Source organism: Panicum virgatum, chromosome 9N (genome assembly GCF_016808335.1).
Source record: "Panicum virgatum strain AP13 chromosome 9N, P.virgatum_v5, whole genome shotgun sequence".
In the NCBI taxonomy this organism is placed as follows: Eukaryota; Viridiplantae; Streptophyta; class Magnoliopsida; order Poales; family Poaceae; genus Panicum; species Panicum virgatum.
In genome coordinates this window covers 5623465-5764545 of record NC_053153.1, presented here as the reverse complement: position 1 = coordinate 5764545, position 141081 = coordinate 5623465, and the positions used below count along the sequence as shown (strand labels likewise).

General features: G+C 45.1%; 7 protein-coding genes, 4 long non-coding RNA genes and 1 other non-coding gene across 24 annotated transcripts; 8 read left to right on the top strand and 4 right to left on the bottom strand.

The window, feature by feature from the left end:
• Positions 1–21483: 21483 nt before the first annotated feature.
• On the bottom strand, positions 21484–23570 carry LOC120689910. Its single transcript, XR_005681500.1, has 2 exons — positions 23526–23570; positions 21484–23437 (listed from the first exon to the last, which is right to left on the bottom strand). It is a non-coding gene; the product is annotated as an uncharacterized LOC120689910 (long non-coding RNA).
• An 11272-nt stretch (positions 23571–34842) lies between these two features.
• LOC120689909 (nudix hydrolase 9-like) lies at positions 34843–48161 on the top strand. Of its 5 annotated transcripts, none has more exons than XR_005681499.1 (19): positions 35059–35281; positions 35373–35474; positions 35720–35794; positions 35877–35933; positions 36476–36564; positions 36694–36752; positions 37048–37196; positions 37777–37914; positions 38088–38246; positions 38331–38436; positions 38570–39220; positions 39464–39733; positions 43564–43646; positions 43809–43867; positions 46308–46456; positions 47036–47173; positions 47298–47456; positions 47542–47644; positions 47868–48161. XR_005681499.1 is itself a non-coding variant. In XM_039972358.1 (10 exons), exons 1-9 carry the CDS (start codon positions 34963–34965, stop codon positions 38424–38426), a joined length of 912 nt encoding a protein of 303 aa, XP_039828292.1. In that variant the 5' UTR covers positions 34843–34962; the 3' UTR covers positions 38427–38436; positions 38570–38857. The 5 variants fall into 5 exon arrangements, 2 of the variants coding, with proteins under 2 accessions (XP_039828292.1, XP_039828293.1); XR_005681497.1 differs by having other exon boundaries at positions 35355–35474; XR_005681498.1 differs by lacking the exons at positions 38570–39220; positions 43564–43646; positions 43809–43867; ... (3 more) ...; positions 47542–47644; positions 47868–48161 and having other exon boundaries at positions 35355–35474; positions 39464–39538; positions 39677–39733.
• LOC120689908 (nudix hydrolase 9-like) lies at positions 39057–48313 on the top strand. 3 transcript variants are annotated; one of them, XM_039972355.1, is made up of 10 exons: positions 39081–39220; positions 39464–39538; positions 39677–39733; positions 43564–43646; positions 43809–43867; positions 46308–46456; positions 47036–47173; positions 47298–47456; positions 47542–47644; positions 47868–48313. In XM_039972355.1, exons 1-9 carry the CDS (start codon positions 39137–39139, stop codon positions 47632–47634), a joined length of 897 nt encoding a protein of 298 aa, XP_039828289.1. In that variant the 5' UTR covers positions 39081–39136; the 3' UTR covers positions 47635–47644; positions 47868–48313. The 3 variants fall into 3 exon arrangements, with proteins under 3 accessions (XP_039828288.1, XP_039828289.1, XP_039828290.1); XM_039972356.1 differs by having other exon boundaries at positions 47871–48295; XM_039972354.1 differs by having other exon boundaries at positions 39057–39220; positions 39464–39733.
• TRNAR-UCG lies at positions 42558–42631 on the top strand. Its single transcript has one exon. It is a non-coding gene; the product is annotated as a tRNA-Arg (tRNA).
• Positions 48314–50386: 2073 nt separating the features above from the next.
• Positions 50387–59110, top strand: LOC120689907 (pre-rRNA-processing protein TSR1 homolog). Of its 3 annotated transcripts, XM_039972352.1 has the most exons (21): positions 50387–50719; positions 50795–50880; positions 51494–51571; positions 51687–51818; positions 52128–52178; positions 52274–52414; positions 52501–52623; positions 52731–52808; positions 52980–53069; positions 53165–53284; positions 53410–53493; positions 53747–53845; positions 53934–54122; positions 55841–55916; positions 57057–57160; positions 57274–57530; positions 57755–57841; positions 57943–58170; positions 58382–58460; positions 58535–58598; positions 58706–59110. In XM_039972352.1, exons 1-21 carry the CDS (start codon positions 50638–50640, stop codon positions 58813–58815), a joined length of 2358 nt encoding a protein of 785 aa, XP_039828286.1. In that variant the 5' UTR covers positions 50387–50637; the 3' UTR covers positions 58816–59110. The 3 variants fall into 3 exon arrangements, with proteins under 3 accessions (XP_039828286.1, XP_039828285.1, XP_039828287.1); XM_039972351.1 differs by having other exon boundaries at positions 58535–59110; XM_039972353.1 differs by having other exon boundaries at positions 50661–50719; positions 51494–51608; positions 58535–59110.
• Positions 59111–60643: 1533 nt separating this feature from the next.
• Positions 60644–69926, top strand: LOC120689906 (E3 UFM1-protein ligase 1 homolog). Its single transcript, XM_039972350.1, has 20 exons — positions 60644–61027; positions 61589–61900; positions 62215–62481; positions 62561–62608; positions 63069–63134; positions 63215–63318; positions 64061–64154; positions 64221–64277; positions 64399–64840; positions 64922–65076; positions 65346–65411; positions 65514–65582; positions 65711–65800; positions 65926–65991; positions 66901–66947; positions 67024–67087; positions 67748–67825; positions 67923–67985; positions 69021–69113; positions 69520–69926. Exons 1-20 carry the CDS (start codon positions 60854–60856, stop codon positions 69622–69624), a joined length of 2460 nt encoding a protein of 819 aa, XP_039828284.1. The 5' UTR covers positions 60644–60853; the 3' UTR covers positions 69625–69926.
• A 10212-nt stretch (positions 69927–80138) lies between these two features.
• On the top strand, positions 80139–83891 carry LOC120689900. Of its 2 annotated transcripts, XR_005681489.1 has the most exons (3): positions 80139–80549; positions 80652–82385; positions 83406–83891. XR_005681489.1 is itself a non-coding variant. In XM_039972347.1 (2 exons), the coding sequence occupies exons 1-2, from the start codon at positions 80304–80306 to the stop codon at positions 81333–81335; spliced, it is 930 nt and encodes a 309-aa protein (XP_039828281.1). In that variant the 5' UTR covers positions 80139–80303; the 3' UTR covers positions 81336–82477. The 2 variants fall into 2 exon arrangements, 1 of the variants encoding a protein (XP_039828281.1); XM_039972347.1 differs by lacking the exon at positions 83406–83891 and having other exon boundaries at positions 80652–82477.
• LOC120689903 lies at positions 81126–86012 on the bottom strand. 4 transcript variants are annotated; one of them, XR_005681491.1, is made up of 3 exons: positions 85393–86012; positions 81399–81859; positions 81126–81313 (listed from the first exon to the last, which is right to left on the bottom strand). It is a non-coding gene; the product is annotated as an uncharacterized LOC120689903 (long non-coding RNA). The 4 variants fall into 4 exon arrangements; XR_005681493.1 differs by having other exon boundaries at positions 81126–81641; positions 81721–81859; XR_005681492.1 differs by having other exon boundaries at positions 81126–81859; positions 85393–85627; positions 85752–86012.
• LOC120689904 lies at positions 83332–85383 on the bottom strand. The gene is made up of 2 exons (XR_005681494.1): positions 84484–85383; positions 83332–83553 (listed from the first exon to the last, which is right to left on the bottom strand). It is a non-coding gene; the product is annotated as an uncharacterized LOC120689904 (long non-coding RNA).
• A 4578-nt stretch (positions 86013–90590) lies between the features above and the next one.
• Positions 90591–92291, top strand: LOC120689901. The gene is made up of 2 exons (XM_039972348.1): positions 90591–90784; positions 91036–92291. Exon 2 carries the CDS (start codon positions 91089–91091, stop codon positions 92184–92186), a length of 1098 nt encoding a protein of 365 aa, XP_039828282.1. The 5' UTR covers positions 90591–90784; positions 91036–91088; the 3' UTR covers positions 92187–92291.
• A 3345-nt stretch (positions 92292–95636) lies between these two features.
• Positions 95637–97158, top strand: LOC120689905. The gene is made up of 2 exons (XR_005681495.1): positions 95637–96614; positions 96795–97158. It is a non-coding gene; the product is annotated as an uncharacterized LOC120689905 (long non-coding RNA).
• A 35145-nt stretch (positions 97159–132303) lies between these two features.
• Positions 132304–134016, bottom strand: LOC120689899. The gene has a single exon (XM_039972346.1). The coding sequence runs from the start codon at positions 133835–133837 to the stop codon at positions 132542–132544; it is 1296 nt and encodes a 431-aa protein (XP_039828280.1). The 5' UTR covers positions 133838–134016; the 3' UTR covers positions 132304–132541.
• Between the last annotated feature and the right edge of the window lie 7065 nt (positions 134017–141081).

The following is a 141081-nucleotide window of genomic DNA, read 5'->3' as shown; positions in this document are numbered from 1 at the left end:
CACCTCTGATTGGTCAACTAGTATGTGTAGTAGAAAGAATTTGAAAAACTTCATATTGTATTTCAAAATGATTTATAAAATTTACTCCAAGAACTCATGGTCATGGTCTGTATTGATTGATTGTTTCTGGCCATGATTTTTGGAGAATATGTGTACATATCCGAGACAAAGAGGGTCGACTTGGAAGTAGCTAATTCCGGTCTGTTTGGGCAACACAGCAGTGCTGCGCCTGGGGTGCAGCTGTGCTGCGCGTTGAATTTCCAACGAAATTCATCCCATGACCTCCTGAGTTGTGGGGCCTGTTTTCCTCTTCCTTTTCCTATCTAGCCCCGCGGACTCTCTCTCTCTTTCTCTCGCGATTCTCTCCTCGACGCCGTGCCGCTCGCCCCTTTCTTTTCTCGAGCGAGCGTGCTGCAGGCGCCGGTAGCCGCGCAGTGCTCTGCCCCCAGCAGTGTTGCGCCCCCTTGGCTGATCTCCTGCTTGATCACAGCCACGGGAAGAGCTCCTAGCCGAGCTCCCTCTCTCCTTCCCTCTCCATTCCACGTGGGCAGTCAAGGTGAAATCCTAAACCAGTTATTTCACTCGATCTATGCAATGTTGGCTGTTAGGTCATGGATTTCGGTTTCTAGATGATGCATGATACGTTTAGAAGTGATTTTGATCATTGAATCGAATCAATTTTGTATTCCATTGCTTGGATGAAAAAGGGGAGGACAGCAGCAATGCTGCTCATAATAAAACGGCAGTGTCGTTTTGTTGACGCTTCTTAAAAGGCCAATTTACGTACCGCAAGCGCACGAATCATGTAGCTTTTCCCTTAGAGTATTCCCCCAAGGTTTATCAATCCACAGAACAAGTGTATTACTATGCTTAACTAAGCACTAATGATGTTGGTATAAGATCTATATTGAGTGTTTGAGTGTGAGAGAACGTCGGCGGGTGACCCCTCAGGAACTCAGCACGCCTGTCGCGAGGCTGCGGCGGTGGAGGAGGCGGAGGCTGAGTGTGAGCCTGCTGAAGAGCCTGAACAGTGTTGTTCAGGGTGGCCATCATCTGCATCTGGAGCTGGAAGTACTGCTCCGGAGTCAAAGGCGGCGGCATCGGGATCCCGGTACCCTGGTTGTTCTGACCCTGCTGCTGGCCAGAACCGGAACCGGTGCTCCTGGTGTTCACCATCTGATTTGAACAAAAGATTTCACGAGTAAGGATATTGCAGGAATAAATTCAGATGGATATGATAACTTTTTGCGGAAAAAGACTCAGCCATGATAAAGTAGACAGGATAGAGTGGACTGTTTTACCCCCAACGATCTAACTCATTTTATTAATTAGTTAACTTTGATATGAGAGTAACTTTCTCTAAACAAATTTAAACTACTAAGCTATGCAATCAGTCAAAAATCCAAATCAAACATGTAGCATAATAACAAGCAGACAATTTTCACGACTTAGCCGAGTTTAGCAATAGACTCGACTAACACAACGCGTCGCAGAACGTGCTATCGTTTTATTATAAAAGGGTCACCTAGCTAATACTCATGGTGGTCAGATGATTGATTCAGGCCAAAATCTACGAAAACTATTCTTCAGAGAGAGAAATCAAGGCAAGAAGGGTAAAAGTCATAGAAGTCAAGGGGTATAATAGTAAAATAGTTTCAGCAGGCAGGGATTGGAGAGAAGAAGTCCTAAAACTCGACCAGTTCTATCTAGGCTTCGTCCTACAGTCGATACGGCTCTGATACCACTCTGTAACACCCGGTTTATAAAAGAACATAAACCGAGCAATCATATACGTGCCAGGATCAAGTCACACGTATATACAACAGAATGAATAGTATATCATAGCGCATATCACGTAAAAAGACATAATAAAGTGAATACGAATGTTATTTATTACAATAATGACAAAATGTCTGATACAGCGGAAGCGAAGTACAAAATACGAATAAAACTCTCCGAAGCTGAGCAGGGCGCCACAGGGACGTCGACTGGGAGACGAACACCTAGAAGTCCTCGTAGTCCTGGTAGCGCTGGACGAACTCCCTCGTGTCGGCAGGAACTGAGCAGCAGTAGCGTAGCCAAGAGGAAAAAGTAGAGAAGAGGCAAGGGTGAGTACACAACTTGTACTCAACAAGTATAACACAAACTATGAGGCTCTAAGGTTGGCTGACTGACTGCATTAGCTTTTAAGTCTTGGCAAAATTTTATTAGAACTATTTACTACAACTTGATGAATTACCATTAGCCTAGTTACATAGTAATTAATCAGAATTAGTTATGTAACTACTGAGAACCATACCGAAACCAAACCACTAAGGTAACCCCGAGAAGCACCTCCCTCGTCGGAAGGAGATAACTCCACTAATCAAAAGGAGGATCTGGGCCGCTCATAACCGTGAGCACAGCTAGTATACCAGTTTTACACTCTGCAGAGGTTGCACATCTTTACCCACAAGTCGTGAGCTACGCCAGTTGTTCATCACACTTCCTCAGGTGAGATGGCCAGCGACTCACTACGAGGCCTTTACAAAGAAACTCGTTGGTAGGGAGTAACCGCGAGGGTGGATCAGCGACTATGGAGCAGGTCTAGTGGGCGTCAAGACACGAAGCACAGACGAGGCCACTCAGCACGAGGGCCATAGAAGCTTACCGCCCCTGCCCCGCAGGTAAGTTACTCCAAACCAAAAAGATCTAATTATTACGCCAAGTCTATCCCATTCTAGCCTTGTGGTAGTGCTGTTGTCCCAGGTTGTCACTCTATGAACCGGTCCTTATGGAGAGTGGCCAACCAAGCACTAAGCACCGTGCTGGCCCCCTAAACCATGTTTCTACAAAACCATATTTTAACGAGATGTGAGCCACTCAAGCACGAAGCACAGAGGGCCACTCTCAGAATTAAGTTCAAGTAAACCATTAATCAAATTAATTAAAAATGACCAGATAGTGTTATAGCGCAGCAACCTAGCACAACTAACCAATATGCAACCCAAAGGTATATATAAAGGATATAAAGTGGCTAGGAATTCCTTATAGGCATACAGTATTAAAATGCAGTATGAAATTGTAATTAAAGGTGATAGGTTGTTCATGTTATACTTGCCTTCCTCGTACTGCTCCTGCTGCTGCTCAAGGTGCTCGGAAGACGGCTGATCCTGGTACTGGTACTGGGGCTCCTCAGATGGATCAACGTCTACTCACGAACACATGGCCAAAACAATGCACGATAAATAAGCATACAAGCAAATACTAACAAAAACTAAGAAACAGTACATCAATACATAAAAACAGCACACTAAACTAGTCTAAAACTATTCTACGCGTTACAACGATCGCGTGGATATAAAGAACGCTTAAAACGGAGTTAAAACGCATTTTCTAGGCTAAAAACAAGTTCTGGGGGCTTAATTGTAAGAAAAACTAAGTTCCAGGGGGTTTTCTGCAAAAACCGAGGGCTAAAACGTAATTAAACTAAAGCTTCAGGGTCTAACTCACAAAAGAACCAGGGCTGGACGGCGGGTTTAAATCTGGTAAAACTCAGGGGGCTACGCGTTAAAATCAGGACCTCTGCGTAATTATTTTTGAATAAGTTCGGACTGCGGGTTTATTTCAACAGAACCGGGGGTCTCTTTAGAAAAACTCCAGGCCGAACCGGTACGCGTGGTTTTCGGCCGCTGGATCGCGATCCGGTGGTCCAGATCCGTTCGGATCGGATTCTAATCGTGGGCGTTCAAGCGGGATCTGACGGCTCAGGATGTATTATGTTGACTTTGAAGAAATGCAGAGGAAAGAAGAGCCTAAGTTCACTGCTGCCATCAAGGCATGTGAAAATTTTGATCTCACTGATATCATGAGTTTCAGATATGATCGGAATCAGGAGATCCTAGCTCAGTTCCATGCTACATATTTTTGGAATAGAGAGACTGATGAGATACATTGGATGACTGATGGCAGACACTATCGCATCAGCTTTCTCACCTTTTGCCAAATCCTTGGTTTTGGAGAGAAAAATAGATCCTTCTCTAGGATTCATGAAGATGATCCATTCAAGGTCAGTGACATCAGGCACCGTTGGAGAGAGCCACACAAGGCTGATGGCAAGAGGAGTAGATTGAGGAGCTATTATTATGTCATGAACAATCTTCTGAGGAACACCATCGATCCCAAAGATGCATCAGCATCTGAGATAAATGGCTATGTGACAAATGTGCTTGCTCGCTTTCCAGATGGTGAGAGGTTCAATGTTGGGAGATTCATTTGGGTGCAGCTGGCTTATGCAATGGATGATGCTAGGAGGAGTTTGCCCTATGCTCCCTACCACATGTTCATGATTGAGCGGGTCTCTGGTTTTGTTTTTCCTAAGGACGGGTTTCACACCGTCTACAAGATTGAAAAGACACAGTCATATGCAACAACTAGAGAGGCAGTTGCAGGTTCTTCTAGAGGTCATGAGGACATACCTGAGAGATCTCACTCTAGGTCCCACTCTAGCACTAGTAGAAAGTTTGGGAAGATTAGCACATGGATGAATGCAATTTTTGCCACTTGCACATAAGCAGCCCAGACAGCTTATGATGACCGCTTGGAGCGCCGAGAGGAGCGCAATGCAGCTAGACAGAGTGCAGGGTTGGCACCTCTTCCACCTCCTCGCTCTCCTCCCAGGTTCGAGCTTCCCAGTTTGTCTGATCTTGAGCGGTCCAGCAGTGAGGAGGTGCAGGCACAGTCTGAGGGTTTGCAGTACAACTATGATAGTGATCCTAAGGTTCACCAGACACTCTTCCAGATGCGAGAGGCTCACAGGCGTTCTCAGGCAGCCACTTCACAGGGAGCTCCTTCATAGCCACCTCGCCGTTCCACTCGCTACACTTCACACACTCACCGTGGCGGTCGTGCTCATGTCGAGTCAGATGAGGAGAGGCAGGATGACATTGATTGGGACAACATCTAGGATTTCGACGACGAGTGACTTTTCTATTTTCTCTTCTCTTTTTGGTATTTGATGCCAAAGGGGGAGAAAATTAGAGGGGTCAACACTTTTTCGATGATGTTTTGCCTGCTGCAGTGGTGCTTCATGTTCAGATCTGATGAGAGTAGATGCTTAGGTTGTAAGTTTGAGAGTCGCTCAAAACTCTATTTTATGTAATAATGCTACCTATTTGACTCTATTTGTATCGGATATGAACATATATTTGTATTGTGTGATCTAGCTTGTCATATTTGTGTTAGAGATGCTTCTCTATATTTATAATCTGCTGTGTAAATTTGATGTTGATCTGACTGCAGGAGTGGGCACAGCAGTGCTGCACCTCGGCGCAGCAGTGCTGCTCCTCACTACAGCAGCCAGATTTTGTGTGCTTTAAACTGTCATATGCATCACGTCTTATACTTGTGACACAATTTGTTGCACCCCACAGCAGGCATGGATGTAGGGGGAGGCCCCCAAATCACATCTAAATTTGTGAAAGTTGGCTTCTCATGCCAAAGTTGGAATTCAAATCCAAATCACAAATTTAGGGGGAGGCTTCTACATCCATGACTCGAAAAATCTCAGTTATTTAATATCTTTTGTAAGCTCTAATTAGGTTGTCATCAATCACCAAAAAGGGGGAGATTGTAAGTGCAATCAAGCTCTATGTGGGTTTTAGCGTTGATGACCACCTAATTAGGGAACTAATGAGATTCTCCGAGATGACAAGCAGGGAAATTGAAAAGAGGATGATGTACAGGTTGGAGGATCCCCCAATTCGATGAGATGGCTATCTTGACTTATGGAGGCTTAATTTATTTATGTTTTGAATCTTGAGTTTAGGAAAAGCCGTACTATAAAGAGGGATCCAAGAACAACTGTCCAACTATTGAACCAGATGCTCAAATCTAGCTTATAACATCCTCATACCAAGCCAAAACAGCCACCAAAATTTCACATCCATATCTCTGTATTGACCGTGAGGAACGAGAGTACTCTATCCTGCTTGTGATGAGTGAATTGTCAACCGTGCGGTGTGATCGTGCGCTTGGTCTTTGGATTGCAGGTATACGGGCGTCGAGTGTCGACGGCGAGCTGCCGTGGAGGTGCTGTGGCCGATGGACCGTGCGGTGGACGGCGGTGAAGGGCAGCCGGGACCGGAGCTCGGACCGGGCGGTAGCTGTGGCGTCCACTCCTGGGTCGAGGGCGCAAGCGGCGATGGAAGGCGGGTTTCTTGGTTTGCGCCACAAAACCAAGGAGGCGGACGGCGGTTGAAGACGCCAAGTCGTGGAGGCACGGGCGTCGGTCTCGGGACTGACGGAGGCGACGGGCGTCGACGGCGTCTAGGGCCTCGCTGCGGGCGAGGAGGTGACGGGCATCGGGCGGCGTCTAGGGCCGTCAGAAGGCCGAGGCGGAAACGGCGTCTAGGGCCACGGCGTGGAGGCGGGAATCTTCCCGCGCATGAGGTTTTGGCAGTTTTCTCAAAACCGGCCACCTACCCGGGTTTCGCGGACCCTCCAAAACCGCGGACTGGATCTTCATCAAGACGGCGGCATCGTGGAGAAGACTTCATTCCGAAGAAAGAACCTCGACCGTCGGATGAGATCGTGTACAGGGGGTGCTGCAGGCCAACCGGTCTGACCAGACCCTGGCACCGGTCTGACCGGTCTAACCAACCGGTCTGATCGGTCCAGCGTACTGGTCTGACCGGTCCCGCGGGTATAAATACCCCTTCACTTGTGTTAGGTTAAGTGCAGCTTTTGTAATCTATTCGTGGATACCTCTGTTCTCCAGGCCGCCGCCCCTGCGTCTCCCTCCCTCCGTTCCTCTCTTTAGAGTAGGATTTGTCCATGGATTTGTGAGACTTTGTATTGGATGTGATTGCGAAAGGAGGCCCCATCCTCCTTGTGCCCTCTGGGCTTTTGAATCAATCCAATTCTGTCCCTCTTGTGCTTTTTGTGATGGATTTTTGTTTTGATTTTGATGCACTTGATTGCGACGTTTTGTAGAGCTCTTTGGAGTGATTCCCGTGCTTCTAGCTGTGTGCCAAATCTTCTGGAATCACGAGCTCATCAGAATTGAAGTTTTTGAGTATTTGAGAAAACCCCAATCCCTTTTGATCTCCCCCATAATTCTCAAGATTCGTTGATCTTTAGGCCGAGATCTTTTGGGCATATGTTCACGGGGTAGGGGCGAAGCAATCCCCCAAGTTTCATCGATTTCGATGGTCGTTTGGTCGAGATTCACCGTTTGAATCAAAGATTTTCGGGGTTTTCTGGGTGCCACCGGTCAGACCGGTAGGCAAGACCGGTCAGACCGGTCTGCTTAATTTTGAACAGCCGCGACCGGTCAGACCGGTCCAGTACACCGGTCAGATCGGTCCTGGCAGATCAGTTCTGCAGTTTCCCCGATTTGCTTCCGATTTGCTTTGTGTTTTCGCTCGTTTGTTCGAGATCTTTTGTGTTTGTTTAGATGTTCAATAGCTACTCCAAACCTTGGGTCAGAACGCTTGAGGGTTTGGGTGATTTTGGGACATAGGCCGACGATTCGAATTTCAAAGAAATTTTGATCGGCTCCCATTCACCCCCCCTCTGGTCGCCGGCTTCGGTCCCTCAATTGGTATCAAAGCTTGGTTGAGGTTTTCAGTACCTTAACCGGTTCGAAAACCACTCGGCGACCATGGCGAGTCTTGGTAAGATCCCGGTGTTTTCCGGCGAGGATTATGCCTACTAGAAGGTTCGCATGAGAGCCTTCCTGCAGAGCATGGGAGCCGATTCTGGGAGATTACCATGAACCAGTTTTACGAGGTGCTGGCTGTTCGGACCACGCCTCTTCAGGTGACCCAGCACGAGGCTAACGCCAAGGCTGTCAATGCCTTGTTCGCTGGCGTTTCTCGTGCGGAGTTCTCACGCGTCCAGGGTTTTCAGGAAGCCCACAAGATTTGGACGTGCCTTGAGAACTACCACGAGGGTACACCTCAGGTGAAGGCCAGACTGTTCGAGACTCACCGGCGTGAGTACGAGAACTTCACACAGGAGCCGGGTGAGAGCATTGACCTGATGTTCAGTCATTTTCAGTCGATTGTGGACAAGGTCAATGCGAACAGATCTGCTGGTGCCCTTGAGTACACAGAGCACGAGAAGGCTCTCAAGTTGCTCTACGCACTTGACCGCTCTGTGTGGGATCTTAAGGTGAACACGATCATTGAGTCTGCAGGCTATGAGACTCTGACCGTGAACGAGCTTTTCAGCAAGCTCAAGGCCACGGAGGTGGATAACCAGACACGAGTCAAGCTCAATGGTGTCCCTCCTTCCAAGAGCGTCGCTCTTGTGACTGGCCCAGGTGAATCGAGCTCTAACGCTAACTCTGCTCTTGGCTTTTCTCTTGCCTCTTTGCCTTCTGTTTCAGATGAGCAGCTAGAGACGCTGGGCGACGATGACTTGTGCCTTCTCATCAGCAAGTTCCAGTGCATCTACCACAACAGGTAGAGGAAGAAGAACCCCGGGTGCTACAACTGCGGCGATCTGAACCACTTCATCGCCGATTGCCCCAAGAAGTCCGGCGGTGGCCAGAACAACTCCTTCGACTACTACCGCCACCGCGACTGCGACGAGGGAGGCTCCAACAAGGAGCGTCGGCACCACAAGCACCGCAGTCGTGACCGGGGAGGACGCTTCGACAAGGAGTCGCTCAAGAAGCGCTTCCAGTACAAGGCCAAGAAGCGGGAGAAGGCCTTCCTGGCGCAGCTCAGCGACCTCGACAAGAGCTCCGACACCGACCGCTCTTCTTCACCGACCTCCGATGACGACGACAAGAAGAAGAAGAAGAAGAAGCGGGACAAGGAAGCCACCGGCTTCATCGGCCTTTGCTTGGCGGCCGGTCGGCGCAAGAGCTTCTGCACCATGGCGGGCGAAGCCGATGGTGCTCGTGCGTCTTCAGGTGGACATGCTACACCGACGCACTCCGGCTCTTCTCCTGGATCTGAGAGCGATTCAGAGGTAAACTCCACGATCGACCTGCTTGATACAGAGGTTAGGGAGTTGTACGCCGCTCTCGACAGCCAGAAGAGGCTGCTTAAGGAAGCAGCTAGAGAGCGTAGAAAGCTTAGGGCTGAGCTGGCTTGTGCTAGGGAGAAATCTAGTGAGGATGAGTGCGCTGGCTGCATATCTCACATGAATGATATTGTTGCTCTCCGTGCCAAGCATGATGAGAACGTCGCGAACTTAGATGTTGATAAGACTTCACTTTTTGACGTGTCTCACGAGCTAGCCAAGGCCAAGCATGAGTTTGAACTTGTCAAGGACGCTCCCATTGTTAGTGATGTGCTTGAATGCTATGAGTGTCCTATCTTCAAGTCTGATCTGGCTTCTTTGCAGTCCAATTTGCTACTGTTGTTTGTGAACTAGAGGAGCTTAGATCTAGGCCTGCTTTGCTTGGCGCTTGTAAGCTTTATCCCACACTTAGGTTCGAGCTAGATGTGAAGAACGCTTTGATCAAGTCTTTTGGAAAGACTAAGGTCGTAGAGTCTAGCCCACCTATTGACTGCTCTGTTTGCCCTGGCTTGATCTCTGATTTGGATAGCCTTGCGGTAGAGAAAGCCAACTTGGAGAATGAGAACACATACCTTAGGGCGATTCTGAGTTGGGTTTCTAGCAGTGAGCCGCAGTTGGGCATGATGATTAAGCAGTTCAAGCATGGTGATGGGTTTGGGGTCGGTTACACATACACGAAGTCAGACTTTGATAGGTTGTATGGTAAGATTGGCAAGGCTGCTGGAAACACTGCTAGCACGAGCACGCAGCCTTCGCTTGTTGACCCCGCGGATGGTGTGCTTAAAGAACCACCGAAAGCACCTCCGCAGAAGCAGGTTTGGGTACCAAAGCCCAATGAGCTGAGGAATCCCCTCGACACGCTCTCTGCTGCCACAGCCCAGGTTGCCCAGAAGAAGAGGGCTGCTCCTCCCCGTCCGCAGGCTAGGCCTCCACCTCCCAAGCGTGAGGTGAGGTACCACTGCGAGTTCTGTGACAGGAAAAGGTCACCTGGAGGAGTTTTGCTTCAGGAGGAAGCAGGCTGTGAGGAGAGAGCAGGAAAGACGGAACGCGGACATGTACTCTGCTCGGGTGCATGGTCCTTCTCGGCGTGGTGATAGGCGAGATGCTAAGGCGCGCCGTGTAGGTGGAGGTCAGGGAGACGATGGTGGTTACTGTGCTCCAGTGGGTGGTCGCTTTGCCGGCCGTGCTCCTGGTCGTTTTCAGTACGGCTATGGACCACGGGACCGAGGCTTTGGAGGAGGTTTTGAGGCTCCACGCTTTCCTCGCGGTGGTGATCGTCAGCCTCGCGGTAGACGGGACAGGGGATACGCTTTGTCTGACTTTGGTTACCCTTCTGTAGAGCAAATGGCTCGTCACTGGTTTGCTTCTCACTTTGCTAACCCCAGTGTCGAGACGTTTGTTCCCCCTATGTCTCGTTGGTGATGCAGGTTGGAGGCCTGGAGAACAAGTGCTCCATGGATCTTGGTCTTATGCAGTTTTGATCAAGACTTGATGGTTCTCCAAGGCTAATGGATAGCCCGTGGTGGTTTGTGTATCATATGTACATTTGAGTTTGCCCCTTGAATTCTTTGTACACTTTCTGCTTGTGACTTGTTGTAGATTCTTTATCTCATACTTGCTTTGCTTGCTAGGTTTGTACTTGTGCTTTGGTGGACTAGCCACTCTGTATGCTAGTTTTTGTGATTTTCATATTGTCATGATTCTTGCTAGCTCAGGGTGTGTGCTTTGTCCAGTTTCCTATGCTTGTGTAGATTTTGCTTCTTAGTTCTGGTTGCTAGCTCAAGTATCTCCTTCATATCGTCTAGCTACATTGGTTCTTGCTATTGAGTGCCTTTAGACTTTTCTAGGAATATCTTCTGTCTTGATATGTTCTAGAGTGTCTTTCGGTATACTTTTGCATGTAGCTTGACTAACACCTAACCATTTGCTTGAGTTTTGCTCTGGATCTTTGGTGTTTGCTATTTCCTTGTGTCCTAGCTTCTCTTGTGCTAGGTATCACTTGTTGAGGAGGAGCTTTACCTCAGGTGCCGATGATGATCCGGAGTTACTGCGCCGGCTGCAGGCTCCGGCCCCTTCTGCTTCGACTACCTCAGCTCAGGAGGACGATACAGTACCACTACTACCACTTCGATCGTTCACCTCTACAAGAACCTGTTCGAGCAGAAGGTGGACCCGCTGAGGACGCAGGGGAGGTGACCTCGAGCTTGCTATGCTCTAGGTCCAGCGGGATCTTCATCGAGATATGTGAGCGTTCGGCTTGTACGTTTTCCTCTTAGGATGGACTTGTGGTTTTCTGATTGATGCCTTTTCCATGGTACTCAGTTGGATCCATTTGGTCTAGTCCTGTGTGTCTTTGAGGCGTTGTATTTGCTGACTTTTCTTTGGTTAGCTTTGTAGATTTTATTTGCTTCTCTTGGTTTTCTAGGTTTGGTAGTTGCATTGTGCATATGCATTGTACATTTTGCATTTTGCATTGTCTCACTTGCACTAGCATTCTTGTATACATTGCTATGATCTTCTAGTGCTTGCTAGTGTGAGTTGATAAACTTGATCATGTATAGCTTGCTCCATTGTGTATATGACATCATCTGAGTTAAGATATTTTGATTTGAAAATCTGAAAACATGATCACCATGTCTTGGCTACTAGCATGTTAGGGCGTGTTGATGTGTTTTGCTATCTTACTCATGCTAGTGTGCCTTTTCATTCAGCAATTCATACTTGAAATGATCTAAATCTGATAAAATTGCTTAAACTATTCTTGAAATGGATTGAAAAGATTCAGGTGGGATTGTTTGTCGCACTGATCGAGCTTTCGGGACGGCTCACTTTGCACTTGTGAGAACTCGGGCAAGGCTGTGCATGACTAAAACGAGTGCTTTAAGCTTCTGATTGTCTTTTGGCATAGGCTTGGCCTCATTGCTAAGTGAAGCATGACAAGCTTTCAACCCCTGGCATTAAGAATTGCTTGATATAAAATTGATTGAAAATGAATGTTGGCAACTTATTTTGGCTGGTTTGGCTCACCTGTATGAGTTTGAGTAGCACTGCTTTCATTCCCTACTTGTTAGTGCTAGATCATGGGTGATGCTTTTATTTCTCCTAAACTAAACTTGCCTAGCTCTAGACTGATTTGATATACCCTGTTGAGCTAGATGCAGGTCTTGTTTATGGATGCACACGTGCTTGTGACTAGATGTCGCTCATATCTTTGTATCCCTGAATGCTTTCACTTACACCTCGTGCATTGCATTCATTGCATAGCATCTGTTCAGGGGGAGTCTCAGCTTCAGGGGGAGCTCTAGGTCTTTGTAGCCTTGATGTGTGCATGTGCCAACAAGGGGGAGAATTTTGAGAGAAGTGATCGAACAAGGGGGAGACTTGTTTGATTTTTGAAAGACTTGTTGTGCACAGGGCTTTGAGAGTGCATCATTTTGGGAGAGTTGCACATTTGAGAGGGAAAAACTTTGCTTGTGGAGTTTCTGCTTTTGTTTTGGCTCCTGGTTTTCCTCATTTTCCCTCTGCTTCTTGCATGACTGCGTCGAGCGTTACCTCTATCTTTGAGGAGTCATGTTGTGGCTTTTGATCGATTACGTCGAGCCTTTGCCCTTGTCTTAGGGGATCGATCTTTGCTTGAGTAAGTGACTGTTCTTGCCTTTCTGAGCTTTTCGTCACTTGCTTGAGTTCTTCTCTTTCGTGCTTCTTTGTTCTTCTTTGGTTTCACTTCTCTTGGTTCGTTTGTGGTGTGTTGACAATGCACTCATCAAGGGGGAGATTGAGGAACGAGAATACTCTATCCTGCTTGTGATGAGTGAATTGTCAACCATGCGGTGTGATCGTGCACTTGGTCATTGGATTGCAGGTACACGGGCGTCGAGTGTCGACGGGGAGCTGTCGTGGAGGTGCTGTGGCCGATGGACCGTGCGGTGGACGGCGGTGAAGGGCAGCCGGGACCGGAGCTCGGACCGGGCGGCAGCTGTGGCGTCCACTCCTGGATCGAGGGCGCAAGCGGCGACGGAAGGCGGGTTTCTTGGTTTGCGCCACAAAACCAAGGAGGCGGATGGCGGTTGAAGATGCCAAGTCGTGGAGGCACGGGCGTCGGTCTCGGGACTGACGGAGGTGACGGGCGTCGACGGCGTCTAGGGCCTCACTGCGGGCGAGGAGGTGACGGGCGTCGGGCAGGCGTCTAGGGCCGTCAGAAGGCCGAGGCGGGAACGGCGTCTAGGGCCACGGCGTGGAGGCGGGAATCTTCCCGCGCATGAGGTTTTTGCGGTTTTCTCAAAACCGGCCACCTACCCGGGTTTCGCGGACCCTCTAAAACCGCGGGCTGGATCTTCATCAAGACGGCGGCATCGTGGAGAAGACTTCGTTCCGAAGAAAGAACCTCGGTCGTCGGATGAGATCGTGTACAGGGGGTGCTGCAGGCCAACCGGTCTGACCGGACCCTGGCACCGGTCTGACCGGTCTAACCAACCGGTCTGACCGGTCCAGCGTACCGGTCTGACCGGTCCCGCGGGTATAAATACCCCTTCACTTGTGTTAGGTTAAGTGCGGCTTTTGTAATCTATTCGTGGATACCTCTGTTCTCCAGGCCGCCGCCCCTGCGTCTCCCTCCCTCCGTTCCTCTCTTTAGAGTAGGATTTGTCCATGGATTTGTGAGACTTTGTATTGGATGTGATTGGGAAAGGAGGCCCCATCCTCCTTGTGCCCTCTGGGCTTTTGAATCAATCCAATTATGTCCCTCTTGTGCTTTTGTGATGGATTTTTGTTTCGATTTTGATGCACTTGATTGCGACATTTCGTAGAGCTCTTTGGAGTGATTTCCGTGCTTCTAGCTGTGTGCCAAATCTTCTGGAATCACGAGCTCATCAGAATTGAAGTTTTTGAGTATTTGAGAAAACCCCAATCCCTTTTGATCTCCCCCATAATTCTCAAGATTCGTTGATCTTTAGGCCGAGATCTTTTGGGGATATGTTCACGGGGTAGGGGCGAAGCAATCCCCCAAGTTTCATCGATTTCCATGGTCGTTTGGTCGAGATTCACCGTTTGAATCAAAGATTTTCGGGGTTTTCTGGGTGCCACCGGTCAGACCGGTAGGCAAGACCGGTCAAACCGGTCTGCTTGATTTTGAATAGCCGCGACCGGTCAGACCTGTCCTGGCAGATCAGTTCTGCAGTTTCCCCTATTTGCTTTCGATTTGCTTTGTGTTTTCGCTCGTCCGTTCGAGACCTTTTGTGTTGGTTTAGCTGTTCAATAGCTACTCCAAACCTTGGGTCAGAACGCTTGAGGGTTTGGGTGATTTTGGGACATAGGCCGATGATTCGAATTTCAAAGAAATTTTGATCGGCTCCCATTCACCCCCCCTCTGGTCGCCGGCTTCGGTCCCTCAGACCGGCGCAGCAGTGCTGCACCTTAAGTGCAGCAGTGCTGCACTTATCTGACCGTTGGGCCTGAAGGGGTATTTATACCATCTCTTTCCTCTCCAACGGTACAGTCTTCTTCTCCAATAGTTCATTCGAAAGAAGACAGACCAAAGCTCAGCTCTCTCTCCTCCATTGCTCCCTCCTCAACTCTCAAGTGGATCTCCACATCCCACCACCAAATCTTGAGAGAAAAGGCAGTAAACTTCGATTGGAGAGCGGATCTACTGATTCCTCCACTCAAAAGAGCATTTGGTTCACGTTTGGCCGGCTTACTCTTGGAGCTTGCTCCTAGCCGGCTAGGCGTCGCCCTTGAGCTTGCCCCCGTGTGTGGCAGCCTTGGGAGGTCTGTAACCACCTCTTGCAGCAAGTAAAATCACCCCTCACTTCAAGAGTTCACTCTCTTAACTTGAGAACGAGGGTAAGGCCAACCTTTGTGGTGAGCCCAAGCCTTTTGTGGCTTCCTCAACAACGTGGACTTAGGCAAGCCTTGGTGGCTAGCTGAACCACGGGATAAATCGGTGTCTCGTGTGCTCCTTTACATTCTTGCAAAAGTTCATTTCTTGTTCTAGGGTTTGATTTCCATCTCTTGTCTCTTGCTGGTTAGTTGTTCTAGTTTCATATCTATGGTGCTAATCCCTGCAGGAGAAGTGGAAGCCATCCAGATCCACTTCTGTCCATATATTTCGAATTCTGTAATTTGCATTTTAACAGGCGCAGCAGTGCTGCTCTGAGATGCAGCAGTGCTGCTCTGTATTCTGATGAAATTTGGAGTTGAGTTTTTACAGGTCTATTCACCCCCCCCCCCCCAGACCTTCTACCTGTTCTAGTGATCCTACAGCTCATATATGTGGTATTTGTGGATCCTTACCAAGGCAATAGTAATGTTATGCCTTCTCTCCTCTCAGTGATATATATATATATATATATATATATATATATATATATATATATATATATATATATATATATATATATATATATATATATATATATATATATATATATATATATATATATATATATGGTATTTTTGGAACAGGGCAGCAATGTATTGCATTTACTTTCCTCACCTCTCCCTATAACTAAGGTTGATATATGGAGCTTATAGGTGGGAAAATAACTCATACATACTTACTATGCATATATTGTAAGGTCAAACAGTGGATCCTAGAGGAACTAGTCATACAATCAAGATGTGCATGTGCATGGGTATAGGTATAGGTAATGGAAAATGTATGTATGGTAGTGGCATGAATGGTGATAAAGGTATAGTGGAAATGGATGGATGAGGTGTATGAGGGTGAAAGACTAATTCTACTTTTGCTCCTTAGAACAATCTCTCTTTTGGAATTTGAAATATTTGAGAGAACTTGGGCTGTCTCTGTTTCTTTTCTTGTTCTTCTCTTTTTTTTAGAGAGTTTTGGACACTTGTCCCTTTTTATTTCTCTCTTCTCTATTCTTTTCTTTTTAAGGAGGTAGGCTCTACTCGCCCGTAGGACACTTGTCCATTTTTCATCTCCCTTTTCTCTCTTTTTTCTAACAGCCACAAGTCTCTTTCTATGATAATTTAATTGAAGAGATTATAACAACACTGGAGCTTTAATAGAATAGTGCTATTTTTGGCTAGGTGGATAAGTATAGGGAAATATTTTTGGTGTTTACTCCTAGAGTAGGAATAAAATATTTTTGGGTGGATATAGATAGAATAGAATAGAGTAAGAGTTTGCGTACTTCCAGGGTAGAAGTAGCATAATTTGTGAAGTGGCTAGAAAGGCTAGAAAGGTTTTGATGGAGTGGAGTGCACACATTCTTGAAAAAGTAATGACAAGTACCAAAGGGTCCACAAAGCTTGACAACACTCAATGCAAAGTAAGCAGTTTAATGTGTCTAACAGTTTTCCTATTCTAGATAGCATGTATATATGGCTGTGGTAGGAATTCAACACTCTGTCGTACAGGAACTCATCATGTATAATTTTAATTTTCAAAAATAAATCTCTAGAAATATAGTATCACTCAGGACAAGATAAATAGCAGCTCAAACTTTCTCATATCATATCCCTCAATTACCTAGACTTAGATCAAGTATATGCTACCCACAAGTTTCAGGTTCAGAGCAAATCTCAAATCTAAACAAGTATATCCAAAACTCGGGAGAATTTAAGCTAAAAAACTAGGTACTTAAAAGGAATTACGGCAGAGCAACTATTCATCATTTCCATGCATAAGAATAACTATCAAAGTTCTAATTATTCTAGAGCAAACTCTTGTACACTCTCTACTTAGTTATCTTCACACTTAAAAGAAAACATACTCTAATATTATATTAAAACTATACCCTTTTATTTTGTTTATATGGTTATGCATCTTTTTATGTCTTTTCAAAAGCAATTATAAAAGCTAAAAATAAATAAGATATAGTAAAGAATACTTATCTCGCGGTAACCAGGGGATGCTCTCCCCCAAGCTTGATTTTTGCATAATCTCGCACTGATGTGGAAGTGAGGTAGGCAGTAGTGATGGCGTCAACTTTCTTGATGGAGTATTGATGATGACAACTGTTGAAGCAGTGCTCTTATCAAGTGGTCATACGTCTTCATTCTGTCATGTCTTCCTTCTTAACCTTATAAATCCTATGAAACTCAAATAGACAACAAAACTTGTGGAATGGGTTAAGCATTAGCGGTTACCCACTTAAACCTCTGTTGCCCAGAGCTTCTAAATGGATCATATTTATTCTCTTTAAACAGAATCTCAATAGTAAATATTAAAGATTAAGCTTAGCAGAATTCTGAATTTTATATTTTTATATGCATGCATAAAAACTAACGGAAATGTAACTAGTTGAATGCAAAATTATTTTATGCCTCCATAGCAAAAATCCATGTAGGTTTTATGCCACATGGGGCTTAAAGTTTCTTAGTGAGATGTATCAAACAATATTTATTTTCTTTTCTACTGCAGTACTAATGTAGAAAAGTAAATATGCTAAGGAGAAAATGCAATGTGGAAGAATATGGATAACTACCAATGTTACCTCACAACGAGAGTTCGTCCTCTAAACAAGATGCAGTGGTTCACTGATTGAGTACTTTGGTTCACTCTTGTGGTGATGCCTTCATTAGTTGTGCTTATAATGGGTGTGCCACCTTCTTCCTTGCTCGAAACTAATCTTGATGCACTTCTTCATTACTCAGAACTTTACTTGTATAAATGTGGGGGTCATCTCCCCCAAGCTTTGCTTGAAGTGTGCTCTTAAAATGTTACTTTCATGAATGGAGCATGATGACACCATGTGATGAAGAGTAGATATCTTCCGATGATCTCTTCCTTCCTTGTATCTTTGGTTGTTCACAAGAGTCTTGTCTCAAATATTGTACTCCTTTTTCATTTATTAGATCTTCTGTTTCTCTCATTATTTCTTCTCCGAAAGAGGATGCTTATCCAAATATCAATTGGTGAGAGCTTATGGTCCGTTAAACAAGGCCTTTCCTTCTACTGATTTTTTACCTTTTCACCTTCGGATAGGGGTAAGGATAATTGAATGCTCTTCTTCCATCAACCTTCTTTGATCTTCATTTATTTGAGCTAGGGTCCATTGAAGATGTTGGCTTAAGTTCCTCCTTGATGTCTTTGTCATCTAGTAGGATGGTGAGAGAGTGACTGGTATCTCTCCCAGCCCGTTAAAAATGTAACTTTCTTGACTATTGATCGGTCCGGTTCTTTTTCTTGACAGTCGCGCATGGGTGGGCTAGCTCTTGCGGAGGTAGAGCGAAGCCAAGGTTGGCTATGGGGTAAATAAACCCTAGGAGGTCCCACCCCCCCCCCCCCCCCCCGCCAGCCCCAACTCATCATCGCCATATGAGTTCACTATATAGAAATCATTGCCCATGCGGTGATACGATCAATGGTTTGTAAATTTGAAACCATATTTTTGGTTGCGATGATCGTGTGCTCGGAGGCAATTTCACCATTTTTTCAAGCACCAGCCATCTCAACGAAAAGCATGATCTTTCGTGGATGGTATATATATTTATGTAGTTCATTTATTTACTGCAGCCACTATAGCTCATATTTATGTGTATCCAAATATATATAATGCCAGAGGAGAATAGTAGAATCGAGCTCGAGCCTGTATATAGAGTGGCACCTTGTTGCCAAGCTAGCTACGTCACATTCCCACACCAAGATATATAGGCAGCCAAATATATATAGTAGCGCCCACCACCGGGCAGTCATCGCCAACATCAACAATGGCCACCCGAAACAGCAGGGCCGCCGCCAGACTGCCGGCGGCTGCAGCACTGCTCCTTCTGCCGCCGCTTCTTATACTGGCGACGACCGTCTCGCTGGCCTCGGCGGCACGTCCTACACCTGCTAACCCCATCCCACAACCTGCCTCTCTAGCGCCGGCGGTGGCGACTGACGTCGAGCAGGGCGAGGTGGTGTCCGTGGCCGCCGGCATCGGCACGCAGCTAGTGACGAAGGCATCTCCTTCCGATGCGCCGCCAGGCATCGAGACAAGCGTCGTCGTCATCTTCCCGCCGCCAGGCCTGGCGTGATGTACTAATATATGCTCTCGATCGGAGCACCTCTGAGCTTCTGCTGCATATATGCATGAGGCGTGTTTCTCATGTCATGTTCCATGGCGATCGAGAGAGGCCTCAGCATGCATTTATGCATCAATGGTTTGTTAGTGCTTTTGCTTAGTGGTGATGAACTTGTAAGACTCTTTATGCATGTGTCATTTCTAGATCATGGCGACTAGCAATTTGAATACAAAGTGCCCACTGTGGTGTTTTAAATTTCTTCTTCTGAAATAATACAACTCGGCAAGCCGTTCTTTTGAAACACGCTTGCTGAGGAGATTTGTCAACATGAGAAACACGCTTGCTAGGAGATCTGTGCCAACACGCTTGATGAGGAGAGATTTATGTGCCAACACGCTTGCTGAGGAGATCCTCCTTTCGAATAGGGAAGAAGTAGAAGTAGACTCCATCGACATCGATCCAACATCGCTAAGCCTCGTCAAAAGTTGATGATGTTCGTGAATCGTGTTTTTATTTGCTTTTCACGAGTGGACGATGACGTGTCTTTGAAAAATCTCCCATTCCACTCCTTCTGAAACTCTTTAGGCAACAAGAAGGATCAATTACTGCACTGCCCTAATAGAAGTCATTAGCAAAGCGTTATTAACCACGAGGAGTGTGCACATTTTATTCAAAAAGAGGGGCCAGGAGCTTTGTCGCAAGTTTTATTAGACTAAGAGAATTACATCGACGACAATGTTGTGAGGTCTTTCCTATATTTTATTTTTTGACTGTACTTTCCTATTTTATTTTTGGCCCATGGCATGTTATACGGTAATGTTGGGACACATATGTCAGACGCGTGTCGCGCGGCTACTCGCGAGTGGGGAGGTGCCTCCGCCGACGCCATTTCGACTTATCCCCTCCCCACTCCTCTCGCATCGCTCGTCAACTCTTCCTCCCGCTCCACACTCCTCTCTCTTCTGCTCACGCGCCGCCACCACCCCTCCCTTGCTGTGCCATCTCGAGAGACAAGGCGAGCTGCTCCTCTCTCCCGCCTCCCTCCCGTTCTCTCTCCTCCTGCTCCCTTCCTCCCCTCCGTCCTTTGCCTCTACGGCCTCCAAGTACCCCATTGGGGACCTAGTTCCCGCTCTCCGTTGGAGACAAGAACAACAATGGCGGCTCCGACGAGGTAGATGGCGGATGGATGTGGATTGGGCCTGCTCCTCCTTGGATCTAGACTGAGGCCTCCTCCCCTCCTCCTCTGGATCCTCCTCCTCCTCCTCCCTTGGAATCTAAGGGAAGCGACGGTGTCTAGGGTTCTGGCGAGCTCTCGAGGGTCATATCTCGTTGTTGTTGGAATGGGTTGTTTTGAATGTTGCAATATATGATTTTTGGTTGTTGCTATGGTTCTTATTGGGTTGTTGCATCAGGCGTTTTTCCTGATGTTGCAGTAATAGTTCATGAGATGTTGTAGTAGTTGCAACATCATTTGTCATTGATTGTAGTTCATATTTATTTGTTTGTTGCATTAGATGTTCTATCAATGTTGCAAATAACTTTTTTTGGTGTTGCAGCATTATTTTGATGTTGCAGTGGATGTTTTCAATGTTGCAGTAGATTTTTTTATGTTGCAATTCATATTTTCCATTGTTTCTTAGATGTTTTTTCGATGTTGCAATAGTCTGGTTTTGTTGTTTTGCAGGGGGTGGGTTAATTGTGGGGGGTGAGCTGGTGGTGGGAGGAGGTGCTAGGGTCCCGCGAGGTTAGGGGCGGGGCAGATATTATTGGCTAATAGATGGTTGTCTAATTTTTAACTAGCTAACTTTTAGCTCAACCTAATAATTATTAGCCTGAGAATCCACCAAATATTTATTGGCTAATAGATGGTTGTCTAATTTTTAACTAGCTAATTTTTAGCTCAAGCTAATAATTAGTTTTAGCTGGTTCAAACCAGGGAGGATTTTGCGAATCCGTCACATCTTGCTAATTTAATGAGTGCATTGCTAATTTAACCGGGCAGGTGATTGCTGGGTAATGATTATTCTCCAAAAAGTTCAAGCTACCTTCCTTTCTTAGTTTTTGGGATAACAAAGAAAAGTTTTTATTGACACCCTAGACATTCTCCAAAGAGAAATTAGACCAAATCATTTCGTATAGACTTCTGAAAATTCAAGGAAACAAAGGTTCAACCCTTAACAATCACATATATCAAATTAAGAAAACATCCATTCAACACAGAAAAAATAGGTTAGCTTACGCAACCTATTTTTGGTCCGGTTCATTGGTTTTAAGCGTTTTATTTTCTATATATTTTCTTGTCGCTTATTAGTTGTTTTCCTATATATTTTCTTTTCTTCATCTTCCTGTTTTATTTTTCTAACATCAAGAGTCAATACAGGCTGTGGACTAGCCTCATGTGCCATCCAAACCCCCACCTAACCAAATTCCAGCTCATCAGCTTCGATTAAATTTGAAAAATGAAGGAACATATAAATGATTGCCAAACCAGGCTGGTGCATTAAAAGTCTTCCATATTTATTTTCTCTCCACAAGAGAAATCGATCTAGTCTCGGCTCAACTATATCTATAAATATGTTATTAGCCCAAACTTGTACCCACCACATTACACTCTCCTATACAAAAATACTGAAAAGGAGAAGAAAAAAAACCAAAGCCATGACTAGCAACAAGAACACTACCGCCGGCGGAGCGAGCATGGTGGTGGTATTGGTACTACTAGCGACGACGCTCCTGACAACAAGGGCGGATGCACGCCCTTATTTGGATGTGTTGTCTCCGTCGACATCACATGGTGTGGTTGGGAATTTGTTGCCGTACAAGATCATACCGCCCTCTGGACCCAGCGATGGGAGCTCCGATGATGAGCCGCCGCCGCCGCCTGCAGATGCTACAATCAACCATGGCAACCGAGTGTGATGAGTGATGTGAATGAGAATAGTTGGTCCTCTAGGGATGAATGCATCACAAGGACCATACCATGTAATGGCTTATGCAAGAAATTGAATAACAAGAGCACAAGGGCTTTATCGTTTTATTTGGGTTTTTGCATATGCATGTGTATCCGCGCTTTTATTTGTCAAACACAAGGCCAAGCACCTTTTATCTTATCTGAATCTTAATGTCATCTTTGTTCGTTTGAAATATTTTGAGGTGGCTTATGTGTTTTGTTTGAAAGATGTTGATGTAACGCTTCACCTCCCCATGACAACTCGTGCCTCCATCATAAATATTGCTCCTCTATTTGCCTTATTGGCGGCTCGAGGGTAGTCTATCTACCATCCCCTTGGCCGGTGGATCTGGTCTGCCCATGGTTGGATCTAGCCAGGAGCAGTCCAAAGGCGGTGGGGTGAAGATTTTATTAAAAAAAGAATAGGAGCGGCAATTAAAAAATATTCAATGCACAAAAAAATAATATGGAGGCACGCGACATATATCACAGAAAAGAATGACCACGCTAAGGAACTTTTTAGGTTCGCCTGCACCTGCATGGGGATCTTGTTTCGTTATGGTTTACCGCTTTGTGGAGTTGTGGGTTTTGTCATATGTTTGCTGGATGTGAAGGTTGGAATGAAGTTCCTTTTTCTAAAAAAGGAACTAGGAAGGGCAAGAAGAAAACGAGGATCGACAGGGACCAACGGTCTCCACATTAGTGGTGATATATAACTAGCTAATACTAGTTCATTATTAGTGATAAATATGCATCTATTGGCTAATACTAGCTAATATTGGCTAATCTTTAACTAGTTAACTTTTAGCTCAAGCTAATAATTAGTCTTAACCGGTTCAAAACATAATCTGAAAAGGATCGGAGCCTCCCGAGTGATGGCCTTCGTGGTGGTCATCAAGAAAGAGGCCAGGTAGGATTTTGCAAATCAGTCGGATCTTGCTAATTTAATGAGTACATTGATCAATTACTGTTTCTCACCGGGCAGCTGATTGTTTAGGCCCTGTTTGGTTCCAAATAAAGACTATCTCCAACGGACGCAAGGCAAACACGATAGGCAATTGCTGGTTTGGGTGATGTACAGTGAAAATGCACGTGACTCAAAATTACCCGTCTCCAACAGCGTATGCAGCTACAGACCCAAAACTCATCCATCCACCGGTCCCAATTTCTCTCTCCTCCTCATCCCTATCTCCGGCCTCCCCGCCGCCGCTTCCCCACCATGCCGCAGGCCCGTGCTCGGCCCCGGGCGCCGGCCGTAGCGTGGACCTACGCGTCGCCGAGCCAGAGCGCCGCTCGGAAGCGGAGCGCGCGAGCACCCGCGTCTTCTCCTCCCGCCGGGTCCTACGTCTCGGAGAGCCTGCCTCTGCTCGGCGCAGTGGCGGGCCCAGAATTTAGAAGGTGGGTATTCAAAATTTGAAGTAGTACTAATTTTTTTTAAAAACAGCTCAAACCACAAACTAGTAGTATATAATCGAGTAGCGATAACACAGATGATTAGACCTACAAATTACAAGCAATCGAGACTTTTTCAATGATTTCGTAAATTTCAATGACAATGTTCACAAAATCTGACCCAATTTTCACTAACCTTCAAGTTTAAGGGTTCGATTGCTGGCATTGCCTTGCTGCTTGCGCTGCTCAGTACTGGCGCAGTGGCGTGGTGCTGCTCCCTGGTTGCCGGCGAGTCGAGCGCCGCCGCGGAGCCCCTGCAGCCGCGTGCCTCCGCCGAGTCAAGCGAGAGCCGCCGTGCCGGCCCGCCGCCGTCGCCGTGTCGAGCGCCGCCACACCGGCCCGCCGTCGTCGCCCTGTCCTGTCGAGCGCAGCCGGAGCCTACCTAGCGCTAGGGTTCAGGGAGATTGAAGGGCGATTGGAGGGCAGGCTGGGGGATGGGGTGCAGGGCTGCGAGGGTGTGGGCCGCAGGTGCAGGAGGGGTGGGGGAACATGGGCCGCTTGTTGGGATGGGGTTTAGGAGGAACGTGGCCCATTTAGACTATTATGCTGTTTCTTTTTTGTTTTTCCTTCACATACATGATAAATACTACATACACAAAAATTTGTTGCAAAAAATAATGGGTATTCAACTGAATACCCTTAATACATGGTGGGCCCGCCCCTGGCTCGGCGACAACCATCGTCAAGAAGCTCCATGGCAGCTCGCCCCGTCGCCGATCTGATTGGGAGCCTGTCAGAAAGTCCCATGGCAACGGCTGCCATGTCTACCTGCGCCCACTGGCCCGCGCGGATCCGCCTCGCCGCGCCGGTGGTTCCCCGCCGCGGTCTCGCGTCGCCGCTCCGTGCTCGTCGTCGAGGTTCCGCCCCACCTCGTTGTCATGCGCTGCACGCTGCCCCTGCTCTGCGAGCAGCGCCCGCCTCTGCTTCGCGAGCCGCGCTCGCCCCTGCTCCGGCCCCGCCTCGCCTCGTACATGGTGCCGCGGTGGTTGCCATTGCCGCTGCGGGCCGCCCCACCTCCTACGGCCCCACCATGGCGTCGGCGCCAGGGATTTGAGTGGAGGAGAGAGAAGCCCCATATTTGCCTTCCCTCTCTCCTCATATGCATTTTGGGTTCTTGGAATGCCTGTGCTGTTGGAGGGTGATTTTAAGTCTGTCCATTACCCACTTTGGGTTTGGGTAGTGTGATAGGTATTCTGTTAGAAATAATCTAAGTCACTAACTTATAAGTCAAAAAATGAAAAAAGTGACTTATTTTGCTAAACAGTTCTAACTTATAAGTCACCCAACTTATAAGGCATAAGTTGGTACACCCCAACTTAAAACTTATAGGTCACCGTCTTTTCTTTTTTTTTATATGGGGACCACACCTTTTTCTAACTTATAAGTCATCTACAACCAAACAGCTCAACTTATAAGCTACTATTATTTTCAGTCACCTGACTTATAAGTTGGGTGACTTATGGGAACCAAACAGGACCTTAGTGCTGCTCGCTAGGTAACCTTTATCTCAGTTCACCTACCTTCCTTTGTTAGTTATTTTTTTAGATAATAAAAAAGTTTTGACATCAGACATTTAAAAAAAGAGAGAAAGTAGACCAAATCATTTTACGTATAGACGTCTGGAAAAAATCCAGTAAACAAAGGTTCAAACCATAACAACCAACCCATGTAGATAATGTAAAATACAAAAATCCATTAGCTTACGCAACCCATGAGGACTGTGCGCATGTTGCCAGGACTCCTCATTTGTTTTTGCCTTATGACTTGTTTTGGTATGATTCATTCGTTTAAGTGTTCTTTCGTCTGGCACCTCCGCCTGACGTGTTCCTTGTAGTTTAGTTCTTTTCCTATTTTATTTTTTTCATCTCCCGATTTTATTTTTATTTTTAGTTACTTTTATTTATGTATTTTTACTCTGCCCCAAATACATTGTACTTTTATTTATGTATTTTTACTCTGCCCCAAATACATTGATTTTAATATATATCTAAAAATATATGTATATACCAAGAACATATAAAATGCTAGCTATGTAATGGAGGGAGTGTTTTGTCGATAAATTTTACGTTGTCAAATTTATCAGTTTTTTTTAAAATGCGACCCAATAGTGACAATTGTAGCACAAAACTAAATACAATCAAACGTGTAGAAATATGATAAATTTAGTAAAAAATACAATCTATCAATAGATAAATAGCAAAAGTCTTATTTCAAGTGTTTGCTCATCATACACGGTCCATGCTGTGAGACATAGTCAGTCAAGATGGGATTTGCCCCTCTCTACAAGAGAGATATCTCTGGGCCCTCGAGTGATTCGGATCAGGAAATGCATTGCCATGCTGGGGTTAAGAGTTAACCAAGTATTCTAAATCATAGGATCGAGAAAGAGTGGTCGGCTTTAAACTAGACCAAATATCGTGAGGCAAAGGGAACAACATGTATATGATATTGTGACGGCTCGTCTGATATGATCTTTGTGTACATATAGGAGTTGACATGTCTTGGTAGAGGCCACTGTCTACTATTGGGCCGAGTAAGAGTACTCGGGCCATGTCTATTCGCATATGAGCACATAGGGTCACACAATTAAGGGAAAGAAGCCTGATAAGGATGAGATCCGAATTAGACTGGGCTTAGGTGCACTAATAGGTCTTTTCGGACCAAAAAGGGGCGTCTAAGGTGGGGCCCAAGGCAGCCCACCTAAGGGGCTATATAAACAGAGGAGGGGGCGCCTAACAACCCTAACAGTGTTGTGCTACAGTAGTCGCGGGTGAACAGTGCCGCCCCTCCTGTGCGCCAAGCCCGAGGTCGTCTTCGCGGATCTAGCAATCTGGATCGTGACGCTTCTTCTCGTACATGTGGATACCTTGGAGGTGCTGCATCTGTAGCATAAGGACGAGCTGCACGTGAGGAGATTCTCGCAACTGCACTGCTGGCTTCCATCTGTTCGACTACATCGATGCGCGACAGAAGTCCTGCATCTGCGCGTCTAGTGGTAATCCCGTGATTTATAACTGCAGTAATCCTGGTTTATGTGGTAGAAATTTTTGTTTTTGCTACCCCATATTCCTATAGCGGTATCAAGAGCCAGTGCTGTCTCGTTATAGATTCGGATATGTGCATATAGAGATATGCGTAGTTTCAGCTCGATCTATGACTTAGTTTCGTAAACTAGCTGTGAAGGTTGTGCAACGACATATTTCTACCGGTTGGTTTTCCGCCATCGGAGTTAAGTGATGCACATAAACCCGGTCGCTGCAGTTGGAGATCAATGTGATTGGTCGAATCGAAACTTAGGGCATAAGCCAGATGCATGAGATGCATAGGGCAGTAGATTGGATCTACTACGAATTCCGTTTTGTTGCAAAAGCGTGTTTTATAGTAAAATAGTCATAAATTTTGCATACGAACTCGGATTTAGGTGAATTTTATATCGATTTGTATCTACAAAAAAAGTTAGACTTGGTTCTAAATAGATTTGCTTTTTTCGCGAAATTTAGATTTACGAAATTTGGCCCAGAAGATAGAGTTTTCGGCGTTTTAAGTTCGGACATCGGAATCGCATAACTCTATTTTGCAGGTTTTGTGATCGGTATGGCCCCTATGTGTATGTGATGTATATGTGTAATTATTCTATGACCTGCGTGTCGTGATTATGACAATTCGGCTGGAGCCATATGAATTGTTGCATTTGATGTAATGGCCTGCGTGCCAACCTGTGATGATCCAAGTCTTGAATGTAATTTTATTTACTAGATATTAGGTATAATAGCAAATTCTAGTTCTTGGAGTTTTCATCACATGAAGGATGGTGCACATGTACATGGAGATGGAGATCAACATGGTGAACAAGTTACATGAAGATGGAAATCTACATGGCGAACAAGTTCTATGGAGATGGAGATCACCAGAAGAACAAGGGCCATACTGATTCACAATTATGTGCTTGTCGTTCTTGACGTTTTACTACTACATGCGTCATAGTAGAAGTAGAACGATCCCTCACAAATTTCGAGCTATCATGCCCTACCAACTAAACCTTGCACTGTCACATGTCTTGTAAGATTGGTGGTGGGTCTATAAAATTAGGGCGCCACTGGTTTTCCTTGACTAGACAGGCTGTATCGGATACATGCACGCATAAAGGGTTGGTTAGCTTGACTAGGTCATCTTAACGGTTAAGGACCTAGGGGCATAAAGGTTGGGAGCGAGACATGGAGATGTCACCCAACAACAAGAGTCATATGTGATATGATTAGCAAAGAGTTGATTACCGATCTATCTAGTCTTCTAGCGGTGATGCTAAAACTCACTAGTCGACTTGATAGTTGTGGGTCTTGAATTGCTAAAAATCAATCGAGGGATATTGATTCTAGTGGGAGTAAATTCTGTTAATTGCTTAATATCGTTTACTCCATCATGAATACATTTGTCTTAGTATTTTGCATTATTATTTTATTGTAGATCATGGTCCGCAATAACACCCAATCCTTTTCATTGCGTTCAGGTCCTTGAGAAGGACAAACTGAATGGGACTAACTATGCGGATTGGATCCGCAACCTGAGAATTGTTCTCAGGGCAGAGAAAAAGGAAGATGTTCTAGATACCCCATTACCAAAAGAGCCTGCTGATGATGTACCTGCTGAGGAAAAGACTGCTTACAGAAAGGTTTGTGACAATAACCTTGAAATAAGCTGCCTTATGCTCGTTTGCATGAAACCTGACATACAGATGCAATTCGAGACAAACCATGAGGCACACGATATGATCGTGGCGCTTCAGGACATGTTTCAAACTCAGGCCAGGACTAAAAGGTTCAATGTATCCAAGGCCTTTGTCGAGAGCAAACTGGCAGAAGGCGCTGCAGTGGGTCCGCATGTAATCAAGATGGTTGGTTACACACAGAGGTTGGAGAAGCTGGGCTTCCCACTTGGCCAAGAGTTGGCCACTGATTTCATTCTCGCATCTTTACCTCCAAGCTATGGGAACTTCATCTCGAACTACCATATGCATAGGGCTGAATAGGGCCTGACTGAACTGTGTGGCATGCTCAAGACAGCAGAGAGTGACATCAAGAAGAGCACAAGCAGCGGCCATGTGATGGCTGTCCAGAACAAGCCTGCTTTCAAGAAGAAAGGTTCTTCTTAGAAGAAGAAGGGCAAGACTAAGGTTGCGAACCCTAAGCCAAACCCTGCACCCAAGACTAAACCTGGACCAGCTGCAGACAAGGAGTGCTTTCATTGTCACCAGCCAGGACACTGGAAGAGGAACTGTAAGCTGTACCTAGCCACACAGAAGAATCGTTCTTCCACCTCGGGTATGCTTGTTGTTCATATTACAGAAATATTTCTCGCTGACTCTTATGTTAATTCTTGGGTATTTGATACCGGATCGGTTGCTCATATATGCAATTCGATGCAGGGAATGACAAAGAGTAGAAGCGTTGAAAGAGAAGAAGTTGACTTCTGCGTCGGCAATAATGCAAGAGTTGCTGCTGTGGCCGTCGGGACGATGCAACTTCACATACCATCAGGATTTGTCTTGGAGCTTAGTAATTGTTATTTTGTTCCTAGTTTGAGTCGAAACATTCTGTCTCCTTCATGTTTGATGAAGGGTTATTATTCTTTTGCGAGTGAAAACAATGGTTGTGCTATCTCTAAGAATAATATGTTTGTCGTTTTTGCGTCCATTGTGAATGGGCTATTTGTTTTAAATCTTAATGATTCACCTATCTGTAATATTAATGCTAAAAGGTCTCGGCTTGCTGATTTGAATCCTACCTACATGTGGCATTGTCGTCTCGGTCATATAAGCGAGAAACGCATGAAGAAGCTCCATTCGGATGGACTTCTAACTTCGTTTGATTTTGAGTCATACGAGACATGCGAAGCTTGTTTGCTAGGCAAGATGACCAAGACGCCATTTACAGGTTTTCCAGAGAGAGCATCAGACTTACTGGAACTCATACATACTGATGTATGTGGACCAATGAGCTCGATTGCTAGAGGTGGATTTCAATACTTCATAACTTTCACTGATGACTTGAGTATTTATGGCTATGTCTATTTGATGAAGCATAAGTCTGAAACTTTTAAAAAGTTCAAAGAATTTCAGAGTGAAGTTGAAAATCAGTGTGGCAAGAAAATTAAAGCTTTACGATCTGATTGTGGAGGCGAATATCTGAGCCACGAGTTTAGCAATCATCTAAAGAGTTGCGGAATTGTTCCACAACTTACACCGCCTGGAACACCTCAGAGAAACAGTGTGTCTGAGCGACGTAATCGAACTCTGTTGGACATGGTTCGATCAATGATGAGCCAGTCGGATCTACCCTTATCGTTTTGGGGTTACGCTCTAGAAACAGCGGCTTTCACACTGAACAGGGTGCTGTCAAAATCCGTAGACAAGACACCATATGAAATATGGACTGGTAAGTCTCCCATTTTGTCTTTTCTAAAAATTTGGGGTTGTGAAGCATTTGTCAAACGACTCCAGTCTGACAAGCTTGCACCCAAATCGGATAAGTGCATATTCGTGGGATACCCAAAGGAGACCTTAGGGTATTACTTCTACAATCGATCTGAGAACAAAGTGTTTGTCGTTCGGAACGGAGTTTTCCTAGAGAAAGAGTTTCTCAAAGGAGAGAAAAGTAGAAGAACGGTGCAACTCGAAGAAGTTTGAGATGAGCCAATAGGACAAGACTCTACAGGTGACGCTAATGTAGCTGAACAAGTTGAGATGCCTATGGAAACAGAAGCACCTCCGCAACCACGATGGTCAGCAAGGCTCCGTGCAGCACGGGAATTATTATTGTTAGACAATAACGAGCCTGCGACATATGCAGAGGCGATGGCAGACCCTGACTCCGAGAGATGGCAAGATGCCATGAAATCCGAAATAGAATCCATGAAGGAAAATCAAGTTTGGAACCTGATAGACCCGCCTGATGGTGTGGGAACCATAGACTGCAAATGGATCTATAAGAAGAAGAAAAATATGGATGGAAATATTCACATCTATAAAGCTCGACTTGTCGCAAAAGGTTTTCGACAAGTTCAAGGAGTTGACTACGACGATACTTTCTCGCCCGTAGCGATGCTTAAATCTGTTCGGATTATTTTAGCTATTGCTGCATATTTCGATTATGAAATATGGCAGATGGATGTCAAAACAGCTTTTCTCAATGGAAATCTGACCGAGGACGTGTATATGATGCAGCCTGAGGGTTTTGTCGATCCGACCAATGCTGGAAAGATATGCAAGCTTCAAAAATCCATTTATGGATTAAAGCAAGCATCTCGGAGTTGGAATATTCGTTTTGATGAAGTAGTCCAAGGGTTTGGCTTCATTAAAAACGAAGAAGAAGGTTGTGTTTACAAGAAGGAAAGTGGGAGCTCTGTTGCATTTCTAATCTTGTATGTATATGACATACTGCTGATTGGAAATAATATTCCTATGCTTGAGTCCGTAAAGATTTCACTGGAAAATAGTTTTTCGATGAAGGATTTAGGAGAAGCAGCATACATACTGGGCATCAAGATCTATAGAGATAAATCAAAGAGGCTTATAGGATTAAACCAAGATACTTATATTGACAAAGTGTTGAAACAGTTTAACATGGAAGATGCAAAGAAAGGGTTCTTGCCTATGTCGCATGGCATACATTTTAGCAAGACTCAGTGTCCTACGACGACTAATGAGCGAGAGCGCATGAGCAAAGTTCCATATTCCTCAGCAATTGGATCTATCATGTATGCAATGATAAGTACACGCCAGATGTTTCTTATGCTCTAAGTGTTACGAGCAGATATCAGTCTGATCCGGGTGAGAGTCACTGGACAGCTGTGAAGAACATTCTTAAGTACTTAAGAAGAACTAAGAATGTGTTTTTGGTCTATGGAGGTGAAGAAGAGCTTGTTGTAACGGGTTACACCGATGCTAGCTTCCAAACTGACAAAGATGATTCAAAGTCCCAATCAGGTTACGTGTTCACAATAAATGGTGGTGTTGTTAGCTGGAAGAGTTCCAAGCAGGAGACGGTGGCCGATTCTACGACAGAGGCCGAGGCCGAGTACATCGCAGCTTCGGAAGCTGCGAAGGAAGGTATTTGGATAAGAAAGTTCCTTATTGAGCTTGGTTTGTTCCCTAATGCCTCTAGCCCGCTGGATCTCTACTGTGACAACAGTGGAGCCATTGCGCAAGCCAAAGAGCCAAGGAATCACCAGAAGAGCAAACACGTTATGCGGCGATTTCATCTCATTCGAGAGTTCATCGATCGAGGTGAGATCAAGATATGCAAAATACACACGGACCTGAACATTTCAGATCCGTTGACAAAACCCCTTCCACAGCCCAAGCATGAGAGGCACACAAGAGCAATGGGTATTAGATACATTCTGAATTGACTCTAGTGCAAGTGGGAGACTGTTGGAAATATGCCCTAGAGGCAATCATATTTCTTTGTATTCATGGTTAATAAAGTGTACCTTGAATATTCATGAATGACAACTTGTATTGATTAATGCTTATGTGAAGTATTTGTGAAACTCTATACTTATATGAATATTCTAAAATGTTCCTAGCCGGAGTTCATGTGAGGACACACATGAATATTAGACTAGCACATGTATTAGTTGATTGACTACGTTTCACAAGTCATAGACATGGGGATGTCAAACTAATAATGTGGGCTCATGTGTGACATGAGACTGAACTGACCCAACACGAGATGATGACTTCTTATTACACAATATGTACGCTGTGTCCTAAGACCTTTGATCGTCGTATGTACTCAAGATGTGAACCGACTTACTTAGGAGCCATCAAACGCTGCACCGTAACAGAGTAGTCATAAAGGTGACTTTCGGGTCTGTCAATAAGCATGTTGTGAGACATAGTCGGTCAAGATTGGAGAAATGAACAGTGACACCCCTCCTGTGCGCCAAACCCGAAGTCATCTTCGCGGATCTAGCAATCCGGATCTCGACGCTTCTTCTCGTACGTGTGGATACCTTGGAGGTGCTGCATCTGTAGCACAAGGACGAGCCGCACGTGAGGAGATTCTCGCAACTGCACCGCCGGTTTCCATCTATTCGACTACATCGACACGCGACAGAAGTTCCGTATCCGCACATCTAGTGGTAATTCCGTGATTTATAACTGCAGTAATTCTGGTTTATCTGGTAAAATTTTTTGTTTTTATACCCCATATACCTACAGGATCTAGTTTCCCGGCCCCATGGCTAGATCTGGCCAGGAGCAGTCTATGGCGATGGGGCAAAGGCCAACTTGTGTACGTCTTCGTCGGGGAACGGACGTGCGCTCAGCAAGGATGGCATCTACCCTTTGGCGGCAAGCGACGGCCATGAAACGGCATTAGCTGTGGCTTTGGTACCATCGACAATGACAACTTAGCAAGGGCCACGATTTTGGCACTGGCGTCACGTTTGTTGGTGGCTACCGCGTGAGGCATCATGGTTGATGTCCTCTTGGCATGTGGTGTGTCACGTGGTTGTGGTGATGGATGGCACAAGGCGCATGGCTTGACCAGTGCGATCGGATCCAATGACATCGACACTCAAGGGCGTTGTTTCCTCTATTTGCGGGTGTCATTGTGCTACCTTTCCTCTCACTTTGCATTATTCTTTGGGTGAAAAATCCTATCCAGATTCCTTGTACCAGTGATGGTGGCACTTCCGGTGCTACATCATTCTCTCTTGAGGTGTCATTTTGAAGTTCGCGTTCACTCAATAGTACTTGGTCCCCTCTTCTCATTTTTGATGGGTTTGTACCTTTCTATGTTACAATGCACCACACAGGGGATCATTGAATTGCTTCGAAGAGTTTGCTATGGCGAATTCGAATCTGCTATGTTGTGGGGTCTGACATAGCTCGTCAATGATGACATCTGCCGCCTCTTCAACTACTTTTCCTTTTTAATTAACCATGCAAGTATAATGTTTTTCGATGTGAATTTTATAACTACACCAACTCTTTTCTGTCTTAAAATTCGAAGACAAATGGATTTTGCCACTTACCTTAAAAAGAGAGAAAGATGTTAAGCTGGCTTACGGCAAGTTCAGACAACCCAAGTAAGATCACGGTGCTGGGAGACCTCACAGTTTTTGGACTTTGGTTTGAGAATCCGATGCAAACTTAATTCAAGTAAAACCAATCAAAAGTAATACCATCCAACGACCGCATAGCGCAGTGGATTAGCGCCTGACTTGTTTCCTTTTTGTTTTTTATTTTGTCCTGTCATGTTTCTTTTTTGGTTCTCTTCTTCCCACTGGAATCGAACTTTGTCGTGTGGAATGCAGAATGTCCCAGGAGTTTGTACAAGATTTCTGTCCACCTCGTGCTATTTAATTTGACCCCGGCACACAATCACTGTGTTCGGCAGGCTGGAACTGGAGCTGGAATGGTGTGAGAGAAAAATACTGTTGGGCTGGCTGGAGCTGGAGCTTGTGGCTGAAGTAGTGTGAGAAGAAAATACTGTTGGACTGGAGCTTTGTGGTCATCGTTTCCTTTTTGTTTTTTATTTTGTCCTGTCATGTTTCTTTTTTGTTCTCTTCTTCCCACTGGAATCGAACTTTGTCGTGTGGAATGCAGAATATCCTAGGAGTTTGTACAAGATTTCTGTCCGCCTCGTGCTATTTAATTTGACCCTGTGGCACAGTTACTGTGTTCGGCAGGCTAGAGCTGCAGGCTGGAGCTGGAATGGTGTGAGAGAAAAATACTGTTGTGCTGGCTAGAGCTGGAGCTGGTGGCTGGAGTAGGGTGAGAGGAAAATACTGTTGGGCTGGAGCTGGAGTTGGCTGCCGAACGGAGCGAATAATCCTACTTGGGAGTACAAACAAAACTGGTGGCACCCACCCTATGACCCTAGATTGATTTTTCATCCTGTTGTTTCAATCCAAACATTTGCATATACCCACATGTCAACAGTTCAATACCTCACACACACATCTGCAAAAATCTTGTGCAAAACGTTCTTGTTTGAGCGCTCAGCTCACAGACAATCTCTAATTTACTGACATTCAGACAAGAAATGCGACACGACATAGGCCCTGTTTAGTTCCCACCCCGTAAACACAAAAAAGTGCAAAGGAATTTTGCTAATTTAAAGTTCTAAATAAAGTCTATTTACAAAACTTTTTGCATGGTTGGGCTGTAAATCGCGAGACGAATCTAATGAGCCTACTTAATCCATGATTTGCAACAGTGATGCTACAGTAACCATCTGCTAATTATTGATTAATCATGGATTAATTAGCATCATTAGATTCGCCTCGTGATTTACAACCCATCTGTGCAAAAAGTTTTACAAATAGACTTCATTTAGTACTTCAAATTATCTAGATTCCTTTGTAAAAAATTTTTGCGTTTACACCCATCGGATCTAAACAGGGCCATACAGTACTGAATTTATCAATGGAGTTTTTCTGACATGATACTGTACTGTACGTCGCCTGTGAGACCCAAACCTGGCGCCGCCCTCCGCTGTCGCGCACCGGCCAAGCCCGCGTTCCCCGCGCCTCCACCGTCTCCGTCGCCACGCCACCCGCACCGTATGGCTGCCCCGGCTCCCGCCTCCGCCGCAGATCCGGGCACGGCGTTCAAGATTCTCCTCTCCTGCCCCGACGGCCTCCCTCGCTCCCGGGTGCGTACCTGCCTGCCTTCCCACTTCCCTTTTCCTTCTCCTCGTCTTCCCTCCGGATTGCATGGTCCGTTTGGTTGCGTGGAATGGAACGGCGCCTGCCGCCGCCGGCCGTTTCCTCCATCGGTCGGACCACCGCACGGCGGCAAGACCAAATCCTCGAGTGTTTGGATGGGTGTGCTGCTGTTGCCATCAACTGCCCGTGACATTATTTCTTAGCTCGTTCAGGACTGTGAGTGCTAATACCTGCCTGCTGTCGTCATATTACTTCCTCTGACTGGAAACACTATAATGAAAATAGTCAGGGCCTGTTTGAATCCAAGCCTGGCTTGGGCAATGGGCACTCGTCCAGGCATGACAATCTAGCCCAGGGGTTGGAAGCCGACGACCTCTGCGAGAGCTACCTGACCAGGCACATTTGTCAGGTCTTGATACAAACAGGCCCTCATTATATTCTGAAGTATTTCTCATAATGAATCTTGTATGCTAAATGTTGTGTTATCAATCCTTATAAAATTCTATATTTGACAGTCAACGGTAAAAAAGAAAAACAAAAAAGTTAGACTTATGGCAAACCTAGATGGGCTTATTTGTGATTGGAGGATGTACCAAGAGTGTCTAGCTTTACAACAGAGTAACATTATGATTGAGCTCATTTTGTGAACTCAAGGTCTCGGTTAAGTTTGATCGGTCATTCGACAGGATTCCCCATCCTGATGCAGCCTTGGAGGAATCTATAAGTGAGGTAATGTTGTCGACCTATATCTTACACCTATCTGATGCAGGCATGCGCCATTTGCCATTCTTCATGTTTGTTGATCTTATAGATATGGAACAAAAGCCTTCAGCAGAGCCCATCTCTATACAACGGTACAAAGTTTCGGGTATGTATTTTTAGCTCTATCTTGGTATGATCCTTTTCTGCTCCATTGACACTTGAAGTCTTGAAGATGCTACCATTTACTGATAAACACGTCGCGTTAACTGAAAAAACTGAAAGCTTCTTGCATGTTACGTGGTTTCATGCATGCTCTACACAAAGGCGATTTATGCAGAAAACATATCTTCGCTCAGAATTTACACAACGTCCTAAATGCTCTCAAAGGCTTTGTTAGAAAATTGGATTCGCTATACATGTTTCTGAGTCCTAAGGGGTATTCCTAGTCAGTTACATGTATTATTTTTATCCAAATGCACTTGCATCCTCGCTTTTACCATCTGTAAGGAATTGCTAAGCAGTGTGAATATTAAGTAGTGATGTTGTATCCTGGCATGTGATAGTATTTCGTCTTCTTTTCCTTTATAGCTAAACATGTGTCATTGTAGAAGTTCATGTGTGCTTTATTTTGAAAGATCTCTCTTTACCTGCTTTACTGCGTTCATCAGGTCGTAGAATGCAAACACTGATAACAATCACAAATTTCAGTACGGAGGAAATGCCTTGCATTACAAAGATGGCTCAAATCATGATCGTGAGTACTGTGTCTCGCTTCATTTGGGTCTCACAGACTACAGGTTGGTTTGACCATTTGTGTTCATTTACAACAGATCTTCAAAGCAAAAATTTTGGCAGCCTATAACTTTCTTTGTGACATTTTGATCTAACGCCTTGAATTAACAACTGTTTCTACTTGCACGAAATAGGACATTTGTGGGAACAAATCTCAATCCATTGTGGGAGAATTTTTTGGTTCCATCTGAAGGTAATTTGTGCTCTTAAACTTAATTACAGTTGGTTGTGCGTATGAGGGCCTTTTTTGAATCACTTTAAACTCCTCTAGTTTCTTCCATTGCTTCAGCTTTCAGAAATTTAATTGCTTGACAAGTATATTAATGTCTCTCTGTTTCCTCCCATTTCCTAGTAAGTTTGCTCCGGGTGGGACTATTCATTAGATAGTTTGTCTTAGTATTTTGAGTGCCCAGACAACATGGTGTCAATATTTGTACAGATTTGTAAGAATGATCTGCCTTGACCAAAAACAATTCCTCTTTCAATAGATGATTCTTTACGTTGCCAACACATGTCAGATCCACTGGGCAATGGTGCTATAGTTGAAACATCTGACGAAAAGATTATTGTATTGCAAAGGAGTTACAATGTGGTGGACTTTCCAGGATACTATGTTTTCCCTGGAGGACACTCGGAGGTAAATCCTTTAAGATTGCTTGACAATATGAGTGCAGATTATGAAAGCAAAGATCTCTGTAGATATTTGATGTACAGCTGAGTTTTTTTTAGAACTAATTGACAAATGAAGTACTAGGTGTAATGTAGTTTCTCTTACGCTGCAAAATAAAGATGATAGCAACATTACTGCTGGCTGGAGTACTGCCTAGTGGTTTCTTCTGCCATTGAGCATGCTGCGTTTTTCTTTTTGAGGTAGCATGTTTACTTGAAGTGCCTTTTCAAGAAGGAAACTATATTTCATAATTATGGACTAAGAGAGATGTATATTGAAGTTTAACTGAAATTTATAAGACATCATTGCTCAGCCCTATGTATTGCTTAAAATTGTTCTCCGCTGTCAGTTAGCATGCTGACTATGATGCTACTTTTAGATGAGGAATCAAAATTAGAACTTGGAAACATGGCTTCTTTTTTGGAGGAAGTTGGAGCAGGGGAGAGTGCATGAGGGGGAAAATAGTTTTTAAGCCTGAAACAATCAGTTGAGTGTCAGATCTGTAAAATGCATGTCATATCATTGATCTTCATTTTGTTTGTGACAGCCACAAGAAATTGGAATCATGGGTCATCAAACTGATGAAGAAGACGTTTCTTGTCTCACTGAACGAGTTTCACAAGAAATGTTTGACGGAATCATCCGTGAAGTGGTTGAGGAAACTGGAGTTCCTGCTAGCTCCCTAGTAAGTAGAGGCCTAAAATGTATGTCATGTAGTGCAGTATAGTGGTTTGTTTATATGAGCAGGATCCAAAAGAAAGGATGTGTTTAGTTGTTTCTAATTGTCATCCAAGAAAGATTTGGTCACTTCATGACTTTCCTAGTTTGTTCATTAACTATCAATATTTCATTCTGCAGACAGATCCTGTCTTCATTGGAGTTTCTCGCCGAGAAGTTAATGTTAGGTCAACTGCATTCTTTTTCACAAAATGTAACATTGACTCCAGCGGCGTAAATGAGCTTTATTCTAGAGCTCAAGATGGCTATGAATCTACTAAACTGTATGCAGTATCTGTGGTGAGTTTTAACTGCTCTAGCAGCTCTCTGATCCTTAGCTTGCTTTTGGATACTTGTAATCAGTAAAGATGCTTTTGAATACAGGAAGAGCTACAAGGAATGAGGCAGCGAATGCCTGGTTGCCACAATGGTGGTATTGCTCTATATGAATCGATGAGGAGTGCTGCCAAAAAATTGTGAAGATGTCATTGTAAGTATAATTAAATGAACAGATTTTGTTCAGCTGTGCTTCTTAAATACTTTGCTTAGGTATAATAATTATATACAGCGTGGTTGTGTTGCAAAGCCGCCATTCATTTTCCGTTTATCCTTTTTTTTGGTAGAGATCAGCAGCCAAATGAAGAAATGCGCCCTGCTGGGTGGAGCCGTACTAGCTTTCCCCGTCTACTGAACATGTTCTCTTAGCTTTTCTCGGCTTGTTTCAGCTTATTTTCTTTCATACAATACTATGCCATCAGCCGAACAAAACTGGCGGCACCCGTGCTACTGCTAGGTTGATTTGTATCCTGCTGTATCAAATCTCCAAAATCTTGTATACAAAACCTTCTTATTTGAGCGCTAAGCTCACAGACAATTCGAAATTTTCTGACATTCATGCAAGAAATGCGACACATGTACTAGTACTTCGATTTTTTTAATAATATATTTTTAACGGAAATTTGTAAATGTGGCATTTGGCTTGCAAGAATTGCAAATATAGCACGCTGTCCGCAGCTCGAGAGTCGATAGAACCCTATCGGCGGCCCATTGGCCGACTGGGCCCGACCAGGCAAGAAAAGTCAGCCCATTGTACCTTGAGGGCCCATAGGACCCAAACCTTCCGCCGACCGCCGCTGTCGCGCACCGGCCAACCCCGTCTCCGGCGCCTCGCCACCCGCACCGGAGCCCGTATGGCGGCCCCCGCTTCCGCCGCAGATCCGGGCACGGCGTTCAAGCTCCTCGTCTCCTGCCCCACCGGCCTCCCTCGCTCCCGCGTGCGTATCCTCTCTGTCTCGCCCGGTCGCCCCCTTTCTTCTCTCTCCCTGCCGATTGCATGATCCGTTTGGTTCCATAGCGCGGCGCCTGCCGGCTGCCGGCAGGGCCGACTTTGGTTGGTCCCCTGGATCGTGCCTGGCCCGGATTTGCATTATCTGAACAATAGAATGATGAACCGAGCTACAAGTGTAGCTATCTCTATAGCCTCAACATTCTGATGGACCTCATGTTGTTAACTGAAGGTTTCAGTTAAGTTCCATCAGTCATTCGACAGGATACCCCACCCGGACGCAGCCTTGGAGGAATCTATAAATGAGGTTATGCTATCTATTTATCTACCTTTTTTTTCAATTGTACATCTATCTGATGTATGCATGCATCCAATTGTACATCTATCCGATGTATGCATGCATCCACGACAATTCTTCATATCTGTTGTTCCTGGCTTCCTGCAGATATGGAACCAAAGGCTTCAGCAGAACCCATCTCTATACAGTGGTACAAAGTTTCGGGTACGCATCCTTTTGCTGCTCCACTGATACCTGAAGATGCTGTCATTTATGCACATTGTATTGTATTAAACTAAAACAGAACTGAAAGTTTTTCCCATGTTAAGTGACTTGGTACATGCTCTGTATGAAGATGGTTTATACAAAAAAAAATGTCTTCATTTAGAATTTACACAGCCAGGAACCGACTCAATGCCACGTCTTTGTTAAAATGTAGGGGTTTGCTATGCATGCTTCCAAGTCCTAAGGGAAATTCCTAGCCAGTTCCACACATCATTTTTGTCACACTTTCATCTTCTGTTCTTCACTTTTATTAGCTGCATGGAATTGCCAAGCAATGAATGTTAAATAATCATGGCTTGTGTCCTAGATTGTGTTAGATTCCAAAAAATGACTCAAAAAATGGATGACAAAACAGAATTAAAGAATTCTTCTTCCTTTTTTTTGGTGTGTCTTCCATTTCCCGCTCAAGCAGCCTATCATCAGGGAGAGTCAATACAGGCTGTTTTCGTTGTGGCTCCATCGGTTATGTATACTATCTCGCTGGACTAGTCTCACTTGCCATCAATAGCCCACCTAACCAAATTCCAGCTCAACAGCACAAATTAAATTTGAAAAACGAAGGAAGACATAAATGAGTGCGAAACCATGGTGGCGCATTAAAAGTCTTCCATTTATTTTCTCTCTTAAAAGTCTTCCATTTATTTTCTCTCCACAAGAAAAATCTAGTCTCGGCTCAACTATATATACATGTTACCAGTCCAAACTTGTACCCACCGCAATACACTCTCCTAGACAAAAATACTGAAAAGGAGGAGAAGGGGAAAAAAGCCCAAAGCCATGACTAGCAACAAGAACACTGTCGCCGCCGCCAGGGCAACTGTGGCGGTGGTGTTGGTACTACTAGCGACGACGCTCCTGGCAACGGTGGGGGACGCACGCCCTTACTTGGATGTGCTGCCTCCACCAATGTCATATGGCGTGGTTGGGAATTTGTTGCCGCACAAGGCCATTCCGGTCTCTGGGCCCAGCGATTTCTGGGGCGGCGAACAACCACCGCCACCGTCTATGGAGGCCTCGACATCACATGGCATGATTGGGAATTTGTTGCCGCACAAGGCCATACCAGTCTCTAGGCCCAGCGATTTCTGGGGCGGCAAACAGCCACCGCCACCGCCTGTGGAGGCGAAAATCAACCATGGTAATTGAGTGCGAGTGGTGTGAATAAGAATAGTTTGTGATCATAATGCCATGTAATGACTTATGCAAGAACTTGAATAAGAAGAGCACATGGTCTTGATCATTTTTCCTTGGTTTTTTGCATATGCATGTGTATCCGCTTTATTTGTCAGAACACAAGGTCAAGCGCCTTTAATCTCATCTGTTTCTTAATGTCGTCCTTCGTTTGTTTGAAAGATATTGAGGTGGCTTATGTGTTTATTAGAAAGACGTCGAGGTAAAAACTAGAGCACACTGCCCGCGCATCGCCACCGTAGATCGTGCTCCTCTCTCTGTCTTCACTATTGTCTGGGTGCATTGCTAGATGATTTTGCAAGGGCGACGACAGAGCTCTCTCCCTGAGCCCAAGCACTCCTTCTCATCCCCTTCACTCCCGTGCCTACTCCTAGAGGTGACCTTGGCGAAGGCTGGGCGGCGCCAGCTCGAGGATCGGTTTTCCACCGTCCCCTTGGGTGGATCTAGTCTCCCTATGGCTGGATCTAGCCAAGAGCAATCTATGGTGGCGGGGTGAAGGTCGACTTTGGTCCATCTTGGTCAAGCGTCGGTCGTGCGCTGGGTCAGCATGGATGGCATCTTCCCTCTAGCAGCAAGCGGCGGCCACGCCATGGCCTTAGCTGTGCCTTTTGGTAGTATCCGAAACGACAACTTAGCAAGGGCCACGGTTTTGGCACTGGTGTCACGTTCTTGGTGGCATGCTCACGTGAGGCATCATGGTTGATATCCTCTTGGCATGTGGCGTGTTGACGCGCCAGCTGTTGATGGATGACCCAGGGCACAAGACTTGACCGGTTCAACCGGAGCCAATGACAGTGACATTCAAGGGTGTCGCCTCCCCTATTGCGGGTGTCATTGTGCTGCCTTTCCTCTATCTTTGCATGATTCTTCGGGTGAAAACCCTTTCCAGATTCCCTGTACCAGCGACGGTGGCGCTTCTGACGCTACATCCTTCTTCCTTGAGGCGTCGTTTCTGAGTTCGTGTTTACCTATTAGTACTTGGTCCTCTTGCTCATTTTCGATGAGGCTCTACCTTTCTGTGTTGCACTGCACCACACGGGGGATGATTGAATTGCTTGGAAGAGTTTGCTTTGGCGAAGCCAAATCTGCTATGTTGTGGGTTCCAACATAGCATGGCAAATGACATCTGCAGCCTCTTTGGGGTGGTGTTAGTTCTCGTGGCAAGGGTGTTTGTGACTTTTAAGGCTTAGGCTTTGGTCCATTTGAAGAAATCGTACCTGCTCGGTATTCTCGAGCTCAGCAACAATGACTTGTGGGGGGGACTGCAGCGTTTTGTGTTGGCTAATCGGTCATTTTGTTGATGTTAGGATCATTACTTGTTTTCCTTTAAGAACCATATGCAAGTGTAAGATTTTGGGGCCTGGCTTTCCTTATAAACTGGGTTAACTTTCTTCTCTCTTTATTGAAGGCAGAGCTCCTACCATTTATGCTAGATATTAAGATGGCTTATGGCAAAGATCAGACCACCAAAATAATCTCGTCGTTGGGAGACCTCACAGATTCCGGGCTTTGGTTTGCGAATGCGATGTGATATAATAGTCAAGTAACATCAACGAAACCTCAGACATCCAACGACCGCATAGCGCAGTGGATTAGCGCGTCTGACTTCGGATCAGAAGGTCGTGGGTTCGACTCCCACTGTGGTCGTCATTGGCTTTTTTTGTTTTCCTCCCACATTTTCTTTTCTTTCCCCCTCCACGTAGCCAAGGACGCCGTTGGGTGCCCCTGAGCTTGATTTCTCGACCTATAGCTAGCCAAGGGAAGTCAAGTCGTCGGCTGACAATCATCTTGCAAAGCTCTGCAATGCATGTCTGGACCAAATAGCTTTGAGTCCTGCACCTTTGCTGATGAGACCTCCTGGTTTGCCTTATCTATGCTGAATCCCTCCGGCCCACTCTTGTTCCATTTGATTTGCTCATGGCTCATGGCCCTTGGATTGGTGGAGGCCAGCAGCGGATATATAGTTGAAACAATTATAATTACATCAAGGAGGCATACAAAGAGAAAGTGATACGCATTGATTAACGCATATTGCCGAAGCAAAGATGACATTGCACCCATGCGACAGCTACACATTGCCGCACTGAGACCGCTACTAAGACGTGTTCAAGCACCTCCAGGAGTACAGCAAGGAGAGGTGGCCGTGGATCGCTGTCCACAGGTTCCTGTACAAGAAAATCAGGACCATCGTCGCCATGCTCTCCATCGTCTCGGCGTGTGCTCGCCGGACTCTTCAGTCTTCACGACCATCCTCTCTCTCTGTCTCTCGAGCACTCATGAACACGTATTGCCCTATGGGAAATTCCTAGTCAGTTCCACAGATCATTTTCGTCAAAATGCACTTTCATCTTCAGTTCTTCACTTTTATTAGCTGTATGGAACTGCCAAGCAATGAATGTTAAATAATCATGGCTTGTGTCCTAGATTGTGTTAGTATTTCCTTTTTTTCCTTTCATATCTAAGCATTTTTCATTATAGAAGTTAATGTATGCGTTATTTTGAAACAATCTCTCTATATCTGTTTTTCTGCATTCATCATGCACTAAAGTGCACACTTTGACCACAATCACAAATTTCAGGATGGAGGAAATGTCTTGCACTACAAAGATGGACCAAATCAGGAGTTACGTGTCTCGCTTCATTTGGGTCTCACAGACTATAGGTTGGTTTAACCATTTGTATTAACTCAAAACATGTTTATAAAGCAATATTCTGGCTGCCTATATTTCTAATACTTTTGTCTCTACTCTCTACCACTGTTACCTTCTTTGTGATTTCTCAGTGTAATGCCTCAATTTAACGACTGTCTACTTGCACAAAATAGGACATTTGTGGGAACAAATCTCAATCCATCGTGGGAGAAGTTTTTGGTCCCATCTGAAGGTAATTTGTAATCTTTAGTCACGGTTTTGTTGTGTGTAGCAGGGCCTTTTCAATAACTTTGGAGTCCTCTAGCTTCATGAATCATGGCCATTCTACCTAAGTGCCTGGTGCCATCTGTTTCTTCCATTGCTTCAAGTTTCAGAAATATAAATCCTTCACAACTATATTCTGTTAGAGTATAATAGTTAAGGGTATAAGTGTCATTGTACTAGTCTAGGGTCTGGGGTCTCCTCTTGTATATATAGCCCTTTGGGCATAACTCAATACACAGTTCACTCTCTCTTCCTCTCCTCAATCGTGACATGGTATCAGAGCTCTAGGTTGCCTGATCCGGCCGCCACCCTCGTCGTCGCCGCTGCGCTGCCCCTGGGAGCTTCGTCTTGCTCCTGGGGGCGGCATTCCTCAGCCCCAAATCCATTTTTTTTCTTACCCTACCCATTTTTTTCTTACCCTAGTCATGTCGCAGCATCAAGTTTCGCCGCCCCGTCGGTCCTGTGTCTTAGTAGCAGCAGCAGCAGCAAGATCTCCGCCGCCAGCAGCAGCAGCAGCAAGATCTCTGCCGCCGCCGTCCTCTCCGGTGCTCGTCACGGGTGGATCCACTCTTCCCGGCCACCAGTCGCGCGGCCGCGGGCCTCCGTCCGCGCGACCGTCCACCTGTCTTCGCCGCTCGTCGCGGCCCGTCCCTTCCGCCGTCTTCCGCCCGTGGGGGAGGACCAGCGCCCTTCATGGATTTGCCGGCCGCCGTTGAGGCCACCTCCCCGCGGATCTCCGCCGTCGCGGCCTCCCCGCGGGATCTCCACTGCCGCCGGGCCTCAATTCGTCATCCCCGGCCGCGGATCGAGGGGGCCGTCCTCATCTCCGCCGGTTGCAGAGCCGTTCGTCCGCGCGGCCGTCCGCTCGTTGCCGGCCGCCGTCGCAGCCACCTCCCTCGCTGCCGCCGTCTGCTCGGCCCTCCGTCCGTGCGAGCAGCGGCCGGCCGTCCGTCTGGCTGTCCGCCCGTTGCCGCCCCTCCTCCGGCCGTCTGTCAAATCAAGTCGCCCAGCACCTCTGCCCCTCCGTCCGCCTGTTGTGGACGTACTGCTGCTGCCCGCCTGGGTCTTCTTCCTAGCCTCCCGTTGGGGCCTCTGCAGTGCAGACAGGGGGTGCGGGTGCAGCTGTGCTGCTCTGGTCTGCTCTGCTCATATATGAACACCTCTGTTCTGCTACTGCCTGCTGCTGGTTGGTCTTGTTTCCTGCTGGTTGGGCTGCCTCTCGTGGCTTGCTGGTTCAATTGACATATACATCAGTCCTTTGCTGCTCCTAGTGCAAGGCTCCACTGTCTCCTTTTGCCTGTTGATTGCTGCTGCTTAAGTGCTTATAGTGTTGAGGCCAATTTCCTAAATTTCATTGCATCACTGTCAATCCATCCATCTTTTGCTTGTGCTTGCTGCTTGTTGCTGCCTATCCATAGTATATTGTCATATTTCCATTAGTTTCCATCCAAGAGTGCTGCTAGCATTGGTGTCATTTGCATCAACATTAATCCAAGTCCAATTGCTCACATTTAGTTCGTCAAAGCTGTGTGTGCCTACATCCTAGTTGCCAAATCAGTCACTTTCATTTTCTCTTCGGGTTTGCCATGATGTGTGGCTGCCCCATCAGTTGTTGATGCGACCTTTGCCCTCTTGGTCCCTTTCGGAGCCGTTTTGCTCCACATCATGATCAATGGCCGTCTATTCGTCGTCATCAACACATGTCCTCCTGCTTGCCGTCTTCAAGCAGTGATCTCTCATTCCTTCCTTTTGGCTGGTTTGACACATCTCTATGTTACTGTCGGGTTCAATTCTCCAAAGCAAGGCTCATGTTTGAGGAGTTGAAGTACTGGTTTGTGAAGACTTGAGGTATTTGCTGAAGTACGGTTGTGAAGGCGGTACCCTCTTGTGGAGGAGATTATCTACGTCGACAAGTTCAAGAGTTGCACACTTTGATGACATCTTTCATTTCGGACTTTGGATGTATCATTTTTCATGTTTATGTTTAGTCTAGTGCTTAGTATCAACTCTCCAAATGCAACGTCATTGCATTCACGTTGCATTTGAGAGGGGGTGTTAGAGTATAATAGTTAAGGGTATAAGTGTCATTGTACTAGTCTAGGGTTTGGGGTCTCCTCTTGTATATATAGCCCTTTGGGCATATCTCAATACACAGTTCACTCTCTCTTCCTCTCCTCAATCGTGACATATTCATGTCCCTCAGTTTAATCTTCCATTTCCCAGTAAATTTTCTCTGCCCAACACATAAAAGTTTACTAGGATGATGAACTTCTTGTCTGTGAGTGACCATTAGGTAGTTTGTCTTAGTACGCTGTACTCAGAGTCAGATAACATTGTGTCAATCTTGTCAATTGTAAGAATGATCGATCTTGACCAAAACAATACCTGTTTCAATCTGATGTGGTTAGATGATTCTGTACATTGCCAACACATGTCAAATCCACTGGGCAATGGTGCGATTGTTGAGACATCTGATGAGAAGATAATTGTATTGCAAAGAAGCTACAATGTGGGGGAGTTTCCAGGATACTATGTTTTTCCTGGAGGACATTCGGAGGTAAATTCTTTAAGATTGCTTGACAATATTGAGTGCAGTTGATGAAAGTGAAGACTTGTGCATGTATTTAAGCTTTTTATTTAAGAACTACTAGGCACAGTGTAGTTCCTCTTATGCTGTGAAATGAAGACAATGACAACACTACTGCTAAGCTGCAGTACTTGCTGATTTAGTGGTGGCTTCTGCCAATGACCATGCTGAATTTTATTTGTGATCAGGTAGCATGCTGAATTGAAGTTGCATTCAATGAGGAAGCTAAACCTCATAATTAGGTCTTAGAGAAATATATATTGAAACAATTATTGAAATATAACCAGAATTTATGGATCATGCATTACTCTGCCTTATCTATGACTTATTGTTTTCCTTTTTCTGGTAGTTAAGCATTATGGCTTTGAAGCAAATTATGGAGGGATCAAATCTAGAAAGTAGCTTCTGTTTTTGGAGAAAGTTAGGGGGTAGAGAGGGTGCACTAGGAAAATATATTTTGTTTTAAACCCGAAAGGATCAGTCGGATTGCTGGACCCGTAATAGATTGTACATGTGTCTTAATTTTTTAGTTTCATTTTTTTATACTAGCCACAAGAAATTGGAATCATGAGTCATCAAACTGATGAAGAAGACCTTGCTCGTCTCAACGATCGTGTTTCACAAGAAATGTTTGATGGAATTATCCGTGAAGTGGTTGAGGAAACTGGGGTTCCTGCTAGTTCCCTGGTAAGTAGAACAGAACCCAACAGAAAGAATGGATTTTAGTTTTTCTAATTGCCATACAAAAAAGATTTCTTCTCTTTAGGACTTCTCTTGGCGTTTTCTTTAACTATCAACATTTCATTTGCAGACGGATCCTGTCTTCATTGGAGTTTCTCGCCGTGAAATGAATGTTAGGCCAACTGCATTCTTTTTTACAAAATGTAACATTGATTCCATTGGTGTAAATGAGCTTTATTCTAGAGCTCAAGATGGCTATGAATCTACTAAACTATATGCAGTATCAGTGGTGAGTTTAGCTGCCATTGCAGCTCTCTGATCCTTAGCTTGCTTTTGGCAGCTTCTAATCACTGAAGTTGCTTTTTGAATTACAGGAAGAGCTACAAGGAATGGCCCAGCGAATGCCTGGCTGCCACAATGGTGGTTCTCTGTATGAATTGATGAGGAATGCTGTCAAAAGTTCATGAAGATGCCATTGTAAGTGTAATTAAAATATTGGATTTTATTCTGTGGTGTATCTTAAACAGGTTAATTTAGGAAACATACACAGCAATGCAAAGCTTCAAAATTTATGAAGCCTTGTCTTATTTCACACCTCATTTCCCCTTTATCCCTTATTGGCATGTTGCTTCCTGATGCTGAATTAAAGTTAAACTGTCTTTCCTTGTATGACTGAATAATTCTGATGGCATTGTCACAGCAGAGAATAGGTGGGTGGAAACACGACGCAGAACACTGGATGTTCAGATCCATCATATTACTGTTGTCTGCACTTTGCAGTAGATGTGCCATTTCCATATTTGTTGGGCTGACGAAGGTCTACATAGACCCTAGCAGAAGTCCCCAAAGAAATAAAAGCATTAAGGTTAAATTTTCTCGAAAGAGTGTAACAGAAGAAATTTCGCGATGCTGACTTACATGCAGAGACGACTCTATTAGACTGTAATGGTATATTTAATAAGAACAGAATGCACGGCCAACCTATGCCTCAGCCTGTCAGTGAGTTCTTCTGTTGGATCGTGGAACTTCAACAAAACCCGATCATATGCCCTCTTTTAGTGATGTATGTAGGAACAGAAGGTGAACTTATATTAGCTTTTTACTCTGAAAAATTAAGATCCTAAATAATATGCTTCATGTGCGAAAGAAGAGATACTTGTTACCTTGGTATGGATATACTTCATGCTACGGTACGGATTCTACAATGTGCATCTTGACTTGTTTTGCTCCCTTGAATTGTTACCTCGGCGATTTTAGAATGGGTTGTGGATTTTTCTTTGCCTAGCTGGTTGGATTCTTAAAAGGAAGATGGTAGCAACATTGACCAGAGCATCTGCCATCAGCACAAGGACAAACTCAACTTCTCAGTTAGAATACTTGAGAGCAAATCAGGGGAGTCAACGACGTGCAGAACCGGGCTTGGAAACAATAGTTCGTTTCACAATTTGGCCATCTGAAGAGAATATTGAGTGACATTGCTTACGGTTCAGAACACAGAATTGAGTTTTAGCAACGAGCCGAGTATATTATTATATATTTTATTATATTATTGAGCCACAAATTAGAAACAGCAGCTCTTAAATAGCCAAACCATTTTACCGATTCTTGTTAAAGTGATTCTTATTTCAACACTGAAACATTTCGAGAGAGAATTCGGATCTAAAATGTATATACACTGTTCGATGACTCGGCGAATGAGGACCTCGGCGAATGGTGGATTCAACCGTGTCGCCACGTCGACCAGGTGTCCGGGCCTTCTCGACTCCCTACTGAGTTCTACTCCCTCCGCCCCGTGGACTACGTTGTTTTTTGACTTCTGAGTATCGTCTTTGACCATTCGTTTTATTTGAATTATTTTAGCAAATCATAAAATAAATAAATTATTGTTAAAATATATCTGACGATAAATTAAATTATAAAAAAGAGATAACATTAACATAAATTTTTTGAATAAGACGAATAATCAAACATGATAGCACGAAGTTCAAAAACAATAAAAGTCAGTGGGACGGAGGGAGTAATTGCTTGGTCGGCATGGAAAGAGAGGAATTGCAAGGTATATTCAGAAATCCGAAGGCCGACGTCATCAGTGCAGTTTGAGGTGTAGGCGGCTATCAAGGAGGGAGAAGATCGAGGCAATGGCTGGTTTTAGCTCCACTCTCTGCGCTTCCTCAACTTTGGTCGCAAAATTTACATACAATGTAACAACCAGATGTGTATCCAGTACATAGGTTGTTCGGTTCAGTGTTGTGGGCTCCTCACCAGCGACAACGACCCTACTGTTTGTCTTTGAATTTTTATTCTCTTAATGAAAAACGGGTGAAGTTCTGCTCACGAAGAAAAAAATCTAGGACCCTATTCGTTTGAACTTATCAGCCATAGTGCAGTATTTTTCTCTAACAACAAATCAACATTAGGTGGCTTATCGGTAAAAAAACAACTAGCCGAACAACCGCTACTTCCTTTATCCCTTAAAAAGTGTCACTTACGCTTTCCAAGAAATAGATTTGACTAAACATATATTACTAAAATATATTAATATTTATAATACTCTCTTCATTCTAATTTATAAGTCACTTTGATTTTTTTTTATCCATTTCTTCTGGTTGTGTCTGAACCAATCTTATTTTGCTATATATAGACTTGGAGACGGGAGGAGAGGCTGGACGCCTGAAATTCTCTCTCTTTAGTATTAGGTAAAGATGTTTCTAGATACATAATAAAATGGATGAACCAAAAAAGTCAAAACGATTTATAATTTAGAACGGAGGGTGTACATAATTAGTATTATTGTAAAGATCTTTGAATCTAGTTTTTATCAAATTTATTTGGAGATAAAAATATTACACGTATTTTCTAAAAAATAGAGTTAAACTTGTAGCGTACGCATCAACGACGACAACACTCTTTAAGGGACAGTAGATTTTTACCACCGTTACATTTGTTCAATCCAGCGAAGATGCTCTGTATCATGGCCAGACTGTGTCATAGCAAGATTACCTCGCCACCAGCTGAAAAACACAAAGAAAGGTAAGAAGGAATTAGGATTAGGGAACAGGGATCATCCTGCATACCCGATTTTGGTGCATACCCGATTTTGGAACGTCGGATTGGGATCTGACGGCCGCAAGCACCTGTTTGCCCCGAAAAAGGAAAATTCCCGGGAAAAGAAGCACTAACAAAACCCCACCCCACCTCGCTCTCCCTTCCTCTCCCCCCCCCCCCCCCCCCGCCGCCTTTCCGCCGGCTGTCCACTCCAAGTTCTCCGACCAGCCCGTTCCTCTCATCCGCCGCCCATCGGAAGCAGGAAGTAGCCGTCCCCGATCGAGAATCGAGCGACAGGCGAAAGGTTCCTCGGACCACCGACCGGCCACCCTGCCGCCCACGAGCTCCACTAGCCTTCCAACGACCCGCGCAGCAGAGCAGCCGGACCTCCCGCCGCCGCCGCCGCCGCCGCCGCCGCCGCCGACATGGGCGGGGGCCGCGCGCAGGTGAACAAGGCCCATAAGAGCCGCTTCGCGTCCAGGGCCTCCCGCCACGCGCACAAGATCGGTGAGTATAGCTTCTCTCTCGTCCCCGTTTCCTCTCCACCTTCAGCCACTCATCACTGTTTGCATCTGCTTCCAGACAAGGTCAGGAGCGGCAAGTCAGAGACCAGCCACCGCGCCGCCGTCAAGGGCGCTCGCGCCGCGCGCATCCAGCAGAGCAAGGCGGTTAGTCCATGCAGCATCATGCACATATGTCCCCCCTTTTTTTTGAGTGCTGTAGTAGAGTTTAAATCTGTCAATCTCTGTAGCTTGCACGATTGTTTTTATCAGTTCATGTATGGTTATTTTGAGGTGTGCTGCAACAAGAACTGCATTCATATCGGTGCTGTTGCGTAAGATTGGTCTGTGCTTAGATTGCGCAGGATGTTTTTAGCTTGCTTTGAGCTCAGTTATTTGTTTATACGACATACCAGGTATCCAGGTGGATAGAATTTCTAACCTATGTAGCTTGTATATCTTGGGCTTACTGTCTTTTGCCTTCCTAGCCAGAACAAAGTGTCCTTTATTTCGAAGGAAGGATGATTGTAAATTTAGCTCAAGTTTTCAAGTTTGTGTTGTTTTTTCAGTAACTTAACTTACTAGTGTTAAAAGGGGGAGGCTCAGGTAACTTATTGTTTACAAGGTGTCTGTTAAAATGCCTTTCCAATCATGTGGCGGCCTTGTGGAAGCAGAAGTGTCCTCAAATAATACCTTTCCAATCATGTGGCATGCAACTTATATTGTGATTTCCTCATCCTTGTTTATAGTTTTAAACCTGCTGTGTGAACTGTACATGCAGATACGTGATAAGAAACGGGCTGCTTTGCTGAAAGAGAAACGTTCGTCAAATGGACCTTCAAGCGCACCACGTGTCATTGTTAGTGTTCTTAGCTTCTGCTCCTGGATCCTACCTGGTTACTCTTGTTCTTTGTTGCGGTCATACCGTAGCCCATAGGTATGTCCTTAAGTCGACTGGTAATTATTTATTGCAGGTTCTTGTTGGCCTTTCTTCATTAGCAAATGTCGGATCACTTGCCAAAGATCTTTTGGCATTTGCGGAAGGTGGTGATGGGAAACTGAAATCATCTACTGTTGCTTCTCCTACTTATAAACTTCGAACCACGGTAAGTTCAAAACCAATATTGTTCTGATTTTTTGAGTGCAAGCAATATTAGATCAAAATGAGGCTATTGTTGAGTTTTTTGGTATCATAATGCCTCATTGCATATGTATCCATCACTATTATTGTACCTTTTTCTGTACTTTAGAGCTGAGTTAGACATTGTGCTCTATATCTCTATATCACTTTTTAGTGATTTATTATTCACTTATTAACTATAATGTTTTGTTAAATTATTTGTTTCCAATTATTCAATCTAGATAGTCAGTTCCATGTATAGAATTTTCATTCCATATTCATGATATTTTTGAAGGTACTGCAAGCACCTTATGGTGATCTTACCACATGCATGGAACTGGCTAAGGTACACGTTTTGAACCAAACTCACTTTGTTATGGTTGCTCTGTTATAATTTCTTAGCTCTAACCTGGAGCCTGCAAATGTACCTGTCCTACATAGGTTGCTGATTTGTTAGCGTTCGTTCTACCAGCCAATTCATTCTACAGTAGTGATTCGAGCAGTCCAATTGACGATTTTGGATCTCAATGCCTGTCTGTATTTCGGGCCGTGGGCTTACCTAGTACAGCCGTTTTCATCCGTGTAAGTTCTTGTCATGAGCATTTCTTGTTAAAACATTGTTTTATGATTTCTGGTGATTTACCTGTTTAGTTCTTTAACATCATCAGGATCTTCCAGCGGATAATAAAAGTAGGCAGGAATTGAAGAAAGCAGCAACTTCTTTCCTTTCTGCAGAGCTGCCTGAAGACTGCAAGTTTTACTTAGCAGACACAAAGGATGATTTGCATAAGGTTAGTATTCTTTTTAACAATGAATATTAGACCAGCTCGTTACCTTCACGGTTGTTCTTTTGATTTTGAACTCTCTGTTTGGATTATGTATTCTTCAAATTGTCCAGTTCATGTGGCATTTCAAGGAGCAGCATCTTTCGTCACCACATTGGAGAAGCCAGAGACCTTATGTTATGTCTGAGCAGGTTTTGTTACTTGCTATGCTACACTATGTTGTTTTCCTAAAACAGTTGCTACTTTATATTGGCCAAATATGTATTATGTAATTTTGCCAAAAGAACTAAATTGTTTTTCCAGCGTTGAAAGCTATATACTATACTACTTTTATATGATAACGGGTGGTACTGCTGCTTCAGGTCTCCATAAATCCTGATGAAAATACGGGATTGTGCACATTGCTCGTGTCTGGATATCTGCGGGTCCACAATCTTTCAGTGAATCAGCTTGTATGTGATCTATGTTTATTTTTTAGCTTTTTGTTGAAAAATTATTTCTTAGATATTTTGTCATTTCCTTTTCTAATACCTTCTCCATTCAAAAGGTACACGTTTCAGGTGCTGGTGATTTTCAGTTGGGACAAATTGATGTCCTCAAGGATCCATGTCCTCTTAGTGAGCGGAAAAGCTCTGATGTAATGGAAACAGAAGATAATGGAATTCAGGTTTGTTGTATAGAGGACTTGAAAGCCTTTTGGAATTGAATAATGCTAATGTAATTATGCTAGGCACTTTTTATATGCTAAGGTCATATTTTAACACAGATTTTTAATCTCCCGGTTTGTTTCAGATCGTTAACACCTTTGTTCCAGATCCTTCAAGTCAGGAACCCTTACTTGTTGAAAATGTGCCAGATCCTCTTGCCGGGGAGCAGGTGAGTATTTTTCCAATCCTGCTCCATGAGTTGTAATTTTAACAAGCATTTGTTATGTGCTTTATTGGCTATATTCGCTGTACCATTATAAATAGAATCCACATAAATAGTTCTCTTATCTGTAGATTTTTATTAACTACATTGTTCTTTCTTCCATAGCATTTCACCTGTGATATGCATTCATATTTTCTGTTAGAACTTTTGTACTTAATCTTTTCAAAGTACTAGTTTAATAATATTTATATTTGATTAGACTTGGCCAACGGAAGAAGATATGGAGGAGGCTAACATAAACAACAAACAGAGAAAATTGGTAAAGAGGAAGCTTCCCCAAGGCACTTCGGAGTACCAGGTTTGCAATTCTATTGGAGTTTGAAGTACCTCCTCTTTAAATTGATTATATTATATTTACACAAATAATCATCAAATCCTATTGCCAGGCTGCTTGGATTGTTGATGACACAGATGATGAAGATAATGACTCTGATAATGACAACCAGGCTGGTTCTGGAATGGTCATTGATGAGCAAGGTCACTCAGACCAAGGAAGTGATGGTTCAGATATAGATGCTGTGTCTCACTTTACAGAGAAGTTCGATGGAGAAACTATTGGGGATTCTGAGATGGCAGTAAGTTTCCTTTGTCCTCGTTTGATGGGCTTTATGCATTCTAAAGCACTTGCTTGCAATATTGGAGTTCAGTGTTTCACTATCACTAGTAATCAGCTGTATGTTTTTTTGAACGAATAATCAGCTCTATGTTATGCTGTGTTTATGGGCCCACAGGACCCAAAAGAGGAACACAGTTTCTTGGTATTTGATAACAAAGCTGGAGAATCGTTTAAAGCATCGATTGTTCACCAAACCAGTCCATACCATTTGGGTGTAAGTTACACTACCACGATCATGAGAGGTAGCCTACTGCCTACCAATGAAGGGCAAGAAGGAATTAGAAGGGGAAACTCATTGTCCAATCCCAACTCCCAAGCACTGGCCATCTTCCCACTCTCCACTTTCCTCTTCCATCCAATGTTCTTGTTGCCCAGACATCAATCAGATTGGGAAAGCCCAGAGGTCAGCTTGACCTAGGGCCGCTTGGATTGAATTGAAATGCAATAGCTTGGTTCTTACAAAGGGGTGGCTGCTGGTTATATAGGCAGGGCCATTACCTACTCCCTAGCATATTCCTTGCATAAAGCAAGATGCTCTAATCTACTTGGTTACCAAGGCGCCTCATGATCAACTTGAGAGCCAAGGCATCCCTAATTGCAACAAAAGTAAAGTGCAGGAAAATAAGATACAAGTGCTAGCTTAACAACCATCAGTTCTGTTAGACCCCAAACACATATAGTAACAAGAAGACAGGTACTATTGCAGCGCTGGGCTCATGGATAACTAGTCGTGACATTTGATGAATTGGCTCAATGGTAGTGTGAGCCAGTTCATAGCCTTGGTCTTTTTGAACCATAAATACAGGAAGGGAGGCCCTCATTGTAAGATTTTATTTAAGAAAAAGAACCACTAAACAAGCAATTGTATACAGAAGAGGAAGGAGAAAACAACAAAAATAAAACTTTATAGCAACCAAGCAAGAGAAGGAGCTTAGCAAAAAGGCTTAGCAGGGAGAGGAAAACTGGGGTCTTTTGAGTCACTAAATCTATGAGCCTCAGCCTAGCTTCCTCGGAAGGTTCCATATTTGCCAGGCGCAAATGATGAAGAATTCCATGAAGAAGGGACTCGAAAAATGTTACTTGGCTTAACTATCATTTTTATAACCTTGGTTAAGATTGCAGGAGAGGAACAACACTCAGAGAATTTGTTGACTAAATGTTGTAGTCTCAACCATTTTGATGTTTGGCCAAAACTTGGCACCTTCGGTCCCTAGGTTTCTTGAATGCCTTGGGTTGTAAAATCGTACTATTGAAAAAGTTGTGTATGTGTGTGTATTTGTTTTTGGGGTGGGGGTGGGGGTGGGGGATTGCTAAATCGACCTTTCCTTGTCTTTTCAACTTGTTATCCTGTTGTTCCTTTTTTATCTATAGAGCATACACGACCTATTCTACATGCATCCTACTGATAGGAGTAGGATCACCTCACACTCCAGTTAGCTTCTGCATGCGTCCTATTCTCTAGCTGATCCTGGCGACTAGGCATTGGTTAGATTATGTGGCCAGCAGTAATCCGGCAACACCTACATGTACATGCACATTGTGATTAATCGATACCAACCATTCATACCAGCATTCCCTTCTTACACCATCCTCTTCTTTTTTGATGTAAGTGGTTACAAAGTTTATTTTGGGTGCATGGCAATATTAAACCATCTAAAAAAACGTATGCATTTGCAGGATGAAGAAAACTTGACTAAAGACCAAATAGAGGCAGAGATTAAGAAAATCAAAGAAGCTAATGCTGATGATGAAGGTATGGGTTTCTATTACCTTTAATGGGTTTTCTATAAACTTGTAATGTTAAATTGCCATTATTTGAGCATGATAAACAAAGGTGCCTAACAAGTCTCCTGTATTGGTGGTTGTATGTTTTCCAGCAAGTTATGACTGCCAATTTAGTATGGAACACATTTCCTTGTATGCATACTAAAAGGATAAGAAACATATAATCCTTCAACTTTGGCTGATGTGTCAACGGCCATGATTAGGGATTGCGATGGGCTCCTCCCCAGCTGTGAATTCAGCTATTTGGGCAGGGGCTTGCAATTCTATAATTTCAGGAACATTTTGGCAAAATAGTGCAACCCAGGGGCGGAGCTTCATTGTGGCCAACTTTGGGGGTGGCCACCCCTGGCCCAGTAAAGGCTCCATAGTTCTATAGAATTAAAGCCCACTCTGCAATATTTTGTAAACTTCTGCTCTTTGCTATGATCAAATTAGTTTTATTGGCCCCTGCTGCAATTTGGTCCAAGCTCCGCCACTAGCTCAATCTATCCCAGTTGGAAATATGGGGAGTTCCCAGCATTGATCCCCTTGCTGGACTTCTTTCATATTGAAAGTTTTGGCTGTACATCTCCAGATGGAAGATTTGAGTGAAAAGAAGAAAACAGAGCCACACAATCACCCTTAAGCATCAGAACTGAGCTTGTGTCCACCTTAAGCAACTTTATTTTCACAACTTCCGGAGCCAATGCCACCTTGCTCCTTTCCTCCCCGCACAACACTTCCTGTTGCTGCATAAAAGGTAGGAAACGATGTAACGTTGCGTTAGGGTCTGATAGAATTTTGTTAGCCTTTGTTTCCAGTTTTATAGTTGATTTTTGTAACTTCGTCTTAAGACAACCCTGAAAATCAGTCAGGAATATTAATGTATTGTTTAGGCCCGTGTGGTCTTCACATTTGCTATGCTGGGGTAGTTGTCCCAATGTAGGTGTTGGCTGAAAATGATATACATCCTTTTTCTTGAGCTTGAGCTAAGCAAAGATTCTTGTATGACTTGTCCAAGTCAATATCAGTTCTGAATGGACTCTTAGCTTCTGTAAATTTTATCATTTTTTACCATTTGGTAAGTGATTGACAAGAGATTACATGCATATCTCATATAATGTTGCAGAATTTCCTGATGAGGTGGAGACACCATTAGATGTCCCAGCAAAGAAACGGTTTGCCAAATACAGAGGACTAAAGTCATTTAGGACGTCATCCTGGGATCCTAAGGTATCTATCGTTTAACTATCACAAATTACTTTATTTTTCTTTAAAAGTCTCCATTTTGGTAGAGAACTTACTCATTTCATGTGATGGGTTTTATCTCATCCTGTTGGCTGTAGGAATCATTGCCATCTGACTATGCAAGAATATTTGCATTTGATAACTTTACACGAACTCAAAAGCATGTCCTTGCTAAAATGGCCGAGTTAGATGGAGGTGCGAAGGATTGTGCTCAAATGGGATCATATGTTAGGCTTTATGTGAAAAATGTTCCTACAGATATTGCTTCCAAACTTTGCCATCCATCAAGAAGAGTACCTGTGGTTGTTTCTGGTCTTTTTCAACACGAGTCAAAAATGTCAGTTCTTCACTTCAGGTACTCATCCTTACTAATCAATAAGTTGTATCTGCTCCAATTTCCTGGCCTTATTGCATATCTTGAATGGTGTTGTGTACTCGATTTTCATGTTAGAAAAGCCGATGATGTATCACCCTTTAATTTGTTTGCTTTTAGCTTGTTTCCTTTTCTGGTGAAAGTAATATTGCTGCAATATGCTTCTTGAGCTTAGCGGTCCCCTATCTTTTTTTCTCCTTTTGCAGCATAAAGAAACATGACTCATATGAAGCTCCTATCAAGTCAAAGGAGCCTTTGATTTTCAATGTTGGATTCCGGCAATTTACAGCAAGGTAATGGCAGTTTTAATATTATTAGGAGATATATATTTCTCTTTTCTTTTGTTTAACACTGCCCCTTGGAAGATATCTCACTGCTCTTTTGTATCTTATAGGCCATTGTTTTCATCCGACAACATCAACTGCAATAAACATAAAATGGAGAGATTTCTACACCATGGACGGTTTTCTGTTGCCTCTGTATATGCTCCAATTTCCTTTCCTCCACTTCCTCTAATAGTTTTAAAGAACAGAGATGGCGAGCAGCCTGCCATTGCTGCTATAGGTTCACTAAAAAGTGTGGATCCAGATCGGATCATTCTGAAGAAAATTGTTTTGACTGGGTAAGCTTGGGTGCATCCATCTTATGCAAATTCTGCGGTCTTTTATCTTTTGTTGGAGGGGTTTGGTTTTCTACCTGTACACAATCACTGCTATATTTTCAATTCATGTTCTGCTGAGTTTTCCAGTTTATGGACACAGGTTATTTCGCCTTTAAGGCTCTCATTTATATCTCAGCTAATATAGGGGCACATTTGGCATGTTATTATGCAGGTATCCACAGAGAGTCTCAAAACTGAAAGCAATCATGCGGTACATGTTCCACAATCCTGATGATGTAAAATGGTTCAAGGCAAGTATATATGTGCTGTTTTGCCATTGACATATCTATTCATTTTCAGTGCCAATAACAATGTTATTTTGCAGCCTGTTGAGTTGTGGACAAAACATGGACGTCGGGGCCGCATCAAGGAGACTGTCGGTACTCATGGTGTGTCGGTTGACCAATCAATCTTTTTTGACAGCTTAGATTCAGTTACTATTATTAGTATATCCCTATTTCTGTCCCTTTTGCTAACGTTTTCTTTCCCTGAGCAGGTGCCATGAAATGCATATTCAATAGTAGCATTCAGCAGCATGATACTGTGTGCATGAGCTTGTACAAACGTGCTTACCCTAAGTGGCCTGAACAGCTCTACCATGCATAAGATTTGCCTTGACGTTTACTTGTGTCTGTACCAGCAGGCAGCAGCAGGCTATCCAGACGAGTGTGAACTTGCCAACACGGGAATGTAACCTTCTTGGAGCTGGTGTGCCTGTGCAGCCCAACTATTTTTAGTGTTAGGAAATTGTTTTTGTATTGGTCTTGGCTAGAAAGCCGAATTTTGATAGTGTGAGTATAACCTCCGAATTATCATGTTTTGATTGTTCTGTGGAGTTCAACGATGACATTTTATACGTCTACTATGCAATAGTAAAATAGTTTAATTTTGGCCCTCGGAACTGTGATTCTCTTTTAGTTAATACTTCGTACTTGAAACGTTTGATGCTTCTTGTTATGAGGCAAATGCCAAAGGTAATCAAAGTCACTTGGATGTCCTGGTTTCAAAAAAATAAAGGTCACTTGATGTACTAGTCTGTTAACCTCCGAAAATGTGTCTAGATTATGACATTTCTCGGCTTGTAGGCCAAGCATTGCGCTGCTCAGATTTAATCCAGCCCCGGCAACATTAGCAGCATCAATACCAAAGCTCCTAATGCTAAAGCAAATTCTTTTGTATGAATTTCCTGGTTTGGTAAGTGGGGTTAGCAGTTCCTTTGCTTCATGTGCCTCAATAAAAGCTCGCTCGCCACCAGATATATCTAGTCGGGCACGAGGTGTATCAGCCACAGGTGCCTCCAGTTCTGCAGGAGCCCTTGGGTCTTTTTTCAGAACTTCCAACATCATGCCTCCAGTTCTGCTGTGGCCCTTGGGCCTTTTTTCAGAACTTCCAACATCATCTTGCTCGTTTCCTTTCCCATCACCATCTGGCTCCCTTTTAAAATGCTCATCAGCCAAGGTAAAGCAAAGTTCTTCGATCCCTTTTGCATTCTCATGAACCTCTTGCTTGCCCCCCAAAAGGCCATATTTGCGAGAGAAAATGGACTCTTAAGGACACATTTTTTGCCATCCTCTCAACAAGCACGAGCCATGTGCTTTTTACTTGGTGGCCTCAACTTTATAGAGAATGTAATGGTAGAACTTGATTTACTAGCCTTGCTTTGATAACATGAGATATCGCAGTAGCAAAAAAAAACAACAATATATGAGCAAACTAAATTGTATTTCCCGGTCTCTTGGAGGAACAAAACATTAGTACAGTAAGTAGTAACAGAAAAAAATATATGGCTGACAATTAAGCGTACCACTAAAATACCAACGTTGACTCACCAAACAAACATATAGGCTGACCGGCTAAGAGCCATTTCACAAGTTGTTTGATTATAACCTTCTGTACGGCCATGTTAGCCTAAACGCTAAACAGTCGGTCCACCCTCGTTTAACGAGTAGTCAGACTATACAGCTGATTAAATGAGCCGAGAAACGAATTAAACAGACTATATAGCTAACACGGTTAACTAGGGTTTGAACGTCGTGTCAGCGAACACGGTACGTAGGAAACCAACCCATCATTTACTCTGACTAGCATGTACTCCTTCCGTCCTTAAATAAGTGTCGTTGTTGGTGTGCGTGCCACAAGTTTAATTCGATTTGTACAAAATACGTGCAACATTTGTGTCGCCAAATAATTTTGTTAAAAAACTAGATTCAAATATCTTTCCAATGATACTAATTATGTATCATAACTATTAATGATTTTTAATATAAAATTGCCGGCAGTTGTGTCTCGGGAAGCGCAAGCGACACTTAGGGACGAGGGAGTATGATTTGGCGAGTTCAAACAAGAGAAAAGAAATTATTCAAAAAAAGAGAGAGAAAAGAATGCCTTCTCTGCAGTTGCAGTAGGGAGCTGCACCGGGCCCACTTGTCGGCCCTCCGCTGCAGCCCCAGTCCCCAGATCCCCTCCCGTCTCTACTCTTTCGCACGCCGCCGTCATCCGCAGGGGCCCACCTGCCAGTCACAACTTCTCCCCAGCCGTTCGATCTCGCCGTCGCCGAAGCCTCCGTGTCTCCGGTGAGGCTGCGCGCGGGGGGCATCACACCTTGCACTTGCCCGCGACGAGCGAGCGATAGAGGGGGGCGGAGATGGATGCAGAGCTCCTGGAGCTGCAGCGGCAGCTGGAGGCGGCGCAGAGCGCCAAGTCCAGCGTGCGCCTGTCGGAGCGCAACGTGGTGGAACTGGTGCAGAAGCTGCAGGAGCGCGGCATCATCGACTTCGACCTCCTCCACACCGTCTCCGGCAAGGAGTACATCACATCCGTACGCCCTCTCGCCCATTTGCCCCCCGCAACCCCACCCCCTCCCCCCACCCTACATCCGTATGAATAAACTGTTGGTGTCAACGACCTAATTACTGTGGATTGGACTAAATTTTCTTTACATATAGTTATCCTAGTAGTTTCTGAATTAACAACATTCAGGAAGGGGTTTTAGGATACCGTGGTTAATAACTCAAAAGCATACTGGGAGTGGGATGTCATTATTCATTTTGGAAGCAGGGAGTTCCATGAAACCGGTGAAACATGTTTTTGATTTTGAACTCGATTCTGCCTTAGTAATATCTTAGAGCAAACCTCTGGATGAGTTCTGCTATTTATAGTGAAGATTCGATCTTTCCATCATTTTTTCGCCATCCACATTAGAGATACATATACAGTTGCACATTTTTATGTCCTTTTCAGGTTAAGAGTTATTGTGTAATTTCATCTAGAATTCTTATGATATGGCATAGCTCTTTCATTGTTCAGTTCAGTTCTGAACACTTGCTTAGTTGAGAATTCATTGTTTTTAGCTGATCCATGGTCAACTATGGTGTGGCAGGACCATTTGAAGCATGAGATTAAGATGGAGATCGACAAGAGAGGCCGTGCATCTCTAGTTGACTTATCAGATACCCTGGGGGTGGACCTTTACCATGTGGAGAGGCAGTCACAGAAGGTTGTCTCGGATGATCCCACTCTAATGCTGATAAACGGCGAGATCATGTCACAGTCTTACTGGGACACCGTGACAGAAGAGATAAATGAGAAGCTGCAGGAGCGCAGCCAGATTGCCTTGGCAGAGATTGCTGCCCAGCTTCATATTGGATCAGAGCTTGTCATCAGTATCCTTGAGCCGCGGCTTGGAACTATTGTATGCTTCTCATGGCTTTTCTTGTAGTGGTAGTTCATTTGGCTTTGCTCTGTAGTTTGCATTCAGTAATCTTGCTGCAACCTGCCATTTAAAATTGTTTTAGGCAGTAGTGTATGTGTCTCGTCTCTTGGTATGTCCATTTCTTTATATCATGATCCATTGACATCTGTCTTCCCAAATCTGGTGATTAGGATCAGAATATAGTGTCCATATCTTCTAACTTTAAATCTCCATGTTGCAATACTTTAGTTCCATTTTTTTTACCCATTCACAAAACTTTTACATATCATTATTGATTATTGCCCTCCTTCCAGGTGAAAGGAAGGCTAGAAGGTGGACAGCTATACACTCCAGCATACGTCTCACGAATTACTGCTATGGTTCGTGGTGCTGCAAGGGGTATAACTGTGCCAACAAACTTGCCATCTGTTTGGAACTCTTTGCAACAACAGCTTCATGAGATGCATGGTGCTAGTGGAGTTTCTGTGGAAGGTTCATTCTTCCAATCCATTTTCAATGGTTTGCTAAAAGAAGGTGCTGTACTGGGATCAGTACGTGCAGGAGGACAGTGGACACCAGCTGTAAGATCTGTATTTGTTTAATTGATATTCTTAATTCTTGAACTGTGTTTAACATTCTCGTCTTTTTATTCTCTGTCAGGTTTTTGCCCATGCTCAAAAGGAGAGCGTCGATGCTTTTTTCTCACAGGTTTAGATATTTGTAACTTACTTTTTGTTCCAACATTTCAGCATATGTTAGAATCATTGTATTTTGGGCTAATGGCAAATCAGACTCCACAGAGCAAAATATGTATGGATCTAGACAAGAACTAAAATCTAGGCGTGTATGGTATTTTCATGCACGCGCACGCACACATGTCCACCTGCCCACACATTGGATCTTGCTAGTGCTATTCACATATTTGCATCTACTTCTACTGCCCTCATTCCAAATTGTAAGTCGTCCTGGATTTTAACTGTGTCTAGACATAATGTATATCTAGGCGCGTAGCAAAAGCTATATACCTAGAAAAATCCAGAACAACTTACAATTTGGAGCAGAGGGAGTAGTATTTAACACAATCACTGTTATTTGTATCTCATACTCTGTGTTGTTGTGATGCATTATTTCCTTTTGTATTGACTTGTTCATTTTTTTTTGTGTACAGAACTCTTACATTGGGTATGACATGCTTCAGAAACTTGCGATTCCTCAACCTAAACAGTTCTTGGAGGTACTTGAGGCTGCTAATATGAATTCCCTGTTCCAGCCATCTTTATTTTGTTAGAATGTTTATCTAATTATTTCCTATAGGCTCGATATCCAGATGGTATTGCATTGGATGCTGTTTTTGTCCATCCTTCTGTGGTTGATATGCTCGATACTGCTGTTGGTGATGCAATCGAGAACGGACACTGGTATTGTTAAATTTTATCTCATTGTGGTTTCCGCTGTTATTTGCTATGAGCTCCTAACTTGGCACATATTGACCCCCCCCCCCCTATATTTCTCTTTGATTCTCCCCCTATGCACATGGTGTTGAACTATTACAAACAGGTTATGATACAGCATCATAGTAGAGGTGCAAATGATGTAAACTGATCAAAGTAATACTTAGACCACCCCCTCTAGCCACTCCGACCCTAAAACCCAAGTGTTAGAGTGGGGGAGAGGGGGGAGGGGCTTTATCACTGGACCAACATTCCCCCTACGGCGAGCGAGCCGCGCCGCGCCTGTGGCTGCTGGTCGCTGGCTGCTGGTCTCAGCGAACCCTGCAGGGGAAATCGCGCAGCGGAAGAAATGCGTGGCCGGTGGGTTTCGAACCCGGGACCTGGCTCTGGTACCAACTTAGACCACCCCCTCTAGCCACTCCGACCCTAAAACCCAGGTGTTAGAGTGGGGGAGAGGGGGGGCTTTATCACTGGACCAATAGTAATAACAAGCTATGTAAACAGACTAAGCTAGTAACTTTGGTTTACACTGTTCAGTACTTAATAAAGTTATGCTCCCTGAAACAGCTGGGACTTAAAAGACAGTATCAACAATTTCGAGTACACCATTATCTCTTTTTCAGAATTTTCCTAATTGACTGTAGTTACTCCGTTTTTCTGCCATGACAACTACTTTTGTGGTGTCATAAGATATTCTTTCTTCTTTCAGGATTGATTCTCTTTCAGTTCTTCCATCATATATTAGTGGCCCTGATGCAACCAAAATTTTGTCTATCTGTCCATCTCTGCAGAAGGCTATCAAGGTGGGTGCCTTTAATTAGTTCATGTTTTACATTTTTCATGATGACCAACTCTTCTTTCTTTTGCAGTCTTCTAAAGCAGTGGTATTTGGAGAGTCATGTGTCTTCAGTAACATATTCATTAAGGTGAGTCCCTCAAAGCTTCATGACCTTGTGATAACCTTTCTTGCAATTTCTACTCTTTATATTTTATACCATTACAATTTCTGAATTAATTCAATGTCCCTTGTTTTGTGAACAATTTCAGGGTATTTTTGACCGACTTGAGAAAGATATGGACTCGTTTGGTATTAGACATAGTGTTGGTCAAGGAAGGCCTGTGAATGTGAATCTGGGTAGTGAGCACAAGACAGGTTCTGGTCAGTACTCAGACACAAGAGATCTCGGTGATAATGACACTAGCAGTACTGGAGTTTCATCAGACAGAGGGTCAAAGAAGAAAAGGGGGAAAGGGACAGGGTCTACCAAAGGTGGGTCACTTGAAAAGGATGATGACAATGAAGAAAGTGTTCCTGTTAAGGGAAAGAAATCTCATAGGAAAAACAAGGATGCTGGTGCATCAGGCGATGTAAAACATGGTGGTAAAAAAGCGTCAGAGAAAATGAAAGAGGAGAGCACAAACATCTTCCCTGATGAACTGATAGAGCAAAAGGTTTTGGCTGTGGCTCCAGAGTTAGAAGAGTTGGGAGGTCAGGAATTAGATCAATATTTAGACAACAGTTATTTTGAAGTGATTCTAAAAGTTTTCTAATTGTTTAAATGAATATTAGGCTCTGATGACTCAAATGCCCCCCTTAAATTGCTATCTTCTCATCTGAGGCCAATGCTTGTTGACTCATGGACAAAGAAACGGAACACTATGCTGTCTGGAAATGCTGAAAGGAGGCGTCGCTTGCTTGATAATCTGCAGAAGCAGATAGATGAGGTAACCAGCTTATCCCATTTATATGTTGGGTTTTTTTTTTTGGTATTCTCCCTACTTTTTAGTTTCCGGGGTGGCTGTGTTTGAATTGTTGGTCTATATATGTATTGTCTCATGGTTTTATGTCATTGCTGCTCTAGTCTGATTTCCAAATCGTTTTTCTGCATTTCTGCACCCTTTTGTGATGCCAAATCATGTGACCCTTTTGATGATATTGTCATATATTCTTTATCTGTTGTTTCTTGATGGAATTCTTTGTCTATTGCGATCAGGCTGTCCTGGATATGCAACTTTATGAGAAAGCTTTGGATGTATTTGAGGATGATCCTTCTACTTCTGTAAGCTGCCATAGGCATCATCCTCACAAGATTTCTTGCTTCTCAAATTAGTTATGAGCATTTATTTATGTTCCTTGTGATTATCTCTTTTTGTGGTTGCAGGGTATACTACACAAGCATCTGCTAAAAAGTATGGGCACTCCAATAGTTGACAAAGTTTTGATTACATTGGTAATCTTTATACCTTGCTCATGCACAGTTTATACTACTCTAGCTGTTTTACTATGGTTACAGTGGTTGTTAAGGTGTTCTATTGTTTGATGAGCTTGAGAAGAGTTATTTCTCTGAACTATCAATAGGATAAGGATAGCAAATTGAAGAATGGAATGGAGGTTGAGGATAGTGAAGAAGATCACGTCCAATTGAGCACTGCTGATCGAAGCTCTCTGGTATAACCTGTTTTTCACTCTGCCATGTATCATGTGATGGTTCCCTGCATCAATCCTGAATGAGAACTTCATTTGGTTTAACTTTATGGACTTACCCTCCATGTAAATGCAAAATAATTCTTCAGGCCAAGGATCTTCCTGGTGCATTGTCATCGAAGGCTCAAGCTTTAATCCAGGCACTGGAGGGAAAGGTATAGCTTTGAACATGATGTAAAATGTAGCATATTTATTAAGTCCTGAATTTTATATTTCTTTTACATCTGTAATGTTTACTGGAATTTTGGTGATGCGCTAGAAGTTATGTAGCACCTATAAAGTTGTGGTATCTGGTATGAATAGGATTTCACCAGTTAACGTGAAAAATATTCTTGAAGCAATGAATTTGTCTCTTCACAAGTTCTTCACTGATGATTCTGCATTATTAGGACGTTCTTCAGTAGTAGGAGACCAAAGAAGGTCATGGCCCTCCCTTAAGCTAAAATTTTCTTAAGAATAATACTAGCATTTAGGTTTTAACTTTTATATGCTAACTAGATGCTAAATTGGCCTTCTTGATTTGAAACACAATCATGTTTGTGCCAGTTCTCCTCCCATGAACTAATAGCTCCACCCCTGAATATGGTTCAGTGCCATACTGTCAAGATGCCATATTCTGATTTTTGTTGAATACACTAGCGAATCTGTTGTTGCTTACTTGCTTGTGTTGTGCCTATATCCTTAAACTATCCTGCCAAGATACCAGCTATTCTATTTTCTAATACCATTTAGAATGAATATGAAAACAGTATCCAGAAAACGGTATGCCTACAGACATACACAAAGATAAGTATTGAATTTGCTCTTAGTATATCTTGCAAGAAAAACTTGTCTAATTCAAAGCGTGGCTTTAGACAGTGGTTTAGATTTTATGAGAAGTTTAGCTTACCTAAACATTCATATGATTACTTCATCAGTTACACACATTTTCAAGCATGTGATTTTAGTTCTTATTTTCTAACAGTAATGACAAATTGCTGTCTCAATATATAATGAAGCTGCTTAACTTCCAATATGACCTGTAATTTTATTCCTTTCTAACCTTTATGAATAATATGTGGCAGAGATTTGATTCATTTGTGGATGCCTTAAGAGATATACTGGAGGAAAGGTAATGTGTAATGTTTGCAACGGTAACCTGCATTTTTCATAGTTATCAAAGTGCTTACTCATTTTGTTGGAAGCAGTGGGTTGACATTTAAGAAGCTTGATAAAAGATTAGAGAGGACAATGCTGCATTCCTATCGCAAGGTATGTTTTTCGCTTTCTGGACTGCACAACAGCGTTCAGAGAACTGGCTTGGACCAGTTGGTTCCCTGTAACCAATCCCTGAGCAGGTTTCCAAGTTTTAGCCAGATCATGCCCTTAACCACATCCATACTATTTGATCTGCCAATTCATTAGGTATGCATATGCCCCAAAATCAAATTATGAAAAGCTCAAATTGAAAATTTAGCAAACTCTGGGAAAGCTGGAACCTTTCTTGTAGGGTTTTCGAAACTGATGTACTGTAGTCCCCCCCCCCCCCAAAAAGTTCCCCTGTTTGTTTGAATTTTCTGTAGGCTTAATAATTATCTGCTAATATTTATGTATTAGTTATATGGTGGTATTAGCATCTCCATGACTCCATGAGCATATACTGCTTATGTATTTAGCTTGGAAATAGTGCAAGCACAAGTACCATAAGTCCATAACACAAAATTTCTGATCATATTACAAAGATTCTAGATTGATACGATGATGTTTAGAGTTTAAACTGCTGAGGTATTGCATGCAGAAAAAGACTATTCCAATGCAGTATAAGTATACAGTGTACTGAACAAAGAATATGGTATTTGCCTGGCATGTTAATTGCTTTTATGCCTAAAGATTCTATTGCTAATATTTGACACTTCAATATATGCAATGAAGGACTTGACAGCCCAAGTTTCATCTGAGAACGATCCTGTGTCCTTTCTTCCAAAAGTCGTTGCTTTACTGTTTCTGCAGGTTAGTTTGATTATATTTTCTCCCCTTTTTATTTCTCAAATCTTCATTCTATATTCTCATATTGATCTCATTTGCATCCTGTTTTAATATTTTGTAGGCATATAATAAGGCTCTTCAGGCACCAGGAAGGGCTGTCGGTGCTGTTATCACACTGCTGAAGGTAATTACAAGTACTCTCACTTCCATTTCTTGTTAGACATTCTTCTGTAGTTCTGGCAGAACATCATCTTATGTAGCAATAGTAATTAAAGATGGAAGATTGATGATCTATTTGCTTGACACATTGAGCTGCATATTTGTCATTTGACTTCCAAAAGAATTTTGTCCCACATCTCATAATGATAAACTTATTTCTTAATTTTTTGTTTCCCCTTGGAAAAGGAACTTGTACAATGTGTTGTGTGTTACGTACTCATCTTAGCTTTGTTTATTCATCAACAAAAAAGGAAAAAAAATCCCGCTTTGAAATTGGCTAGCCAGCTATCGGTCACTTCCTTGCTGCCTATAGCTGTTTAGGCCCTTTTCTGGGTAGTCGTCGTTTATTTTTCTTTCATAATGTGTGGCGCTAAGAGTCAATTGGGGTTCTTCGGGGGAGCAGGCTCTGCCACTCCTCCATTGTTCTTTTTCTATGTTAATGAAATGACACGCAACTCTCCTGTGTCGTTTGAGAAAAAGAACATTGATCACTTCCTTTCTTTGCTTGAGTGCACAGAGAGGAAGAGTTGCTTCTCACAGTAGAAAGGGCATACTTTCATAAGACTGCATGTTTTTCTTTGCAGTGTGTTGTACTTGGGGTTCTTCCCTTTTTTTCTTCTTAATATAATGAAGCACTGTTCTCCTGCGTTTTCGGAAAAAAAAAGAAGAAGAGGATTTAATACTAGGGCTCATTGAACATGCATTACCTCTCTGTTTGCTAGAAACTGCCTGTTTTTTTTTTAAAAAATATTCTAGCATATCTTATCAATTATATTTTTAAAGTTCAGAAATAATCTCCATGTGCATACAAATCCATTGAACTAGGTTGGAGAATCCCCCCTTCCCAGTTCATTTTTGCCGTGATTAGTTGGCTAAGCTTTTTTTAATAGAAATCTGGATGTTTGAACTTATGTGATCCTGTATTTCTCATACTCAGATTAATTTTTTATGAAAGAAAAATATCTGTGTGTGATTGTACCACTCTTCGCCATTTTTGCAGGATAAGCTGCCACCTTCAACCTACAAGGTATTGGCTGATTATCACAGCACTACAGTGAAAGTTCTAGCCCTACAAGCTGCTGCTACTGACGATGTAAGTCCACTTACACAACTGCAAATTATATTCTCATGCTTTTGCATTGGAAGAAAAATATTGATAGTTTTTGCAATAGGTATTTGATGCTGGCTTGAAACTTGTAGCACATAATGCTGAAACTTCATAGATCCCTAGATCTAATCTGTTTGAAGAGCCATGCTTTAGCTGGTACTATTCATTGGCTTATATTCTGCAATTATGAGCCCACAGCGCGTAAGCATTGCGCATACAAAAGCGCATCCTCTAGCAATCTAGCACAACCATCTATTTTCACTGACTGAAAACGGTTTGTGATCTTGCACATTTATTCATATGCATGAGCATGATGTCTGAACAATTTACCAATCTTCTAGGACGGGAACTAAGCTAAACCATGAACTTGTACTGTGTCTGTGCCCTGTAGGAAGAAGATTGCACATCAGACCGAATGCGAGAAAGGAAGGAAGATCTTGAAGAACGGCTGATGCCAGAACTGAAATCCCTGGTCCTCGGCACAAAGAAAGAGTGATCAGCAACATCCTGTGCATACCGGGCCATTTCGGCGTACATACACAGCAACCCTAAGCTTAAAATCTTATTTTCCCTCGTTTTTTCATGCTCGGCTCTTGCAATTTGCACCGTTTCAAAGCAAAAGATGGCAGGAGACAGGTTTACTGATTGTATAAGAATCCTACTAGTTTATAGTGTCGTTCACATTCCTGCACTCCAGGGTTTCTAGTGACAACAGAATTGTCCTAACGGTGTAACGTAGAACAGTGGATGTTGATACCAAATTTAGTCGGCATATGAGATCATTAATTTCGCACTCGAGTTCAGATGCTTTGGAGACCATTCGAGATAGGGACCATATCGGCCTTTCGAGAGCGGAAAGGCCCCTATCGGCGTTCCAGCAGCAGCAGACGGGTGGTCCTGATAGGCCTATAGGCCTTGCGACAGCCGACAGGGGCCTATAGGCCATCCACTGGCCGATAGGCCGCTTATGAACAAACTTTGCTGCACCGAAGCCGAATTGCAAAACAAATCGCTCGCATTCACATCACATTGGTGTCACCTTGCCACAAAAAGGGGGTGCAAACAACGCATGCATGATTTGTTTTGAACTTTAACAACCGATTGCTGCTGGTAAATGATACTTGAGTTTCATGAAGCATGAATAATTAGCACAATAAAAACACATACTAATTGCATAGGATTTTGTTTTGATGCACATAACCATAAAAAAACTTCCCAAGGCCGTTCAAATGCTAAAAATCTGTGCTGTGAATGAAATAGGGGCAAGTGTTAAGAGTGTCAACTTTGAGAGAAACTTGCTATTATAGGAGTTAGAGTTTAAAGAATGGGTTTCGTTAGAGCATCTCCAACAATTCTCTATTGGAAGTTTTGGCCGTTTTGGCTCCGTGACTCTCCAACTCAGCATGCCATGGTGGATCGGCCAGGGGAAAAGACCTCTCTGCCCTCTCTGTATTTCCCCTGTTTTCCCGTCGCTGCCCGACCCTCGCTTCTCATCCCGCGTCGCGCGTCCCCCATCCCCGCCGCGACGGGGGAAACTCGCACAAGCGACGCGGCGACGGAGGTCTGCTCGCGTCGAGGGACCGGCGTCCGCCGAGCCCACCACCTCCCCGCCTCCAGTCACCTCCGCGCCCTCCCGTCCGTTCCCTGCGCCCCCTCCTCTGCCCTCGTTCTCGCGACTCCACTCGGCGGCGGCGCACGGCGAAGCAGCCAGGGGACGGGTGGCCGGAAGCCGACCCCGATCTACACCTCCACAACCCCGACGCAAGGCAGGTTCGTGGCGCACTTCCCCCACCCCCGCGGCCTCACTGGCCCCCGTATTTTGCTTCCTTTGCCGAGCTAGGGTTAGGGTTGACGTTGATTTTTACTGCAATCTTGGCTTGTCGTCTGAAAAAGCTTGTGTGCTGATGTAGGCAGGTGATGTAGTGGTGCTCGATCCTGATCTGTGACCATGGAACCTGGCGGCATCCCCCCTTGGTGAGTCTCTCTAATTCCACGGGCAGTACATATGACTGGGCTGGGTATATGGGAACATTGGCTAACGATGCACTGTTTTTATGTCTACATTCATGCTAGGATCGAACCTTGCAATGCATTTAGGCTAGTTCTTAAGGTTGCTAAGTACAATGTGGTTTATCATGATGAGGTTGTTGAAATGTGTGACCAAGAACACGAGTTGTGGCTGGATAGGAGTGTTGGGTACAGTCTAGCTCAGTTTCATGAGGATATGGCTACAAAGATTATTTGGGGACCTAGCCAAACATTGTCAATTTGGGTTTTGGACAGTGATACTGTTGGCTCTACATGGAAAATTAGAAGGGATGGACACTGGAGCAAATGATAGAGCAGAAATGGAAGGAAAGGATGACATACATTGTTGTTGAGGTTACTACAAAGGATGGTTATGAGACAAATGACAGTGGCATTCCTCCTAGGTCTGGTGTGACTAATGTTGATGCTTCATACAAGGTTTTTAAAGCGGTAAGGCGAGGCGAGGCGATGGGGAACCGCTCAGTCACCTAGGCGACGCCTAGGCGGGCTAAGGCGAGCCTTAGCAAGGCGATGGGAAACCGCCTTGTAGCCTAGGCAACGCCTTAAAAACCCTGGCTTCATATGTTGGAGCTAATTCAGAAGGCATTGCTGATACTTGTACCTCTCCAGCACAGGATGGCGATGAGGCAGTTCCAGTAGACTGGGCTACACTGACTATCTTACAAGATGAAGCTCAGGATGGTGAGGCAAATGCAATAGCTGATGAGGATGTTGTTTATGAGGCAATGGGGTTCCAAGCAGCTCATGACAGGGCTGAGGAAGCTGATACAGAGGAAATTCCCATACCTGCCATCTCTAGAGAACTTGAAAGGGAGATGGAAGATGCTGCAATTCCTGTTGATGACACAGCGCCTTCTGAGCCTATGGCTGAATGGGATTTGGATTGTCCTGATATGTCGGTTGGCACACACTATCCATGTATGGATGACTTTAGGTTGGCACTTAGGCAGCATGCCATTAAGAAAGATTTTGAGCTTGGGAGTTGGGACTAAGAAGTCTGACGCAAAGAGGTTCACTGGATATTGCACGGCAGCTGGCTGTCCTTAGGTTATTAGACCTAAGACTCAACGCGATAAGAGTGTCAAGGTATATTTTTGAACTAATTGTTTTGATTTGTAGCATTGCATTTTTGTTCATGCTTTATAGAGAGCTTTTTCTTGAGTTGGTTTCTAACACAAAATGTTTTGTTATGCAGATTCAGATCAACAGTGATGACCACAAGTGTCTGATAAACTATTTGGTAAGTGGTCTGATTCTTATGATTGGTTGTACAGATTCAAAGCTGAGGTAGAGTTGAGGTCATCTGGCAGTGTTGTAGAGATAGACACAGTCACAGTTGATGGGAAGGTACATTTCACTAGATTTTTTTGTGCCTTCAAGGCTTGCATAGATGGATTCTTATATGGTTGCAGGCCTTACATTAGTATAGATTCCACACATTAGTATAGATTCCACGCATTTAAATGGAGAGTGGAATGGACAAATGCCTGCAGCTTTAGCATTAGATGGGCACAATTGGATGTTTCCACTAGCATTTGGTCTCTTTGACACTGAAACCAAAGAAAATTGGACATGGTTCATGGAACAGCTAGGTAAAGCAATAGGGCCCCTACCTAGGCTGGCTGTTTGCACTGATGCATGCAAGGGGCTTGAAGTTGCAGTGAAACATGTGTTTCCATGGGCAGAGCAGAGAGAGTGCTTCAGACATCTGATGGAGAACATGAAGAAGTACTACACTGGAGAGGTTTATGCAAAAAATATGTGGCCTGCAGCAAGAGCCTACTCTCCACATAGGTACAAGTACTTTTTTGACAAGGTTGCGCAACAAGCCCAGGAGTAACTAAGTGGCTAGATGACCATCACAGTTTGTTGTGGGCAAGAAGTAAATTCAGCGCAGACATATATTAACAACAACCTAGCTGAGAGTTGGAATGCTTGGGTGAAGGAATTGAAGGCCCTGCCTCCTCACATCTTGGTCGATGCAATAAGGGAGAAGTTAGTGGTACTGTTTGCCAAGAGGAGGATCTCAAGCTGCTTATGATGGAATAGTAGCAAATATTACAGATAGAAGTCAGTGGCCTAAAGTGGATAAGGGATTTCATTTGCATGAGTCAATTGGGAAAAAGAGAGGACCAGGCAGGCAAGTGAAAAACAGGAAAAAACCAGCGGCTGAGAGAAGTGGGAAGGCAACCAGACAATCCATATGTAAAGGATGTGGTGAAACTGGGCACAGGCAATGTGGCCAGCCGGGGCTACCTCGGCGTCCCGGCGCTCCCTCCTCCCTACGCCGCCCCCTCCCCCTCCCGATGGCGCTCCCCTCCTCCCGGGCCGATGGCGTTGCCTCCGCCTGACGCCGCCCCTCCTCCTGATGGCGCTCCCTCCTCCCAGCTCATGGTCCGTTCCGGACAACGTTCCTCCTGTTGCTGATCCGGGTACTGGCGCCGCCCACCGCCCGCTGCTGGCTAGCCCCTGCGTGTTCCCACATTCATGGAGACGATCTCCCGTTCCCAATGCCGCTCAATCCTCCCATCGCCATTCCGCGAGTCCGATCTGCCCTCCCGTCTCCGGCGATCCTCCTCCGGCCTGCCTTCCTATCAGGTGATTCCCCCACCGGCTCAAGGTCCCCTTCAATTTCCTCATGTTTTGTTGTTCCTACGATTAATTTTGTGCTGCCCATTGAACACCATGGTCGCCGCTGCGGAGGTCTTGTAGTTGGACAGGAATGCCTTTTAGAATTTTCTCATGTTAGTTTAGTGTTATGTCAGTCTCGGTTTCGTGAGATTGTAGAGAAGATTTAGCTCAACACAATATTTAAGTTACATAAACCATTGATAAAATTAGATTTGTACCATTAAAAGATCCAAAAGTTAGATATATACCATTGGACCCACATGTCATTGACTCATGTGAACCCCACCTGTCAGTGAGATAATGATGGTATATATCTAACGTTGTGATCTTTTAATGGTACAGATCCAAATTTCCCTAAACCATTTGAACTTGTGCTAAACATGGGAAATGGATCTACTTGCTTTTTTTTCAAGAAATGTGTAAATTTACATGGAAATACAGGATGAAAAATTCTCCTCTGCTTTATTCTTCATTTAGGCCCTGAGTCCTGACCATGTAACCCTACAGAGGTTTCGTGTTGGTTGTGTTCATGAAACAGGGACTAATAATAATAAATGTAAAAGCAAAATATAGATGGAGAAACTTCGATTCCAGTCAGATATTCTTGACTATTAATCTGCAAGCATGTGCTGATACTTGAGCCTGGGAAAAGGTTCAATTGCATGGTTATTTGTGTTATCTTAAAGAGCTTGTAGACTGCCAAATTATAGGCTATATGTTTTCAACTTGTATGTGCATAGTTCTGAATTAGAAGTGCTAATTAGAATAATACGCCGACGGAGGCTGACACCAGCCTGATTTTGATGTGCATTCGTATGTCTAACACACTTTTTTCATTCCAGTAGTCATTATATGCATTTCAGATTTATGTAATGAATCATTTCAGATTTATGTAATGAATCCAACTCAACATTTCATTCCTTCAAGCGATAAGTTACTCTTAAGAATTTAGGTGACTGCTTAGGCATTCACTCACTACCGTATTACCCCTCCATGATTATTAAAGCCATGGTTACGCATTGAAATGTGCTCATGGTTTATGCTGTCAGTCTTTGAATGCAACAAAAATGCTATTTACTGACTCTCACAAAAATCAACGTATGCAAATTGCAAAGTACCCATTTTTTATTACCACAACTAAGATGAATTGGCTCTTGCAAAATCATTGTATTCACTTTTGTTACTACAATGTCGGTGGACCAGTTTTTACAAAATAGTTGGGTTTTCTGTTCACAAACATAAGTTTTCTGCCCACATCTTTTTTTTATTCACAGACTACCATTGTTGGCCGTTGGTACCACCATTGCATAATGTATCATGTGAATTTTTTGGTGTTTATGATTGGGTCGAGTATTATTTACCACCTGAATTAAAGAATGCTTTTTAGTAGTTGCAACTTCACCATTAATACTCTTAAAGGAATTCTGGTCGAAGTAACTATCTTTGTATTTTCAGTCTTAGCATTATTGAACTCTATTGAACCGGCATGCGGATGCGGGGAATTAGGCAACGGTGACGGCATGGAGCTGGCAGTTGTGGGGGGTCCAACGGCAACGGCATCGAGCAAGCTGCTATGAGGTTTCTGGAGGTGAACAATGAGTTTCACATCACCGGATCGGCAAGTGCAGCTGCGTACAGTGGTGGAATTCCAGGTATAATACAGACAAATCCCATCCAGTTGTAGATCTTAGTCGATCTGATTGAGCCTAATGACTTCATGTGTACATCCAAAATTTGTAGAGACTGGACTAGCCAACCAAATATTTGGTACTAGGCCAAATCTTGGATCATTTAATTGCCTAATGCCTTATATATGAGATCATATGTTCGGATCAATATACTTTGCTAATCTAACTCAAGAGAGGAAATAATGGTTCATTGTACTATATTTTGTCTGATAAATATGTCTTGTTCCATCTATATGCTTGTGATACAAGCCCTATGCCTTTGATTGATTTCTGTGTAAACAATGATATTTGGTGTTCAATGTTCTGCCAGGTGACGAAAGGAATAATAATTAAAATCTGGGCACACACAGTTTGCACTATCAAACTCTGCAGCTAATGGAGGCATTACCAATTCATCAGGTCAAGGGAGATAACTGTTATTGTATTTGGGCATTAGTGGATTAGCCAGTATCTCATTCCCATCTTTCTCATGAAACAATTGCTAGTTCCTGTAACCGTGCAGTCTCACACTCAGTATTTTGAGGTACGATGCATCTCAGTCAGTTTAGCAATATGAGCCATGTTTGGTCCACCAGTGTGTGGTAGTCCAGAGATGCAATGCGTACACATTTAGTTCTAGAAAATTCAACATTGCCTGGATTTGTTTGCTTTCAAAGGTTGCAAGTTGCAACATAATAAATGGAGAATTTTCATCCAAGTCAAACTTGAATTGCTCTTTGTAAGTTGTAAATTCTTCAAGAAATACTTATATATTTTACTTGTTAATATTACTACGTGTGATGCTGCAGATACCAGAGGGAGGAGGTGAAGATACAGGAGTGGGTGAGTTGCCAGAAATCTAAATGACTAAGTTTGAAGCTGGCTGCGCAGTGCAGTGTGATTGTTGATGAGTTTATTGGTGCACGGAGATCATCTGATACAATCATCATAGGTGAGGCATCGAGCAGGTGCATTGGAGCAAATTAGGATGATTGATATGATTCTCAACATGTCAGTGCATTCGGATGTGCGGATAGTGTATCCAGAAGTCTCTTAATGACTGCCTTCTTTGCAATGAAAATTCTGGAATACTGTGATGGTGAAGGCCATGGCTGCCTAAAGACTAATATAAATCTGGTTAGCACAGTATACTATTTTCTTAAACTACATCCCATTTCTGCAATACCCCAATTTTCTTGTTAAAATATTATAGTTATGCTTTCTTGCAGGCACGATCAGCTGTGATGAGGGATGAGATGTTGCATTACCGACGAGCTTCTCTAGTTTAGTATTGAAGGGTTCCCCTTCCATTTAAATATTTATCTGAAGTATAGTGTGTGCTAGCTAGATCAGTGTCCCCGTGCCTCCTTTCATTGTCCATATATACATGTTACCCTGTTACACAAATTAACTTGGTGAACAAATATGCTGCTAGTAAAGTCAGTCTGTTGTATTTGATGGTGTTCTTCTGCCTATCCGTGACACATTCTCTCGCAAATTCTTTTGCCAATGCATTTTTCGAATACAATGTTCGGAGATGGAGACAGGCAGAGGTAGTGTTTCCAAAATTTAGCGATCATTTTCCTCCAGCGATTAGGATTTATTTAGGAAGGATGCTTGGCGGAGACAGGAACGATGCTTGCCGGAGACGTGCGTGCGTGCGACTGACTACTGAGAGAAAAAAAACAAGCATTGCTTGCTCGGTCCACGTACACGTCGGTCAAGAAACAAAAAAACCAGACTGACTACTGAGAGAAAAAAAACAAGCATTGCCTGCTCGGTCCACGTACACGTTGGTCAAGAAACAAAAAAACCAGACGCGCTCGCTTCTGTGCGTGCGGGTGAGCCGCGTCGGAACGGCTCGCGCTCGAAGAAAAACCGCTAGCGGGCTGCGCCAGGGGGGCGCTCGAGTGCGCGCCGCCGGTTGGCTCGGGTATGGAATATTATTCCCTACCCAGGGTAGGGATTAGCCCTGTCACACACACACACACACACACACACATATATATATATATATATATATATATATATATATATATATATATATATCTTAAACATCTATAGTTAAATATGAAAATGGACCCAATGCCAGACCAAGACCCCAATATGTAAACCAAACTGCTGCAAACAGCAGCCCAGTAGTTCCTAGAAAAATGTGGTGTTTGCAAAGAATAACACATACCTGTATGTGATCCAAAGCACCAGAAAGTTCCTGTGGCATGGAATTCAGCTCATGCTTTTAGTCAACAGTAGCTGAATCGCGTTTCCTTAAATCACGTTCAAGCAAAGTTCTCTGGCTTTGCAATTTCTTAATTTCTTTGTGGGCCTCTGCTTTCTCACTCTGGTAAAAGAACATGTATCAACTATACGTCAGAAACAGCTGGCTTTTAAGTGGCAATAAAATTTATATAATAACAGTGGCATGTTGCCTGTTGGTAACCTGAAGTTTTGTTTTCTCCTGAATGAAATTCTTAAGTTTGTTCTCGGTCTCTCTTAACTTTGTTTTAGTTCTATCAAGTTCCTTTTGGATAGATTCCTTTTCTTTCATCAAAGAAGATGATGACAAGATTGATACTTAGGACCTCTAAGAGAATGCCATCCTTCTCCAGTTCATGTTGAAGACTACAGTCCTGAGTATAAGTAAAATATTTTAGTGCACTGGTAATGAAGTTATATATCAGGTGATAGAAACTAAGAATTAAATCACTGGAAAGAACTTAGCCAGTGACGAACATCTATGGCCTTCTCACAGCTTTCCAGATTGGCCTTCAGCTTATAAATCTCATTTTGTTGATCTTGGGACTGTTCCTCCAATAGTTTCTGCGCTCAAATCAGAGTAACATTGGAAAAAAAAACAAACTGCTTAGAACTTAAGCGCTTTAGGGGGAAAAATTTAAATACCTTCTCCAATTCAAGTTTGCAAACTTTGTCCATCAAACAGGTTGACAGTTTCTCATAGTCCCTGATCACAGAACCGGACCATGCACTATCTTCACGAGCAGACCTGGCACTCTCCAGTTGGATTCCGAGGAATTTTGATATATTGATTTTCTCAAACTCATCAGAAGTACATAGAACTGTGGTAGCAGGTAGCTTGTTTATTTTTAGTTCAGATCCTTCCTTTTTTTATTTCCCTTTTCTGAACTACAGTTTCTGTGGTTTGCATCTCTTTTAGCGCAGCAGCTCGAAGCCCCATGTTTTGGTTTTTAGATCAACATGCAAATTTTCATTATTAATGGATCTGAACTTGGTTAGTCTTGCCTGTTTGCCAACATAGGAGTGTTGGAGCCTACTTGGGACTTCTCGAGCTAAATAATATTTGGGCTTGAAATTGATCTCTTGTACATGCATGTAACTATCCTAATATACGTTTATTTTTTTTTCTTTTCTTTTCTAGCAGGGATCTACATTTGCATTTGCAAGCAAATAATGGGTCAGTTTGTTTTTCACCTAATTTACCTGTGTATGACTTTCAGTAGCTCTTGCTCTTTTAGCAGCAGGCCTCAATGGTTTTTTGAAGGAGGACCTCACTCCGCAACGAGTTGAGTTTCTGAGAAGAGGGGAAACACCCCGTGTGACAAACACCTAATATTTTGAGCTATGTTCAGTGGCAAACTTTTGTATTTTGGCAGCCGGTGAAGGAGCTCTTCACCTGTCAGAACTTAAAGAAATGACCACCGTGTTATACAATTTATTTTGTATTAAGTCTTGTTAGAGCAACTCCTCTATGGAAGATAGTCGATGCCATCGAGTGTGGAACGAAGGTCTCATCACATTCAAAAAATCATTTTGGGGTAAAAATACACATGTTTAAATTAAAATTATTAGGGCATCATCATTTGTTCCCGTTGCAACGCACGGGCATTTACCTAGTTGAAATCAAATAAAAACAAATTGAATATACAATGTATGGTCAAACAATGGAACAATAATATACATGATGCTAATAATAAAGGAATAATATTGCTTGTTATAAAATAAAAATGTACGGAAAAAGGTAACACTCCGGATCTAAACCCAGGCCATCAGGCAACAAGCTCGCGCCTTGACCACCTGAACCGCTTTGAAGTCATTGGGTATTCCTCGGGACAATTTTACTTGTATGGAACACGCCCAGATCTATAAGGATGCAAAAAAGAAAATTTAGTGCTGGGGGTGGGGTTCGAACATTAGGTCAATGGTGGGCGCGCCCCAACCAGCTGACCTGCGACATAAAGATTGTAAATTGCAGCTCGGCGTCATCATCTACGGCGCCGAGCTTAGCGCCAAGGTCTTGTCCACGTCAGTGTCACCACCACCTCGGACACCTCGCCTTGGCGCCATGACCTATGGCGCCGAGACATATTAGCTCGGCGCCACAAGTCATGGCGCCGAGAAAATGGTCCAAAGATGGATTTTTAACGTCTAAGGGTCTGTATGTGAAATTTTAACAGGAAAAGGGCACATACCACGCCCGACGTAAGGGTCTGTACAGTACGTGTGCAGACTTTGCATGGTCCTGTAGCACCTAGGGCTGCTAGCACCCAACAACGCATCTATCGGAACGGCGTTCCACGATGTTCCCGTTCCCAGGCCAACTGAGTTGGCCAGCAGCACGCACATATAGTTTTGTGGGCTAGCACTCACTCAAGCCCACCAAATAAACATTCACAAAAAAAAGCCCACCAAATAAACAAAATAGCCCTAACGACGTGAGTTCCATTCCGTCCCCTTCCCTCTCGTCTCGGGCTCCGCCGCCTCCGATTCGCGTCAATCTCCTCGCATCGCAGCCGCCGCCGCCGCTCTCCCATTCTCTGCTAGGCTCTCGGTGGTCCTTATCCCTTCACAGATGGCGCAGCCCAGCGGGGCAGGCGGAGGCGGGGGAGGCCAGCGCGGCCGAAGCCGGGGCAGCGTAGGCCAGCGCGGCGGAGGCCGGGGTCCGCCCAGCGGAGGAGGCCTGCCCAGCGCCGGAGGAGGCCTGCCCAGCGCCGGAGGAGGCCTTCCGAGCGCCGGAGGTGGCCTTCCGAGCGGAGGAGGCCTGCCCGGCGGCGGCGGCGGCGGCGGTGGCGGTGGCGGCGGAGGTGCCGTCCTTCCGGTGAGATCCTATCTCATTCATCATATTGCTCCATTTTCCAATCCTGGATTCAGTGATGAACTACATTCCCACATCTACCCTAATCCTCTGTCTTTGTTTCAGCTTCGTGTTAAGAAAATGTTCTTTGATAAAGAGGTATCGGACATCAGGCAGTTGATGGTGAGCTATGTGTTGCAGACGCCTCCACCTGTTCGTTTGGTAAGTGTGTCAGGGGATGCTAGAGCTTATCCCAAGCGGTCTCCTCGTGCAAGGTGGACTACGGATTGTTTGGTGAAATGGTTCTGCGAGTTGCATCTTTTAGGATATTGCCTAGATGGTGGTTTCAATAGAGACTGTTTTGGAATTGATTACATGGGCAACCTCAAAGGCATGCATGTACTGCTACAATTGGTCAAACCGATCGGTGCTACTGTGAATGAGGTTACAAGAAATATGTCAGTGGTGGCGGCCATCATCAAGGATGGCATACATTCATCGCTTCAGCTACCAGAAGATTTGGCCCTCCTTTTAGATACTCTGAGGCAGTATAACATTGGAGACTCTTTGCTCGTGCAAACCCACTTCTGTCATGAAGAGGAAGATAACAAAGCGGCCTTGTTTGATCGGATGCATAAGCGTCTCAAGGTTATCGAGAAGACAGATGCAGCAAAATATACAAGGATTATGCAAGCTATACAACCTCCCGGTGCAAGTCTTTGGTTGGCAAGTGCAATGGACAACACCCATCCATTGTTGTGTTCTCCGGTACGCTCCATGGAACCGCCCTGCAACCATCAACATGGTTAACGTGGTACAGGCGTTCCTGACAACAAGAGTTCAATATGCTGATAACATAGATGATTTCTTCACCTGCCGGCGAAATGGCCAAGCTCATTTGGAGGCGGACTACTCTGTGGATACCATAGGACACATCGAAGCTGCAATATTTGGGGCAGCAGCTGGGCTCAAGGAATGGCACCATTTGCAACACAGTGCAGCTGTAGCAAGAGCAGCAGCTCGGCCTGTAACAGCAGCAGTTCAGCCTGTACTGCCACTTGCTGCTCGATTTCTGAATCCAATGCCACCAGCAATAGCTTTGGTGATTGCAGACACCTTACATCAATTTCTTCTGTTAAGGGTTCCATTGTCTCCCAGTGAAGCAAAAGCAGGAGCAGTAGCAGCGGCTGAGTACCTTGTTAGGCAGCCCAACATAAGACAAAGGATCGCACAGGCTGGGTTGATCCAAAATGCATTAGCAAGAGCGACAACAGCAGCCCAAGCTGTTCCTGTGGGTGGAGTCGCTCAAGCTAACATTCCACTACAGATGTTCGCTGCGGACAACGACATTGAACACATTTATCATGTTGTTGCGCCGAAACTCATGGTACAGTTTCAGATGGCAATGTTTAGAGAACACGAGCCCTTCCGCCTAGGCAAGGACACCAGAATCTATCGCTTAGATTGATAAAAGGAGGCCCATCAAGACACCGAAGACTGGTGATGAAAGGAGATGAACCTGTTGATGATGTTAAAGTGGCATTTTTTGGTTGATTGCATGTTGCTATTTGTGAGTGTTGCTTGGATGTGAGACATTGGTTCAGCAACATAATGAGAAAGATTTGATAGTGTTCTCCTCATAATGCGGGATCCAACTGTTTCCTGTTTCAGGCACTATTTTTTTTTGTGTTCCTTTCTGTGATCAATTGGTGGAGTATTATGCAATGCCTTGCTGATCTGTTCTTTCAGGATGGTTGTTGGTCAGATGCTTTATTCCTCCAGCGAGAAAGTTGATGATTGCTGTTTTTAGATCCCTGCCCCTCGGAGCTTCAGTTTGATTGCTGTAGACAGCAAGAGAAGGTAGGTTGGGGAGAACAAGTAGAGCAATACCAGTTTGTTTCTTTACATTCTTAGACAGGGCTGCAAAGGATTAATATTAACTTCAATCTCTACACCACCTCCTTCTTGAACAATCAACTAGCTATTGGGGAGGAGTTATTTTGAGATACTCCAGAACCCAGATCATGCACCCTCCAGTCTTCATTTGGAGCCACTTGGGCTTCTAAGGGAAGAGGGGGAGATGAGGGTAGTGAGTCTGTAGCGGGAGGAGAGGGATGCAGAGAGTTACTCGGGGCACTAGGGCCAAAGGACCACTGAATAGGATTAGTTGCCGCCTTTTGTTGGGAGTAGGGTTTATCAGGCTTTAGAATCCATTTGTAATGAAGACTATCATTTTAGCAAAAAAGCGAGCCTTATGGCCATAATTAAAGCAAAATAAGCATTGAAGTTGCCCACAGCAGTCTCTGACAAGGTGGCTAGGAGTTAGGCATTTGTGAAACTATGACTCAGAGATGAAACATTTTTTGACCTGAGCCTAGACATTGAACAGAATAGTTCAATTGCCGTCTAAAGAGCTTCAGCTCAACAGAGCTTTGAGTGCTGAGGATAAAGCATGTGGTTGTGCTTTGTTTTGCAGCAGCGCCCCCCACCCCCCCCCCCCCCACCACGCACACCCACCCACCCACCCTAATGTACTGCAAATCACCCAGTACCTCATGTAGAACTTCTGGGCAATTGACTTGGTTGTCCCTTGGCCTCTTGTCTGTTATCACTGTGATATTTACATTTAGAGTTGCTATATCACCTTTTTAATTTCATGTAATTGTGTGATAAAAACTTGTCTTTACTTCAGTCTATTGGAAGCTCAGACAAGAATGAAGGTAAAGAAACCACCAAACATTACTCCCTTTTCGCCGTGGTAGTTCATGTTGGAAGTGGACCAAATCATGGCCACTATATCAGCTTGGTTAAGAGCCACACTCATTGGTTATTCTTTGATGATGAGAATGTTGAGATGACTGACAAAAATCTATGGTACAGGCATTCTTTGGCTCACCGCAAGAGTTCATTGTCAACACTGATAATGGCTACATCCTCTTGTATGCTGAAAAAAAAGTTAATGTGCTGATGATACCATGTGATTAGTTATATACTCCTACTTTTGCTTTCCTTCGAACACTTCCTTCGCCTGATGATATAGAATATGCAGTGAGAAGTTAAAACTGGAATAAGCTTCAGATGTTATGGTGCAATCAAGGCTTGGTAATAATAAAACAAGTTTCCTGACGGGGCCCCTTTCAAAAAAGTTTCCTGAAGGGACTATAGGAAGGTGCAGAGGCCCGCTAGTTTGTACTTTCTATTTCTTTTATTATTTGGTTCTATATATGCATACGGTTTGTATCAAATTTTCCAGAATAATTGATTGTTAAAAACCTCTGTCGTCATATGTAAAGAGAATATTATATCGGAAGCCTTTTGGCTTCAGGTAACAATTTTATTTCCAAGAAGATAAAAAGCTTCTACCAATCCTCGTGGGATCCTCAACCCTTTCCATTTGTTGTAAAAAAAAACTTTTTCATGTAGATGATGTTTGTAAAATCTTGTACAGTACAGCTTACAGATTACTTTAATTGTGATTACTAGAAAACCTGGGGCGCGGTGTTGCCGCGCCAGGTTGGGTTACGCACTGAATAACTTGTCAATGTATGTATATATTATTTGTATGATTGGAAATACTAATTATTCATCAAATTTAAGAGTTGTTGTGGACTATAGGCCCCATTCTCGTACAAGTTGTAATAATGCATGGTATATATTTTGGACTCTCCGTTGTTGTAATGCTACTATTTAAATAGGATATTATTTTTTATATGAAAATGGAAAGACAGACAGCTAAATAGACAACTTCTCGATCCCATAGGCAAGTACTGGCTATCTGACTGTTTAATACTTTACATGCAATCCATGATCAATTATGAATACCATTTCTATATACCATTGTGTTGCTATATTGTTTTCTTATTTGGAGACTATCATTTACATGCAATCTATTGGTAACGTAATGTCTATATGAATATGTAAGAAAGAAGGATAGTTTAAGTAGGATAGCCAAGCTCACCACGGAATATAAAAGATTAAGGCTGTAGTTTGGGCATCAAACTACACATTAGCTAAAGAAGCTTGAGATCTGTAGGTGCTTCTGAAGTGGTAAAGAAGACCATGGTACACATCAATCTGATTGTTGTGGGGATTTTGACAGCAATTGAATAAATATGCATTAATAATGATCCCTAAACATTGAGCTCTCTACCTGCAGCTTTGAAAGCTTGAGCTAGGCAAAAAGGGAAAGCTGAATATAAGTTCAGTAATCACAGAAATCTATTAATCTTAACAACACTACCTTGGTATTTCTAAGAATTAATTGAAATCATAGAACCAATGAAGTTAGGCAATCAACCATTCCTGAAATATTCAGGAAACAATATTGATCCACTTAATGTCTTAAAGTTCAGACTATCAGTAAAGTGGTATTATATTGCTATGATAACTCATGCCCTATAATGGTGAGGAACTAATGTGGTATATTAGATTTCGTAGCTAGAAGAACATGACTAAGAGAAGCGTTTTCATGTAACATGAGACTGCTGTAAAATAAATCCATATAGCAATGGACCAAAGAAAAAAAAAGGAAATCAAATTACCTGGCAGGGCTAGCCATCTCTAGCCAGCATCAGAGGGCTTGAAATAGTGTGGCTGGAATTACCTAGTAAGTGTTTTGCAGTTGCCCTAAACTCATCGACTTATGTCAATCTCTCTACCAAACTTTGAACTTAATAAATATGCATAGCACGGGTGGGGCAGGGGTTCGGGGGTTGTCTTGGCCTGCTGTGAGAAGATCATTCTATCTCTCAAACAATGCCGTGGGGGCGGTCTCACCCCCCGCAGGTAGTTTTTTATAAATATGCATAGCACAATTGTAAAGATGTGTAAGCAAAATTGAAAAGGGATAAAAGAAAACAATGTATACCTTTATGCCCATTTGATCGAACAAAATGAGGGCCTCATCCATGGGAGGTCGATGGCGCCAGCAATAGTGAGCAGGAAGGAGCAGGAGGGGGGCACGGAAGCTGCAGATACTCCAGACCCCTGTAGATGCTGCCGAGCTGCTGTCCAGCACCTCGCCGTCCTCCTCCAACCTTGAGTCCCAGACCAACAGCGACGATTGAGACCATGAATATCATCGCAAATCGAGGAGCAATGAACTGAGATGGACACAAACAAGAGAAACAAAACAAAATCAAATCCAGAATCGCCATGCTGAGCAGAGCAGGGCGCATGGCAGCAGGTGCGGTGCCGTGACGGGAGTCGTCAGAGAGGGAGGCCAACGTCGAGGCCGCGACGCCGTGAGCACTGCTCCTCCGAGCCGCCCGCACGCACGGAGCTCGGAGCGCCCGGATCCGGCTGCCGCCGCCAACATTGGAGGTCGCGGGAGGAGGGGGGACGAGGGGGCAGAGGGCCGGCCACCGCAGATCCGCCATGCCCTGTGCGGATCCGGCCACCTCCGTTCTCGTCCTCCTCGGTGGCCTAGCTTGGGGCGGCACGGCGGCACGGGCAGCGCTGCGTGACCTGCGGCTCGCGCCGGGGAGGGGGGGGTACCCTGCACGGGATCATAGCCGTCGGCCGGATCCGCGGTGGCCGGTGCGAGGCACGGCGGCACTGCTGCTCGAGCAGGAGGATGGAGGCGGTGCCTGGAGCTCGCGAGCCCGCTGGCTGCCATGGCCGTTCGATGGCCCGATCCAACGGCCGTTGCTTTTCCGGGCGATGTGGCACGCTGTGCTTCCAGAGAATGGCCCAGGGCGGGACGTGGTTTCGTGTTTTAGAGATTGTGTACCGCTCCTTTGGCACGAAAAATATTTCACCCGTTTGGAGCTGGATCTGAGATTACCTCAAAAACACATACTCCCTGTAACACCCCGGTGTTAATTTTGACGCTAACATTGCGCTTAATCACTAATCGAGGCTAATCATCGTCATTAGCGTTAATCGAGTTCGCGCGGTAAATGTCGATTTAGCCGGGTTCGATCGTGTTTTTGTCTCTAATCCGATCTTCAAATCAACTTCCGCCCAAAACAAAAGTTGTAGATCTTCTTTTCCTCTACAACTTTTGTTTTGATTTTGTGCTTGTTAAGAAAGTTCAAATTTTACTATGCAACTTGGCCTCCAAAATTTTTATTTAAATACTAGATTTCAAATTTTGATTTAAAAATATTTTTGCAAGATTTTATGACTTTTGAATCGAGGCACAAAATTCAAGGAAGTTTCAAAAATAGTCTCTTTGTTTTTTTTTCTACGACCAAATTATAAAAGCTTTTCTAGTGATTCTTGTTGCATTGTGTTCTTGGTGATTTTATCTATCTCCAGTAAAAATTTGGTGAATTTTTGAGCTCCGAAACATCTCCGTTTTGAATTTCAAACTTGTCTCCTTTCTTTTCTTCGCCCGGGCCCACTCGTCAGTCTCTCTCTCTGTTTTTGCCTCGCCGCGCACCGCACGCGTCGCCCGTCGCCGGCGTCCATCCTCGTGCCACGCGCCGTCAATCCTCGCATGCCGTGCCGCCCCTACACTCCTCCCCTCGTCCTCTCCTTATCCGCGCACGGCCGACCCCTTCTTCCCCTCCCCAAACCGTAGCTCTGCTCCTCATGGCCGCCGCCCCCGAAGCTCTGTCGCCGCCGCGACTCGCCGCCTCGGCGAGCCCCTCGCCGATTACTCGCGAGGGCAGCTTCCCCAACCTCTGCTCGCTCGATTTCGCCCCCAACCCGACCTCCTCCCTCACCGCCTCGGCCCGCCGCCGCTCGTCGCCGTTGCGCCGCCGCCTCGCCGCCGCCCCTCGCCTGCATCACCGCCGGTGAGGCTCGCCGCCACCACCTCCATCCCGTGCGCGCCTCCCCTAGCCGCTCCGGTCCCACCTCCGCCGTGCCGCCTTGTGCCGCGCCGCCGCCGCTGTCGCCGCGTGCGACGTGCGCGCGCGCGTGACGCGCCACGCGCGACGTGGCCGCGTCCACGCCGCGCCGCGCTCGCCGTGGGCGCGCTCATGCCCGGGTCAAGGCCACTCGGCTGCCTTGACTTGGCCCGGGGGAGCCGCTGACCCGTGGGGCCCTCCTGTCAGCGCCTGGGCTGGCCCTGCGGGGTGCATCTAGCAGTTTCTAGAGTATTTCTTTGTGCAGCAATCTTGAAAATTTTGTAGAAATTCGCAGGAAAATCCTAAAAATGCAAAGTAAATTTTGTTAGGTTTCTAAAATCAAGATCTTCAGTAGAAAAATATTTGTGCTGGTGAAATGTCACTTTTGCCCTTGCTAAATATTAGGGTTGTGTTTAAACTAGTTTAATTAATCCAGGTTGTTCCGTTGCTCTAAAAATTATGAAATTTATCCAGTAATTTACTTTTTGTATGTGTAGTCCACTGGAAAATTGTTAGGTGTATAGCCCTTGTGCACGTTTGTGGAGCTGTTATTGCTTGTTTTCCTTTTCTAGGGCTAAAAGAAATGCTTTTCTTTATCTGCAAGTGTTAGTAATTTATTTACGCACCTCGTATCAGCAGCTTTTCTTGTTATCAAAGTTTAGCTAATAGATCTCTGTGGCGTGTTAAGTTTTGATCTTTAATTAGTTCCTAGCTTCATTTTATTTCCTTTATCCTTTTGGTAATTGATTAATTCCATGCATGTGTACCTTAACAACATAAACTCCGGTTTTAATCCTTGCTGCTCTAAGCAAAATTAGTAGTTGTTTTTGGAAGGAAACACTTCAGGCTAATTTGTGTTGATCTTTTCATCGCATCGTAAGTGCTCATGCATTGCACTGTGTTCTAATTGTTGCATGGCATATTTTTATTCGTGTAGACGCCACGAACGAAGTTGTCCACGAGCTAGTTGCTGAGCCGGTCCAGGAGCCACGAGCAGAAGAGCCGCAGAAGGACGCCGTTGAGCCCGCTCCATAAGGCCTCGCTAACCCCGCTGACCTGCAAGGCAAGCCCCGGAGCATAACCCCTAATTTGAGTATTCAATGTTTATTTAATTATTTGTGCATTTACGTTTTTAGGAGTTGTATGGAACCCTAGTATGCATGTTTCTCCCTAGGTACCTATGAGTCTATACTAGTATACATATGTCGTTAGTATTGCCATGCTTAACTAGGATCCGGTAGAAGTCGAGTGATTGCTGTCACTCGTGAGCTATAGGTTTTTGTTACTTATGGAAAAGTGGTTTGAGAATGAATCTGTGAGGAAAGAAAAATGGAGACCGGGCGGAGAGGAATTGGATTATGGATATGGAATGTTTGGAAAGTGGACCTCCGCCTGTGTCGATTGAGGACCGTACCGTTGTTGGCAGTGCTGACCGAGTTTGAACAGTACTAACCACATGCCTGGAAGTAGGAGGTAGTCGAAACTGGTAAGCTAATTACCTAATTTGCAACGATACTTTGAATCGCGACCTGCTACTCTGGGAGTGGGATGATGGCGGGTGTTGGAGTGTATGTTGCCTCCGGGTTCTCTGGGAGTTCGCTGTGAGGGGCCCTTCACCCGGGTTTTGGCAGGCGTGATTCAGACGTCGGGGTAATGATGGGAACAGTTGACGCGTGTGACCCGGCGTGGTTTGCATGTGTCGTGTGAGTTAGGTCCACCTTGCAAGGTTAAATCGGATCGATTCGCCGTCTCTCTCGGTTAAGAGAACCTTGGTCACTTTGTCACATCGTAGTAAAGGTTTGAGATAAGTATGGAAAGGTGAACATATAAGATGTCTGTGGTTTTTCTGAAAAGATAATGTGATCAACCATGTGTGCTCTAGATGTTCAGGCAAATCTAGTTAGTACTTGATAAACTTAAATTGAGCTAAAATATTGAAAGTAAGGATCCAGTATTAGTAGCCTTTCAGCAAAACAAACTCCAGAGCCAAAAAGCTTTGCATGTCTAGATAGTGGGCTAAGTATACCCGTGTCGGGTAAGTCTTGCTGAGTATTAGTATACTCAGGGTTTGTTGTCACCCTGTTTTCAGGTAACAGCTGCTGGCTGGAGCTAACCAGGATTCACATCGGTGGGCTCGATGTGACGTCCTCACGTCATCGTAGCAATCGTTGTTTTTCTAAACTAAACTTCTATTTAATTTCCGCTGTATTTTGAACTCTGATATTTTACGTAAACTTGTTTGTAAAGCTCTGCTTTGTAAATTAACTTTGAGAAATTTTGTCTGCTTGTAATCATCTGTGCTTGTCTTCGTGCGAGACTTCCAGTGTTTTTCGATCCTTAAACTGGCAGACGTCCGGATTACACCGTTTTAAGTGCACAGTAACTTGATTAATCATTAAGATGATAGTTAGCGCACTTAAGCCGATTTAATTTGGGCGGTCCTGTCACACTCCCTCTATAAAAAAATGCAATTATATGATCTGTGTTGGTCAAATTAGTTTAAGAGAATAGTATTAGTGTTTGTCTTTAAATAAGTTAATTATAAATATATATATTGAATCTAATGGTATTTGTATAAATAATGTTAGTATTTTCCTATACAACTTGGGTCAAAGTTTATATATAGAATTTGCGAACAGATCATAGATGAGCTCGTTGTGTTACTTGTGGTGGAATCTACCCATCAGGGATTAAGTTCTCGACTTTGCACTGGTACTCGTATTTTCATAGATTTATTCCACGTTATGTTTTAAGTAGTAAGCGACGTTCTTGTGTGCACGTTGGATGTCCACATTGTACGTGTAATAATCTTAAAAAAAAGACAAGAATTGCATTTTTTTTTGTTGGTGGTGGTGGTGCGTGGGTGGGTGAGGTGGGGGTGGGGAGGGAGGAGTAATTGGTTTGGAGTTTGAATCCGTTATTTTCCTCGTTACCGACAAACATATTTCGGCGTAACGGAGGGCGCCTAAACGGACTTCTTCCATATTACTCCCTCCTTCCCCATTTATAAGGCATGGTGGAACATGACACGGTCTTCTAAACAACACTTTGACCATTTATTTATCATATATTATATCACTTTTGATTATAAACTTATAATTATTGTAAACTATATTTGATTATGAATCCAATCATATGAAATTTGCATTATAAAAATAAAAATTTAATAGTCAAATTATTGGTCAAAGATGAGAAGGTTTGAATCTTGATATACGTGTATGCCTTATAAACGGGGAAGGAGGGAGTATACCCCTGGCCTGATCGAACCAGTTTGGTCAAGGCCGAGTTCCGGCACGACCCACCGGTCACCTCAAATTTCCTAGGGTTTCCTTCCTCCCTTTATACCATCCATTCGCCTTCCCCTGAAAAAAAAAAGAAATCCCTTCGCCTCCTTCCCCTCCGCCTCGGCCACAGCCTCGACCTCGCCGCCGCCGCCGCCGCACCATCTTCGACTTTGTATAGGTGCGTTCCTGCGATTCCCTCTTCTCCTCTGTCGCCCTCGATTAAGATTTGGATACTCTGATTTGTCGAGTTGATGAGTTGCAGTAGGACGGACGATTGGGCCTGATTGATTTATATTTGTCAATCGGATTCGAATCGCTGTTGCCCTCGATTAAGATTTGGATACTTCGATTTGCCGGGTTGAGTTGCAGTAGGACGATTGGGCCTGATTGAAATTTGACAATCGATTCTTGTTCGAATTCGAATCGCAGGAACCAGATCTATCTATACGAGTAATAATCCAGGAAAGGGAAAAGGAACGAGGATGGCAGAGCAGTATACGCCGCACCTTTACCTTTTGTTCGATGACTGGCACTCTGGATTCTCCATCCGCAAGGTGAGCTTGTCGCGCAGATCAGGCAAACAGCCCTTATCGTCTGCCTCAGGCAAAGAAGGCGTTGTGCCCGTGCCTGAAGTTTTCATGCACATCCGGGCGCCGCGTGGGTTTCCCGACTTGTTCACGTCAGCCTTTGGCACTAAGATCATGGCGATGCATACCAAAATGGCTGATGATACAGCGGGCATCCCAATGATCGACGTCCAGGAACAGACCATAACCTTTGGACCTCAGCCCTGCACCTATCATTGTTTTCCAATCTGCTTCCCCATCGGTGCCAATAGGCTATTCGTTCTGGATACGGGCACATTTGATCGCTACCTCTGGACGCCGGAACATAGTGAAGAACCATGGGGGTCGCAGGCCCTCCCTCCTCCGCCATTCAACACGGCCAATGTCTCCTCCTATGGCGTGCTACCTGATGGATGCATCCTCGTCAGTACTACTAAGAGCTTTGGTGGCGCACGCACCTTCATCTTCGTCACCACCAAGGAGGAGCATGTGTGGAAACCATGCTGTAATTGGGTGTTGCCCTTCACTGGCCGTGGACACTATGTCCTCTCCCTGGGCGGTTTTGTCGGTCTCTCCAAAGATGGGTACCTCTACTGCAGCACCATGGCTGCCACCACCACCGGCACTTCCCCTGATGTCAAGCGCACCAAGGAGAAGGTGTACACTGAGAGGCAGCATGTAAGTGCCACCCTTGTGCACATGGGCCAGGGGAAATTCGGCCTTGTGGAGTGTGTATCTATTGATAACAGAATTACTGGTCAGGACCTCAGGGAGTCATGTGCTGAGTTCAATGAGCCGCTGGGGGATGATGTGGATGATATGTCAGATTTTGTGGGAGGTGGGCCCCAAGGCGGCCGCTGTATGTATCATCTTAGGACCTTCAACCTCAGTTATGACCCGAAAGGAGACTGTTTGAAGCTTAAAAGCTGCAAGGGTCAGAGTTGTTGGTACAGCCTGCCTCATGAAGCAAGAATCGGTTCCGTCTGTATGGATCCAGTGGCATTTTGGCTGTGAAATGCTAGAGTCATGAGAAGAGTTCTTATGTTTTCATTCAGGTGTGACTTCTGCTTCTATGTCTTAGTGGATTGACTACCAAATCAAATTTGATGGATCACTGAACATAATTACTAAAAAAAAGAAATCGGATACTGAAAAAACATAATTACACAGACAAGCTGCTGTATATATGATTTGAATCACTGAGTTGAAATACTAAACAAAAGGTGCTATTAAAAGAAAGGAATAACACTAACTAATCAATCTTATCATTCGAGTTACTCAACCAAGAAAAATAGAAAGACTACTAAATATGCTATACCAATAGTTGGAGAAAAATAGACTACTGAACTCCAGAATTGTATGCATAGGGGTTGCTGAATTAATAAGGACTACTAAAAGCATAGGTATAGTCAATTACAAAAAGGATAAGATGAAGTAGTGAAATTGCTATAAGGAATTACTGACAAAAGAAGATAAATTACTGAATTAGATAACTGGGAAGGAGATTACTGAAGTAAAAATGTAATTGTTGGGCAGATTATGGCCGACCTGATAAAAAATTAAAGGAGATAATAAAATACTGAAGCACTGCAGGTATCCAATTACTGAAACAGTAATGGTTCAGTAATTACTGAACACTACTATGTGATTTACTTAACTAACTGAAAATACTATGGTTGCTGGGCAAGAATAAAAAGTAGCACAGTTTCTAAAAAAATCATGGAAATGAAAGCTACTGAAACTATGTATGCGGATGAGTGCAACTGTCTTTGTGGCTGTGTACAAAATGAAATTTACTACTGAAACTTGTTAGTAATCAAAGTAGCACAGTTTCTATCAGCTGGACTATGGAATGTTTAGCTTTGGATTACTAGATAATGGAAAATATGGAGATTAGAGTTACTAAATTACTGAAAGGCGGATCGTTGAATGCTTAGAGGGAATGCTACTAAATTAAAGTTACTGAAAGTAAAACTACTAAAGCAAAGGAGATTAGGAGAATTATCGGACCATCGATTACTAAGGTTACTAACGCAAAATAATATTGAAGGGTGCTGTGTTTGCAGAAATTGACAGCAATTGGCATCCTCACTACCATCAAGAGAAACAAAAGAGAATTAAAGGCTGCAAGGTGCACAACAGTGAATCTCATCTTTTTTTTTCGGTGGGAATAAATGAAATTACTGAACCATCATTTACTAAGGTTACTAAAAAATACTAAAGAAAAATAAAATACTGATGAATATAAAATATCTCTAAAAATGACTGAAAAAAGAGCTACCAAAAAATTACTGAAAAAAGAGCTACCGAAAAAACAGAGATAGATGAGGAAAAAGGGAAATATTGAAGAAAAAGTGAGCTACCAAAGAAATAAATTACTGAATAAAAGGAAAAAATACTGACAAGCTCATCTATCTGAATTAGTTCCCATCGATTGTTGCTGTAAAAAATCAACTAGGAACCTATAGGCTCATCTTCTATGTGATGCTGAACATAGCGCAGGTAGCATGCTAGTAAAAAACAAGCTAATGCTGGAGGGACAACAAATTGTTCTACTGAACTAACAAAAAAAAGGCATGGTGCTAATCAACTAACAAGTTACTGAAGCCAAAATGCCTATCTGCTGGACTATGTCCTCAAGGAAAATGCGTCAGATCACCAGAGATTTTAAATTTGTGTCACTCTAGCTACAACTGGATGAACTACCCAGAACAAAACATCCAATCAAATCTGAACATCCATGAACGTCAAATTGATGACGGGATTTTGAGGATGCGAAGAGGCAACAAGCTTGTGATGCTCACCGGAGAGCCACGCGTAGGCTCGGGGGAGCCTCCCATCCATCGCAGCCTGCAACGGACTAAAGCCGCGCCCGAACCGCTGCTGCCGTCGCTCGAGAATGCCGCATCCCGCCTCGAAGAATGCGTTATCCCGCTGATTCCGCTGCTTGGTGCTGCCACGCACCGCTTGCCGCCTGGAAATAGCAGCCGCCGAAGCCGCGACGCAGTTCACGAACGTGGTGCGGGGGGAGGTTGGGAGAGGAGGAGAACCAGCGGCTGCCAACGGCTCGCGGCCAACGAACTGCAGCACCACCGCCGCAACCCCCGGAATCGCAGCACCACCGCCGCCGCCAACCGCTCGCTCGAGAAAGGGAAAGGAAATGGCAACAGGCTGTCGGGCTTCGGGTGTGCGTTGGGCCTGCGGGTGGGTTAACGGATCGAGCGTGGGCGTGGGTGCGGGGGCGGGTGGGTAGTTAGCTGGTTGGGTCCGAGCTGGCTGGTTGGACTGGTTTGGGTGCTAGGGTGTAGATTAGCGTGTGTGTCTATATATATATATACACACACTACTACTACTATAGTGCTATAGTGCTGCACTTCCCTGGCCAACATAAAAGTGGACTCCCTAGAGGATGGATGGATAATAAAGGGATAAGTCTATTTTACAACCTCGAACTAGTCAAGAAATCCGTTTTTCAACCTCCAACTACGAAACCGGGTAACATAGGCCCTCGAACTGGCAAAACCGTCCGAATCACCCCCTCGATCACTGTAGCAAGCTTGTTTTGAGGGCGGTTTTGCTACAGTAACATTTCCGAATTTCTGGAATTTCACACCTCTCAATTAAATAATAAAGAAAGCATAGTTAATATTGTCTAAAAATCATGATATTTTTTGGGAGGTAGATAAAAAGACAAGGAATTTATTTTGGCTAGATGTGCTACATTAAACATAATGGAATTTGAATTATAAAATTTTAAAAATAGGTAGAATTCAAAATTCCTTGAATTTTTAGGTCAGCTAAACCTATGATAAAAATGAAATAAAAATATGATAATTCATAATTTTTTATTTAGTTTAATAAGGTATTTTTATTGGCCCAAGTTTTTATGAAAGTTTTTGAATTCCTTCGCAATGCTCAAATTTGATTCCTCAAATTTTAATTTATAAATATTCTATAGAACTTGGGCCAATAAAAAGTACCTAACTAAACTAAATAAAAAATTATGAATTATCATATTTTTAATGCATTTTTATCATAGGTTTAGCTGACCTAAAAATTCAAGGAATTTTGAATTCTACCTATTTTTAAAATTTTATAATTCAAATTTCTTTATGTCTATTGTAGAACATCTAGCCAAAATAGATTCCTTGTATTTTTATCTACCTCCCAAAAAAATATCATGATTTTTAGACAATATTAACTATGCTTTCTTTATTATTTAATTGAGAGGTGTGAAATTCCAGAAATTCGAAAATGTTACTGTAGCAAAACTGCCCTCAAAACAGCTTGCTACAGTGATTGAGGGGTGATTCGGACGGCTTTGCCAGTTCGAGGGCCTATGTTACCCGGTTTCGTAGTTGGAGGTTGAAAAACGGACTTCTTGACTAGTTCGAGGTTGTAAAATAGACTTATCCCCTAAGTCCCGGTAGGCATCGATCACCTTATGAATCAATCTAGACAAACAGCGACCTTATATACAAGGTGTCGTGTCCGGCAGAGTAGGGAAGGGTGGGCCTCCTGGGCCGTCGGGCGAAGGGGAGCGGGCGTCCGATGGATTTTATTCCATCGGACGTCCGAGCGCCAGCACAACCCATATCTCTTCGGACACCCTTGCGTTGCATGTACTGTTCAGTGAGCCGCTCCATTAGCTTGGAGAGGAGTGAGCTCAACACCCCGGGGGCAGCGCTCACCACCATGCCCGCCATCTCAACAATGGTGTGAAATCACACAATCGACATATTCAGATCTTATCTTAAGGTGAGAACTTTAATCACGACGCGGCGGCAAGAAGTAAGGCCAGCAGGTAGCCATGAAGGTGGGGAATTTCTTGAGAGCTATTCCCGTGTTGGCTTTACATTATACTATTATTATTATTTTATTATAGTTGGGGTAATTTCTGGAGCTCTTCCTGGACCCTTCTTAAGTTGATTTTGTTATCTGTACTAGTACTTTTTTTTAAAGAAAATACCTTTTACTCTGTACATTCTAGTCATTTGCTTACATAATTGCAATTTAGAGCAACTCCAACAGTTGCCAATAATTTACTCCCAATATCTATGAGTTTAGCAACTCCCAAACCAGTATTGGATAGGAAAAAAAACACCAATCTCCAACAGTTCCAATACATGACTTCCAATAACCAAATTTGGGCCCACTTGGAACAATTAGTTGGCCCGATAGTTGATGGGGGAGTACCGATCCTTGTTCTGCGCGCCGCCGGGTCCTCTCCTCCGCACACGTTCCTCTCGCGCGGTCATCTCCTCTCGCGCGACGAAGCTGTCCAGGCCGCCAGCCCCGCGCGGTCCTCTTCTCGCGCGGTCATCTCCTCGCGCTGCCACACATCGCCGGCCCCTCGTGCTGCAGACGCCGCTGGACCAAGGGGGTTCGTCTACGTCGTCCAGGCCGCTACACATCGCCGGCCACTCGCGCGGCGCATCCCAGGTTTGGTCTTCACGGTACATCAGCAAGTCTAGGGCAAATTGATTTCACTCGTAATGGGCAAAAGGCCAGATGATGTCTAGGTTTTTTTTGTATGTGATGAACATTGGCAGCGACCCGATTTTGATGTATGAGGTTCAATTTTTTTTTTGTTTGATCAGCTGCTCACTGTTTGATTCGTAGGTGTCAAGACGTCATGAGTTTTCGCAAAACTTTTTTCCAAAGACAATTAGATGATGATTCTTCGTCAGATGATGATGATTATGTCATGATGTCCTCTGCTCTTCTCATGAACCCGTTCTCAAATGTTGAACGAAAGCAGGGTGGTTCTGTCCCTGGACACGCTGGTATTTATCGAGATAGAGAAAGCGGCCATAACAGGATGTTTCAAGACTATTTGGCGGACAATCCAACGTATGGTCCACAAATATTCCGTCGAAGGTTAGTGTCAATAAATAGTATTTGTCAATTAAATAGTATGAGTATACCAAAAAGATTGAATGAATATATATCAAAGAAAAAAAAGAGCTGATATGCTCAACTGATATACTGAGCAGCGAGGATAGGCAGCAGTCACGGTGCTAAACTAGTTCGATCTCTTGCTAAACGACGTCCTGAAACAAATCACAGAACTAGTTCGATCTCTTGCAACCACCGCACGGGTACTACTACTACCCTTATGCTGAAAAAAATAAGCTGATATCCTCCAAAGATCGTGTATGGCCTGACGAAACTGATAGGTACTACGTACTACCCTTGATAGTGTGTGGTCAGGCACCCAAAGATCGATCGTGTATGGCCTGACGAAACCCATCCGGCGGCGGCCTGGACGAAACCCACACGGCGGCCAGATCGATCGTGTCTGCTGCCCAGATCGCTCGTGTGTATGGCCTGGACGAAACCCACCCGGCGGCCAAATACCGATCAAGAACCCTAAACCCTAGCGCAAACTTGACAGAGAGAAGTTTCAATTCACGGCGAGATGCAGGACCGGCGACAAGGGGAAGGAGAAGATCGATGGTTTCATACCTGAATTGAAGGTGCTCGCGGTAGGGTTCCTCGACGGCGACACGCACGGACCGGCGGGTGAAACTTCACCGTCGCGCGCGTAGCTGCCCCGTCGCGCGCGAAGCTGGTTTGGCGCGGGATAGGAGCGCGACGGGAGTGCGGGAATATACGCGCGACGGGGGGAAGTTTTCCAAGTGGCCAAAGTTTGGAAGTATTTGATACTGTTGGAGCAGTGTTTTTCATCTTTTTCCCAAAAAACTAGGATTGTGAGGTCATATAGGATACTGTTGGAGTTGCTAACCAAAAATAATATAGAAAATCAGGGGCATGGTTAATCTGCAGTTGACTCCATTCAGCGCCTGATGAAGGGAAGATATAATATTCAGATTTTATTTTGTTTCAATGGGGAACCTTAATTGTGTTACCAATCATACCCCTTTCAAAAGACCGTACGAATCAAAGTCCCAGCTAATTAATTAAAGTTTTTTATAAAGTTTCTCAGTAGGGATGCCTCACCCCTCCTGTTTTTTGCCTAAAAAATAATTAAACATTTGCTTAATTATTTTTCACCTGGGCCAAGCCCATCCAAAGTCATAGGAGCGAGCATTTTAGGTAGCCCTACTCATAAGGTTATGGCGAAGAAATCAGCATGTACTGTGGCATTATTGATAGTTCTTTCATTTGATCAGAGCAAAAACAAATACATCCTCTCTAAAGTATTGAGGCAATGTACTTGACGAAAACAGAACAGTTGATGAGTTGGAGGTACTCATTATAGTTTTTCAGTCAACTGCATTCTTGTATTAAATGAAAGTAAAAAAAATGGCTGCCAAAATTTAGATCATGGTTTTTGGGTAGCACTGTTGCGAACAGATCATATGCAGGACAAATTAATTATTTTGAAATGATGAGTACGATATTTTATTAAAAGAGCGATATTATAGCCCTTTTTTTGCGATAAGCTATATTATAGCCCTTATGCCTATTTGTTACGCCACATTGGCTGAACCAATAGGGGTGAGTGAAGGCATGAACAGGACATCCAAAGTAGAAGATCAAATCTTGCAAAAATATACTATGCGTGCACAACTTGGTGAAAATGTAGGAAATCCAAGTCAACTGTAAGGAACAAAGCAAACATGACCATGGATAAAAAATCAAAGAAGAGACGAAGATTGGAACAAATAAAGACAGCTCAAATGTACCATTAATTCATCATGGTCCCTTGTACTAGTAATCCAAGTTCAACAAACTCGTTAGAGTTTGCATAAATCAGCATGGACTGACTTTTTGGGTGCCTGCTGATGGCTTCTCTGCATGCGGACTCTACTTTTAGTCTTCTTGGCTGCCTGTGAACGCATTTGGCTCGTATCGACAAGATCTTTTCAAGGCTAGCAAGGTTCTCAATGCCACCAACTGGACTATCCTCTTGCAGTTGCATTGTACTTTCTTCATGACCATCAAGATCTATCCTCAGTATCTGTAGCCGTGGCATCGCGGATGGCTCAAAAGTCAGGAACGATAGCTCACAAGAGACATTGAAAATGAAATGCTTCAGGCTAGGGAATGTGTTTGGGTGGATAATGATGTTTTTCTCTGGGATTGTTATAGCACCTAAGTCGAGGTAGATGAGGCAGGGCAACTGTGCAAGAACCTGGATGCCATCACTCCTTAGCTCCTGGACTAGTAGTCCTTCCAAATAGGCCAACCTGTGAGCATGCACAATACAATTTGGGACCTTGGGTATATGTCTGCCCAAACGAAGCCTCTGCAGATGCTGTGGACGTCTGATGAAATTACTCCAGAAATGTGTTGACGGGGGGGCTGTCATCAGACTGAAGCTTATCAAAATACAGAAGACAGAGGTTGCTGTTCCCAAGCTTGTCAAGAGAGGCAGCCAGGACTGTGTCAGGGTTGTCTTCTAAGTCACCTGGCCCAGAGTAATAAATCATAATAAGCTCCCTAAGACTGGTCAACTCACCTAGTGCGGATAAGACTAGGCCTGATGCGAAAATTGATCAGTGTGCGTAGGTTGCACAGCTTGCTAAGCCCATTTATCCGCACTACATCTCCAAATTGACTTGGAAGAATGAGATGCCTTAAAGATGACAAAGAAGTAAAATCTGAGAATTGGTCCCAGGGACACAATATTGTGGATTCAATATCTAGAGTCGTCAAATGTTTCAGTTTCCCAAACTTCTTTGGCAGCACCAAACGAAAGTAACTGACTTTCAGATACCTCAGAAGAAAAAGGTGATTTATAGCAGTTAAATCAAGGCACATGTATTCTGGCCTCACATATGAGCCCGGCCCGTCCATGTCCAATACTCTCAAGAGCTCAAACTTCGAAAGCAGAGGCATACAGTCAGCTGCAGAAAAGAACTTACATGACCGAACTTGTGATTGGGTCACCCTCTCGATTACCAGGGCAATGTCTCTGTTATGGAACTGATGGCTGATCCGACGAACCTGCAGTGCTCCAATCATGGCGAAGTTCCTATCAATTATAGTCATGAAGTTTTCCTTTTTGCACTTCGATATAATAAGATCAAGCATTAGGTCATGAACTTGACATCCCTGCACCTCACCATGAGCATTGAAGAATGGTTTGATCATACTTCTGTTAATGAGTTCATTGAAACAATTCTCAGCAGCTTCCTCCAGATCTAGACCATGCCTTTCCCTAACAAATCCTTCAGCTATCCATTTCCTTACCAAATCGAACTTGCCAATTGCATGATCTTCAGGATACACACCAAGATATAGCAAGCATGTCTTGAGCTCATGGGACAGGTCATTGTAGCTAAGACTTAGTACATGGCTCATCCATTCCATTGTAGGATTTGTGTCCAGCCCAGAACCCATTGAATTACGTATCTTCTCCCATGTCTCGACATGCATGCTTTGGTTAGCCAAAAGGCTTGCAATGCTAGTAATTGCCAACGGTACACCTTTACATTTCCTTAACATGTCATTTGAAATCTTTCTAAGTTGCTCGGGACAACCATCCTGTGTGCCAAATAACCTTTTGAAAAACAGTGTACTTGAGTGAAGCTCATTGAGGAGTTGCATCTGGAATACATGGCCTTGACTTGGATAGCAACAAGCTATAGCAACATCTTGAATGCGTGTGGTAGTTATCACTCTACTGCCATTATTATTCTCCACAAAAGCACACTCAATAGTGTGCCAATCTCGGGTGCTCCATAAGTCATCAATTATGATAAGGTACCTGCAATAAGTAATTTCTAAGTCAAAGTCTCTGTTCCTGAGCGGCGCTTCCACATGATACATGCAAAGTGATAAAGTTTCAAATACAATGACAATAGGTCAAAGAAAATATGAGTAGCATGCCACGACTTAGGTCTCGTGCAAAGAAGCAGAGGAATAAACATTTGTTCCGTGACGTTTTGACTTTTGATTACGGTTCATGCTTAGTTCCAGGTAATGGGTAACCTCAAAGTAACCTATTACATCTTTAGTGCATAGTAAAATTTATTTGAAAACTAAAACTCATCCTAATTTTTGAAAGTGCAAAATATACCGCTACTACTACGGAGTATAGACACCAATTAATATTTTTTTCATCTTTAGTACAACATTGTTAAATAAAAACTCTATATACAACATTAAGCTTTTTGAAGGTATATACAACATTAAGCTTGAGGGGGAACCTATCTAAGAAAAAAAAGTCTCACGAAAACAAGAAAAAAATCCATAAATAGGATAAATTAAAATAAGATCTATATTGAAATAAGAACTCATCAAATTTTAATTTTGTGATGTCATATATTATATGACCTTTTGCTGGTAACAAATCATGCTTGAAAATTTTTAATCAAAACGAAATGCTCAACGTACAAGATAAGGTAAACATATTGCTATTAGACAATAACCTGTAGATATTTGAGAACAACGACTAGAAATGGACAATTAGAAATTTTGACTAATAAATACATTATCTTAAATCTTAGGTAAACATATACCTCTTATTTGTGAGTTGTGCTCTAAGGATCTCGACAAGATTTTGGACATCGTCTTCCATTTCTTTGGTGCCACCATATCCAACTCTGGAGAGTATGTCCTTCATAATCTTTGGCATATGAAGCATCCCCTCATAAGAGGTGACTCAAATGTGATACAAATATCAGTCCCAGGAGGCTGATATACATTTATTACATTAGATGGTACATCACCGTACAATCCTCCGAGGAGGTGGACACTCGAGACAGACAATAACAAGAAGTAAAAGGGCTACGGTGATACACCAAAGCACGACCCACATGGGATCCAGCTCAGGCTCATAGTATCACGCCAGCGAAAGCATCCTGAACAGGGCCAATGCCACAGGCAGAGTTGGGTGCGGACGCAACCTCTACTCAACGTCTTCAACCACGAAGTCCGGATCTTCCTCTGAAGCAACAACATATATCGGGGTGAGTACAAACGTACTCAGCAAGTCCAACCGCACCCACGGAGGGGGGGTATAAACAGAGTATATGCACAGGATTAACCAAGGATAAGGCTATCGGTTAATTTGCGATAAAGCTGATTTTTATGCACGGGTTTATTTGAAAGAATATAATTTTCAAAGCAATTATCTTGACACGTAGGGTTGATCCACACAGGATCCAAGTTTTAAATTGCTACCAGACTTCTCATCCGCCGTAGCACACGGCACAGCTGCCGGACTCTTTACCAAAACAACACAAGCCATCCCAACCATTCCCAGAAGAAACACTAGTTATGTGACCAAACCGTAACCCGCTCAATACCGTGAGCACGACTATTTGAATAGTTTTTAACTCTACAAAGGTGTACATTTTACTCACAAGCGGGGTACCACAGCACGATCACCTTAGTGTCGGTGCAGATCCCATAGAAGCCAATACCCACCTTAGCTAGACCTGAGTAGCCAACACGAGATCCACCAAGGGGTCGTTGACCTACCAACGAGGCCCAACCGGGGTATAATTCACAAAGATCTTATCCCGTCTCCTTGATCACCCGCTGCTCACCAGCTCTCCTACGAACAGATTAACTAGTGGGATTTATGCTAAGCCGTTGCCACACACAACGGTCGAGTGGTTGTACGATAAGTTGGGTTAGGTAAGATGACACATCAACTCGGTCCTTATTTGTGACAAGATGGATATCTCCTAACCTTGCGCAACCACACAGGTACGAGCACATCTTCTGGCAATTCACACAGAAATGTCATCCATCTCATCGAGACACGTCTTTCATTTATTTTCAACAAATCCACCTTTTTTTTCTTCCCACACACTCACACATTTTCTTTTATAAATAATCACATTTGATGTGTAGTGGAACGAATATAAGGCCCTGAGCAATTCTAGCAGTAATTAACATCCACACAGAACGAATCATATGTAGACATTAATCTAGGTGGTCAAGGATTGGTTATAACAAATCAAGGGGTGGCTATCCAACCATGTTTTAGCAGTAGAAGCATATGCAGTTTTATAAAACAGGCCAGTAGGTTGTGTTTATAAAATTGGGACAAAATATGCATCGAAGGATGAGATTGAACTTGCTGTTCGCAAATCCTTCCGAGAAGTCCTGATTGTGGTACTGTCCTTCGGGTTTGGGGTCGTAGTACTGGTCCTCAGACTCTTGCTCATGGTACTGCTCATCGACGGGTTCTCCCTCGTTCACACTATGATCTACGGCGCACACAAACAAACACACAATAAAGAAAAAAAATAAAGATTTTATCGTTGAGCTCGAATCGGAAGAAATTAAGATATGGAGATAGGAGTAATATTTTTGAGTGCTTCTCTAATGGCATGGCCGAAATTATATTAGAAATGGCGTGGTAAAGTTTCGGGGCAAACGGGGAATTTTTGGCGCATGAAATGATAGGCCGAAGAGGGGTTTAGGGGCTAAATGGAGATCCGGGGGCCTATTTGTAATCATTTCTGGGGTTGAAGGGTCTTGAATATAATTTTGGAAAATGTTTGGGCTACTCTGAAAAGGGGTATGGGTCTAGTTGAAATTATGTTAATATAATGGAGGGGCTTATTCATTAAAAGGAATAAGAGAGGGGCTTGTTGGAAATACTTTTAGAAGAGGGAAGGACTTAGTTGCAATTTCTAGGAATATCTGGGCTAAACTGGAAAGGGAAGGGGCTTATTTATAAATGTTTTTGTGTAGTGGAAGGGTTTATTTTCAAAAAAAAGATGAACATGAGGGGCTTTCTTGGAAAAGGTTAGAGAGGAGGGGGGTTCTTTAAGGAAAACAGGGAAGAGCAGGGGGTTTTAGGCAAAATTGCCTTCTTTTTGCTCCCTCCCGTGACCAAAATAGGGGAGGGGGAGGGGGACGCTGATTCCGGCGGTCCAGGAGGGCGGGGGCGGCCAGGAGGGAGGGGAAAAGGGAGAGCGAGTCGATTCCCCCCACTCACCACGTGCTGAGGCGGCGTGAGGAGGCGGGGCCACGAGGGCCGGCGGCGGGCAGAGGCGCCCCTGGCGGCGGCACAGTGAGGCCGGGGAGGGGGCGTGCGGTGGCGAGGGTGGTGGCGGCGGCCGAGAGATGCACGGAGGCCCTATTTATAGGCCGGGAGAGGTGGTGGAGAGGGCGGGGCAGGTGGCCGGCTGGTGAGCTCCGAGGACGGCCATTAATGGCGTCGGGGCCGGCGGTGGCGGCGGTGGCGCTAGTGTGACGCTGGGCGGTGGCGTGTAGCATGGCGAGGTGACGGGCGGCGCAGAGGGCAGGTGCAAGTGGGGGTCAGTGGGGTGGCCGAGGGGCCGGGCGGCTCGGCGTGCCGAGCTCGGCGTGGAGCGGCCGGCCGCGGCGTGCGCGAGGAACTAGGTGGCCAAGGGGGTACGGCGGTGCAAGCGAGACGGGATGGGGCGGCCGCAAGTGGAGGTGGCCGGTGGGGGCGGGGCATCGCAAGTGGGAGGTAGGGGGCCGGCGTCGAGCTCTGCTCGGCGACGAGCAAAGAGCCCGACGTGCAGCGCGTGGTGAAGGAAGGGAGAGAGAAGGAGAAGGAAAAATAAAAGAAAAAGAGAAAAGGAGAAAAAGGAAAAAGGGAAAAAGAAAAGGGGAAAAAGAGAGAGGGAAAAAAGGAGGGGGCACATCGGCGGAACTCGCGGCGACGTTCGCGAGCGCGTGCTGCGGCGTTCGGCTGGTCGGCGACTGCACAGGGAACGAGAGAAAAGAAACAGAGAGACGGGACGGTAACTGGTACTAATGTCGGGATGGCAGGATTCGCGGCGGCGACCGCAGGGTTGGTCGAGCATGCGGCATGGCATGCAGGTCGAGGAAAAGAAGGAGAAAGGATGGCGATTAATTTTGGGTGTCGGACGGCAAAACACCGGGAAGTATTTTCGGGGAATTAGGAGCTCGGACGGAAAAAGATTTTGAAATGACTTGAGCTCAACGACGAAAAAGATTTTGAAAATGATTTTTGGCGAGTGATTTGTTTCGGTAATTTTTTGGGATGTTACAGTTCGGTAACGTAGCTCGCTTTTTTAGCGCAAAGTCATAGCCGTGACCATTTTTCATGGGCCGGGCAGCCTAGTAGATGCCTAGCAGGATGGCGAAGATGCCGGACATGCTTCGGACGCAAAAAAAAAAACAGCCATTGAAAGGGCTCGCCTTTGGCCCCAGCCCGAATGATGCGTAGAAATAGGCCGTTCAGTACCGTAGCTTGCTTTTTTAGTGCAAAGTCATAGTCGTGACCGTTTGTTTCAGGGGCTGGGTGGCCTCGTAGATGCTTAGCGGGATGGCGAAGATGCCGGATGTGCTTTAGATGCAAAAAAAATGGCCATTGAAAGGGCTGGCCCTAGGCCCCAGCCCGAAGGATGCGCAGAAATAGGCCGTTCAGTACCGTAGCTCGCTTTTTTAGTGCAAAGTCGTAGCCGTGACTGTTTTTTTCGTGGGCTAGGCAGCCTCCTAGATGCCTAGCGGGATGGCGAAGATGTCGGACATGCTTCAGACACAAAAAAAAGACCATTGAAAGGGCTTGCCCTGGGCCCCAGCCTGAAGGATGCGCAGAAATAGGCTGTTCGGTACCGTAGCTCGTTTTTTTAGTGCAAAGTCATAGTCGTGACCATTTTTTTCATGGGCCGAGGGGACTTGTAGATGCCTAGTGGGAGGGCGAAGATGCCGGACGTGCTTTGGATGCAAAAAAACATCCATTGAAAGGGCTCACCCAGGCCCCAGCCCGAAGGATGTGCGGAAATAGGCCGTTCGGTACCGTAGCTCGCTTTTTTAGTGCAAAGTCATAGTCGTGACCATTTTTTTGGGTGGGCAGCCTCGTAGATGCCTAGCGGGATGGCAAAGATGCCGGACATGCTTCGAACGCAAAAAAAAAACGGCCATTAAAAGGGCTCACCCTAGGCCCCAACCCGAAGGATGCGCAGAAATGGGCTATTCGGTACCGTAACTCATTTTTTTGTGCAAAGTCATAGCCGTGACCATTTTTTCAGGGGCCAAGCAGCCTCGTAGATGCCTAGCGGGATGGCGAAGATGCCGGATGTGCTTCGGGAGCAAAAAAAAAGGCTATTGAAGGGCTCGCCCTGGGCCCCAGCCCGGAGGTTGCGCAGAAATAGGTCGTTCAGTACCGTAGCTCGCTTTTTTAGTGCAAAGTCATAGTTGTGGTCGTTTTTATCGTGGGTCGGGCAGCCTCGTAGATGCCTAGCGGGATGGCGAAGATGCTAGATGTGCTTCAGACGCAAAAAATGGCCATTGAAAGGGCTCGCCCTGGGCCCTAGCCCGAAGGTTGCGCAGAAATAGACCGTTCGGTACTGTAGCTCGCTTTTTTTAGTGCAAAGTCATAGCTGTGGCCATTTTTATCGTGGGTCGGGCAGCCTCATAGATGCCTAGCGGGATGGCGAAGATGTCGGACATGCTTCGGACGCAAAAAAAAAAAACAGCCATTGAAAGTGCTCCCCTGGGCCCCAGCCCGAATGATGCGTAGAAATGGGTCGTTTGGTACCGTAGCTTGTTTTTTAGTGCAAAGTCATAGCCGTGACCGTTTGTTTCATGGGCCGGGTGGCCTCGTAGATGCCTAGCGGGATGTCAAAGATGTCGGATGTGCTTTGGATGCAAAAAAATGGCCATTGAAAGGGCTCGCCCTGGGCCCCAGCCCGAAGGATGCGCAAAAATAGGCCGTTCGGTACCGTAGCTCGCTTTTTTAGTGCAAAGTCATAGCCGTGACCATTTTTTTTCATAGGCCAGGCAGCCTCGTAGATGCCTAGCGGGATGGCGAAGATACCGGACGTGCTTCAGACCCAAAAACAGCCATTGAAAGGGCTTGCCCTGTGCCCCATCCTAAAGGATGCGCAGAAATAGGACATTCGGTACCGTAGCTCGCTTTTTTAGTGCAAAGTCATAGCTGTGACTATTTTTTCTTGGGCCGAGGGGCCTTGTAGATGTCTAGTAGGATGGCAAAGATGCCGAACATGCTTTGGACGGAAAAAAAAACGGCCATTGAAAGGGCTCGGCCTGGGCCCCAGCCCGAAGGATGCGTAGAAATAGGCAGTTCGATACCGTAGCTCGCTTTTTTAGTGCAAAGTCATAGCCATGACCATTTTTTTCATAGGCCGGGTGGCCTTGTAGATGCCTAGGGGGATGGCGAAGATGACGGATGTGCTTTGGACGCAAAAAACGACCATTGAAAAGGCTCACCCTGGGCCCCAGCCCAAAGGATGCGTAGAAATAGGCCATTCGGTACCGTAGCTCGCTTTTTTTAGTGCAAAGTCATAGTCGTGACCATTTTTTTCATGGGCCAGGTGGCCTCGTAGATGCCTAGCAGGATGGCGAAGATGCCGAATGTGCTTCGGACACACAAAAAACAGCCAGTGAATGGGCTCGCCCTGGGCCCCAACCCGAAGGATGCAAAGAAATAGGCCGTTCGGTACCATAGCTCGCTTTTATAGTGCAAAGTCATAGCCGTGACCATTTTTTCATGGGCTGGGTGGCCTCATAGATGCCTAGTAGGATGGCAAAGATGTCGGACGTGCTTTGGACTCAAAAAAACAGCCATTGAAAGGGCTCACCCTGGCCCCAGCCCTAAGGATGCGCAGAAATAGGCCGTTCGGTACCGTAGCTCGCTTTTTTAGTGCAAAGTCATAGTCGTGACCGTTTTTTCGTGGGTCGGGCAGCCTCGTAGATGCCTAGCGGGTGTCGGACGGCAAAACGCCGGGAAGTATTTTCGGGGAATTAGGAGCTCGGACGGAAAAAGATTTTGAAATGACTTGAGCTCAACGACGAAAAAGATTTTGAAAATGATTTTTGGCGAGTGATTTGTTTCGGTAATTTTTTGGGATGTTACAGTTCGGTACCGTAGCTCACTTTTTTAGCGCAAAGTCATAGCCGTGACCATTTTTTCATGGGCCGGGCAGCCTAGTAGATGCCTAGCAGGATGGCGAAGATGCCGGACATGCTTGGGACGCAAAAAAAAAACAGCCATTGAAAGGGCTCGCCTTTGGCCCCAGCCTGAATGATGCGTAGAAATAGGCCGTTCCGTACCGTAGCTTGCTTTTTTAGTGCAAAGTCATAGTCGTGACCGTTTGTTTCAGGGGCCGGGCGGCCTCGTAGATGCTTAGCGGGATGGCGAAGATGCCGGATGTGCTTTGGATGCAAAAAAAATAGCCATTGAAAGGGCTGGCCCTAGGCCCCAGCCCGAAGGATGCGCAGAAATAGGCCGTTCGGTACCGTAGCTCGCTTTTTTAGTGCAAAGTCATAGTCGTGACCGTTTTTTCATGGGTCGGGCAGCCTCGTAGATGCCTAGCAGGATGGTGAAGATGCCGGATGTGCTTCAGACGCAAAAAAAAAACAGACATTGAAAGGGCTCGCCCTAGGCCCCAGCCCGAAGGATGCGCAGAAATAGGCCGTTCGGTACCGTAGCTCGCTTTTTTGGTGCAAAGTCATAGCCGTGACCATTTTTTTCATGGATCATGTGGCCTCGTAGATGCCTAGCGGGATGGTGAAGATGCCGGACGTGCTTTGGATGCAAAAAAACAGCTAGTGAATGGGCTCGCCCTGGGCCCCAACTCGAAGGATGCAAAGAAATAGACCGTTCGGTACCATAGCTCGCTTTTTTAGTGCAAAGTCATAGTCGTGACCGTTTTTTTATGGGCCGGGCAGCCTCGTAGATGGCTATCGGGATGGTAAAGATGCCAGATGTGCTTCGAACACAAAAAAACAGCCATTGAAAGGGCTCGCCCTGGCCCCAGCCCGAAGGATGCGCAGAAATAGGCCGTTCGGTACCGTAGCTCGCTTTTTTAGTGCAAAGTCATAGCCGTGACTATTTTTTTCGTGGGTCAGGTGGCCTCGTAGATGCCTATCAGGATGGTGAAGATGCTGGATGTGCTTCGGACGCAAAAAAAAATGGCCGTTGAAAGGGCTCGCCCTGGGGCCCGAAGGATGCGCAGAAATAGGTCGTTCGGTACCGTAGCTCGCTTTTTTATTGCAAAGTCATAGCCGTGATAGTTTTTTTCGTGGGCCGAGCAGCCTCGTAGATGCCTAGCGGGATGGAGAAGATGCCGAACATGCTTCGGACACAAAAAAAATGGCCATTAAAAGGGCTCACCCTAGGCCCCAGCCCGAAGGATGCGCAGAAATAGGCCATTCGGTACCGTAACTCGTTTTTTTAGTGCAAAGTCATATCCGTGACAATTTTTTCATGAGCCAGGTGGCTTTGTAGATGCCTAGCGGGATGGCGAAGATGCTAGACGTGCTTCGGACGCAAAGAAATGGCCATTGAAAGGGCTCGCCCAGGGCCCCAGCCCGAAGGATGCGCAGAAATAGGCCGTTCGGTACCGTAGCTCGCTTGTTTAGTGCAAAGTCATAGCCGTGACCTTTTTTCGTGTGCCGGGCAGCCTTGTAGATGCCTAGTGGGATGACGAAGATGCGAACATGCTTCAGACCCAAAAAAACAGCCATCGAAAGGGCTCGCCCTGGGCCCCAGCCCGAATGATGCGTAGAAATAGGTCGTTCGGTACCGTAGCTTGATTTTTTAGTGCAAAGTCATAGCCGTGACCATTTTTTACATGGGCCGGGTGGCCTTGTAGATGCCTAGAGGGATGGCAAAGATGCCGGACGTGCTTCGAACGCAAAAAAATAGCCATTGAAAGGGCTCGCCCTGGGCCCCAGCCCGAAGGATGCGCAGAAATAGGCCGATCGGTACCTTAGCTCGCTTGTTTAGTGCAAAGTCATAGCCGTGACCATTTTTTTTCTTAGGCTGGGTGGCCTCGTAGATGCCTAGCGGGATAGCGAAGATGCCGAATATGCTTCGGACACAAAAAACGACCATTGGAAGGGCTCGCCCTGAGCCCCAGCCCGAAGGATACACAGAAATAGGCCGTTCGGTACCGTAGCTCGCTTTTTTAGTGTAAAGTCATAGCCGTGACTGTTTTTTTCATGGGCCGGGTGGCCTTGTAGATACCTAGCGGGATGGCGAAGATGCCAGATATGCTTCGGATGCAAAAGAAATAGCCATTGAAAGGGCTCGCGCCGGGCCTCAGCCCGAAGGATGCGCAGAAATAGGCCGTTCAGTACCGTTGCTCGCTTTTTTAGTGCAAAGTCATAGCTGTGACCATTTTTTCCGTGGGCTGAGCGGCCTCGTAGATGCCTAGCACGATGGCGAAGATGCTGGATGTGCTTCAGACATAAAAAAACAGCCATTAAAAGGGCTCGCCCCAGGCCCCAGCCAGAAGGATGCGCAGAAATAGGCCATTCAGTACCGTAGCTCGCTTTTTCAGTGCAAAGTCATAGCCGTGACCATTTTTTCTTGAGCCAGGTGGCTTGTAGATGCCTAGCGGGATGGCAAAGATGTCACATGTGCTTCGGGTGTTGAAAAAAACAGCCATTGAAAGGGCTCGCCCTAGGCCCCAGCCCGAAGGATGCGCAGAAATAGGCCGTTTGGTACCGTAGCTCGCTTTTTAAGTGCAAAGTCATAGCCGTGACCATTAATTTCATGGGCCGGGTGGCCTCGTAGATGCCTAGCAGGATGAAGAAGATGCTGGATGTGCTTTAGACCCAAAAAACGGCCATTGAAAGGGCTTGCCCTGGGCCCCAGCCCGAAGGATGCGCAGAAATAGGTCGTTCGGTACCGTAGCTCGCTTTTTTAGTGCAAAGTCAGAGCCGCGACCATTTTTTTCATGGGCTAGGCGGCCTCATAGATGCCTAGTAGGATGGCGAAGATGCCAGACGTGCTTTGGACGCAAAAAAAAATGGCCATTGACAGGGCTCGTCCTGGGCCCCAGACCGAAGGATGCACAGAAATGGGTCATTCGGTACCGTAGCTCGTTTTTTTAGTGCAAAGTCATAGCTGTGACCATTTTTTCATGGGCCTGGCAGCCTCGTAGATGCCTAGTGGGATGGTGAAGATGCCAAATGTGCTTCAGACGCAAAAAAGCAGCCATTAAAAGGGCTCGCCCTGGCCCCAGCCCGAATGATACGCAGAAATAGGTCGTTCGGTACCATAGCTCGCTTTTTTAGTGCAACGTCATGGCCATGACCATTTTTTTGTGGGCCAGGTGGCTCGTAGATGCCTAGCGGGATGGCGAAGATGTCGGACGTGCTTCGAGTGCAAAAAAAAATGGCCATTGAAAGGGCTCGCCCTAGGCACCAGCCCGAAGGATGCGCAGAAATAGGTCGTTCGGTACTGTAGCTCTTTTTTTTAGTGCAAAGTCACAGCCGTGACCATTTATTTCATGGGCCGGGCAGCCTCATAGATGCCTAGTGGGATGGTGAAGATGCCGGATGTGCTTCGGACACAAAAAAAATGGCCATTGAAAGGGCTCGCCCTGGCCCCAGCCCGAAGGATGCGCAGAAATAGGCCGTTCGGTACCGTAGCTCGCTTTTTCAGTGCAAAGTCATAGCTGTGACCATTTTTTTCATGGGCTGGGCAGCCTCGCAGATGCCTAGATGGATGGCGAAGATGTCAGATGTGCTTCAGGTGCAAAAAAACGGCCATTGAAAGGGCTCGCCCTAGGCCCCAGCCCGAAGGATGCGCAGAAATAGGCCATTCGGTACCGTAGCTCGCTTTTTTAGTGCAAGGTCATAGCCTTGACCATTTTTTCATGGGCTGGGCAGCCTTGTAGATGCCTAGCGGGATGGCGAAGATGCCGGACATGCTTCAGACACAAAAAACGGCCATTGAAAGGGCTCGCTCTAGGCCCCAGCCCGAAGGATGCGAAGAAATAGGCCGTTCGGTACAGTAGCTCGCTTTTTTAGTGCAAAATCATAGGTGTGACCATTTTTTTCGTAGGCTGGGCAGCCTTGTAGATGCCTAGTGGGATGGTGAAGATGCTGGATGTGCTTCGGATGCAAAAAAAACGGCCATTGAAAGGGGTCGCCCTAGGCCCGAGCCCGAAGGATGCGCAGAAATAGACCGTTCGGTACCGTAGCTCGCTTTTTTAGTGCAAAGTCATAGCCGTGATCGTTTTTTTCATGGGCCGGGTGGCCTCATAGATGCCTAGTGGGATGGCAAAGATGCCGGACGTGCTTCGGATGGAAAAAAATGGACATTGAAAGGGCTCGCCCTGGGCCCCAGCCCGAAGGATGCGCAGAAATAGGCCGTTCGGTACCTTAGCTCGCTTTCTTAGTGCAAAGTCATAGCCGTGACCGTTGTTTTCATAGGCCAGGCAGCCTTGTAGATGCCTAGCGGGATGGCGAAGATGCCATACATGCTTCGGACGCAAAAAAAAAAATCGCCATTGAAAACGCTCGCCCTAGGCCCCATCCCGAAGGATGCGCAGAAATAGGTTGTTCTGTACCTTAGCTCGCTTGTTTAGTGCAAAGTCATAGCCGTGACCATTTCTTTCGTGGGCTGGGCAGCCTCGTAGATGCCTAGCGGGATGGCGAAGATGCTGGACACGCTTCGGACGCAAGAAAACGGCCATGGAAAGGGCTCGCCCTGAGCCCTAGCCCGAAGGATGCGCAGAAATAGGTCGTTCGGTACCGTAGCTCGCTTTTTTAGTGCAAAGTCATAGCCGTGACCATTTATTTCATGGGCCGGGTGGCCTCGTAGATGCCTAGTAGGATGCCAAAGATGCCGGACATGCTTTTGGACGCAAAAAATGGCCATTGAAAGGGCTCGCCCTGTGCCCCAGCCCGAAGGATGCGCAAAAATAGGCCGTTCGTTACCGTAGGTCGCTTTTTCAGTGCAAAGTCATAGCCGTGACCATTTTTCGTGGGCCGGGTGGCCTCGTAGATGCCTAGCAGGATGGCAAAGATGTCGGACGTGCTTCGGGTGCAAAAAAACGGCCATTCGAAGGGTTCGCCCTAGGCCCCAGCCCGAAGGATGCGCAGAAATAGGTCGTTCGGTACCGTAGCTCGCTTTTTTAGTGCAAAGTCATAGCCGTGACCATTTTTTCATGGGCCGGTGGCCTTGTAGATGCCAAGCGGGCTAGCGAAGATGCTGGATGTGCTTCAGACACAAAAAAACAGCCATTGAAAAATCTCGCCCTAGGCCCCAGCCCGAAGGATGCGCAGAAATAGGCCATTCGGTACTGTAGCTTGCTTTTTTAGTTTAAAATCATAGGTGTGACCAGTTTTTTCATAGGATGGGTAGCCTCGTAGATGCCTAGTAGGATGGTGAAGATGCTGGACGTGCTTTAGACACACAAAAACGGCCATTGAAAGGGCTCGCTATTGACGCTCCTTAGAGCGCCAATTTACGTACCGCAAGTGCACGGATCGTGTAGCTTTTCCCTTAGAGTATTCCCCCAAGGTTTATCAATCTACGGAACAAGTGTATTACTATGCTTAACTAAGCACTAATGATGTTGGTGAAAGATCTATATTGAGTGATTGAGTGTGAAATAGATCTAATCTAACCAATCTAATCTAATCTAGACTAGTGAGCAATGATAGGTGTGTGCACAAGATATGAAGAGCATTTGTCCATAGGGTCTAAGATCACTAAAGATGTAATCGCCGCGCAACGAAGAACGGATCTAATCTACCAAAGGTGTGTTCCAAGATCAAAACCTTTCCCTCCCGCATACTGTCATTACACGAGGATAATCGGTAACGAACAACAAGAACACAATAGTTGATGTAATCTAAGTAAATCATGCCAGAGCAAAGCAAACCCAAAGACAAGTCGCGACCTATTAATCATCAAGGTATCACCAACAAGAATCATGGTAGATCAATCTCATAAAGGATTCGGCAATTACAACTCAAGATCTCCTTACAACCCCATGAGCAAATGAGGACTTTACCCCATGAAGCTAGGCGAAGCGTAGTCGATCATAGTGACAAAATCTCCGGCAAGGGATGGATCCCTTGCTGTCCTCCAACTTGCAGCGGCGCCGAGGGACAATGAGGCCTCTGGTGTCGCCTTTCTCTTGTGTCTAACTCGAATGGATCTCTGGAAATCGTCTCTGGATGCTCTCCCTGGATGCTCTCTGCGATCCTCTCTCTTTGACGGCGGCTTCGGGGTATATATAGGCGGTTCTGGTCGGTGGTTTTGGTAAAACACAGGATAGAGTTGACGAATACTTCGCGCTGAAGAGAACTGAGGCCGATTGTGCTCCGAAACGGGCTAGGCCGGCCGGCCTAAAGGGCTGCAGGCCGACCGGCCTGGGCTCTTTCTGGCCCCTTTCGGCTCCATCTTTCGAGTGCGGGCTCTTCTCTTTATTTCTCATCTTAGCCCAGTTGTGACCCTGCGTCAAAACATCTCCGAAAATGTCCAATTTCCTGCCAAAATGCAACATGCTCCAAAATCCAAGACAAAATCAAAAACGGTCAAGTTCGGGTGCCAAGTGGCGGGTTAGTACATGAATCATCCCGAAGAATTTACCAAAACCTCTCCTAATTGTATAATAAAATGGATACTTAAGGAGCGTCAACATTCCCCCATGCTTAGCTTTTGCTCATCCTCGAGCAAATCAAATCATCAAGTCCTTCCATGGGTTGCTCGAGAGTTCTCAAACTGCAAAATTTACTTATGCAAACAAGTCTAACAATATTTCTTCAAACAAAGGTCAGAGGAGCAGCGAGGGTAATCATATCATGGGCGTTTAAAAACTCATCCAATATTACTCCACGACTCTTACCCTTAGCCGTCAACTTGAATATTGACAACACTTGCTTTTCTTGCCATCCTTGGAGGTGTTTTATTTTTTTAGTTTTCAGAAGCAAATTACCCTGCAACAAAGGTTAGACCAAAAATTCTTGCACAAGTCCTTTCATGTCTCTTGATATGTGGCTATCCTATTATTATTTGCAAACTCTCATCTCCCAAAAGTCTTTCAAGTATAAAGTGGGGCTATAGGTGAGGCTAGCAAAGTATATACATATATTGTCAAATTAAGAAAACCTTCTAATGATTGCTTACCTTCCGAGCCAATGATCATGAGAGTTTCTCCATAATGTAAGGGTTCAAGGGTAAGAAGATTTAGAATGGTGGACATGTGCAAAGGCATACAAAAAGATTGACTTCAAGGCACAAGCATCGTCCTCGTTGTCGGATTGCACATGGTTGGAATTGAGGATAATGTTCTCAAACAACAAGGTGATATCTCTTTGCACTTCTCTAACCATAGAATCCCTTCATTTATTCTTTTCTTCTCTTCTCATACACACATTTTTTCTTTCTTTCTTTCTCCCGAATTTTCTTTCTCTTTTCCGAACCTTTTCATAGGACACTTTCTATAAAACATAGATAGGCAATTCTCCGAAGTGTCTCCCTGAATTTTTGGAGACCGAGCCGAGGCCAGAGGGGCCTAGGCCGGCCGGCCTGGGGCTTTCCCAGGTCGGATTCGGTCCGTCTTTCCAGTACTCCTTCCTTTCTTCATCCCAAAATTATTTTTTATACAACTCATGCGCAGGAACAGAACATATCCTCATAATTGGGTTGTGGTCAAGGAAAAGGATAATAAACAAGATAATCTCGCGTTCGGATTTTGGAATCCGGTAGATCTCATGAGTTATTCAATGACGAATTCTCATTACTGAATATTGACGGGGCTAGCAATTCAGAGATGAAAAATATGGATATGATCATTGCTCGAAATTAAAACTCCCAAGAGAAAGAAATCCTAACTCAACTCAATGCACATCCAATGCTTATGGTGGAACGAATATAGCTTGTGGATGATAGGATTTTTACTCTCGACTTGTCAAGGACTTGATCAACCTTATATTTGTAGGGGTTTTATTATTTTTATGAAATTAAAGTCCTCCAAATCATGCCTTACTCGCAAGCGTAATCAAAACCAAGCGCTAAATCAAAGCTCAAGTGTGGGTATTAACATGGACGAATAATTTACTAAGCTCCACAAATAAGAATTAATTTTCATGACAACGCTCGTGAACAATTGCTTTAAAGAAAATAAAGTAAACTGAATGCATAAATAAAATTGCACGATCCAACAATTTAACAAAAAAACAAAGACTCTTTTTATTTTGTTTTCATGACTCAACACTAATTTAAGACTCACTCTCACACATGCGAAAAATAAAGCACACAACGCTAGATTATGACTCTCACACATGCGACTATGACTCTCACACATGCGAAATTAAAGACACACACACGACGAACTTTTGACTAAACAAAGACTAACAAACTTCAATCTACGAGCTGTCACACCTCTCCCCCATGCTTAGATTATGCGGCGCCCTCGTCGCAATGATATAAATAACGGGTGTGACGCTCGTCGGTGTTCTCAATGGCACCTAGGGCAATTGCATCTAGGGCGCCCTCCTCCTCCTTGCTTTTGTAGATCTCCGACCATCCCGAACAACTTCCTTATGTTGCGGAGAAGGAAGTTGTAATCTCTTTCGGCCATGCGTTCGATGTTGTCCATCCTTCGATCCATTGCCACGAGTTGATCGTGACACCTATCGATGGTGGCACAGAGATCCGCGATTTCATTGCAGCACTTGAAACAGCACCCGGAGTGATAGCCACCGTGGTTGGGGCTGTCGTCCTCGGGCTTGTCGTCGTCCTTCTTCTCCTTGCCGCTGTCACCTCCAGAGGGGTCGTCATCTTCTCTTCTCTCCTCTTCGGCCCACCCCGGCCAATCATCATCGTAGTCACGACCGGTGGCGCCCCATGAACCGGGGCTCATGTAGCTCTCCAAATCGATGTCCCCTGCATAGTCCTTCGGCTCCGGGGTGTGCTCGATGTAGTTTTTCCTTTTAACTCCGAGAAGGCGCAAGAAATGCCTAGGTGCGGGTGGCTCTTTGTCTTGTCGCTTCTCGCCCTCGTCTTCGTCGCTGATGACGACGACCACCCTTTGGGCTTGAGCTAGCTTCTCCTTGCACCACAGAGGGCCCTTCCCTCCGACGCTCATCCGTGCTTGGGTATTGAATTTCTTCGGAGGGGCCTTCGCTTCACATCGCTTTGCTTCAACAAGGAGGAGCGGCGCACCGGTTGCCAAGATGGGACTAGGCATCCGCTGGTTTGGCGTGGGGGTATCAGGCGCCATGCCCCCCTCCTTGATCTCCATTACTGCAATCATGGCTCTTGTGCTCGCTGGAACGGACATTGTCGATGTCTCTCACGAGGTGGTGGTGTAGATTGAAAAGTATGAGAGAATAGATCTAAACCGTGCTTCTATTTATGTCCTGAAAAGACTTGGACGAGAAGTCTAATATCTCTGCGCTTTTGGCAAGCGAAATCTATAAGGCACGGGTTTAAAATTTTCTTATCTCGTACCTACCAAAAATCGAGACCTAAACGTGTACGAGGGGGCTCAGGCCGGCCGGCCTAGGGGTGTTGGGCCGGCCGGCCCAGGGGATTTTTCGGCCCCCCTGGACTCCAGCTTTTTCCGAGGTGCCCACCAATAAATTATGAGCCTATGTTTTACTCAAAGTTCGTCCAGAATAAAAAGAAAACTACGAAAATAAAATCTAAAAGAGAATATTTACAAACTTACCTTGCTTAACGTTGTTAGGCTTGATGTTCCGGTTCTTCATCCATGGTGTATATGTCGATGTAATGAAGGGGCACGACGTCGGGCTCCAAGAATACCTTTAGTCGTTGTCCGTTCACCACATATTGGTAGCCTTTCACATCCATTATTGTCACCGCTCCCGTAGGTGAAACCGAGTGTACGACGTATGGTCCATCCCATTTGCTTTGTAATTTTCCTTTGCCAAAAAGTTTGAATCTTGAATTGTAGAGTAGGACCTTGTCTCCTTCCTTCAATTCCTTGTTTTGTAATCGCTTGTCGTACCATCTCTTCATCCTTTCTTTGTAAATTGTTGCACTATTGTACGCTTTCAATCTTAACTCCTCAAATTCGCTTATTTGGATTCTCCTTTTAATTCCAGCGGCTTCCGCATCAAAGTTCATCTCCTTCATCGCCCAATACGCCTTATGTTCTAGCTCAACCGGCAAGTGGCATATTTTTCCATAAACAAATTGATAAGGAGTCATACCAATCGGGGTTTTGTGTGTCGTACGATATGCCCATAGTGCCTCATCTAGTCTCTTCGACCAATCTTTTCCTCCTTTTATCACGGTCTTCTTTAAAATATCCTTCAATTGCTTGTTCGAAGTTTCTGCTTGTCCGTTTGTTTGGGGGTGATAAGCCGTGGACACTCTATGTTCAATTCCCAATTTCTTCAAGCATTTACCAAAGTCTTTGCCCGTGAAGTGTGTTCCTCCATCGCTTATCAAGATTCTCGTGCCGCCATATCGAGGGAAGATTACCGATTTAATCATGTGCGTAGACTCCTCAGTTGATGCCTTCCGACATGGCATAGCTTCAACCCACTTTGAAACATAGTCCACCATCACTAATATGTGCTCAAACCCATGCGAGTTCACGAATGGTCCCATGAAATCGATTCCCCAAACATCAAATAGATCTATTTGCAAATTGTAGTTCAACGGCATGGCATTCCTTTACAAGATATTCCCCGTCCTCTGGCATTCCGGACAAGTCGAAACGAATCTTTTCGCATCTTCATGCATCTCGGGCCAATAGAATCCACTAGCCCATACCTTAGCTTGAGTTCTAAAGTACCCATAATGTCCTCCATATCCCGATGAGTGACACTTTCTTAGAACTTCTTCATGTTCCTCCCTCGGTATGCATCTTCTTAGGACTCCATCTTCTCCATATCTATATAAGTATGGTGGATCCCAATAGTATTTTCTTCTTTCCGCGGCCACTCTTTTCTTTGCATTCTTTTCCAAGTGATCTAAGGGCATCCCTTTTATTGCCCTTATTATATCATTCATCCAACCATCTTTGTCGAGAATTCTATATAGGTGATCATCTCTCATTTGGTCCTCGATAGGTTCTTTTCCATCATCTCCATGGTTCATCCTTGATAGGTGGTCGGCCACAACATTCTCTGCCCCTTTCTTGTCTCTTATCTCCACATCGAATTCTTGTAGCAATAGGATCCATCGAATCAAGCGCGGCTTAGCATCTTTCTTGGACAAGAGATATTTGATTGCCGCGTGGTCGGTATAAACTATCACCTTTGAATTTACTATATATGATCTGAATTTTTCGAAGGCGAATACCACGGCAAGCAATTCTTTCTCCGTTGTTGCATAATTAACTTGGGCTTCATTGAGAGTCTTGCTTGCGTAGTAGATAGCATTTACCTTCCCCTCTTTTCTTTGTCCAAGAATGGCTCCTACGGCGTAGTCGCTTGCATCACACATGATTTCAAAAGGTAGATTCCAATCCGGAGGTTGCATGATAGGAGCACTTATGAGGGATTGCTTGAGTGTTTGAAAGGCGTGAAGACAATCACTATCGAAGATGTATTCCACATCTTTTTGGAGAAGTTGTGTCAATGGCTTGGTGATTTTTGAAAAATCCTTTATGAACCTCCTATAGAATCCGGCATGACCGAGGAAGCTCCTCAGGGATTTGATATCCGTAGGTGGTGGCAATTTCTCCACGGTTTCTATCTTTGCTTTGTCCACCTCTATCCCTCTCTTGGAGATAACATGATCGAGGACAATTCCTTCTTTCACCATGAAATGACACTTCTCCCAATTGAGCACAAGATCAACCTCTCCACATCTTTTAAGAACTTTCTCTAAATTTACCAAGCAATTTTCAAAGCTAGTACCATGCACCGAGAAATCATCCATGAATACCTCCATAATCTCTTCTATGAAATCTGAAAATATAGCCATCATGCACCTTTGAAAAGAAGCGGACGCATTGCACAATCCAAAAGGCATCCTCCGATATGCAAAAGTTCCATACGGGCAAGTAAATGTGGTCTTATGTTGATCATCCGGATGAATAGGTATTTGGAAGAATCCCGAGTATCCATCAAGGTAACAAAATTGTGAATGCTTTGCCAACCTTTCTAGCATCTCGTCAATGAATGGTAGTGGAAAATGATCCTTCCTCGTTGCCTTATTCAATTTTCTATAATCGATGCACAACCTCCATCCCGTGATGGTTCTTGGCGGTATCAATTGTTCCTTCTCATTTTTCACAACCGTGAGACCTCCTTTCTTTGGAACACAATGCACGGGGCTTACCCATTCACTATGTGGCACGGGGTATATTATTCCGGCATTCAACAATTTGATAACCTCCTTCTTCACCACATCATGCATAGCATGGCTCAACCTTTTTTGATGCTCTACCACCGGCTTGTATTGTTCCTCGAGTTGTATACGATGTGTGCAAAATGCGGGGCTAATACCTTTCAAGTCGTTAATCGAGTAGCCGATCACCTTTTTGTGCTTCTTCAATAAATTCAGCAACTTCTCCGTCTCTTTCGGGCTCAATTCGTCGCTAACAATCACCGGGAAAGTCTTGCCATCTCCCAAGAATTCATATTTCAATCCCTTGGGGAGCGGCTTCATCTCAACATCGGGCGCACCATCCTCTTCTTGATCTAACTCTCCAATGTCTTCAAATTTTTCTTCCTCCAAATTCCCATGTTGGGGCTTCAACTCTTCCATTGTTTCCACTAGTTCTCCATCTTGATCATCTTGAGCGTCCCCATTCTCCAAAGCGCGTTGGAGAGGATCCCTGAAAGAATCAATGGAACGAATGCTCTCCACCCCTTCGTTATCAAGAGGTAGAAGTGAAGCAAAAGACGGTTTTGAATGAAATTCGAAAGTGTGCTTCTCTCCATCTAGATCGAAAGTGACAATCCCTTTTCCAACATCTAGAACAGCATTTACTAATTTGAGAAAGGGTTTTCCAAGGATTATGCTTTCATGTTCATCATCACTAGCATTAATAACAAAAAAGTTAGTAGGAATTTTTTTACCTGCTATGGCAACATTTAGATTTCTAAGCGCTCCTAGCGGTTTGATTAATCTACCATCTCCCATGATCAATTTAATGATTGTAGCATCTAGGTTCGGTGTTTCGTTAAAAAGCTCAACATAAACTTTGGAACTCATCACACTAACATGGGCGCCAACGTCACATAGAACATTGCAACATTTTACTACGTCTATCATGCAATCAATACGAGGTGTGGGTGATGGATTACCTTCGCCCTGATTGCTTCCAATCGCATATACTTGGGCTATGTGCGCGTAGGGTGACGACTCCGATTTCACTCCCATGATCCTTTTGACCTCCAGCACTTTGTCCAGGTCAATCTCTTCCTCTTTTTCTTCAAAAAGTTTCCGAATAATATCACCGGCTGATTCATTGCCAAATGTATATCCCGTATGATTATCCGGCAGAAAGTCCTCCGCTATCACCTTTGCCATTCCTCGTTGATTTGGATGCGGTCTTGCTTTGTCGAACAATCTTCCGAAGTCAATTGGTATCCAATCCATTTGCTCGAATTCCCTTAGCGATTTGGTGGTGCCCATGGTTCTTCCTTTCTTTTTCGGGTCATCTTTCGTTGCACTCCGGATCGATGCTTCTTCATCGTGGTTTGTCTCTATGACTTTCCCATGCTTCGGTTGTTCTTCCCTCACTTCCGATGTCTCTTTTCTAAAAATTCCAGCAAGCACCCGCACTTGAGATTCTTCCTCGGAGCTTGCCGAATATCGTTTTTTCCAATCTCTTCGCATGGCCGCACCCTTGCTTATTTTTTGTAGGAGTTGGGCGGCTTCTGTGAGTGTATTCTCCATGAGATCTCCTCCTGCACACATTTGAACAAATTGCATGCACTCGAGGGTTAGGGAAAAATAAAAGGTATGCAAGAGTACTTTATCGGAAAATCCGAGCTTCGGTCCTTGTTCAATCAATCCATTGAATCTATCCCATGCTTGATCTATCCCTTCTTTTTCTCCTTGCACGAAGTTGATCACTTGCTTCTGAATATATTGAACCTTGCTTAACGGAAAGAACCGCTCGCAAAATTTCTTCATCAAGTCATCCCAATTTCCTTTTACCCCGAAGGATGCAAGTGCAAACCATGTTCTCGCTTCTTCCGCAAGTGAGTATGGGAAAAGATTTCATCTAAACCAAGCTAGCGGAACTCCGTCTTGTTGTACCGTGTTGCATAGCATTGTGAACCACTTGATATGTCTATATGGGTTGTCCGTCTCATCTCCTCTAAAGGGGTTTGCCGCCGCCATCTTGGTGATTTGAGGCTTGATCTCGTACTCGGTGGCTCGCAACACCGAATCTGATTTTTGCATGTCGAAGTCCTCCGATCGCGGGCTTGCATAATCCCTTAGTGATTTTTCTCCTTCCTCCACGTGTTGAATGAGATGGGGCATCTAGACAATCAAAACAAAAAAACAAAAATTTTCTAGGGAAAAGGTTAGGTGTTAGTAACCAACAAAATTAATACAAAGTTAAACGTAGCAAAATTGCTTGTTCCCCGGCAACGGCGCCAGAAAAGCTTGTTGACGCTCCTTAGAGCGCTAATTTACGTACCGCAAGCGCACAGATCGTCTAGTTTTTCCCTTAGAGTATTCCCCCAAGGTTTATCAATCCACGGAACAAGTGTATTACTATGCTTAACTAAGCACTAATGACGTTGGTGAAAGATCTATATTGAGTGATTGAGTGTGAAATAGATCTAATCTAACCAATCTAATCTAATCTAGACTAGTGAGCAATGATAGGTGTGTGCACAAAATATGAAGAGCATTTGTCCATAGGGTCTAGGATCACTAAAGATGTAATCGCCGAGCAACGAAGAACGGATCTAATCTACTAAAGGTGTGTTACAAGATCAAAACTTTTCCCTCCCGCATACTGTCACTACACGAGGATAATCGGTAACGAACAACAAGAACACGATAGTTGATGTAATCTAAGTAAATCATGCAAGAGCAAAGCAAACCCAAAGCCAAGTCGCGACCTATTAATCATCAAGGTTTCACCAACAAGAATCATGGTAGATCAATCTCATAAAGGATTCGGCAATTACAACTCAAGATCTCCTTGCAACCCCATGAACAAATGAGGACTTTACACCATGAAACTAGGCGAAGCGTAGTCGATCATGGTGACGAAATCTCCGGCAAGGGATGGATCCCTTGCTGTCCTCCAACTTGCAGTGGCGCCGAGGGATGATGAGGCCTCCGGTGTCGCCTTTCTCTTGTGTCTAACTCGAATGGATCTCTGGAAATTGTCTCTGGATGCTCTCCCTGGATGCTCTCTGCGATCCTCTCTCTTTTACGGCGGCTTCGGGGTATATATTGGCAGTTCTGGTCGGTGGTTTTGGTAAAACACAGGCTAGGGTTGACGAATACTTTGCGCTGAAAAAAACTGAGGCCGATTAGGCTCCGAAACGGGCTAGGCCGGCCGGCCTAAAGGGCTCCAGGCCGGCTGGCCTGGGCTCTTTCTGGCCCCTTTCGGCTCCATCTTTCGCGTGCGGGCTCTTGTCTTTATTCCTCATCTTAGCCCCGTTGTGACCCTGCGGCAAAACATCTCCGAAAATGTCCAATTTCCTGCCAAAATGCAACATGCTCCAAAATCCAAGACAAAATCGAAAACGGTCAAGTTCGGGTGCCAAGTGGTGGGTTTGTACATGAATCATCCCGAAGAATCCTCCTAATTGTATAATAAAATGGGTACTTAAGGAGCGCCAACACTCGCCCTGGGCCCCAGCCCGAAGGATGCGCAGAAATAGGCTGTTCGGTACCGTAGCTCACTTTTTTAGTGCAAAGTCATAGCCGTGACTGTTTATTCCATGGGCTGGGTGGCCTCGTAGATGCCTAGCAGGATGGCGAAGATGCTGGATGTGCTTCGGACGCAAAAAAACGGCCATTGAAAGGGCTCGCCCTGGGCCCCAGCCTGAAGGAAGCGCAGAAATAGGCCTTTCGGTACCGTAGCTCGCTTTTTTTAGTGCAAAGTCATAGCCGTGACCATTTTTTTCATGGGCCGGGCATCCTCGTAGATGCCTAGCGGGATAGCGAAGATGCCGGAGGTGCTTCGGATGCAAAAAAAAAATGTCCATTGAAAGGGCTTGCCCCAAGCCCCAGTCCGAAGGATGCGCAGAAATAGGCCGTTCGGTACCGTAGCTCGCTTTTTTAGTGCAAAGTCATAGCCATGACCATTTTTATGGGCCGTGTGGCCTTGTAGATGCCTAGCGGGATGGTGAAGATGTCGGACGTGCTTTGGACGCAAAAAAACGACCATTGAATGGGCTCGCCCTGGCCCCAGCCCGAAGGATGCACAGAAATAGGTCGTTCGGTACCGTAGCTCGCTTTTTTAGTGCACAGTCATAGCCGTGGCCATTTTTTCGTGGCCCCGGCAGCCTCGTAGATGCCTAGCGGAATGGCAAAGATGCCGGACATGCTTTGGATGCAAAAAAAATAGCCATTGAAAGGGCTCGCCCTGGGCCCCAGCCCGAAGGATGCGCAGAAATAGGTTGTTCGGTACCTTAGCTCATTTTTTTAGTGCAAAGTCATAGCCGTGGCAGTTTTTTTCATTCACCAGGTGGCCTCGTAGATGCCTAGCGGGATGGCGTAGATGCCAGACATGCTTCCGATGCAACAAAAAAAAAGGCCATTGAAAGGGCTCGCCCTGGGCCCCAGCCCAAAGGATGCACAGAAATAGGCCGTTCGGTACCGTAGCTCGCTTTTTTAGTGCAAAGTCATAGCTGTGACCATTTTTTTGTGGGCCGGGTGGCCTCGTTGATGCCTAGCAGGATGGCAAAGATGCTGGACGTGCTTCGGACGCAAAAAAAACGGCCATTGAAAGGGCTCGCCCTGGGCCCCAGCCCGAAGGATGCGCAGAAATAGGCCGTTCGGGACCGTAGCTCGCTTGTTTAGTGCAAAGTCATAGCCGTGATCTTTTTTTCATGGGCCGGGTGTCCTTGTAGATGCCTAGCGGGATGGCAAAGATGCCGGATGTGCTTCGGATGCAAAAAAAAAAACGGCCATTGAAAGGGCTCGCCGTAGGCCCTAGCCCGAAGGATGCGCAGAAATAGGCCGTTCGGTACCGTAGCTCGCTTTTTTAGTGCAAAGTCATAGCCGTGACTGTTTTTTCATGGGCTGGGTGGCTTCGTTGATGCCTATAGGATGGTGAAGATGTCGGACATGCTTTGGACAGAAAAAAAAACGGCCATTGAAAGGGCTTGTCCTGGCCCCCAGCCTGAAGAATGAGCAAAAATATGTCGTTCGGTACCGTAGGTCGCTTTTTTAGTGCAAAGTCATAGCCGTGACCGTTTTTTCATGGGCCGGGTGGCCTCGTTGATGCCTAGTGGGATGGTGAAGATGTCAGACGTGCTTCGGACACACAAAAAAGGCCATTGAAAGGGCTCGCCCTGGGCCCCAGCCCGAAGGATGCGCAGAAATAGGCCATTCGGTACCGTAGCTCGCTTTTTTATTGCAAAGTCATAGCCGTGACCATTTTTTTCGTGGGCCGGGCAGCCTCGTAGATGCCTAGCGGGATGGCGAAGATGCCGGATGTGCTTTGGACACAAAAAAACGGCCATTGAAAGGGCTCGCCCTGGCCCCAGCCCGAAGGATGAGCAGAAATAGGCCGTTCGGTACCGTAGCTCGCTTTTTTAGTGCAAAGTCATAGCCATGACCGTTTATTTCGTGGGCCGGGCAGCCTCGTAGATGCCTAGCAAGATGGCGAAGATACTGGATGTGCTTCGGACGCAAAAAAAAACAGCCATTGAAAGGGCTCGCCCTGGGCCCCATCCCGAAGGATGCGCAGAAATAGGCCGTTTGGTACCGTAGCTCGCTTTTTTAGTGCAAAGTCATAGCCGTGACCGTTTATTTCATGGGTGTTGGAATTTACTAACGTTATCACTAGAAATAGATGTAGAACCTATCCCCGGCAACGGTGCCAGAAATACTTGTTGGAATTTACTAACGTCGTCACTAGAAATAGATGTAGAACCTATCTCCGTCAACGGCACCAGAAATTCCAGGGGGTATATCTTTTGACTATTGGTAATTCCGCAAGCGCACAGAATATACCGATGTAGCACTTCACCCGGGAGTATTCCAGGGTATTGTTATTTATATTTAGCCCAAGGGAAGCAAAAGCTAGGAAAGAGTAATAGAAGGGTGATCTTTATGTCTACTACAACTTAGCACCAACTAGTGTAAGGGGGTAACGAAGGTGTGATAGGAAGGGATGATGATGCAACAAGGTAAATGCAGCTCAAAATAGTTAGCGAGGTAAATCTATGTGGGGAGATATCGAGAGAGTATAGGATTCCTAAGTTACTTACTCTATCCTCATGAATCTAGTCCGATCATATGGTAGGACACACAAGTTGAGGTCACATGACAAGTATGCTAGGCAGCAGGTGAGAAGTGGGGAGTGAAACCGCCACTTAACAAGCCACTATTTTACTGGGGCCTTACCTTTTAAGAACTTGCCTATAAACACGTGGTGGATTACGAAGACTAGACAGGGCTGTCACCACCTGCTAGCTACCACAAACAATCCGTGCAGCAAGCGGCAACCACAGGCAAGATCGAGTCTAAGCACCACGCTTACACTTTCTCTCACTACTCTAGTTACATATGCATAGATCAACTAGAGCACCTCTTGCGAGACGATGATCGCATACAGGCGTGGATTCAGAAGAGAACCAGGGTTTGAGCAACAACTAGTATCAACAACCTATGAACGGCTATATCACAACAATTATAGACTAGAGAACTAGACTAAAGTTGTACTAAGTAAATAATAAATAAGTAATACTCAAATGTAGAAATTACTATATAAAGTATGAACTAGAGTAAAGTAGAGCAAGAATATATATGCATAAATGAATAGAGTCTTACAAGAGAAAAGATACAAGATTATACTAGAGAGTCTAGAAGACCAGCTCCAAAATCCCGAGCAAAGCTCACTACTCAACTCTAATCTCCCACACTAGAAATACCTACACTACTAAGATAAAGTGGAGCTACACTACTTGAAGCTTGCAACCATCATGAATGGAGAAGAGGGGGGTGACCCTCTATTTATAGTGGAGGTGGAGTAGGGGCTACTCCACTGCCACGTCATTGATCCGCGTGATCACCATTCTTCACCCTTGGATCAAACCGCCATTGGATGGACGAATCTGATTGAGCACGTGTTCCATGCTAACATGCAAGGTCGGTGGAGGAGTTTGGGCCAAGCTGGGTAGGTTGGTCGACCCCCATATTGGGCCCTGGGCCACTCCTTTCGTTCTGAAACTTGTCCCATGTGTCATAGAGCTGGAATGGAGGTTTTCTAGCCAAAGTGGTGAGGTCGGCCGACCTACCAAGTTGGGCTTAAACCCATCCCAACACCTTCTAGAATGTGTTCCCACAAGTTGGGCTTGATCCCCACATGTCATAGGGGGGTCGGCCGACCCCACTCCTTGCCCTGTGGGACCTCTGCTCTGCTCTAGGAGTTGGTCCACCAGTCAGTGACTTGATCAAGCAGGTGCAACTCATTGTTTCGTCCAGATTTGTTCCTTTGATCCATGTGATGCCTTGATGGACCAATGAGATTGCTTCTATGGATGTTGCATGGATTGGTGATGTGGTGGGTGACATGGCTTGACATGGCATGATGTGGCATGACACATAGACTCCATGTGTCAGGTCTAGTAAACCTTGCTCTTTATGTGTAAAATGTGTCATAAATGCCTTGTTTGCAAAGTCCTGCAGGAAAATACTCCAAGTACAAGTGGAACTAGTTATTGGGCAAAAATATGTCGTTTTTCCTTCCAAACCGAGGATATTGACAGTGTTTTGAGGGTATAAAATAGGGGTATTTTCACAGTCAACAAGATCCCCCAAGCTTAACCTTTGCTAGTCCCGAGCAAAGAATTAAGACTTAGTCTCAGTGGATCAGGAGTTGCTACTATGCTTTACATTTCCATAGTACTATGTGCACAACAAAAGACTTCTCTTTGAATGGAAAATTTAGCAATATTGAAAGACTCACCCTTGTTACCTTAGTCCTCCGTGGGGCGTATGGCTTTCTTCCTTGTCTTTGGTAGTAAGGGATAGACCACCTTTGACTTAAGCACTACTTTTCTCATTCCTCACAAGTTTCATGTTGGAGTGTTTTGCAAAAAAAAATTCAAAAGAAAACTTAATTTTCCTCAAATGGTGCTCTCTTGGTCACTCGGCTGGTGATGGTTTTCCTCACCAAGGCACATATAAAGTTGCCTTCTCATCCTACATCTAAATGGCTTATGTGGAGTTCGGGTAGGGGAAGACTATGGCATACTTACTTTGCACATGTTGTAATGTCAAAGCTTGGATCCAAGGAGGGAAATGTCATGCTCTAAGATCAAGTTAGTGCAAGTGTGTGGAAAATGGTGAAGTAATGATACTCCTTTATTTGACTAGTGATCTCTCTTTCTAACTTAGCATTGTGAGACATGGCTATCTTTCTTTTCTTTTCTTTTCAAGAGCTTTTGCTCTCTTTTTTTCTTTATATACCATGGACTTGCACATGTCTACTTTTCTTTTTCTTTTTCTTTTGCATAGCCATTGTCTCTTTTATCAAATATATAACTAGAGAGATCATGAACTTTTGAAACATGAAGTATATTTACTTAGTGGAAAGGATGGATGGATGGCATGTTGTTGCTTACTTCCAGTGTAGAAGCAGCAGGTGAATATGTGGTGTGTACGTGCACTTGATCTAATGAGCAGAGTGGGCCGTACGGTAGAGTTACTAATGCAAAGGGAACCAAGGTTTTTTTCCCCGACCGGTTTACCCAAACCGGCGCCCAGCGGTTCCGGTTTACCGGACTGGTTTGACCGGTTACCGGTAGAAACCGGTCAAATTCAAATTTGAATTCAAAAAACTCAGTTCAACCGGTTCGTACCGGTATACCGACCGGTTAGACCGGTTTACCAGTCGGTTTGACCGGTTTACCGGCCGGTTTGACCGGTTTGTATTCAAATCCAAATTTAAAATTGCATGTGTAACCGGTTTGGACCGGTATACCGGCCGGTTAGACCGGTTTACCAGCCGGTTTGACCGGTTTACCGGCCGGTTTTACCGGTTTACCAAGTGGACCTTAATGGACCATCTCATTTTTTCTTTTTCTTTTTTGTTTTAACTTTAAATGCCCGAAAAGTATGTTAAACAAACGAATTTTTGAGAAAATTTGACACCATTAGATTCGTCGCACCTTGAAGTATTTTTAGGAATTTTTTTTGGGAATTTTCATTTTTTTGAATTCAAATTTGAATTTTGAATTTGGGCCAGTTTGGTACCGGCCCAAACCGGAACCGGACCGGACCGGTTTGACCGGTTAAGGTGAACCCTGAAGGTAACTGCTCCAAATTCACACGAGTCCCCAACAACAAGGCCACAAATCCCAATTCCAAAACCCTCTTTCTCCGTCCCGTCCCACCCCATCGCCGGCGATCTCCTTCGCCGCCAGTCATCGTAGCTGCAACAAACAAACTCTGGTAGCCGTGGCAAACGAACTTGCGGCAAAGCTCTTGCCGCCCTTTCATAAAAGAACTCTGAAAGCGGACTTTGAACCCTGCTGCCGCTTTCTTCCGCGGCACAACAGTCGCTCTCTTCCATGTCAGAACCACTATCAATGCCATCGTAGCTGCGACGAACGAACCCTGCGAGCTGCGGCAGACGAACTTGGGGCAAAGCCGCGTTGACATCAGCAGCAACCTCCTCTTCCATGTCGGAGCCACTATCAATGTCATCGTAGCTGCGACCGACAAACTCCGGTCGCTGGTTTTCAGCGTAGTCATGGCCATACTCCGGATCAGCATCAGTAGCAACCTCATCGCCGCTCTCTTCCACACAATCTTCTTCCTCGGTGCCGCTCTCTTCCACACAATCTTCTTCCTCGCTGCCACTCTCTTCCACCTCCGAACCTTCAATGCCGTCCTCCTCGCCACATTCCTCGCCGCAGTGGCATTCTTCCATGCGGCAACTGTCATCAATGCCGTCGTACTCGCGACGAACGGGCTCCGAGCTCCCCTCTTCTTCCATGTCAGTGTCAGTATCGCTGTCATCAAGTTGATGATCCTCACCAATCCAGAAATACAGTGGAGCAGGAACCTCGATGCCTGTGGCTTGCTCAACATTGTGGGTGGTGCACGTCCTGGCAGAGGGTACAGTGTCATCATCAGATTCGTCAATGTCGTCGTACGAGCGGCCAGGGAATGCTGGTTCTTTCCTTCTGTTGTCGTCGGCGTCGATTGCTGTGAGTATGGTCGCCGGGATCTCGAAGCAGTCTTCGCTGGAGCTCTCGCCATCGACGCCTTCCTCCTCCCCCTCCTCTGAGATTTCAGTGTCCTCCTCGCCAGAGCTCTCGTCGTCGTTCTCCTCCTCCTCGCCAGAGCTCTCGGCATCTTCCTCCTCCACGCCACCGGCCACCTCCGGCAGCGCCTTGCACGGCGAGACAGTGGCCCCCGACGCCGGACACGTACGAGGCGCTTCTACGGAGCTCCCCGTGTCGTCGTGCTCCCCAACCTCGGACTCGCAATCCTCTTCGTGTGTCACCGCGTCGCCGTCGTCCATCTCCCCAGCGCCTCGGCTGCAGGCGGCGGCGCCGAAGAGGACTTGCCGGATCGTGCTTTCGTCGAGAAAGTTCGAGCCGCCGCCCGTGGAAGAAGAAGAAGCCGAGAACGCCTCGCTGTAGGATACCACCCTGAAGAACCCTGGCAGCGCCGGTCGTGGCACGGCCACCATCGCCGGCGCGTAGCTGACGACGCCGCCGGCTTGGGAGACGGCGGCGCCAGCGGGCCGGTCGACTCTGCGGGCGCGCACGATCGCGAACCCGCTGTCGCTGCCGTCCTCAGAGGCGCTGTCGCTGCCGCTGGGGACCCGCACACGGCAGCCGCCATCGTCGCCGTCGCTTCCGCTCCCGTCGCCGTCGCGCACAAGAACCCAATCCATGGCCGGCCTGCGTCAACTCGCGAAACACCAACTCGATCGACGAAGCAAAATAGTTGCGTAAATTTGCGTAGAGCTTGTTTGATTTAATTCAGAGGGCGTGCATATATTCGGTCGGGCGCCATGGATTCGACATTCGAGTCGGACCCAGCCCTCAGAGGAGTTCCTTTCCTGTCGCGGCCGGCTGACACGTCCGAGCAGGGATCGGGAAGGTGGAGCCCACGAGACGTGTGGGGGAGGAGCCCGCATGCAAATCGGAACTAAAGAGAAGACAGGAAAATTTCTACTTGCGTTCGGATTTTTTTTCTATTTCATAATCCGAAAAAATCGAAATAACACACACAGGGCTTCTTTTCATCAATCAAAGTATGTAAACCGGATATCTTTTCTCTCTCTCCGATTTGATTCTGTGACCATTTTTCTAAGCTGGCAGTGGTTTTGCCACATCATCGGTTTTGCACAAATAGGACATGACACCATCATAATCAGTGTTAATGTGTTGGCTTGGACATCATCGTATTTGTTTTTTATTAAGAAAAATAATCAAATGTTATTGAGTAAACTTTTAAAAAATCTATATAGGTTGTGTTTAGTTCGCGAAAAGTTTGGATTTTGGTATTGTAGCACATTTCGTTGTTATTTGGTAATTAATATCAAATTATGGACCAATTAAGCTTAAAAGATTCGTCTCGTATGAAACAATTAAATTGTGTAATTGATTATTTTTTCCAACTGTATTTAATGCTTCATGCATGTGTCTGAGGATTCGACGTGACGATTACTGTAGAGAATTTTTTGGGAACTAAACAGTGACATAGGTTGTAGACTACCACAACATTATCACAGAAGCTGTTTTGACATCACGAACTTCCTCTTTGTAACACCGTAGTAAAAAAAACCTCCCTCCATTCCAAACTGTGAGTTATTTTAACTTTTCTATATACAAGATTATGTATTTATCTAGAAAAATCAAAATAATCTATAATTTGAAACGGATGGAGTAACAGTCGTAGATTATTAAGAAAATTGTCATTTTTTAATAAGTTGTCAAAATACTTTGAAAGTTTTTAAAATTTATGCAACTTCATAGAAAAATCAACTCTCATCAATAGGATCGGTGCAAGTAGAATGCTGCCAGCAGGAATAAGATCTAGCTGCCGACTATATTGCTAGCACTGATTGGAATGCTGCCAATGAGTCGTTGCTGCGTGTTAGTAACAACTACTAGTCTACTACTGATTTTACTTTATTAGCAGCATGGTTGCCATCACAGTTCGCTTTATTCCACTCCCACTTTCATTTCACCGCAGAGTGCGTTACAGGTCGGTGCAAGTACACGGCAGCGTGACTCGGAAATTGGAATCAGTCTTTCACGGCACAATGGACTGACTTTTTATGAACTCACACCAATCATATCGCTGTTAGAACAAACAATACATCCATCTTGTCTCTTAGAGCATGGGAAAACGACGAACGTCCACATCCTAGTAGAGAGACAATGAAACTAAAGTCACAAAATCAACTTTGTAATTCAACTCGTGTGAATAATTTGCGCAAAAAATTGTCACACATATATAGCACAAGAAGCAGGTTCGGGTTGATTATGTACAGCTAGCAGCTCAGACGACAGTTGATTTCTCAACGAAATCATGCTCAAGAACGAGCTTGATTATTCTCTAGATCTAAGAGCATCTCAAGCAGATTACTCACGCACGCCGGGCACTGAAAATTCCGCTCAACAAGCTACGATGCGACCTCCTGATCGTCCGGCGGCTCCATGAGCACCACGCGCGCGACCAGCGCGAGCGTGTTGGTGTGCGCGGCGTACGCCACCGCGCCCCAGTCAGCGCCGGCCGGCTGTTCCGGCAGGAGGGCCTCGCGTCGCCGCCGCGTCACCGTGTCGAACGCCACCATGCGCCTGCCGGACAGCAGCACCACATCCACCTCGGCGCCCTGGAACGGCAGCAGCCGCACGTCGTCGCGCGGCATCCGAAACCTGCCCGCCGCGACAGTGATAGCCCCCGTGCGATCCTGCTCTGCCCGATTCTCCGCCTCGTCGTCGGAGGAGGAGCTATCCGGTTGCCAGGGTCGCTGCTGCAGTATCTCGGCGACGGAGACCGTCGCGGCCACATCCCAGCCACCGTGCCCGTCCAGCCGGAACACCACGACGTCGTCGTCGGCGAGTACGGCGCAGTGGAGCCTGCCCGCGGCGGAGCCGATCTCCCAGTGGGCGCTGTCTCCGGGGCACACCGCCAGCTCGACGCGCCCGGTGACGGGGGAGTACCCGACCGCGGTGCCGATGCTCGTCCGCCACCACGCCATCCCGCCTGCCGCCACACCCGACGACGGGATGAGCCCCTCGGCGGGCGCGACGGCGTCGGCGACCCACCACGCGCCGGTCACGGACGTGAACACCGCGAAGCAGTAGATGCCGGAGCCCGGCGCGGACTCGAAGGCGCAGACGAGCGTGAAGTCGCCGCCGAAGTTGTAGACGCCGGCGTCGAAGACGACGACGATCGCGGGGCGGGGCCAGGTGATCCGGCACGGCGGGCACGGGACGCCCTCCCAGGACCCCGTCGCCGGGTTGCACACGAAGTAGGCGTCGTCGGCGGGTGAGAAGCAGCACGCGACCCCGTGCGACGAGGACAGCACGGCGGGGGCCGGCGAGGCCGGGAGGAACGCGAGGGGCGGGGATGGCACCGTGTCGGCGGCGTCCAGGGGGAGGAACAGGAGCCCCGGGTCGGGCGCGGCGACGAAGAGCCCCGAGGCCCTGCGCGGCGCGGCGGCGTGCGCGACGGCGAAGAGCGGGGTCGCGAGCGCCCGCGCCCAGGACGGGTGCACGAGGCGGAGGCGCGCGGCGGCGGCCGGCGGGAGGTGCACGAGCGCGTGGTCCCGGAGCACGTCGGCCAGCGGCGCCCGGACGGCGCGCACGATTGCGCCCACGCGCTCCCGCAGCCGCCGCCGCGCCGCCTCCCGGCACGCCCGCAGCTTCTCGGCGCCGTCGCCCGGCGCCGCCGCGTCCGCACCGGGGCCGGACATGGCCGGTGGGCGACGGATCGCTGCCTGCCTGGACTGGAGGATCCTGCCGGAAGCCCGCGGGGCGCGGACGCCGCAACCGCCGGCCGGCTTGGAAGTGGGCCGGTGTATCGCTCGCTGCTCGTCGCTTCGTCAGTCCACGGGTAGTGGACGCGGACGTGGGCGTGGGGATCCCGGAAGTTTCACGGGCGTTTCGGTTTCGTTGCGGCCAAGGTATTGCGCGGCGCGGGCAGGCGGGCGCGCGGGGGCCCGCGTTGACGCGCGCCGAGGGGTCCGATCAATGCAGCGGTCTGGAGAGAGAGGGGTTAGGTTCCTTGCCTTGTCGTAGTGGCCTTGTTTCTTATTTAGTTCCCAAAAAATACACAAAATTTTTCACTAACGCACGTCACATCGAATCTTTCGATATATGGATGGAGTATTAAATATAATTAAAAATATAACTAATTGTACAGTTTGGTTGTAAATGACAAGACGAATCTTTCGAGACTAATTACTCCATAGTTAGACAATAGTTGCCAAATAAAATCGAAATGTGCTACAGTAACTTTTTCGCGAACTAAACACAGCCAGACTGGTCTCGGACTCTGTCTTCACGGTGGTTCTGCGGCTGCCATCGGATCTCATCGACTTGGAAAATATGGCGGCGCCACCGCGCAAGAGGGTCGGGGGGGGGGGGGGGGGGGTTCACTGGCTCACTGCCGGCGGCGCGGCGCGCGCGTTCTTTCCACAATGGACTCACAGTTTTTGAGCTGCTCGTCTTCCCGGGCTCACTGGGAGGTTTGGGCCTGTAGGCGGCGGATGGGCTGGCGTGTTGGGCTACATCTCTTCCCGGCCTTGTCCTCTCTGTACAAGCACAGTTTTTGAGCTGCTCGTGGCACATTTGAAGGTTTTTTTTGCTAAATTTTTTTGGAATCTATAAACAAAGAAACTGCAAGATACGCAGCAGATCGGCCATAGATCGAACCGATGCACTTGTCTCCGAAAGAAAACGACCCCAGCCATGTCGACGAGACGCGAACTCGATCTCACGGGCCCGAGCAACCCTGCCGCTTCAATCAAGCGCGTGCGCCTGCGTGCGTCTAGCCCACGCCGCTACGGGCCGACGGTGCAGCCCCCGCCGCCGCCGCCTCAGCCACTTCTGGTAGATCTCCAGCTCGAGATCGTCGCGCGCTCGGACGACGTCACGACCGTCGTCCGGTGCGCCGCCACATCCAAGGCCCTCCGCCGCGCCATTCTCGAGCCGGCCTTCCGGGGCCGCCTCGCGCGCCTCGCCGAGGCCGGTAGTAACGCCGGCGGCTCCGACCCCGACCTCCTCGTGGCTGTCTCGTACCGGATCCGCAAGCACGCCGGCGCCGGCAGCGACAGGGATCGCACCGTCGCGCGGGCATCGCCGCACCTCCGGTTCAACGGCGGCCTGCTGAGGTCGTTCAAGCCCGCGTCCTCGCGCGACGGGCTCCTCGTCCTGTGGGCTGTGGCGGAACCACGCTCCCGAGGACGGCGCGTCCTGCTTCCGGAACAGCAGGCACAGAGTCGAGGTGGAGCTACGCGTCTGCAATACCAAGTCACCTCCTGTGACAGAACCGCCAAGTTAAACGGCTTAATTAAGCGTAATGGCCATCATCTAAACGCATCAGGCGCATTAGCTTAATTAAGTGTAACCTGACAGCCTGTTTCCAACCCACAGGCCGACCGAAACACACCAGAAGTCTCGCGCGACGGCGAGCACAGACGGTACCAGCATAATATATTTTCACAAAATAGATAATAACATAAATATTTACAAAACAACTTTAAATTTAGAATTTACATAAAATAAATGACAGCAGCGGAAGAGAATATGATCTGAGAGAAGGAAATTTGATTGAGAACCAATAAAACAAAACGATAACTATGAACACGTGAGGACGTCACATCGAGCCCACTGATGCGAATCCTGGTTAGCTTTTATACCTGAAACAGTGTAAACAACAAACCCTGAGTATACTAATACTCAGCAAGACTTACCCGACCAGTGGATATAACTTAGCCCACATATCTAGACATGCAAGGCATTTGGCTGGTGGTTTATTTTGCAGAAAAAAAAACAACTAAGGTAATTCCTTACTTTCATTATTTTAGCTCCAGGTTCTATATAAATTAACTCTCATCTAATATTTGCATAGACCTACTTTAGCAATCATGGTGATGCAAGCAAAATAATTCAATGAGATCAATATTTTATATAAACATACCTAACTCACATTCTACATTTTTGCTACGGTGTGACAAAGAGACCAAGGCCCTCATAACCGCGAGACACGGCGAATCGATCCGATTTAACCTTGCAAGGTGGACCTAACCAACACGGCACGTATTTGCCCCGTCGGACAATACAAACCAACCATTCCCCTCCCCGCCTCGAACTACAGGAACCAGCCCAACGACATATGGTCAGCCGAGCTCAACGTGAGACCACCAAAAGTAAACATCTGCATCCCAATTCTCCGCGACTACTCGACTCGCCCCAGGAGTTGGGTGCGGGTTCCTGTACTTTCGAAGTAAGGCAGTACTCGGCTTACCGGTTTCGACTACCTCCTACTCCCGGCATGAGGTTAGTACAGTTCAATCCCCGATCAGCACTGCCACAACGACCGGTCCTTGATCGACACAGGCGGGGCTAAGACAACCAGGAACCCTGTCCTGCTGCCATACCTAAACATCATCATTCCCCCGTCCGGTCTCAAATTTTCATTCATTCCATATTGCATTCCATATCTCATATACTGGAATATAAAGATAACTATAAATCTCGCGAGTAACCGGAAATTACTCGACTTTTGCCCTATAGCTCGCGAGTGACAGGAAGTCACTCGACTTCTATCGAGAAGTATTAAGCATAGCATTTCTATCGTCCTATACATGCTAGTATAATTCAGGGAAACCTAGGAATCATGCAACTAGGGTTCCAATCAACTCCTGAAACGTAATGCACCAGTAATAAATACATATATAGGTGTCATAATTTCAAATAATAAGATGTGCACCGGGGCTTGCCTGAGGGTAACACTAAGTTAGTGTTAATACTAGCAAGGCCTTGGGCCCTTCCGACCATTGGGCCGGGTCTTCCCGAATTCCTTCCCGGGCTTGCTTTACTAGCTCTCGCAGGGCTTCATGGTTACGCCTGTTCCACGGTCACGAGCTCGCATGTACCAAAATCTACATGTATGCAAATGCACAATGCATTAATGATATGAATACAACACTCATTATTAAGTGCACAAAGAATTGTAAGATTAAATTCACAGACTCCGAACAATCATGTATTCCCCTTTTTTTTCCATGATAAAGGACAACAGAATAAGATTATAAGAGTTGGATTTATATCAAAAGTAATTACCATTAATGAGATGTAATTTAAGCAAGATAAATTACTACAAAACACATTAATTCACCAGAGGCATGTAAATCATCCAGAGGCACATGGATATCATGTTTCAAAAATCCTATACAGAAAACCTAAACCAACAGAAGTGGTTCCAATATCTTATCATTTTTTTTGCTATATATTATAAAAATTACAAGAATAAGACAACAAACAAGCAATAGATCAAAAATAGTATGAAAACTTTATATTCCACCTATACAAGTTTCAGATCTAAAGTATAAATGATAACTGTAAGCTAACACAATTGGTTTCATAATATTTGGACTAAGTAGCATAATTTTTATCCACAAGAATTATTTTAATAGAATAAACACTAAAGCATCAACATTAAATCATTAACTCATGCATACATGCACCAATAATTCTAAACTTTTACCACAGCTATGAATAGCATACCACAAAATTTTCTAAGCACACGAACTATTTTATTTAATTAAACGAACTGTGTTTTAATTATTAATTTAAATAAGTTTTAATTTAGTGGTGTGTTTTATGGGTTCACTGTATATATATATTTACATGGAGTCCCACAAAATTTGATTTGCATTTTTACGATTTTCATTTGATTTAATACAAATTCTATAAGTTATCAGCCTTAAACAGAAAAAAAAAATAAAGGGCGCACGGGCTTGATCTGGCCCAGTTAGGCCCAACAACGCGCAGCCAGGCCCATGAAACGAGGCAGGCCGGTCCAACAGGCCAGAGCCCAGCGTGGGATGGTGCTTTTGCATCTAAGCCCCCGTTGTCCTTTCTATTCTAGATAACACTGTTTTTACTATTCATATGGGTCACAAGGTTTGCAAATAAGCCCTCGAACTTCCTTGTCTTCCCATCTACTCGGTCCACGAATACACACGCAGAGCAGGGCACCACTCAGGAGCACCAGCCGGCGAGGTGGTGGCCGGGGCGGCGCGCAGGAACAGGGGGCGGCGCACAGGAGGGGGAGCGGCTCACCTTTGCTCGAATCGGGCGGGGGATGGCCGGCGGCCCGGCGACAGGAGCTCGAGCTCGGCTCGGTGGCGTCAATGGTGGAGGGACGACTCTGTGTGACGAGGCCGAGGGCCAGGTGGTCGGAGAGGTCGACGTAGTGCCCCACGACGGAGGAATCGAACCACAAGGGTTCGGTCCCGTCGAATCGGACCGACGGGCGGAGCTCTGCTCCCATGGCGGCGCGTCGCAGGCACGGCAAGCACGCGGCTGTGCTGGCATGCGCGCTGGAGCGTGGCGAGCGGCTACACGGCGGTGCGAGCAGGCGTGCCCGGCGGCGCTGCGCGGGGGCGGTGCGGGGCGCATGCGCGGCAGCGCAGGCAAGCAGGCAGCTAGGCGCCTGTGCGCCTGTTGGACGGAGAGAGAAAGAAAGATCGAGAGAGGTTCAGGGAGATATTTTTGCATTTTGATGAGAGAGTAGATCAAAATATCTCGCACAGTGAACCCACTCCAAAATTATTAAATAGACTTTAACTTTCATGTGGGTTAAATGCTAGAAAAATTTTTAATCAGTAATTTTATGTATGCCTAATCAATGCTAATGATGAAGTTAATTGTGTGCTTAGCCCTACTACAAGGTGATTTAACACCCAGGTGTTACAATCCCACCCCCTTAAAGAAATCTCGTCCCGAGATTTAGAATGAAGATACGGAGGTGAAGTATTCTTATTATACCTATAAAAATTCGGCATGATAATTTTGAAGAAAAATTTTCTCCCTCAATTATGAACTAATCCTATAATTCAGTTACAGGATGCCTGTTTGGAAGGAAAGCTAACTGGGACCAATTTTGCAAGGCATCACGCGAACGTGGCCATGCCAATATTACAAACCAACTGATTGTGCAAATGCTTTAATGCAATGACGTAATGTACGTATGTGAGGCATGGTTGCAACTATACCATGCACCAATGGAATAACGGATGTGAGAATTGATGCATGTGACCTGATACTTATGCAGAGGAGTTTATGGACACATGCTGCAAGCAGTCAGCGTTCCTTGAGCGACAATTCTAAATCAATTTATTTAAGACGACACCTAGTCATTTCCCTATTTTGTAAAGTAGAACAAGATGGTCATAGAGTTCTGCAACAAGAGAGTGTAGCGGAGTCTCATCCCCATCCACCTAGATACCCGCGCGCCCCTAGCAACACAATCGTGTGGACACACGAGGTCTTAGGTTCCGACGCGGCACCATAGATTGTGGGACAAAACTCTACCACTATAAAATCAAAGATAGCAGCCCAAGTAGCATACGTAGTTGGAAAACAGATTCCCGGAACATGGATAAACCACAAATCCTACTTCGACTTATTGTTCCATTTGATGCATGTAACCCCTTGATGATTTCATCAACATGCACTGTGTGATGTTGTTAACTTATGCCATGCATGATTATCCTACCAATGGTCATAGGCAATAAGTTACAGCTATCCTGATTCATCCTTTATTAAACCGAGTCTAACTGAGAAGGATGGTCATATATGATTTTGATATTGAAACTAAAGTTTGCTAGTAAGGGAAATGTACCAATGTTAGGATGAAACTATGATCATTGAGCCATGACTAGAAAAATCTTTAGCTCAGGCGATGGTGCATCAAGAGAATTGGCTAGAAGATTCTTCTATCGATAACGTACTTATTTTGATTCTCAAGACAACGAGATTTAATAATTTATATATCCTAATTCATGAGTTCAATTTTATTATTATTATTATTATTATTATTATTATTGTTATTATTTTATGGTATGTAGCTGAATGGCCACGGATATTGGTATTAAAAGGGAGATCAAATCCAACAATTAACTCTGCTTAACTCCGCCTTACTTAGGTGGTGTCTATGTTAAAATTTCAAACTAGTTGTTGGGATTATGTGAGACATAGATCAAGTCGTACATCATTAATATCTATGAAATTTCACTAGTAATGAGATGGAGATGTTTCTAAAATTTCCTTATGAATAGCAAGAATTAGATTTGGCTATGAAACCTTGATTGACTTCTAAGAACTGTATAGGACTAATGAGAGTTGGCTATGAAACCTTGCGCACTTGCTCAAGCGTAGTTCTGGACATCCAAAGAAAGTCAAGGGAACATTTGGAGGGAGAAAAGAAAAAAAATCATCTCCAAGTTGCTTGTACAAGATTAGCAGAAAACTTAACACCAATGTATAAGCTGTTTAGGCTCGTACACTAGGATGTTCTTGAAAGAATCGAACTCTCTTGATTGGGAACATGAATCATTGGGGATCAAGGAAAAGTTTGTGCTCGAGAACATTCTTGCTCAATATTGTTTATTAACTAAGTTGCATGATACAAGATGCATATGTTGCCATGACTGTTAGTGTACTACTATCCCAGAAACTCAAACCTAAAACAGCGCGTTCGCGTCGTTATTTGTCTAGGGCCTACCCCCTTAAAAGATCACACCAGAGAAAAATGATTCCAAAGATTTCACAAAAAGAATTGGCGATGTAGTTTCGTCCACATGCACTCAAGCACCAGCGCGCACCTAGTAGCACAATCGCATGGTGGCCACACACGCGAGGCCCTAGGTTCCGTCGCAGCACTAGAGGTCATGGGACAAATCTCCACCACATAAGAACCAAAAATAACACCTTGAATATCACAAATAGATCGAACGAGATTACAGAAGTCGAAAGCAACCAGAGAACGTACTTAAAAGCATGAATACATATGTTCAGCCGAACTACCACCGATGTTTCTTTAACCCTGCCCGGCTCAACAATGCAACATGATGTCATGCAATAGTGTGGTTGCCATGCAACAAATATGTGACATCATTCATGTTTATTTGAGCAAGAATGTAAGCTG

Bases quoted from the DNA above. Each gene is read 5' to 3' on its own strand.
- LOC120689909 (XM_039972358.1), top strand. From the start codon at position 34,963: ATGGCTGCCCCGGCTCCCGCCTCCGCCGCAGATCCGGGCACGGCGTTC. The intron at 36,565-36,693 runs GTTGGTTTGACC...TGCACGAAATAG, and splicing joins TTGGGTCTCACAGACTACAG to GACATTTGTGGGAACAAATC. The intron at 37,197-37,776 runs GTAAATCCTTTA...TGTTTGTGACAG, and splicing joins TCCCTGGAGGACACTCGGAG to CCACAAGAAATTGGAATCAT.
- LOC120689908 (XM_039972354.1), top strand. From the start codon at position 39,137: ATGGCGGCCCCCGCTTCCGCCGCAGATCCGGGCACGGCGTTCAAGCTC. The intron at 39,221-39,463 runs GTGCGTATCCTC...TGTTAACTGAAG, and splicing joins CCGGCCTCCCTCGCTCCCGC to GTTTCAGTTAAGTTCCATCA. The intron at 46,457-47,035 runs GTAAATTCTTTA...TTTTTATACTAG, and splicing joins TTCCTGGAGGACATTCGGAG to CCACAAGAAATTGGAATCAT.
- LOC120689907 (XM_039972351.1), top strand. From the start codon at position 50,638: ATGGGCGGGGGCCGCGCGCAGGTGAACAAGGCCCATAAGAGCCGCTTC. The intron at 54,123-55,840 runs GTAAGTTTCCTT...ATGCATTTGCAG, and splicing joins TTGGGGATTCTGAGATGGCA to GATGAAGAAAACTTGACTAA. The intron at 57,531-57,754 runs GTACTCATCCTT...CTCCTTTTGCAG, and splicing joins ATGTCAGTTCTTCACTTCAG to CATAAAGAAACATGACTCAT.
- LOC120689906 (XM_039972350.1), top strand. From the start codon at position 60,854: ATGGATGCAGAGCTCCTGGAGCTGCAGCGGCAGCTGGAGGCGGCGCAG. The intron at 61,028-61,588 runs GTACGCCCTCTC...ATGGTGTGGCAG, and splicing joins GCAAGGAGTACATCACATCC to GACCATTTGAAGCATGAGAT. The intron at 62,609-63,068 runs GTTTAGATATTT...TTTTGTGTACAG, and splicing joins TCGATGCTTTTTTCTCACAG to AACTCTTACATTGGGTATGA.
- LOC120689900 (XM_039972347.1), top strand. From the start codon at position 80,304: ATGGCGCAGCCCAGCGGGGCAGGCGGAGGCGGGGGAGGCCAGCGCGGC. The intron at 80,550-80,651 runs GTGAGATCCTAT...TCTTTGTTTCAG, and splicing joins GCGGAGGTGCCGTCCTTCCG to CTTCGTGTTAAGAAAATGTT.
- LOC120689901 (XM_039972348.1), top strand. From the start codon at position 91,089: ATGGCAGAGCAGTATACGCCGCACCTTTACCTTTTGTTCGATGACTGG.
- LOC120689899 (XM_039972346.1), bottom strand. From the start codon at position 133,837: ATGTCCGGCCCCGGTGCGGACGCGGCGGCGCCGGGCGACGGCGCCGAG.